This window comes from Euleptes europaea, chromosome 9, assembly GCF_029931775.1.
Source record: "Euleptes europaea isolate rEulEur1 chromosome 9, rEulEur1.hap1, whole genome shotgun sequence".
Classification (NCBI taxonomy): domain Eukaryota; kingdom Metazoa; phylum Chordata; class Lepidosauria; order Squamata; family Sphaerodactylidae; genus Euleptes; species Euleptes europaea.
Window position 1 is genome coordinate 78757646 of NC_079320.1, and position 117087 is coordinate 78874732.

The 117087-nt window shown below is 45.1% G+C and overlaps 3 protein-coding genes across 3 annotated transcripts; all 3 read right to left on the bottom strand.

Moving 5' to 3' along the window:
- Window positions 1-7977: 7977 nt before the first annotated feature.
- ANAPC4 (anaphase promoting complex subunit 4) lies at window positions 7978-44374 on the bottom strand. Its single transcript, XM_056855229.1, has 29 exons — window positions 44316-44374; window positions 42571-42696; window positions 41331-41436; window positions 39913-40045; window positions 38591-38665; window positions 38062-38088; window positions 37931-37975; window positions 35357-35441; window positions 34110-34220; window positions 33100-33183; window positions 32189-32275; window positions 30267-30331; window positions 30128-30170; window positions 29968-30044; window positions 28078-28178; window positions 27948-27999; window positions 25854-25909; window positions 24588-24634; window positions 24356-24412; window positions 23130-23186; window positions 22053-22146; window positions 18295-18392; window positions 16457-16518; window positions 16319-16357; window positions 16133-16234; window positions 14703-14780; window positions 13326-13496; window positions 11253-11376; window positions 7978-8193 (listed from the first exon to the last, which is right to left on the bottom strand). Exons 2-29 carry the CDS (start codon window positions 42676-42678, stop codon window positions 7978-7980), a joined length of 2400 nt encoding a protein of 799 aa, XP_056711207.1. The 5' UTR covers window positions 42679-42696; window positions 44316-44374.
- A 4503-nt stretch (window positions 44375-48877) lies between these two features.
- On the bottom strand, window positions 48878-75433 carry ZCCHC4 (zinc finger CCHC-type containing 4). Its single transcript, XM_056855105.1, has 13 exons — window positions 75353-75433; window positions 71332-71450; window positions 69729-69811; window positions 67249-67524; window positions 63696-63776; window positions 62192-62264; window positions 61690-61840; window positions 61067-61167; window positions 59911-60032; window positions 58176-58251; window positions 57462-57513; window positions 50468-50612; window positions 48878-48998 (listed from the first exon to the last, which is right to left on the bottom strand). Exons 1-13 carry the CDS (start codon window positions 75429-75431, stop codon window positions 48878-48880), a joined length of 1479 nt encoding a protein of 492 aa, XP_056711083.1. The 5' UTR covers window positions 75432-75433.
- Window positions 75434-79964: 4531 nt separating this feature from the next.
- PI4K2B (phosphatidylinositol 4-kinase type 2 beta) lies at window positions 79965-98774 on the bottom strand. Its single transcript, XM_056855408.1, has 9 exons — window positions 98628-98774; window positions 91771-91971; window positions 89525-89656; window positions 88428-88581; window positions 86677-86744; window positions 86165-86264; window positions 82394-82527; window positions 81246-81305; window positions 79965-80159 (listed from the first exon to the last, which is right to left on the bottom strand). The coding sequence occupies exons 1-9, from the start codon at window positions 98760-98762 to the stop codon at window positions 79986-79988; spliced, it is 1158 nt and encodes a 385-aa protein (XP_056711386.1). The 5' UTR covers window positions 98763-98774; the 3' UTR covers window positions 79965-79985.
- Between the last annotated feature and the right edge of the window lie 18313 nt (window positions 98775-117087).

Below are 117087 nucleotides of genomic sequence, written 5' to 3' on the forward strand. Positions count from 1 at the left end.
GTGGTGCCTAGGGAAGACAGGGACCTCAGTGGGGTACGATGCCATAGAGTCCACCCTCCGAAGCATCCATCTTCTCCAGGGGAACCGATCTCTGTAGTCTGGAGATACGGTGTAATTCTGGGTCCCACCTGGAGGATGGCATCCCTAGAAGAGGCATGAGAGATTCTGAGCTTCAGACAAGAAAGTTTTGTGAAAGAAAATCCACAAAATCCAGTTCTTAAACCGAGAGATCTTCATGAATGTCCTTGGGGCAGCTAATTTTCTGCTGTAAGACCACTAGCCTACATTTCCCAAGAGGCCCTCCTTCCTCAGCCTGGTCTGGAAAAGGAAGAGCACTTCCATCTGCTGCTAATTCAGACTGAAGCTGTTCTTACATTCCCCCCCCCCCACCTCCAGATTAGTGTAATGTTGGAAATTCCTGAATTGTAACAGTGTTTTTTTTTTATCTTAGTCACTTTTGAAGGAAGAACCTTACACCATCACCAAGGAAAGGACTGATGCCCGAACAAGCACAAGAGTGTGACTAACGTCCACCTCCGCCTCCCCCTTCTTCAACTCTGCTGGTTTTCCCCATAAGTGGCCAGTGTTCACTCAGGTTAAGTGGTCTACCAGCCAGTAGGTAGTAGATATTTGACCTTCAAGAACTTAAGGGGACCTAGAAATGATCCTATGCCTACTCAGCAACTGTGAATCAAGAATAGATAGTGGTGTAATTAAGTTCAATTTATTTTTTGTGCTCGGCTGCACAATGCTTAATCTAAGCTGTCTGCGAGGGGGGGCGGGGGGACCTAAACAGATTCAAAAATGCACTGCCCCTTGACTAAGCTACTGAAATTGATTGTAAAAGAAACGTTGTACAGTCTGAACGCAATACAGTAAGAGCACCCTTTAATTTATTAGATCAGTTAGTTCAGTACATCGCTGCTGTATTTCTGATGGACGCTCTCACATCAAAACTTCTTTTCATAATTAAAAACAGCATACGGAGTGTGTGGTTGCAAAGAGTTTCCCAAACAAGCATTTCCCAGTCCTAGTCCAAAATTAGTGAACTATATCACTGATTCTTGATGGATCACTGTCATGAGACATTACCTCACCTTCCACATTGAAGCAGTAGAAAACCAAGGTTCAGTTCTTTATTTCAAGCCCCTTTCCCAATCATGAGGTTCTTTGCAAATCAGCTAAGTCTTGCCAACTTAGTGGATGGTGGCAGCTACAGTGAGCAATGTAGGAATACAGATGCTTACTCACAAGCCATTTTGCTGCTGCCGCCGCCAAGCATTTTCATTTGCTGTGAGGAAACAGTCTTGGGTCTTTTATGCGTGGCTTGTTTAACTCGCTGTCACCCCTCCAACGACTTCGGGTCTTTGTCTGGATTATGTTTCCGAACATCAGAGATCGCCTCGCTCTTCCCCTGCATTTCCCCACATTTTGCGGGACCTGTTTTATCTCAAATTTGAAAACGCAGGCAAAACGCAGGGAAACATCGTCTGCTGTGCTGTATACACGGGAGCTCGGACGGCATCAGCACAGGTGCCCAAATATTATTCCAAGAAACCCTTCACACTATCCTTATCCAATTCGATCATCCTGTGGAAACAAATCATGACTTGCATGACTCCATAGACCCTGTGGGAGCCCCCCAAAATTTGCCCCTGCCTTTCACAGTGCTGCAGAAGGGATTGCTCCTGTAAGAACTGCCCTAGTATCAAATCAATACTTTGTCAGTTAATTTTGGTACACATAAACTGATAAACTGTTATGGATTATATGACCCACACATTATTGTGTTTCTCAATAGCTTCTCCGTGAGGGAGATCGTTGTGTTTCTCACTAAGGTGGTAAATCTGTGCCTGAGCTATACCACTTCAAACTGTGGGTTGGGGGCAGACCTGACTCCTTCATCTACAAACATTTCCTGCAGAAAACTAGGAAGAAGGGTGGTATAGAGCCTTGAAGGCGATTTCTTCCATGGGTTGGTTTTTTAAATTTTTATATATTTATTTTTGGTGCATGGAGAAGTAAATTTCATCATGTTATCTGCTGCTTGCAGCCTCAAGCGTTGCATGTCTGAGATGCTGATATTGTTTTTTAACTGTTTACTGAAAAGGTGGCATTTGTGATTCTGAGGCACTGGCTCATTAACTGCAACCTCTTTTGCTCCTGCTTGGTTATACAAAATGGTACGGTCCAAAGGTTGACTACCTCAACGAGAACGAGGCCTAAGACAACACAAAGAATTATTCTTGCCGTCCCACGATTCAGTTCCAGTGATATTTCCTGCAGCTCTCTCATGAGAATGGATGCTACTTCACAACAAACCCGTGTACAGGAGAACACCACTGCCCTTCGGTGGACAGATCTCGTAAGGCATGGCCAGATTCCTCCTTTGACAGCTTTCTAAAAGAGAGCGGGGTATTTTATTTAGACTGGTATCAGAGGGCATCTTACTCTGGGGACTATTTGGGGACTGCGGTTGGTCCAGGTCTGCTTAAGACACTGGATACGTTGCAAGAAAAACAATGTTCTCTTGTCTTATTGTTTGCTGGTTGGAATTTACAGTGAGATTTAAAACCAAACCAAATGATTGGCTGTTTTATAGAGCTCTCTCAGTGAGAAAGGCAGACGATCAATGAAAAGAATACTCATAAGGCTACTATAAAGTGATGCCACCTTCAGGAACCACTTGTTTTGGTTAGACTTCTCCTGTGCTACTGTAGCACCCCCTTCTGGCTGAGCAGAGCAGCACCTTCTACTGTGGGCTGTCCATTCAGCGTGCCAGGATGCAGGTGATTAACCCACAGGCCTCACTGGGATAAAACAGATTTCCTGTCGTTTTCTTTTTCGCCACCAAAACATGTTTCCTGTAGACCAGGGGTGGGGAACCTTTTTCCTGCCAAGGGCTATTTGCACATTTATAACATCATTCGGGGGCCATAACCAGGTGTAGATCTCCCGGCGGGGGGGGGAGGCTAGGGTTGCCAGGTCTCCAGCCACCACCTGGAGGTTGGCAACCCCAGGGGAGGCAACGCAGGGAAGGCCTGGAGGGCGCCCCCGCTCCCCCTGTCCTCCCCCCCTCCCAGGCGGGAGGGCAGCCAGCGGTGGGCCCGAGCAAACGAGGCTCCAGGGGGGCGCAGCCCACAGTTGATCCACAGGGAAGGAAGGAAAACAGAGAAAGGAAAAGGGAGGGAGGGAGGAAGAGAGAGAAAGGGAGAAAGAAATGGAGGGAGGGGGAGAAAGAAAGAAAAGTATGGGGGGAGACAGACAAAGAGACAGAAAAAGAGGGAGAGAGGGAGAGAAAGGAGAGTGACAGAAAAAGAGGAAGAAAAGCCTTCCCCTACACACACCTGCGCATGCCAGCCCCACGCGACCAGGCCCCAGCCTCCACGCCTCCCCCACACACACACATCCCTGGCCCCGGAGCTCCCAAGCGCCAAGGAAAATGTCCTTGGGGGCCGCATACCGCCCCCGGGCCTGAGGTTCCCCATCCCTGCTGTAGACCCATTTTCCAAGCATCCCTTCGTTTTCTCTCTGCACCCCATAGCTCTTTCTTCTCTTTCAGCACCGCTGCCGGTCTCTCTCCATCCTCCATCTCTGGGGTCCACCTCTTTTTTCATTTCACAAGTCTTTCTGCAGTACCCGCTACCCCCTTTTTCTTTATTCACATTTGTTGAATACCCCCCCACACACACACAGTGGGGAAACCAACTGCACCCCTTTTAGACAGAAAGATGTTGTCATGCCTATGCTTGAGTCTGTAATGCATTCTGAACGAACAGTGCAGCCCTAAGCAGAATTACACCCTTCTATGCCCATTGCAATCTCTATTTAGGATGGCACTGCAAATCTGTCACTCCCCTTCTTCCCCTCTACAGGTCTCTTTTTCCCCAATTGTTTCTTCCCTCTTGCTGTTTCTCCTCCTCACCTTTGCCTTCGTCTTCACTCCCTGAGGAACCCAATGGCAAAACTTTCCCATCTCTCAGCAATCCACACAGCTGCCATAGAACTGTTGGTGCCAACTGTTAGTGCCAACTCCACCATGCGCCTGTGAAATTAATGAGAACAACACAGGTGAGCCATTACAGGAATGCTGCCCCCACCCCCCGCAACAACCTCCTGATGCCCCAAACTGGGCCTGAGAAGATTCCATAAAGAAATATTTAAACAATGGGGGTGGGGATCGAACTGGGAGCCTGTGGACTCTATAGAGTACAACATCCCTAAAGAAGGGAGTGGTAGGATAAAACCACTTGGAGGTAATGCAGAGGCTCCACATTTATCTTCTCTGGCGGCCTCTCACCACAGATGTTTGAGAAGATTCCTTAGAACTATGGAACGACACCCACTTATCTGCATCCGTACACAACCAAACATTAAGCCTATGCCCAGGGTTGGGTGGGGTTCACTGGGAACAACTGGTTGCCTCCGCGGTGTCCATTTCGAGTTGCTTGCACCAACGCTAGTGTGCATGTGCAGAAACAAAAAATAAAATAAGGCAGGGGAGCTTCCACGACGTTTACATGACGCGGCTCCCCCGGGACTCCTCCCCTACACTTTTCGTTCTAAATCGGGAGATGTGAATGGAAAATGAGACATATTGGGATCTGCGAATAGAACAGTGAAAGTGGCAAGGTGTGATCACGAATTATGAACATGCATCCAAAACTCATGCACTGACCACGATGATAATATGCTACAAATTGTTGGTGCGGTAACAGCCTTAGTTGCCGAATGAATCTCAACAAAAGACTTGTACTGATTCCTGTGGGTTCCGCCCCCCTCCCAAAAACCCGCTTATACCTTCTTCCCTTTAAAGCAGGGGTGGGGAACCTCAGGCCCGGGGGCCGTATGCGGCCCCCGAGGACATTTTTTGTGGCCCTCGGGAGCTCCGGGGCCCTGCTGCAGAGGCAGGGCGCAGGGCGGCCCTCCCAGAGGGTGTTCCTGGCGCCACGGCTTACAGTGGTGCTGCAGCGCCCTTTGGACCTCCTCTCGCCGACTGTCGGCTGTTGAGCAGCGAGAGGGGGAAAGAGGCTGGCGGCTCCCGGCGGCAGAGCATGCATGCAGGAGCCAATTGGGCTTCAGGGGGGGCCTTTTGTGGACTCTGGGGAGGAAACGGCATGGAGACTGGGGCCCAGTCGCGCGGGACTCTGTCGCCGCCGTGTGTGTGTGTGGGCAGGGGAGGCTGGGGCCCGGTCGCGTGGGGCCAGCGGGGGTGTGTATGTGTGTGGGGGGGAGGCTTTTCTCTCTTCCTTTTTTTCGGTCACTCTTTCTCCTTTCTCTCCCTCTTTTTCTGTCTCTTTGTCTTCCTCCATCCTTTTCTTTGTCTCCCTTTGTCCTTTTCTTTCATTCTCCCTCTCTCTCCATTTCTTTCTCCCTTTCTCTCCCTTCCTCCCTTTTCCTCTTTCTTTGTTTTCCTTCCTCCCTTGCCGATCGACTGTGGTCTGTGCCCCCCTGGCACCTCGTTTGCTCAAGCGCACTGCTGGCTGCCCTTCCACCTGGGAGGGGGGAGTGGGGGCACCCTGCAGGCCTTCTCTGTGTGGCCTCCCCTGGGGTTGCAAACCTCCAGGTGGTGGCTGGAGACCTGGCAACCCTAGCCTCTTCCCCCCCCACCGGGAGATCTACACCTGGTATGGCCCCTGAATGATGTCATAAATGTGCAAATGGCCCTTGGCAGGAAAAAGGTTCCCCACCCCTGCTTTAAAGGGAAGTTCTATGAAGGAATCCAGATTATATCTATGCTGAAGCAATAAAGTTTATTCTTCTTCTTGTTAATAGAAACACTTTCGATTAGCTCAAGAAGCTGATTGTTGTTAAGGAAATTGTAAGCCGATCCATCATTTCAGTCTCAAACTAGCAAGACATTCTGTAATAAGTGCCCCAGGGCACCTTTGCCCTGGATGCTTATCTATAGTTATTCAGCAAGAGGGAGGAAAGGCCTGAGTTCATTTTAGGACACTTGCTTTGCTGACATAGAGCTACCGGAAAGGACAAGAGTTTACTTACTCGTATTAAGGACTAATTAAGGCAACAGTACGAATTACAGGGTCATCAACATACCTTCTGGTCTCAGTGACGTGCTCTGCTTGCTGCCTGGTGGTTCTTGTCCTCCGCTCTGCAGATCCACCTTTGTGAGTTCATAAGTGGTAGAAGTTCTGAGAAACCAATTCTGTAACTGAAGAATTTGGTGAATCTAGTGTAGTCTACATCAAGGATCCCCAACATGGTGCCCATGTTTGCCAAGGTGCCCACCGACACCTTTTCAGGTGCCCACCATTAGAAATTGGGTGAGGGCATATGGGGATTTTGTCCAGCAGTACTTCTGATTGGCGATTGGCGATTTGAAACAGAGAATGTGACTTTCCTAAAAGCTGCCCTGATTTTTAAGAAAATGTTGTTTTGGCAGCAGCTGCCACCACAGCACAAGGATCTTCACAGTGTGACTGAAGGTAAGCTGTGGCAGCCATTTTGTGGCAGCGCCCACTACCCTGTGTCAGAATTCCAAAGGTGCCCGCTGGCTCAAAAAGGTTGGGGACCCCATTCTACATTACTGGGGCCAATTTATGTAGCAGTTTTTGTGGGATTCCCAGAGGCATCTGGCTAGTTGCTACAGAAGACATGGAGTAAACTGCTGCAGCCATTTTGTGGCTGCGCCCACCACCCTAAGTTAGAATTTCAAAAGTGCCTACGGGCTCAAAAAGGTTGGGGAGCTCAGGAATAGGTGGTGAAGCTGTCCCTGGGGATTTAGAATGGCCAAGAATTTCATTAGCTTCTGTTTAGTACTTTTCCTAATATACCTTTCTTGCAGCCAAACCAGAAAAAATATTACAAGTTTCAAGTTATAAATGTTTATTGCTTAAATAGATAGAATTGTTGGTATCAAAGAAAGTAGTAGATATCCTGCTTGGTTTTTTTTACATTTTTGAGCAAGCTTTTCCGGTTAACTAGAAATGGATTTGTCTTAATCTCTCAATAAAGGGATAAAAAAAAAGAATGGCTTAAAATTAGTTCCCACCATTTTACAGGAAAACTTTTAAAAAACAACTACATTACAACACTTCAAAACCACCAGGTTCAACACTTCAAAACCACCAGGGTCATAAATTAGATAAAGCGACGGGAATGTGAAATTAGAAGCAAGTGATGCAGTCACAGTAGGAAAAAAATATCTCTCTTTAATTTATCATCCGATACAAAACACATTCACTGAAAACAAGAAGGTATCCCCTCTCGAGAGGCTTTTTTTAAGTTGCACGAGGCAACTACAAAGGTGAGCACGTAGCCATCCATGACCACCACACACAAGTGGCACCAGAAGGCAGGGAAATCTGAATGCAGCAGGGAAAACGGGGAATTGGGAGAAGGTGGAGGGGAGCCATGGCCTCAGCAGTTTAGAGCGAAATCCTAACCGAGGGGTTCCTTACCCCGGGGTTTGGAGATGGGGCAGCCACGCCACCTCCTGAGCGACTTGCTGCCAAGTGCAGCAAACCGTAGATGCCTTTTTCAGAAAAACTCCATGGAAAACCCCCACTGAGTTCCAAGTCATTTGTGCGCCTGCAAAAAGGGGCGTTCCCGGGCCAAAAGGGCTTTGGGAGCTGACTGATGTCAGCTGACTAATGTCAGCTTTGCCTCTGACGCCGGCGTGAGCCTCTGCGCCAGGAAAATGCTGCAAGTGCCCTAGCGGCGGCATTGGGGCCACTTCAGCTGGCGCAAGTGGCACTAACGCCAGGGTCACGCCAGCTCCAAATTCCTCCCCCCACCCCCCAGTTAGAATTGGGCTGCCCGACAATTTTGCAGGATTAAAGGAAGGGAAACGTTTTTGTCTCTTTCCCTGCATTTACCCAGGCAATACAGCTGTAAACACAACAAATATTTGGAAAACGCTTTTCAAAAAAGAAGAAACGCGCTGGGAAGTTGTCTGGTATACAAAAGCTAAGTTCTCCTCGCTGGGTTGCAAGATCTGGAAGGGAGAATTTGTTCTCAGGTATCCAGGCTCGATTCCCGTTCTTCCGTTTCGTCGGCTTGTTTTGCAGTGGTGACACAAACACTGTCGTCGGGGTTGTCTACAGACTGGTCGAGCTCCCCCTGCTCCACGCCTGCGTGCTGAGCCGTTTCATCCTCCTCTTCCTCTTCGGCTTCTCCATCGTCTTCCACATCCATTTCGAACACTCGTACGTGCCGGAGGTTTGCACTCAGCTAGGGAAGAAGAAGAGTTGGTTTTTATATGCCGACTTTCTCTACCGCTTAAACAAGAATCAAACTGCCTTTCAATCACCTTCCCTTCCCTACAACAGACGCCCTGTGAGGTAGGTGGGGATGAGAGAGCTGTGACTAGCCCAAGGTCACCCAGCTGGCTTTGTGTGTAGGAGTGCGGAAACAAATCCAGTTCACCAGATTATGTCTGCCACTCATGTGGAGGAGTGGGGAATGAAACTCGGTTCTCCAGATCAGAGTCCACCACTCCAAACCACCGCTCTTAACCACTACACCACGCTGGGAAAAGGTTAAAAGATGTGCTATTCGCTAACAACGTGTTTAAACGCAAATACAAATCTTGTCGAAAAGCACTTGAAGAATCCTGTGAATGATTTCCTCATCTTTAAAATGATTCCAGTATTCACATTGTTGTGGCATTCGAGAACAAAGCCATGCTACAAATGTTCCGTTTTTCAAATTTGCAGCGTCGTTATGAAAAGGCAAAGCAGTGGCATCATTCCCATTTTCTGAACAGGTTTCCAGTTTCACACTGACTCTGGAAGTTAATTCTTGCCTTGTGGCTGCCAGTTGGAAGCCACGGGAAATGCATCTTTGTGTCAGTGGGCTTCACATGGTGGCCCTAATGTGGAAGTGAAGGCGAGGAAGCCAATGGTGCAAAGGGAAATGATTCTCTAATAACTTTTATAACAACAACGTGTTTTGCGCACAGCTTCATCAGGGGAAATCTTTCAGATATTACTTAAACAATGTCCCCATGCATGCAATAAAGCAAAAGACTTCATTCCCCCTTACGGAGCTGTACGAAAAAACGTTGGTGTTATAAAACTTATTAAAGAATCATTTCCCTTCGAACCATTGGTTTCCTCGCCTTCATTTTGCCTTGCTGCGCCCCCCTTTTTCTTTCCTAATGTGGAAGCACCACAGCATGTGGGTCACCTCCCTCACGTAAAGTGTCTCTGTGCTATCATTTAACTCATCTTTAGTGACAGTCAGCCTTGGGATTGAAACACGGCTTTTGTGACAATTTTTTTTTCTTTTCGAATTTATAACCCGCCCTCATCCTCAGCGAACCAGGCTCAGGGTGGTTAACAATAATTAAAACATAAATACATCCAATATAGATCAAGTACATCCTTAAAACCATAATCATTAAAACCATTTAAAACCCTAAACAGATGGCCTTAACTATACTTAGGCGCCACAGCAATAAATGTCAGATCAGCCCCCTAGATTTCAAAGTGGGGGGCGGGATGGGGAGGCCAGTAAAGATAGATCTTGCGGCTGTCCTCAGTTATAGGCCTGGCAGAATAGCTCCATTTTACAGGCCCTGTGGAACTCCTTAAGGTCCCACAGGGCCCTGATGTTACCAGGAAGGCTATTCCACCAGGCCGGGGCCAGGGCCGAAAAAGCTCTGGACCTTGCCGAGGACAGCCGCACATTCTTCGGGCCAGGAACCACCAGTAAATTACTGTTCACAGATCTTAAAGCTCTCTGGGGGGCATACAAGGAGAGGCGGTCCCGCAGCTACGATGGTCCCAAACTGTATAAGGCTTTAAAGGTCAAAACCAGCACCTTGAACCTGAGCCGATACTCCAGCTGGAGCCAGTGCAGCTGTTTTAACACTGGTGTTATATGATCACGTGGTGAGGACCCCGCAAGGAGCCTTTATGCGGCGTTTTGCATCAACTGGAGCCTTTGAGTCAGTCTCAAGAGCAGCCCTACGTAGAGCTAGTTACAGTAATCCAGTCTAGAGGTGACCGTCGCATGGCTACCAAATGGAACCACTGCCACACACAGCAGAGTTTCCGGAGGCTTCCACATGCTGGATTTAATTTCACACTCCAGAATCACAAGTTAAATCCCTTCTGTCCTGCGTTGATCAGAAGCACTCCAAGTACTGATACAGTTATTCAAGCACGAATCCCCTGCACTGCAACTGCGATCAAGTCAATTGTTCATATTTTACTGAACAGTGAATTTTACAAGGATCTCAGAAATCACCTAATCTCACCACTGCTGTCCAGGTTCCCTGGATACACTAGCCACTCCAGGCATGATAGTGTTTTAATGATGAATTTTCTGCTTGGAGACAAGAATCCCACCACCTCACATACAGTGGCAAAGTTTTGCTATATTGCTACCCAAATATGGAAATTGTTGTTGCAATGTGAAGACAGCTGACTATACTATTGTACAATTGTGTACTATTGTGATTGCTTTCTTATTGTTATGCTGGTCAATGCCTGTATTTAATAACTCTTATCGAATAATTTATTTTATGCCCTTCAAAAAGCAAAAGCTTTTGAGTGGTGTGCGGGGGGAGACATCGTCAGAAAATCAATTACATCTACAGGATTTAAAATCAGGTAAAAAGGTGCAAGAATTATAAAACAGATCCTTTCCCTAGATTTAACAGCCATTGGCTATTAATCTACCAATTCACACTTAAAAAAAAGGGGGGGGAGATGAAAATTAATTTTTCCTTGACACTATGGGTAGAAAAGTTGTCACGTCTTTCATGCAATTTACTGATCTACTTGACAGCAGATAATGCAGTATCCGCTTCTCATAAAGTCTCATTTGCTGGTAAAACAGATCCAAGGACTCCATAAAGTTTCACTGACAGAGAAGTTTGATTTTATTCCTAACTACAGCCCATTATTATACTGTTAAATACTCTCCAGGATCAGAGGAGCATGCCTATTATATTAGGTGCTGTGGAACACAGGCAGGATAATGCTGCTGCAGTCGTCTTGTTTTTGGGCTTCCTAGAGGCACCTGGTTGGTCACTGTGTGAACACACTACTGGACTTGAAGGACCTTGGTCTGATCCAGCATGGCCTTTCTTATGTTCTTAAATAGGATCCCTGAATTACTGTATCTATTAAGTTCATTTATTTTGACAGCAGCAGAGTAATCACTTCATTCAAGGTAAGGCTGCTATTCTATGCACACTTCCTCGAGAGGAAAGCCCGCAACACTTCCTTGAGTTCGAGTGCCTCGGATCAGACAGCAAGATCTGTCAGCATGATGCTTACCACGCAGGAGACTTTCCGAATGCCGTTCACAGCCACATACTGGGCTTTCATGTTCTCCAGAACTCGCCACTGACTCTCTATGCTGATGGTACAAGTAGGAATGTCATCACCTTGCTCATCCAACCTAGTGGAGACCCAAGAATAAAATACAGGAAGTCAACAACCAATTCTTAATTCCAAATAAAATCTGAAACTTTACCCGCCACTTTCATATAATGCACAATTAAGGAAGTGCATTGTCTTTTGGCACACAACCAGAATCCCCCATTGTTCTTTCTCTTCCACTTCACTGTTTTGGGCAACATAAAATAAATACATGGACAAATACACTGACTTCAGTGTCAGCATTTGATGAATGTTTAAAGAATCAGTCCTTCTATTCAAACATATGCCATAATGCAATAATATTTAGCTTTTTTACTGTCAATTCAATTCAATTCCAATTTATTATGGTCATTGACAAGCAAAGCAAACATTCAAGAAATTAACATTGATTTAAAAAGTAAAATCTAGCAATATATCTGTTCATAAGATATTCAAAAGATTTGATTAAAACCATCAAGTCGCAGCTGCCTTATAGTGACTCCCTAGGATTTTCAGAGACCTTCAGAGATGGTTTGCCATTACCTGCCTCCATGTCATGCCCTCGGTATTCCTTGGAGGTCTCCCATCCAAATACTTGCCAGGGTCGAGGCTAAGAGTGTGCGACTGGCCCAAGGTCACCCAGCAGGTTTCCATGGCACAGTGGGGATTTGAACCTGGGTTTTCCAGATCATAGTCTGACACCTTAACCACTACACCACGCTGGCTCTCTTTAGCATTTTTACAGTGTGTGAAAGTATTCAAAACAGTCCAAAGAGAGTAATTATTGAGGAAAGGCCCTGTTATTGATCCTGTTTCCAGGCAGATACTTTTAAAAAACCCAGAAGCAGAGGATGAAGGTAGCTGATCTCCCCCACTATCTGCCCCTCCCCAGCAGCTGGCATTCAGAGGCTGTCTCCAACCGTGAAGGTTCCATTTAGTTATGGATGACAGCCATGAGTAGACCCAGCCTCTGCCTTTTGATGCTACCTAAGCCAGTGGCCATGACCATATCTTGTGGCAGACAATTCCTTATGTTAATTAAGTGTTGTTTGAAGAGGCCCTTTTACTGTTACCTCACTTCATTGGGTCCCTCCCCAATTTCTACTGTTGAGAGGGGGGGGGAGAAGAAGAGGAGTTGGTTTTTATACCCTGGTTTTCCTTACCTTTAAGGAGTCTCAAACCGGCTTACAATCACCTTCCTTTCCTCTCCCCACAACAGACACCCTGTGAGGTAGGTGGGGTGGAAAGAGTTCGGAGAACTTTGACTAGCCCAAGGTCACCCAGCTGGCTTCATGTGCAGGAGTGGGGAATCAAACCCGGTTCTCCAGATTAGCGTCCACAGCTCTTAACCAGTGTGCCACAGCTCTTAACCAGTGTGACAGTATGGTGGTTTGGAGCGGTGGACTCTGGAGAACCAGGTTTCATTCCCCACTCCTCCATATGAGCGGCGGAGACTAATCTGGTGAACTGGATTTGTTTCCCCACTCCTACACACGAAGCAAGCTGGGTGACCTTGGGCAAGTCACACTCTCAGCCCCACCTACCTCACAGGGTGTCTGTTGTGGGGAGGGGAAGGTGATTTTAAGCTGGTTTGAGTCTCCCTTAAGTGGTAGAGAAAGTCAGCATATTAAAACAACTCCTCTTCTACACCACGCTGGCTCTCAACTTTCCTTAGAAGAGCCCTGGAATGCAGAGCAATTCCTCCTTCCCAATTAGCTTCCCCTCCCTTGTGCATCCTTCACCTTCTCAGGTTTCACAACAGCACAGTTATAAAAGGGAGGTTGAGCCAAACTGCATGGGTGTCTCGTAATGTAATAATTGTTTCAATTCATGTGGCACACAATATATACTATTCTACACATACCACATGGCACAGAATGGCCATCTAGTCATTTTAGCCGACCAATTATGAATGGTTTGCTTTCCTCTTGCATCTAATTTGGATAATATAGCCCTAGACAGTTAATCAGATGAAACTCCAGTTAGCACCTTTGGCCAGAATTCCAGGTGAACTCTAATTCCTGGGTCTCTTTCGTATATACAGATGATAACGGCAGCTGGGCCAGAATTCTCTCCTTCCCTTCCTGCTTGGCACTCTCTGCAAGGATGACAGTGATGGTCTCGTCATCATAGAAGTGAGCATCAAGACAACTGTAGAAGCTGCAGCAAGACATAGAAAAAGGCATTTCGATGCCCATCCGTCTATTTCCACCATCAGGAAAACCACAACAGTCTCATTACTCTCCAGTCCTTAAGACTGTCATCAGGGTAGAATAAACAGAGAACTGGATACGCTAAAAAGTGGGGAAAAACTGACCTGGAGAAATGGGAAACCATCTACCTATGTGGTGGAAAGTGCCGCCAAGTCACCGTCGACTTATGATGATCCTGTAGGGTTTTCAAGGCAAGAGATGAACGGAAGTGCCATTGCCTGCCTCTGCATGGTGCCCCTGGTATTCCTTGGTGATCTGTCGTCCAAGCACTAACCAGGGCCCACCCTGCTTAGCTTCTGAGATCTAATGAGATCAGGCTAGCTTGGGCCATCCAGGTCAGGGCAACATTTACCTATACAATCTTTGCATTCCTCTACCACAGTGAGGTCAATTTTCCAGCAGTGTTCCGGTCCCTTCCTTGCCCTACTGGGCTTTCATGTTCTTTTTTTTTTTTTTTTGTAAAATGACACATAATACTCTGATGGTATTGGGGATCCCCAAGATGCACTGAATGAGAATCTGAAATAAGTGCATAGGGTGAAGGAGACAATAAAATTATATATTTTCCTTACACTTTCTCCAGGGTGTCTTTGCTGCTATTCTGTTCCAGTCCTCCTAAAGAGATGCTTTTAATGAAACATACAATTTTTCCATTGCAGTTGAAGTTATGTTCAGCGCAACCTTCAAGAAGGTTTTTTTTTAAGTTTCTGATTTCTGTTAGGGTCTATTTGAACCCCCACCACCACACACACACTGGGTTATAGGACCCCCTGTTTTGCCTGAGCAAGGGCTTAAAGCCAAGGATGAGTACTAAACAGGAAAAATATGGGCCTCATGGAATGCTTGTGAAAACGGAAGTCGCTGTGTTGGAAGCTTGTGGAAGCAGGTTATCTTAGGAAAGTCACATTCTCCATTTCATTTAGGCGCTAATATTCTGGTACTGAGAGCTACTGGATTATTTGATTCTGCAGTCTGCACAGAAATTAATATCGTTTGAAACTAATGTTTATAATAAGCACCCCCAACTCCCCAAAGTTATCCATCCAGACAATTTCTCATTCTTGTAAGAGTCAGGTAACACATTCTAATTTCACAAAGAACATTAGAGCTATCTCACCAGCTGGGACATTATTCAGTTTTGGAATGTACTCACCTGGCACCTGAGCTTTCATTCATGCTGTTGTTCAGGAAACTTCCAAAATCAATGGCGAGTAGTCCATTACTAGCAGACCTAAGTGGGAGGAAATCACCGTATCAACCAATTTCTAATATTCTACACAGATATTATAGTTTCAGGTGGGTAGCTGTGTTGATCTGTTGTAGCAGATCAAAATTCAAGTCCAGCAGCACCTTGCAAGCCAACAAAATTTCCAGGGCCTAAACTTTTGTGGGTCAAAGCTGAACTTTTCACTCACGAAAGAGTAGGCCTCTGTGTGAGTTGGAAAATGTTGTTGGCCTCTATGGTGCTGATAGACTCATATTTTGTTCTGATATTACAGGATTTATGAAGATGCACTGCAAACCATAGAAGAGTTCGCATAGCCTAGTTTCTTCTCCGCCTGCTAGTGGAGGGCCAGAAATTACAGGTCTTTTACGCATGGCTGTTTCACTCACCGTCACCCCTCCGAAGACTTCAGGTCTTTGTGTTGATAATGCGTGCCATTTCCGACAGTCAGAAGTCGCCTCGCTCTCCCCCTGCGTTTCCTCGCGTTTTGCCCGTGTTTTCAAATTTGAGATAAAATAGGTCACTGAAAACATGGGCAAAATGCAGGGAAACGCAGAGGGAGAGCGAGGGGAACTCTGACAGTAGGAAACGGCATGCATAATCAATATAAAGATCTGAAGTCATCGGAGGGGTGACCACAAGTGAAACAGCCATGCATAAAAGTCCATAGTTTTCAAGAGTGCCAGGTGACTCTTGTAGCTAAGTTTACTAATCTCTATCAACAGGGCCTGAAGACTTGCACTAGTATTATTTGCACAGTTCAGCTCCAAGGGAAAAAACCAGAGATGACAGCTGCAGACCCAGGCTTTATAACATGAGTTGCCGCTGAATTTCTACAAAGTATGTGGGGACTAATTGGTGATTTAAAGCAAAAAACTAAGTTGGAAGACCAGCACCGCAGAAACCATTTTTATTTTTTTCCCCTAGCTTGGTAACCACATTGAATAGGGGGATTTGTCCTGACTGGTGAATCCATGTAATGTTCTAACAAATAATCCTGCTCCCCCACCCAAGCTCTGGTCTTGATCCAAAACCAAGTCCTACACGGGTATCATTTCTATTTTTAAAACATTGGTAAGATTAAAACACAGATCTCTCAGTGTCTTGTCTACCCAAACACAATGCTTTCCCCCAATTAGAAATGAGAATGTTTATAAATCTTTAAGATTTTCAAGACATCACAGCAGATCAACCTATGGCTACAGGTGTTTGCATGCCAATCATATTTTTACCCTACTTAAAACGCTTTAATGGAATGGCCATCTAATGCTGTGCCACCTTGAAAGGTGGTTCTGTAGAATTACATCTAGATATTAAAAAACAAAACAAAACCAAGACACTATTTCATACTATTGTACCTTGAAATATCTGTATGCCTCCTCAATATATATATTTTAGAAATGGAGTTTTCCAACATTGTAAACAAAATGTAATGCAAATTGGATGTTTTATCATTCCACCTGCAATGACAAACATTCCAATTAGTTAAAAATTAGATACACAATAAACAGACTGCAACGACACACTCACACACACATACTTACAAAAAGGGCAACTTAAAGAGCTGAGGTGCTGAATCCTCACTGAAAGGGAAAAGAAAGAAATGAGAACCAAACTGCAGAGGTACTATGTGAATAAAAACAATTTATTCTTTATTATCAAAACAAAGCACCCAACTTTACCTTCTTGATGCTTTGTATAACGGCACGCAAACGGCCTGGTGTACAGATTTCCCAATCACATCCTAGAGAGTAAGGATCAAAAACATCCAAGTAATGGAAAGAATCTGTCACAGCAACGCAACCCAATGCACAGGCCAGGGATGTCAAACATAAGGCCAGCGGGCTGAATCCGGCCACTTGAGAACATTTATCCGGCCCGCGAGCCAGCTGAGGCAGGCACCCCTCTCAATGTGGGCTGGTGAGGCATGGCCCGGCCCGACCAAGTGACATTTATGTCCTATCTGGCCGTTGTAACAATTAAGTTTGACAACCCTGGCGTAGACAGTACTCCAATCACAGGGAGGATACAACTAAATGGGACCAGAGCATTAAAAAAATACACACACACACACACACATACTGTACAATTATTCTTTATTGCACAATTATTATTATTATTATGGCCTTTAAAATATACTAAAAGTTGCCCAGAAGGAAAGGCAGAGAAAGAAAGGGGTGTAAGGAAATTATTCTGAATGTAAAAAAACATAGAATCATAGAGTTGGAAAGGACCACCAGGGTCATCTAGTCCAACCCCCTGAACAATGCAGCAAATTCACAACTACCTCCCCCCATACCCTCCGTGTCTCACTGTGACGGATAAGGGGTTACTCTGCAGCAAGAGCTGACAGACCAAGAGTGGGCGGAGCCAGAGAGCTGACGCTCTGAGAGACAGAAAGCATTCGAAGCTTGGGACCCAGCCTGAGAGAAGGCTGTGATAGATTGGAAGTTTAGGAACCAGCCTGAGAGGAGGCTGTGAAAGGAGTCCTAAGATTGGAACCAGCCAGAGAAGGCTGTGATAGATTCTGAGCTTGGTAGCGAAACTGAGCAGAAGCCAGACTGTACTCTGCGAACCTGAGGGGTTCTGTTAAAGCCAAAGCTATTGACACACACACACAACCTGTGGTAGTGACAGGAGTGAGAATTGGGTTAGAGAGGGCCCATTCTCAGATCACAAAGGGGAATTAGTCTCTGAGGTAGAGCTATTCCAGTAGCAGGGAGGTGTGGAGGATTACAGCTACTGGGTGGGGTAGTCAGAGAGAGCTAGGCTGGGGACAGAGTGAGAGTCTGAAGCTTTATGGCAGTTTTGAAAGCTGAACGTCTGAATAATAGTTCTGTGAGGTAGAACTAAGCTTGAGAACTGAGAACTAAAAGTAACTTGAGTAAAGGGAACATCTAAGCTATATCTCTAAAGCAATCTTGCTTGTATCAATCTAACTCTGAGTTTTCCCTCCAAAATATTCTGCCTTTTCCTTGAAAACCTATTTCTGTGAGTTCTGTTAAATAAACTTCGCTCTTTTGTCTGTTTAAGTTGAAAAGCCTCTTGTCTCCTATTTCTCACTGAGGTAAATACGGGTGTGGGACTGGAGGAGGAGAAGGAAAATAATTCTCCTCACAAATATACTCAGGCCAATGCCTTTTCCCCTCAGCATATACGGCAGGGCTGAGTGAGTGGGATATTGAAGTGGTTGGAAGGGGGGTGCGTCATACTCTCCTACTCCATGCCCAGAAGATGGCAAAAAACCTTCCAGGATCCCTGGCCAAACTGGCCTGGAGGAAAATTGCTTCCTGACCCACTCTAAGGGAAGGGTTAAGATCTCCCTGACCTACCTGCCCTTCCTCTACTCCCTCCTTGCAGGCTTCGGTGGCCACTTTTCAGACAACATACACATTAGGGAAAGGTGACACACTACACTCTGTATAACTTCCCCCTAAGCTGAATGTCTTGCTCACAATGTCAAGGAAGCAGCTATAAACCTCCCACAAAAATCAAAACCCAACACAAAACAAACACTTACAGCTGGCTTTTGTAGACACTGGTCAATGATGCCCTCCATTCGCCGTTTTACAAAATGTAGTGACTTCTGAGGATAGTATGGAAACAATAAAGGGCTTTCTGTGGGGGAGAAAAGGAGTACTTAACTCAAAAAGTAATTAAGCTGTGGCACTCTCTGCCACAGGATGCAGCAAACCCTGCTAGTTTAGTTGGCTTTAAAGGGGGATTAAACAAAATCATAGGTGATAAGTGTGTCAGTGGACTATGAGCCATGATCAGCAAAAGTGAACCTCCAGTTTTAGAGGCAGTAACCCTCTTGAGATCAGTTCTGACAGGCAACAACCGAGGAAAGTTTTGGCCTCCACGTCCTGCTTGTAAGCCTTCCTGGCCTTCCACCATGTGAAACTGGATGATCTATTATATGGACCCCTTGGTCTAATCCTCCACAGGTGCTCTTATTTTCTATCAAAGATTCAACCCAGGTAGCATGCCTTCTAGGCCCTTCCGCATCTGAAATAACCCCATTTGAATGATTAATACATATAAACAGCTCTAAGTCAGACTGGGAAACGCAAACTTCCTGGTTAGCTGACTGTGGACCTTAAATATATGTATGAAGGTTTCCTAGAGGAAAAATCTTGTGTTTTAATTTAAATTGGAAAGCCACTTTCAGAGATCAAAGATGGCCATGCATGTACAGGTTGAGTATCCCTTATCCAGACTGCTTGGAACCAGAAGTGGTCCGTATTTCCGATCTTTCTGTATTTTGGAATTTTTGCATATACATAATGAGATATCTTGGGGATGGGACACAAGTCTAAACACAGAATTCATTGATGTTTTATATATACCTTATACACATAGCCTGAATGTAATTTTAAACAATATTTAAAATAATTTTGTGTACACTGAACCATCAATGGCGCTGCTGAGGTCCTGTAAGCAATGCCTTCATGCCAGCTCAAAAGGTCCGGTTTTCAGATCAGTCCAGATATCGGATGTCCGGATAAGGGATACTCAACCTGTATTGCATCTCTCTCTTTCACTGGGTCAGTTCAACACCCATGCAAAGAAGAAATAATATGCACCCAACAGGTGCTAAAGCTTTCTAGAAATTCTACCCCCGAAATTTCTTTGAAAATCTGCAGTTTAGAGCTACATCATTTGTGTGCTGTATGTGCGTGTGGGATCAGCAGAACTAAAATTTCGATCCAGCCTTAGACAATTTTTTTTTTTTTTTGGTGGGGCCAGGGAAGCAAGAATAAGTAAACAGCAGGATGGAGTAGTCAACCATATTGTCAACATCAAATTGTCCTTCAATTAAAAGAGTTGACTTTTCCCCTGAATCGGATGGAATAACCGGGACTTGTGGTTGCGATTCTGTAATTTATGCCACAGCAGCAAGGCAAAAAAAATGCAAAACTGTAAACTTCTATGTAAAAGAAATGGGATGTGAAGAAACTGCAAGACGTATGCAGCACATGTAATGAATGACCTCAGATGGGATAATTCTTCCCCCTGAATTAGGAACAACGGTATTTTCAAATTTCAGTTTCAGAATACTTATGACTTAAGCTAAGACTAGTAGAATGATTACTGTTTAACTATCATCATTATTATATCATATACTGCTTATAACTACTAATGATGTTTTAAGGTGAGTTGCTTATAATATTATTGTTTGTTATACTTTTATCTTGTCTTCTGATGTAATGGATGCAATTATAATTGCTGTCAAGTTATGGGTTTTTAATTTTTCTTTCCCTTTTATTCTTCTTTTATTGTTTTTATGTATCTACAAAAAAAAATTAAACCAAATTTTAATTCGCTCGCTAAGATATTTTATATTAGTGAAATACCCCTATGACTATTAATGGCTTTACTGTATATTTCTAAATACACTGTGGTTCCGAGTGCAAAATTAACCCACTTTATGGGTCAGATCCAGCAAGCTCAGTCCCCCCCACATTCCTCTCTTTCTTACAGCCCCTGTCCCCCATGGCTTTTGTTTATGCAAGTCCCATCACTCCAAGCAAAGCCTTTTTGGTGTTGAAAGGGGCGTGTCTGGGGCTGGCACAGCTCTCCCTACACTCACCCGCAGCTCTGGGGGCCAGCCAGGAGGCCACAGCAACATCAGGGCCGGAAGAGCTCCCCCCCGCACACCCACCGTTACTGCCGGGATCAGGCTGGGCAGTTGCAGCAACGTGGGCAGGCAGGAAAAACCCTCCCCACACCCAGACAGCTCAGCAGGACAGTGCTGGAGAGCCACAGTGGCAGCGAAGCATGGAAGCAGCCAGGGATGACAGGCAGGGTGAGCCCAGTCAGACTTGGGGGGGGGGGGTTAGCCAGGAAGAGGCCTTGCCAGGATATCTAGGGACAGCTGCCCAGGGTGACACAGCCATCACAAGCCAAAGGGGCTAGAGTGGGTCAGGAGCCACAGGATGGTGCCGAGTTATTTTCTGTTGCCCAAGAAGGTCGGACCAGAACCAACAGGTTGAAATTAAATCAAAAGAGTTTCCGTCTAGACATTAGGAAGAATCTTCTAACAGTTAGAGCGGTTCCTCAGTGGAACAGGCTTCCTCGGGAGGTGGTAAGCTCTCCTTCCCTGGAGGTTTTTAATGGAGGTTAGATGGCCATCTGTCAGCAATGCTGATTCTGTGACCTTAGGCAGATGATGAGAGGGAGGGCATCTTGGCCATCTTCTGGTCACTAGGTGTCGGGGGGGGGGGGTAGTTGTGAATTTCCTGCATTGTGCAGGGGGTTGGACTTGATGACCCTGGTGGTCCCTTCCAACTCTATGATTCTATGAGGGGCCTGGAGGCAAGCAAAGGCAGGGGATGGCGATTTCCTGGGAGCTGCACAGGCCAGCAGGAGGTTGTTTTGAAGCCTCAGGTCAGGCAGGGACAATTAGGGAGCACAGAGGGAGGCTCCGCCCCTATGTGGAGGCCTACAACTGAGGTCAGCCACGATATCATCGGTGCTGGCCTCCCGACCTTCACCCCCCATGCTACTTAATTAGGTTCACGACGTATGGGGGGACCGTCTGGTTGCAATTAGTTTTAGCGGCAGCCATCAGTTTGGTGCCATCTGTTGTATTAAATGATTACCTGTAATGTTTTAATGATGGGTTCAGTGTTTTAATGAATATTTATTGGGCCTGTTGGCTGGTTTTAAATGTTATCTGCCCTGAGCCTGGCTTTGGCCAGGGAGGGTAGGATAGAAATCGAAAATAATAAATAAATAAATTATATTGGCCGAGCCTGGGGTGGCCCCACCTCCAGGCGGGCCTTTATTAGGCACAACCCCAGGCCCGGGCCTGAGAGGACAGGCCCGGTCACGCCTAAGCGAACAGAGGGTCGACCAAGGGCTGGGGGGAGGGGGCTAAGGGCGCTGTCAACCCCCTCTTCCCCTCTTGATGAGATGCATGTGGGGAGAGCTAAAGAGAAGGCTGGGGGGGCGTGCCCACCCCCGACTCCGACCCTGCAGGGGGCAGTCTGACAGGGATGCTCCCCCACCTTCACTACTTAAAAGCCACTTGGAGCCAAGACTATCAATAAAAAACAGAATAAAAAGGAACCACAGAAATTACTGTCTGACCAATTACTTAGTTTAGATACCTCACTTCATAGACCCTTCCAAGCCTATATATACACACAATCAGGCAAACTCTTTTCCCCCCATACACGTAACCTGCCACACTTGTTTAACTCCCATAACCTAGATTTACTCTTTGAATCCCTAGCACCCGTGAATCACCCCTATCCCAAGAGGATAAAGTACCTTTCAGATGGCTGCCATTTTGAAGGAAGTTAAACCACTGGTTTCCTTCTGTGTTAGGTGGGGATACGAGATCATCATCTTCATCTTTCAAATACTAAAACGAGTTGAACAACCGATTTCTGAACAAGACCAAGATCGTGCAATCGACTCGGGAGAAAACACACCAGAAGTCTTTTGCTATCTTTCTCCCGTTTCATTTTGAAGACGATTACAGTGCAGCCCTACAAAGAGTTACTGCAGTCTGAGCCCATTGATTTCAATAAGCATAGACTGGAGGAGCCCTGCATAGGGGTCTAACAGCCACCGAAGACCCGGCCGGGCAGTGTTACCCCCCACAAAGTCATCTCTGGGAACTGTTTTATTATCCAGATACTCAATACGCCCCACTATCTGGGCAGAGTGAAACAGTTAATCAGAGAACCTTTGCCCGATGAAACCAGTGGCTGAAACTGTAGCTTGAGCATCTCATTATCAGAAGTTGTAAAAAGAGATTTTCCATCTCTTTCCTAAAGGCATCATCTGATACAGAGGACTACAGGGCCCATTTTAATTTGTATTCCCACACTGTTAATGTTGCCTTAAGAAAACCTGAAAGTATTCTTCTTTAGGACAACAGCATTAGTGTTATCAAGGACACCAAGAAAGTTACCAGTGGAATGCTATGGACACTTATCTGGGAATAAGGCCCACTGGCTACTGCGGGACGTACTTCTGATTAAACCTGCATAACACTGGACCGTTAGCGTACCTCAGCCATGTCCCTGTATCACTGCAGTCCTACAGTTTGGTGGAGGAACTAGATGTAGGGTAGCAGATACTGGTTGGAGAACCCAATACCATACAAAGTAGGGGGAAAAGGGGAGAGGACGACAGACTTTGTACAAGAGAAGCAGCTAGCAGAGAGTGGGCGATTAAAGCACACACAAGTTCATTTAATTGCCTTAATTTAATTCAAATGCAGAGGGGTGATCTTTCTGTTGCAACTGCGAGACAACGTCTATTACAGCAAAAGTCCCCCCAGTGACCCTTTCCTTAGCAATTCACATCCTCATCTCTATCAAGAGCCCCACAGGTTACCTGACCAACTCTTTCCACATTGAAGTATTTCCCTTTACGGTTGTAGAGTTCAGGGGCCTGAAAGCAAACACAGAACGCAGCATACAGTTATTGGCTTCGCAAGCGCAATGTCGGGAATTGCTCAGATCTATTTAAAACACAACTCTGTGGGCCCCACACTACATCTAGTTTACTGCACCTGTGTTGGTTCCAGATGGGGGGGGATGTCCATCTTTATTGCAGAGTGGATGGGAAAGGCTCAGAAGCAAGAGCGGAAACCTATTTCTGACCCCAAATCCCACCCACCCCCTTGCTGGCCCAGGGCAAACAGCCTCCAAATCCAATCAAACATCTAAAAACTGGTGGCTGAATCCAAAGCACTGCCGGCAGAGTGGAGCTGGGAGCACAGGACTTCCCAGACTCCCCCTTACTGCCACAGCCCTCTAAACTCCTCAAAAAAGAACAAGAGAAGAAGAGTTGGTTTTTTATATGCCGACTTTCTCTACCACTAAAGGGAGACTCAAACCGGCTTACAATCACCTTCCCTTCCCCTCCCCACAACAGACACCCTGTGAGGTAGGTGGGGCCGAGTTGTGAGAGAACTGTGACTAGCTCAAGGTTACCCAGCTGGCTTCATGTGTAGGAGTGGGGAAACCAACCCAGTTCACCAGATTAGTGTCCGCCGCTCATGTGGAGAAGCGGGGAACTGAACCCGGTTCTCCAGACCAGACTCCACCGCTCCAAACCACCGCTCTTAACCACTACACCACGCTGGCTCTCAAAGAAGAGTAGGTTTTTATAGCCCGCTTTTCTCTACCTTTTAAGGAGTCTCAAAGTGGCTTATAATCACCTTCCCTTCCCCTCACCAAAACAGACACCTTGTGAGGTAGGTGGGGCTGAAAGAGTTTGGAGAGAACTGTGACTAGCCTAAGGGCACCCAGCAGGCTTCGTGTGGAGGAGTGGGGAATCAAACCCGGTTCTCCAGATTGGAGTCCGCCGCTCTTAACCGCTACGCCACGCTGGCTCTCAAAGTTTCACTCGTGGGTTCAAAGGACCCTCAGGAACAGCAAGGAGGACGAAGCGGGGATCTGCAGTGAATGAGGGAACCAGCAAAAGTCAGTCTCCCCTCCTCCGACAGAAGTGCCGTTCCATGAGTGTTTCTGTCATTCCACTGGTGGAATCACAGAATTGGGGAATGCAATCCTGGATGTGTTTTTGGAGGAACACAGTGTGGTGAAGCCATTTACCTCATTGAAGTGCTCAGTAAGAAAATCAGCAACAAAAGTGATGTCTTTCTGAGTCATCTACGAGAAAGAATTTCGAATTTTGTAAAAAAACACATACAAAGTGCAATACACCTTAAAACTCCTTTTTAGGCAGCCCCCCCCCCCCGTCCCGGCAACTAATAAGTAAAAACCAAAAATTTCACCCTGGTTTTTTGAAAGCTATTTATTTTGACAAACGTGACAAGAAGGCTACCTTGTTCAGCTCTGGAGGGACATGCTCTTCCGACATTCTTAGCATAGCTGGAAAAGAAGGAATGACCACATTTTGAAGAGATTAATTCACATCCTCGCACCTCCGATGCAAAAGAGAAAAGCAGCAGTTACAAAGGAGGAAAGAAACCTGCCAAGGCTGAGGCTAGAGTAAGGATGTCAAAACCACAATCCACGTAATACCTTTACTGGCACCAGCACCAATAACACAAATGTGCGTATAAGCTTTCAAGTGAATTCTGGTTTGTTGCTGGATTTTGAATTTGGACAAACCTGGCTGCAAACAACTTTTGGCTAGAATAAAGGACTGAGGAAATAAAGTCTCAGAAGCTAGCCAATCGCCGCAATAGCTAATTTCTAGCTATTCTAGCTGTTCTCTGAGCCTTCACTGTCTCCATCTACACAGTTAGAATTAAATAGCATCTTTAATGGATGGGGATATTGCAGATGACCCTTGAACAGCACACTTTGCAAAGGATTCTCTACCTGACCAACTCAAGTTAAAACAATTTACAGAATGGATCACGCAGAAAACAAAAATTGGAATGAAACTGAAGGCAGCAGGACTTCTCCGCTCTGACTTTGGGCGCCAATCATAAAACCTGGAGCAGGAAGGAAACAATAGTAATCTAACACCTTTTTTAAGTAGGGCCCATGGAGCTATCACAATTAAATACTAGATTCCATGGATCCAGCGCACTAGTGCAGAGGTTCCCAAACTTTTTGAGTCACGGAGCACTTTTCAGGAGATAAATTCGTCACGGAGTACTAATTTTCACCTCGCACTATATACTAAACAGAACGACAGTAGTATTTTTCTTTCCAATCTTTACGGAGCACTAGGAGATATTTGTGGAGAACAAAGTGCTCCTTGGAGCATAGTTTGGGAACCCCTGCACTAGTGAATGCACTTTCCTCCGGTGGAAGGAACCTGCCCCCAGCCAGAGTGGCTCTTCTCCCCATGGAAAAGCCTCTTGTATCAGGAGAAGGTTCCTTCCACAGGAGGAAAGTTCCTCCTCTAATGTAAGGGATCTACAGGATCCAACCCAGCTTGTGCAAGCTCTCCATGTTGGTTTATGGTTACTCTTTGTTACCCCTGGGTTGCTCTGTGCTTTTAATGTCTCGATAAGCTTGTTTTGCTGGTTTGCATAAGCTGCCGTGAGCCAACTGCAGGCTGTGGGAAAAGGAGGATATACACACTTTGATAAATAATAAAACTAGCTGGTATAATTTCTTGTATTTTTCTTACCCACATACAGCCATCGGAAAAAAGCTTTGAAGTTTTTCATACTGCTGTCTATAACTCTGCAGAGAGAACACAGTGGCAGTTAAATGCATATTTCAAACATGACTCTGATAGCGATGAATGCCTTAAGCGGCATTTCTCAGGACCGCCTCCTGCATTACTGTTACCACAATAGGTTTAGAAAACAATTTTTGCTGTTGTTGTTTTGTTTGTTTCATGTTTTTGTGTGTTCCTGTGTTTGTGAACTGTGATTGTATTTATTTTTGTTAATAATTTTTTTTAAAAAAAGAATTAATTACGGAACTTTTAACACCCATCCTTCTTTGGAACAGGAATTACTCAAAACTAAGGAAATGGGACAGAAAGCTATTTTAGAAGAAGAACATATCAATTCCCGCATCACACAGATCTTAGCTAAGGTAAAATCTGCAGGAGATCATTCACAGTGGGAAACTTTGCTCGGCTGGTCCCCTACTGCCACAGGAGTTTTTAATGTAATGCTTCACCCCATTGTGGCAATACTAGTATTTAAAGGGGTCATATTGCTTGCCAAGTTTGTCATCTTGAAATATCTTCGGAAACAAGCTCTCAAACTATACGCCCTGGAAAAGAAGGAACACCTGACATCCCTTCACATCCCCCCCTCCCTCCAACACAAAAATGAAAAGCCTCAGTTACAAAGAAGGAAACATGAGAGTTTTTTCACAGACCGAATGTGTGTCTATTAAGTGCCATCAAGTCACTTCTGACCTTTGGCAACCCTATGAATTAAAGACCTCCATAACGTCCGGTCGTTAACAGCTACGCTCAGACCTTGCAAATTGAGGGGCGCGGCTTCCTTGACTGAGTCAATCTGTCTCATGTTGGGCCTTCCTCTTTTCCTGCTGCCTTCAAACTGACTGTAGGAGATGAGTTATAGGTGTATTTATACTTGCATTTCAAGAAAAAAGGTGTGTTAAAGAAGTTCCTAAATAGTCCGTGTCCACTTAATCTGAGACTGAGTCAGTTATAATTGTGGAACAACAGGAATAAAAAAACAAACAAAAAACAAATAAGAAATGGACTTGGTGGTTAAAATGGCCTGACCGGTCATGCTGAGCACAAGAATCAAGCTCCTCCACTACTCTGTGCAAACTGGCCACCAGGGAGCAAAACATGAGCCGCAACCAATCAGTCGCTGCTGAGGGGTCTGAGCCAAACAGCCCCTCCAGAAGCGGCTTGGCTCTTGCTGCAGCCTGACATGGGGTGGGGTGGGGGGCTCACCAGGAACTTTCCCAGTAAGTGAAATGGCACACCCTGTGTACCAGGGTTCCACAGGGCCAGCTCCACCTTTAAAGGGCTTTCAACCCACACTCCTGGTGCACATTGCAGTAATGTAAGGGCACAGGCACACTGTGCTGAAGTACAGATATTGCAGGCACATGGTCTGATGGGCACGAATAATCCCACATCATGTTCTGGAAAAAGATTCCCTTATTGTAATGCTTTGGACAGGGGCATCAAACATAAGGCGTGTTAGCCGGATCCGGCCCTTTGAGAGCTCTTATCCAGCCCGTGAGCCAGCCGAGGGAGGCAGCCCCCCCTCCACTCTCGATCTGAGCCAGAAAGTCATAGCCTGGCCCGACCAAGTGCCACTGATGTCATATCCGGCCCTCGTAACAGTTGAGTTTGACACCCCTGGCTTTGGAGATACAACACATTTAAACCACCCCTCAAAACCAGGAGCAGTATTACCCTACATATGGCAGGCGAAGAGCGAAGGCCGAGAAAACCGCGGCTTGCCCTAATGCCGCTTAGTGAGTCCGTGTCTGAGATTTAAAGGCCACGCTTTTAGCCACTAGGCCCCACCAGCTATCAGTAGGCACACCCTTCCCCAGGCAAGCTGTTTCGCAATGCAGAATTACGCCCTTCCACGGACTTAGAAGGGTATCATCTCCGCTTGGGATTGAACTGTAAAACATGAGAACTAGCAGCGGACAATAAGTCTAGACTGCAGGCCAAACCAGTACAATGCCAAGCTGTATTTTGGACAAATGCAGCAACGTAACAAGAGAAATGTGAATGCCTCTGCGCATAGCATTCTCGATTCATACATACTGAAGAAGCTCGTTTGCTTTCAGGATGAAGGAGCCCACGACGGTAATCGCTTCTGCAAAGAGAGTCAGCATTCATTTAAAGCCAGCTGAGTTTTTGAGCCATAATCTAGCCAGTCAGCCAGCAAGCGTACCTTCTATTCCCGTCACATCCAACCCAAGAGACTCATATTTTTGTTTCCACGACGCCATTCCTTTCAATTCACTCAAATGGTACAGCAAGGCCTCAGAGCCGCTATTAAAACAAGGCAGCAAAATTGTTTAATGGAGGATGCAGAGTTCTATTAGGAAAAAACTGAACATATTTTAAAGAACAAAGTGCAAAAGACTTAACATCAGTTGCACAGGACACCATGAAATCCACCCACACTCTTGCCCCAAAGAGGCCTGCCAAGCTAGCTTGGTTCTTATTTTAAGTGGGCCTTTTGAGGGCAGGAGGGAGAAAACGGTGAAGCCGGCGTAGTTAAGAGCAGCAGACTCTAATCTGGAGAACCGGGTTTGATTCTCCGCTTCTCCACATTAAGCCTGCTGGGTGACCTTGGGCTAGTCACTGTTCTCGCTGAACTCTCTCAGCTCCACCTACCTCACAAGGTGTCTGTTGTGGGGAAAGGAAGGCTAACAATTAAAAACATAGCATTAAGCACATATCATAAAAGCAAGAGTAAAATACATACCGTATATAAAAGCATGAAATCAACAATTAAAACAGAGGGCAGGAAGGAGAGGTCACTGAGGGAATGCCAGATTAAATTAAAAAGTCTTCACCAAGCGGCAGAGGATAGAGGGGGACAGATGAATATCCCTGAGGGGGAGTTCCACAGTTTTGTTGTTATGACTGAGAAGGCCCATATGGGAGTAGGTGCAAACGTGGTATAGTGGTTAAGAGCAGTGGACTCTATAATCTGGAGTACTGGCTTTAATTCCCCGCTCCTCCACATGAAGCCTGCTGGGTGACTTTAGGCCAGTCACAGTTCTCTCCAAACTCTCTCAGTCCCACCTACCTCACAAGGTGTCTGTTGTGGGGAGGGGAAGGCAATTGTAAGCCGCTTTGAGACTCCTTAAAGGCAGAGAAAGAGCAGGGTATAAAAACCAACTCTTCTTCTTTGTTGGGAACACCTTGCTCTGCTCTTGCTAATCTGCAGTTTATAAGTGGTTCCTTTTTATAATGTCTCGATTGATGCTTTACTACGTTGCTAGCTATCCTGAATGCTCCACGGTGCTACACTTAAAGGTAAAGGTAGTCCCTGTGCAAGCACCGGGTCATTACTGGCCCATGGGGTGACATCACATCCCAACATTTACTAGGCAGACTATATTTACAGGGTGGTTTGCCATTGCCTTCCCTAGTCATCTACACCTTACCCCCAGCAAGCTGGGTACTCATTTGACTGACCTCGGAAGGATGGAAGGCTGAGTCAACCTTGAGCCGGCTACCTGAAACCAACTTCTGTCGGGATCGAACCAGATCGTGAGCAGAGCTTTTGACTGCAGTACTACAGCTTAACACTCTGCACCACGGGGCTCTTGGTGCTACACTTGGTAGGTTATTTTTTAAAAAGAAAACATGAAACTTTTGTGTAACTAGTCAGTTATTCAATGACTGGGGCCAACCCAGGAGCTCCCTGGATAACCTGGGAAAGTGAACTATTTTTCCTCCTATGCAGCATGTAGGAAGATCGCTTGTTTCACATTTATAACCATAAATTAAAAATAAATGTTTGCTATTGTCTATCTTTTCTTACAGCTGAAACCCTATTTTTAAAATATTTTATATACCTCCCCTTTCTGCCCTGTTAGGGACCCAAAGTGGATTCCAACTTCATCCTCTCCTTCCCCTCCATTTTATCCTCAGAACAACCACCTTGTGAGGTAGGTTAGGCTGAGTGCGCTTTACTGGTCAAAGGTAACCCAGCAAACTTCCATGCTGGAGTTGGGATTCGAACCTGGATCTCCCAGATCCATACTCTTAACCACTCCCATCACGTGGGTTCATACCGCACCTGAACACACATTCCAGGATTTACCTCTGCAGATGACTAATGACGAGTTTCTGGATACTGGAATAGGAGGACTCCATGGACTGGCCAAGTTTTTTTAAGCCCTGTCAAAAGATAAATTCGTTCTTACTGCTGTAGATTAGAAGCGTACCAGAATAAAAATGTTCAAGAAAACAAGTTAGCATACTTTTACTGTTAGCTGGCTCATGAGAAGACCCTGAAGTTCAAGGCTGTGTGGAGAAAACAGAGTCAACACACGATTCTAGTTTTTCTGTCTGAAGGAAGCCTGAGCCCCGGCAAAAGAGAGGATCCTGTAGGACACTTACCTTGCCTTGCCCCACAACAATAGCTGCATGAATTCGTCTTGCACGGATGTAGTTGTGTTCTTTTCCTACAAATTGGAAATTGCTGGCATCAACACATTTTTTTTTTAAAAATGTAACCCCTCTTTCAGCTGAACTGCCCTTGAAAGTTGTCTCACAGCCTCAATCCTGTCGGATTCTGCTGATTAATTCCACTTGTGGGGAGAATTTTGCCCATTACCAATTATTTGGAGACGTGGCAGGAGGATTACGTTCATCATGCTGTAGCAGGAAGGCTGGTAGCCAAGAAGTGAGACTCCACGCGTGGAAGTCCTTCCTTCGGTGGAGATTTTTGGTGGACCCAAGCCACTGAGACCAACTAAGGCAATAAGCTAAAACTACACTGTAGGGCCAGTATAGCTAGAGTATCCCTTATCCGGACTGATTCAAAAATCAGACCCCTCGAGCCAGCATGCAGGCAGATCTGTGCTGCCTGCTTTCAATGTTTCCTCTCACCTAATAAAATAAAATAAAGTGTACACTGCATCGTAGGTGGAGCCCAAAAGCCCGCCATTGTTAGTTTCTTTGTTGTTGCTCTTCTTTAACAGCTGATACAGGTATTCTGGTAAGATAGTTATACCTTTGCTTTCTGATGGTTCAGTGTACACAAAATTATTTAAAAATATTGTTTAAAATTACATTCGGGCAATGGGTATAACGTATATATAAAACATAAATGAATTTGGGTCCCATCCCCAAGATATCTCATTATGTATGTGCAAAAATTCCAAAATATTCCAGTATACGGAAAGATCTGAAATACGGGCCACTTCTAGTCCCAAGCAGTCTGGATGAGGGATATTCAACCTGTATGAAAAATCAGACTAGTCCAGAAACAGTGGGCGGACGCTACGGTTTGACATCTAAAAAATAAAATACTTTGCCCAGAGGCATGCGGTAGTGTCCGAGGGCCTTTGACAATCTGCAGAGTTCTGGTCATTTAAGCGCGACGACACTTTGAAGCGTATCAGTGGGAAATGGCACAGAGAGGTCCTGATCCACCACGTGCTCTCCCCACTGGAGTAGCTCCCTGAGAAGCCATAGCTGCTTTCGCCTCCACTTTCTCCCTACATCACAAAATAAAGTGGACCTCCAAGTTCGCCTTATAAAGGATCAATGGTCCACCTGACACAACCTCAACTGGCAGAGGCTCTGCAAATCTCAGAGGTCTGTTTCAGACCTGCTACTTGAGATCTTTCAACTAGAAACACTAAAGCAGGGGTCCTCAACGTGGTGCCTATGGGTGCTATGGCACCCAAACACACTTTCTCTGGTACCCACCAAGTGTTTTTAAGAAATGGGTGGGGCCAGGCATGGCTTCTGCCCAGCAAGGCTTCTGATGGACTATTGGAGATGTGATTGGCTTTGCAGATTGTTTTAAATGTTGCTTTGGCAGCAACTGCCACCACAACACAAGGATCTACCACAAGGGTGTCAAACATAATGCCCGTGGGCTGGATCCCCTTAAGAGCTCTTATCCAGTCCGCGAGCCAGCCGAGGCAGCCACCCCCCTCCCCCCAGTCCCGATCTGCAGGCTCGCCAGCCACCTCCCCCAGTCTCAATCTGGGCTGGCGAGGCGTATCTGGCCCTCGTAACAATTGAGTTAGACATCCCTGATCTACAATGTTGCTTTGGCAGCAGCTGCCACCACAGCACAAGGAGCCCATTTGTTTTCTCTTCACTTCCTGTCCTTTCAGTCCTTTGGATGATCCTAAGGATAGCATATAGGTACATCAATGCACCATTACCCTCTTGGAAGCTGCAAGTGTAAAACGGCCCCTTCTACAGAGTGCCAGCAGCCCGATCCCATTCTTTTTTGCAGGAAAAAAAACACAGTGACTGTTAAAATAACGATTGCATGACTTGTCCAAGTTTTGCCCCCATACCTGTACAAATTTGGTCAGCCGTGAATCCATCTGCATGAGTATTTCTTCCCAGGCCTCACACATACACGTCAACGACAGCTTGATATACTACACAGAAAAGGATAGCAATTCATTCCTTATTGTCCACAGTAGGGGAAACACAGGCAATTTACAGAAATAATTCTGAAATTATGATTAAATTAAATTGGCCTTTTGATACGGGTTTTTTTGGCACCCCCTGTAAAACACACATGCACAAAACGTACAAGCAAAGCCATACAAATGCATTATAAATGTATTGAAGAGCAGCAAGATTGCCCTTAAAAAAACAACTATCAATTCCTCACTCTTAAAGTATGAATTATATTAACAATGAATTTAAAGTGACTTTAAAATTCCTTCTTAATGGGATTTACTTCCACTCAGGTATGCTTAGGACGGCACTAAAACAGTAATTGATTTTAGAATGCCAGTAGCTTTAAATACCGATATTGTGCTCTCAACAACTAACAGACTGGAAAAATATAATTTCTTCTGCTCTTAACCAGCGATAAGAGAATACCAGTGATTTACAGATTTATATCACTCTCTCTGTTTCTCACCAGCATAAATTCCCCTTTGCCTTCACTTTGTTGTGGGGTAAACAGTGGTGACTCTGTCTAGGGATTTCATGGGGACATGTAGTTGGATTAAGCAGATCTTTGGTGGCCCGTTAGGATTCGTCTTTTTGGACCAACCAGGATTCCTTATCAACAAGGCACGGCAAACCAGCTTCAAGCCTGGGTTATGAGGGGAACCCTGGCCTGCAGTGATTTTATGACAGAACATGGTTGCAGGTGGGAAGGGAAGGAAAATTTGTGGCACAGAGTGTGAAAAACCCACTCAGGAATGGAACATTTCATCAGCACCAGGAAGAAATGTCAAGACTGTACCTGCAGGAGAGTCGAAATGTGTGTGAATTTTCGAGCCATTCGAGTCACTTCAGGCAAATACGACGAGAGTAGACTGGTGTCAAACTGTAACAAAAAGCCAAACTTATGCATGACACAAGCATCATAAAGGAAGCAGATAACATGCATCTTGGAAACCTTCTTTCCTTCCAGGAAGGATTTCACTCATGTTTCAAGAAGCATGATCTCCTCAATTCTCTTTCAATCACATACCTTGAGGACATCTGATGAAAATTCATCCAGTAAGGCAGTACGATGAAGAGATTTTAAATCCGAGGCTTAGTTTTCCATCATTTAATTGTGCTCTTTAGCATGCATGAAGCTTTAAAATCTATTTGGTATACCACCAGCAAATTAAAGAATTCCCAATTTGCCAGCCAGTCTTTTAGAAGGGATGGATGACAGTTTGTAAGGATGGGTGTGAAAAAGGTTAGAGTTTCATCCTTGAGAAGAAAAGAGGTTGGAGTTTACATTTGGGGAAAAACCCAACTCTTCTTCTGTCGGACTAGGATCCTATTCTCTCCAGTATCCGAGGAGCATGCCTACTATATTAGGTGCTGTGGAACACAGGCAGGACAATGTTGCTGCAGTCATCTTGTTTGTGGGCTTCCTAGAGGCACCGGGTTGGCCACTGTATGAACAGACTGCTGGACTTGATGGGCCTTGGTCTGATCCAGCATGGCTTCTTACGTCCTTATGATCTGGGAAACCCACATTAGAATTCCATCTCTGCCATGGAAACTTGCTGGGTGAACTTGGGCCAGTCACACTCTCAACCTCACCTTCCTCACAGGGTTGTTGTGAGGATAAAACAGAGGAGAATGATGTAAGGCGCTCTGGATCCCCATTGGGGAAAAAGGCAGCATATAAATAAAATAAATAATCAAACTTGTCACTCCGAAAACACTCCAGCGCACCCACTGCAGGGGCTGAAACGACTACATAGGCTTCTAATAACCATCGCTTTGGGTTGTTCCACCAACTTTACTCACCTGGAAGTATGTTATTTCTGGCTCACTCTCTGGAGATATTTCTACTTTGGTAATAACGGACAATGATTTCAAGTCACTTGAGAGGCATAAGGCAAGACAAGAACCAGCCACCTGGAAGAGCCCAAGGCAAAAGTTTGAAAACAACAACAACAAAACCCCTCATTCCCCACCCCCCAATACTAATTACAAAGAGATAATTTTGCATTGTTAAAGGCTTTCACGGTCAGAGTTCATCGGTTCTTGTAGGTTATCTAGGCTGTGTGACCGTGGTCTTGGTATTTTCTTTCCTGACGTTTCACCAGCAGCTGTGGCAGGCATCTCCAGAGGAGTAACACTGTCCTTCAGTGTTACTGAAGAGACACTGTCCTTCAGTGTCAGTGAAGGAGAGACACTGTCCTTCAGTGTGACTCCTCTGAAGATGCCTGCCACAGCTGCCGCCGAAATGTCAGGAAAGGAAATACCAAGACCACGGTCACACAGCCCGGATAACCTACAAGAACAGATAATCTTGCCCTCATTTACTGTTATACTTCCTCACCCCGATTTCAGCAAGGAAGCTGTATTGTGGATGCATACTAACATGCGTTTAAAACAGTAAACTATACCTTACCAAGAGTAAACAAATAAGATTGTTTGAATACCGAAGCCCCTATTCCAGTGATGGCGAACCTTTTAGAGACCGAGTGCCCGAACTGCAACCCCAAACCCACTTATTTATTGCAAAGTGCCAACACGGCAATTTAACCTGAATACTGAGGTTTCAGTTTAGAAAAAACAACTTCCCCGGACTCCCAGCTGGACGACGGGGAGTGCAGGGAAGGGGGCAGGGGCTTTGAACTGCGCCGCTGCGGCGGGTCGCTTGGAACCCCGCCGGCCTTACTCCCGAGTAAACACGCAGATCATGCGGGGCGCGCAGGGGATCACGTTTAAATGGCACCCCTGCGCAGGTTTCCTCGGAAGATTTACTGCTCTGGTCCTCCTCCTGCCGTTCAGCGGCTTACCCCCGAGTAAGCATCCCCAGGCTGATGCCGGATGGACGGCCGATCTCCTATCGTAGTGAGCACCCCTAAGTTAAATCGGGTTTGCTCGCAAGTAAGCAGGCTTAGGAACGCCCGTTTAAAGACAGCGCAGTCCTTAAAAACAACCCCCTGAAGAAAACAACCCCCCCCCAAATTTAAAAAGAGTAAACCGAAAATCTCTTAAGGGAGGACATGGTAATGAAACATGGAAATGAAAGACAAACATACCCCAGTTACTGTTGCAATCTTGTACATGCCATAAGCATAAATCTCAATGAAGCCAGAGTTGCTCCCAAGAACCAGAGCATTCAACCTAAACAGAAAGAAAAGTGATCAGTGTGCTTACCTATGAAATAGGTGACATATTATACTAACGTATTTTTAATATCACTTTTTATAGATAGTCTAGAGCCTTTCATTGCAGAGATATGCCTTTCCCCTTATATCTCTGCAAGGAAAGGGGTTAGACACTTTTTTAAAACACATGAAAGCTGGGAATACAGAGAATCTGATACACTAATTATTATAATGACAATATTAGTTTTTTTAAAACCTGAAAAACCTACAATTGTGTGAAGAGACGAATGGCAGTTGCTGAGACACTGTAGCAGGGGAAATGCATGGAGCCCTGTTATGTGGAAGCCCTGTGCCATATCTGCAGAAGCAGCAGGGAAACCGAGCAAGCCCATCCTGTGTGAAAGGCACCACAAAAACGGGTACACTGAAGAGAAACAATGCAGCCGTCTGAACGAAGTTTATCTGCACTGCTTGAAATCTCTCCCTACGGGTGTCTGTTCTTCTTTACCAACCTCATATTGTCTCAGAAACCTTCTGAAATATTTTGAGGACATATTCCTGTCCTTTTTTAAAAAGTAGGTCTATTAGGCAAAAGGGCTTACATATTTCAAGAGCCCTTCAATGTAGGGCTGCCAGGTCCTGTCCCCCTGGCCACCAGTGGGGGATGGGGGATAGGGTTGTCACATCCAGGTTGGGAAACTCCTAGACATTGGGCAATGGAGCCCTGGGAGGACAGGGACCTCAATGGGGTACAATGCCATAGAATTCACCCTTCAAAGCATCCATTTTCTTCAGGGGAACTGAGTTCTGTAGTCTGGAGATGAGCAGTAATTCTGAGGGAACCCCAGGTTCTACCTGGAGGCTGGCATCCTTACCCTCAGATTCCTTTCACCCCTCTCAGTACTCAGTTGTGAAATGCCGAACAATTAGGGATGAGCACCTAATGTCAAAGGTACCTCAAGTGCCCAAATGTAGCACTTTAATTCTCCCTACAGGAGTGAATGCCAATTGATCAAGTATATTAAGAAAAAGCAAGGAGGAGATTGAGACTGGGAAGGACAGCCATGAAGGAGCTAGAAAAGATTTTTAAGGGTAAGGATGTGTCACTGGCAACCAAGGTCAAGTTAATTCATGCCATAGTATACCCTATTACTATGTATGCGTGTGAAAGCTGGACAGTGAAGAAAGCTGACAAGAAGAAAGTCGATTCCTTTGAAATGTGGTGTCAGGGGAGAGTTTTATGGATACCGTGGACCGCCAAAAAGACAAATCAGTGGGTTCTAGATCAAATCAAGCCTGAACTGTCCCTAGAAGTGAAAATGACTAAACTTAGACTATTGTGCTCAAATCACATTATGAGAAGACAAAAGTAACTGAGAAAGACAATAATGTTAAGAAAAGTTGAAGGCAGTAGGAAAAGAAGACCCAACATGAGATGGATTGACTATAAAGGAAGCCACAGTCCTCAGTTTGCAAGACCTGAGCAAGGCTGTTAATGATAGGATGTTCTGGAGGACACTGATTCAAACTGTCATCATGAGTCGGAAGCGACTTGAAGGCACTTAACACACGCACATAGTCAGTGGGCTGGATTAAACCACCTTTTCCACTCACATCTTACTCAGTTCCCCATTTCACATGGCTTTTGTCCATGCACATCCCAAGGTCCTCAGAATAATCTTTCCAGGTAGTCAAAGGAGATCCTTCCTCCCTTTTTCATCAGTGAAAAAGCTGTTTGGATCCAACCCAGTGACACCATTATGGTGGGACTTTGCCTATCCTATGGTTCTGGTGGGCCTAGCTTGACTCCAGAAAGCTAGGCCCACCAGAACCAAAGAGTAGGTTTAATTCTCACCCTAAAGGTGTCATGCAGTCCTAGCTGGCTGAACATAGCCCCTGTCCACATTCTGGTCAAGGCCAATCCCCCATTTACTCCAGGGAGAAGGCAGAGCCAGAATGAGGAAAACATGCTGCATTGTACCAGGATTGGGAAAACACAGTAGTTTTCAGGGGTACTGCTTTGGGAAGGATGTTACGCATCGCCACATAGCCTATTTAACCAACTCGGTACAACTGGAACAGCCTGCAATGAAGCATTAATGAGAAAAAGTTTCCCTAGCAGCAGCAAAGATAGCTACGGTAATCTTTTTAACTGCCTAACTAGGACTGTCAACAATCTCTCTCTCTCTCTTTGTATGTGTATATACAATTCATTTTTTTAAATACTGAAGGAAGCATAAAGTAACTTATATTTCAAGAGCTACCAGTCAAGGTTAGAAGGAAAGGCAATGGATTTTTCTCCCCATTGGCTATTACAGTAGCACAGAAAAACCTGGAAAAATGCTCCCCATAAGTTGCTACCTCACCTACGGAAATGATTCATGGATCTACCAAAGCTCACAGTAGTCCTTACATATTTCAGTTACTCTGAACTTCTTTCCTCACTTTTATTTTCTCAAGTTTAATTTTAAACAAATCTAATTTTACATTAAACAAGCTACCTACCTGACATCACCCATGAGTTTCATAATTTCATCTGATTTTTCTTCACTGAAAAAAAAATATTTAAAAAATAAACAGCAAGAATCGTGTTTGTTCTCAGAACATACATAAGATAAAAACAGAAAATGTGTTACCTGAAAATTTTTGCGGTGGTACTGAAGCTATGTTTTAAAAAAAGAAAAGAAGCAGATTCAATAACATTATGTAAAAATGAACTGTACACCCAAGAATTATTGAAAGGTAATTGATGTAAAAGAGTACAGAGAGTGTTAAAGGGCATAGGGATCAATTAACAAAAGCATTCCCCTAATGCAACAGCGCACAGGAAGTGGAGAAGACAGCCTAGAGGCTATCCAACTACAAGCAGTATGCTCAGTTTCTAGCCAGGAGAATGGCCAGAATATATTAATTTAAAAGAGATTCATTTCTTCCACTTCTACTGCTTGGGAGCTTACTAAAAATTCCTCTATTTTTAAAAAACAAACAAACAAACAATAAAACTATATCCTTAATCAGCATTGCACCCAGCAATATAACTTCCCAAGATCTACAGAAATAAATACGGTAGGTTTCCCTTCCTGTAACTGTTCTAGAGTCTCGGGGCCTCCACAGAGAAGGCCCTGCTGTGACCCAGCTAATAACATTAAGGATCTTAACACTCACTTCTTGGGTAGAGCAGGCAGTTTAGGAAGGAGAAGGTTGGATTCATCCTCAGCATGAAAAAATGAAGTGAGAACACTGAAATTAAAAACAAGAGTCACTGAGGTTTTGGCTTTGTTTCCTGCGAAAATAAATATACATTTTAACAGACTAACTCTATTTAGGAGCAAGCATGGTGTAGTGGTAAGGAGCAGCGGACTCTAATCTGGAGAACTGGGTTTGATTCCTCACTCCACACGACACCTGCTGGTTGACCTGGGGCCAGTCACAGTTCTCTCAGAACTCTCTCAGCCCAGGCGGATGCAGGCAATGGCAAGCCACCTCCCAACATCTCCTGCCTTGAAAACCCTACGGGGTCGCCATAAGTCAGTTGTGACTTGACGGCGCACACGCACAAAATTCTATTGAAAGCCAAAGCACCATTTATGTTCTGAAAAAAAACAAACATGGTTTTACTTCTTAAATAGCTATTATTTTACAGTTCCTTTGAAATATTGCCATCTTCTTGAAGATAATTTAGATAACGTAAATGAATTAAATATAAACCACAGCAAGGTTAAGTGACAACAGATAATTTCCACCATTGTTACTTAGAATGCACATGGCAGAGGTGACACAATTCAGTGTGGTTCAGTGGTTAGAGTGCCGCACAAGGCTCTAGGGGGCCCAGGCTGAAATCCCCACTCTTGCCATGGAAGCTGCCTGGGTGACCTTGGGCCAGTCACCTGCTTCACAGGGTTGTTTTGAGGCTAAAATGGAGGAGAAGAATATAAGCCACTTTGGGTCTCCACTGAGGAGAAAAGAAGGGTATAAATAAAGCAAATAAACAAAATTTCTTCCACACGTGGCTGGGTGGAGAGTCAGTGTGGTGAAGTGGTTAAGAACAGCGGACTCTAATCTGGAGAACCGGGTTTGATTCCTTGCTCCTCCACACGCAGCCTGCTGGGTGACCTTGGGCCAGTCACAGTTCTCTCAGAACTCTCTCAGCCCCACCTACCTCACAAGGTGTCTGTTGTGAGGGCGAAGGGAAGGTTATTGTAAGCTGCTTGGAAACTCCTTTAGGTAGAGAAAAGCGGGGTATAAAAACTAAATCTTCTTCTTCTCTAGTGTCTTTCAGAACTGGAGAGTAATGGAGAACTTTGGAAAGGCACAGATGGAAAAAGAAGGGCCAAGAGGCAGGCTTCCAACTTTCCAGAACTGCACTGGAAGCTTCAACATTTCAGTTTACAAGAGCTTTTCTGCATCACTGCCTGCGGACTATTTTTATCACAGATAACAAGGCAAGCAGTCGCCTGGAAGCTCGTTGGAGGGGGTCCCACGCTCACCTGCTTTCTTCTGTTACTTCCATCCAGTGCATGTAAGTGATCGGAGCATCCACGGAGAACGAGTGCAGGCTTTCTGGCTTCTCTACATCACACAGGATAACTCTCTTCGTATCAGCGAGTCCAAATGCCAGAACTAAAGACAGAACAGTGATCCACTGAACTATACAGCACACAAACCAAAGCATTTTCCTTCTATGCCAAGCAACAAAAAAGCTAAATAAGGGAATCATTACATTTTAGATTGAAATACAATCTTGGCCGCAAACTGAAACTATCACCCCACTGTTCCTAATGTGGCTGACTGAACTACATTTTCAAAGGTTTGAGCATTCTTGTGAAAGAGTTAGTGGGGTGTGGCAGTCAGAGCACTGGATTTCGGGGAGACCTGGGTTAACTGGTCTGGATGACTGTGGTTCAGCTACTCTATTAGCTTAACCTACTGCCCAAGATTGTTGTGAATATGAAAGAAGGCAACCGAGCCCCACTTGTACTCCTTAGAGGAAAAAATAAACTTAATTTATTGATGCAACATTTTATTATATGTGGTAGACATGTAAGAAAGCAAGAAAATACGAGATAGCAATACATGACAAAGTGCAAAAGATACTAAAACCTATGTTTGTGGTGGATCTGAAAAATATGTTATTAAACATCTTACCAAGTAAGATCCAAAAAATATATAGCAAATTATTTAAGTATATAGTGACGGCGGCAAGAGTAACATACGCAACAGAGAAACACCCAGATTTGAATGAGTGGATGGATAAGTTAACTGAATATGCGAATATGTCAAAATTAACATCCTTTATACATAATAGTCCAATTTCAGGAAAAATGGAATGTCTTTTTTAATTGGCTCTTGTAGGTTATCCGGGATGTGTAACCGTGGTCTTGGTATTTTCTTTCCTGACGTTTCGCCAGCACTGTGGAAGCATCTTCAGAGGAGTAACACTGAAGGACAGTGTCTAGACACTGTCCTTCAGTGTTACTCCTCTGAAGATGCCTGCCACAGCTGCTGGCGAAACGTCAGGAAAGAAAATACCAAGACCACGGTTACACAGCCTGGATAACCTACAAGAACCAATGAACTCTGACCATGAAAGCCTTCGACAAGATCTTTTTTAATTATGTAGTTGAAAAATAAGAATAAAATTAAGTTCAGATAGAAGAAGAAAGGTTTAGGCAATACATGTTTTACAATAAATATGTAATTAGATATGAAGATATATTGAGAATATAGAATAAAGTAATTCAAAAGAAGTGAACCACTAAAATGTTATTTTTAAAAAATCCATATAAATTGTAACAATATGATTATGTTTAAATGTTGATACGTTTCTTTGTGTATAGAAACAAAAGTTTTAAAAATGAAAAAAATGTCTGAAATGGTAACGAAAGCACCCGTCATTACATCTTACTTTTGCCATCCGGCCTCCATGCAAGGGCTGTCACTTCTTTCCCTGTGGTTTCACTTGGCGGCAAACTCCAGACCCGCTGAAAGTTGGCCAGTCGGTGAAGTAAAACCTAGAAAGACGTTGAGAAAGAGGTTTCCTTCAACTGAGAAAAACAGGCAGAAGAGCACAACAGAGGAAAAGGTGGTACAGGAACACCGTTGGAGTTAGGTTGCAATAGGTTATGTAGGGTGCCTGCTAAAAAACAGATCAAGTCTGTTGCTGGGTGCAAAAGATGGTGCTGTGCTAGTTTTATTGTGATTTTAAATCATATTCACTTGGGAGTTGTGACAGACAGGAGGCTGCCCAAAGGGAAAGTCAGCCACTCAGATGAGCCCGTAGGCATGCCGCTCCAGCATCCGATCGCCTTCGAGAAGGGGAGATGTTGGAAGGAACGCAGGAGAAGGGGAAGTTGAGTTCTGCCTCAGGGAGAGAGCAGTGACAGCTCAGGTCTGCCTCAGGAAAAAGAGCAGATAGGGTGAAGGGGAGCTCTGCCTGGCGGTGCGGCAGAGCTGTTTAGCTCTACCTCTGGGAGTGAAGAGAACGCTCTATCATTAGGCCTGTCTCTGGCGATGAGCGGACCTTGTACCATTTCGTCTGACTCTGGGGAAAGGGGCAGGCTGGTGTGGGTGGGATTCTGAGTGTGAGAGAGGATCCAACCCAGTGCTTGTGCCTGAAAGCATTGTAGAAAAGTCTAACTACTCTCTGAAGCCATCGTCAGTTTAAATTTTTGTGCCTCATCCAGGTTTCTACTTTAATTTTTTTAATTTTTTTTTATTAATTTCCAGGTATATACTTTGTCAGCTTGGAGACCCATGCTGCTGGTTTGTACCTTTAAAACCAACCTGTAAATAAATCATGATGGTAAATAACCTGTAAATAAATAACTCTTCTTAGTTGCTTATTTATTAATCCAGCCTCAGTGATCTCAATAATCTCCTTGTGCACCACAAAACTTACCTCACAGCAGTGAACCCAAAGCCTGCACACTCACTACCCGTAGAACACCTGGAAACTGAGGGGAAGGTTTATAGTTCAAAACAAACCTAGTTCCCCAAAATCTTAGGAGGCTGTGTGCATCCCCACAGTAGGGGGGAAAAGGCTTATAGCAGGAATATTCGCTGGAGAAAAGCAGGCTGAAAGTACTGTAAATAAATAATTCATCCACATAGTCGCAGCGACCCAGAGAGTCCCATGCCCTCCTTACCTCTCCAACTTTGTTTGCAAGGGCGATCAGATCCCTCTTAGGAGACCAGGCCATGAAAATTATTTCTTGAGGAAGCTGCTTCTCTCCAACCTGCCGGAAAGCAGGCATGGCTGCAGCACCAGCTCCCTAAAACCAAAAGAAAAAAAGGTGTGGTTTGTGCCCATTTCCGAGTTTTGCCAAACCACCAGTCATCCTGCGCCCCTTTCAATGTATTCCACGGCTCTTTGAACAATGTTTACCACCCCCCCCCCCAACAGCAGTACCATGGTATTTTTGTAAGAGAGTCAGACTAGGATCTGAGAGAACCAGGTATGAATCCCTACTCTGCCTCAGAAAGCTCACTGGGTAACCTTGTCCCATCTGACCCTAGCCTACATCAGAGGGTTGTTGTGAAGGAAATACAGAGGAGGGCAGAATGATATTGCAAACTGCTTTGTCTTCCTATGCAAAATGTCTGTGCGTGATGTACCATCAAGTTGCAACCGCCTTATGGCAGCTCAGTAGGGTTTTCAAGGCAAGAGACTAACAGAGGTGGTTTGCCATTGCCTTCCTCTGCGTAGCGACCCTGGTATTCCTTGGCAGTCTTCCATCCAAGTACTAGCCAGGGCCAACCCTGCTTAGCTTCTGAGGTCTGGTGAGATCCGGCTGGCCTGGGCCATCTAGGTCAGGGCCCTTGCAAAGAATAAACAGCTAAATAATAGCTTATGTAGCAGTAGAAAACAGCAAGAATCCAGTAGCACCTTAAAAACTAACCAAATCTGAAGGAGTGAGCTGTGACTCATGAAAGCTCACACCCTGCCAGAAATTGTGTTAGTATTTAAGGGGCTACTGGACTATGGCTCTTTTCTACTGCTACAGACATACTAACACGGTTATCCATTGTGATCGAATAGCTTGTGTGTGCGCCCAGAGGGTAGGTAAACCCACGCAAATTTGGAGGCACAACCTGGGGAGGGACCTTAGTGGAGTATAATGCCATAGAGTCCACCATCAAAAGCAGCCTCTTCCTCCAGGGGAATGGACTCCCCAAGAGGGATCTGATCGCCCTTGCAAACAAAGCGCTTAGGGCTGTTGGAAAGAAGGCGGTTAAAAGGAGACATGATAGCGGTCTATAAAATTATGCATGGTATGGAGAGAGTGGACAGAGAGAAGCCTTTCCCCCCTCTCTCATGAGACTAGAACAGGGGGTCATCTGCTGAAGCTGGAGGGTGAGAGATTAAAAACAGATAAAAGGAAGTATTTCTTCACACAACACATAGTTAAATTGTGGGACTCCCGGCCCCAGGATGTGGTGATGGGTGCCAATGTAGAAGGCTTTAAGAGGGGAGTGGACATGTTCATGGAGGAAAGGGCTATCCATGGCTACTAGTCAAAATGGCTACTAGTCATGATGCATCCCTGTTCTCTCCAGGATTATCTTAGGTGCTGTGGAGCACAGGCAGGGCAATGCTGCGGCAGCCGTCTTGTTTGTGGGCTTCCTGGAGGCCCCTGGTTGGCCACTGTGGGAACAGACTGCTGGACCTGATGGGCCTGGGTCTGCCGTCCTTGTGACCTCCGTACCGAGGTGCCTCCAGGAGGTCTGCACGGCCCAGCTGCAAGGAGCCACTCTACCTAGAAGGCATTTCCTGCAGGCTCTCTGCCCAGGCGGGCTCGCCAGTCCGGGCTTTGCGGCTCTTTCCAGGCGCCGCCGCCCCCCTCGCCCTCCCCCTCGGCCCCCATCTCGCGGTGCCCCTCCGGGCTCCTACCTGCGGCGCCTCTTTCCTCCCGCCCGGAATGGAGCAAAATCCAGCCCGCCTCCCGCGATGGCGCCGCTCCTCCTTCCGGAGGCAGGCCACGCCCCCGTGGGCGGGGCGTCACGTGGCGCGGATCTCCTGCCGCCCGTGCAACTTTCCTCCTTTTCCAGAGCATGGCTGGCTGGCTTTCCCTTCCCTTCCCTTCCCTTCCCTTCCCTCTTTCTTTCTTTCTTTCTTTCTTTCTTTCTTTCTTTCTTTCTTTCGCCTTCCTTTTTCTTCCTTCCTTCCCTTCCTTTTTCTTTCTTCCCTTTTCTTCCTCCCTTCCCTCTTTCTTTCTTTTTCTTTCTTCCCTTCCTTTTTCTTCCTTTCTTCCCTTCCTTTTTGTCTTTCCCTTCCCTTTTTCTGTCTTTCTTCCCTTTTCTTTCTCCCTTCCCTCTTTCTTTCTTTTTCTCTTTCCTTCCTTCCTTCCTTCCCTTCCTTTTTCTTCCATTCTTCCCTTCCTTTTTCTTTCTTCCCTTCCTTTTTCTCTTTCTTCCCTTCCTTTTTCTTCCTTCCTTCCCTTCCTTTTTCTGTCTTTCTTTCCCTTCCCTTTTTCTTTCTTCCCTTTTCTTCCTCCCTTCTTTTTCTTTCCTTCCTTCCCTTCCTTTTTCTTCCTTTCTTCCCTTCCTTTTTCTGTCTTTCTTTCCCTTCCCTCTTTCTTTCTTTTTCTCTTTCCTTCCTTCCTTCCTTCCCTTTTCTTCCATTCTTCCCTTCCTTTTTCTTTCTTCCCTTCCTTTTTCTTTCTTCCCTTCCTTTTTCTTCTTTCCTTCCCTTCCTTTTTCTGTCTTTCTTTCCCTTCCCTTTTTCTTTCTTCCCTTTTCTTCCTCCCTTCTTTTTCTTTCCTTCCTTCCCTTCCTTTTTCTTCCTTTGTTCCCTTCCTTTTTCTGTCTTTCTTTCCCTTCCCTTTTTCTTTCTTCCCTTTTCTTCCTCCCTTCCCTCTTTCTTTCTTTTTCTTTCTTCCCTTCCTTTTTCTTCCTTCCTCCCTTCCCTTTCTTTTCTTCCTTCCTTCTTTTTCTTTCTCTCTCTCTCTCCCCTTCCTTCCTTCCTTTCAGGGGAAGGCCCTATAAAAATGCGACCCTGCACTTGCATTTGGATCTGGCTGTCAGTCAACGCGGCTGGCGACTTGTTCTGTTGGTTAGCCTACTAAAGGCACGACTGGGTAGGCAGAAGTTCTCGAGAGCTGCCTTGGTTGCAAGACGACTTTCAAGATCTCCCCCCCCCCCCATCGATGTAATACCAGTTAAGACCAACAAAAATGGACAAGAACAGCATACAGGCTTTCTGCAGAACTCTTTATTAGGTTAGGTTTAAAAAAAAAATGGGGGGGGATGCATAAAGATATTTTGCCCCAAGATCATTGAAAGAAATGTATGTCCCCCCCGGTTTCTTCATCTCTTAAAAGAGATCTGGAGAACTCAATAGCTTGCACTTGCCATGACAGTTCTTGGTTTTATGCATGTTAAAAATGCATATGTGTGTGTAAAGTGCCCTCACATTACAGCTGACTTGTAGTGACTCCGTAGGGTTTTCAAGGCAAGAGATGTTCAGAGGTGGTTTGCCCTTGCCTGTCTCAGAGTGGACTGAGAGAGTTCAGAGATAACTGTGACTGGCCCAAGGTCACCCAACAGGCTTCACGTGGATGAGCAGGGAATCGAACCCGGTTCTGCACATTAAGGTCGCTGCTCTGAACTACTGCACCACACTGGCTTGACCATCAGCTAAATCAGGCACTTGAATTTCTGTTAAGCAAAGAGATGGTTAGAGTGGACATAGTTAAGGAAGGGTTATGCAGGTGGGGCAGCCTAGTCCTGTGTACGTTTATCCATTAGTAAATGGTGCTGGATTTAGAGCTGATAATTGCCAGACAATGAAAGTTCCCGAATCCAGCATCAAGGCTAATCACTAAAACCCATGAAGAAGAGTGCCTCTGCGCATATGTAGAATGTGTTTCCTTCCCATCTCAACTGACTGGATGAACGTGTGGGAAGGGGCCGGGAAAAACTTTTGACAACTTCTCACAGAAACAGGAAAAGACCAGCGTCGCACAAAACCTGAACTTCCACAACGCAGTTCAAAACTGCAATTGCCGTCTTTCTATGGCAACAGCCTTTGCATTGGAAAGTGGTGAAACGCAATTTGGTTTGACATTACAAGTAACTATGATGACTGTCTTTATACCTCAGCCAATAAGAGTTCCCAGGGCTGGCCTAACTGGATCCCAGCTGTCAATCAGCATGTTTCCTGTGGAGAACTGAGGTGATCCGGAAGCTGGGTGGTGCACACCTTACGAACACCCGCCCTTCAAACAAAAATAAAAAGAGGAAAGCTGATTCTGCCTTTATTGCCTGAGATGGAGAGTCCCTGTCCTCAATCCTCAAAAAAAAGTCCTTATAAAAGACTCCTGAGGGCCCCCCTCTCAGAGTACCCTAACGGACCTCAGTGGTTCCCAGACCCCCGTTTGAGAAATGCTGGTCTAGAAGGCATTAGTGGCTATGTAAACCAAATTAATACATCTTCAATACATATGTATCTTCTGATTGTACTGATTTACCTGTAGCTCGTACACAGTACTTATGTGCCTATAAACTGGGGATGGGGATACAAAAATTTAACCTTTTGTAAAGACAGGATTTCCAAACTACGTAGAAAATCATCACAGAGTGGTATATTCATGCGACTTGCAGTCTGCTCCGCTGAAATGAGCAAGAGTCCAGTAGCACCTTAAAGACTAACAAAATTTCTGGCAGGGTATGAGCTTTCGTGAGTCACAGCTCACTTCTTCAGATACAGCTAGAATGCGAACTCTACTTAAAGACAGATGGTCTCATATTCTAACTGTATCTGAAGAAGGGAGCTGTGACTCACGAAACCTCATACCCTATCAGAAATTTTGTTAGTCTTTAAGGTGCTACTGGACTCTTGCTCTTTTCTACCGCTTCAGACAGACTAACACGGCTACCCATCGTGATCTACCTCTGAAATGAGCTACTGTTCTTCAGATGCAGGAAAACAAATGCCCCTATTTCATCTCACATATCTGTATGGTTTGCTCATAGTTTAGGACAGTTTACTTGCCTGCAAAACTCATACATATTACTAAATGGAGAATCCCAGAGGGATGAACCATAAGCATTGTCAATAAGCAAGCAACCAGAAAGGTAAAGCAGAAGGTGCTCTTGGCTGTGAAATAAAGAAGACCTTGATACATTCCTCCTCCAGATTGATTGTTTCTAATCTGCAATGACTGCACCAGGTATTTTAAGAGAAACTTTTTTTAAAAAAATTTGGGCATATCCAACCTTGTACAATTGAGGAATAAATCATCTCAAACCTGGAGATCCCAACCTTGTTGATTTCATTCCGCCCTAGGCTGTTCAAGACTACACTTTGTAATGCAATCTGCATGGGTCTCCCATTCAAAGTCATCTTGAAAACACCAAGTGGTATGGAATGCTATTGTTTGATTACTTTCGGGAGCAGGACAGAGCACGCATATTACACCCATTCTGAAGTCACTCTGATGGCTACCCACCAGTTATTGGATTTGAGATATCTGTGAGTGCATCCAAAGACCATTACAGCCTTGGAACTTCATACATGCAGGACCACCTCTCCCACAATGCTCTGCAGCGACCACTTTCCTCATCTGAGCAAACCCTTTGGAAAGCACCACCCTACAAATGGGTAAGAACGGCAACTGCCTATACGCATGCATTCTCGGTTGTGGCCCTCATCTCGTGGAATGGCCTGTCCGAGATCATTTGGACTATTTTTCTGTCTGAATAGGAAGTCACAGCATGACTCCAGATGTGACTCCCACATGTAAATAATGGAAAACATGTAAATAATGGAAAACAAGCCATACAGCTTCCAGCTATATTAACAAAGGCAGAATCTGGACAGCTATCGCTTACAGGATTATCTACAAACCTGTGGAATGGATCACATCTGCACCGACTCAAATTTATAAGCAGGCAAACACAGGAAGCGTTTAATTCCAAAATGGATGAAAATAATTTAATTTGCACACAGATGGAAGGTATTCCTCTCTCTTAAGTGGTCTTCCCCACCCATTTCCTGCCTTCCTTTCCAGCCCTGCATTTGGTGGTACTTGTATAATTCATGCTATAAAACCAGAGTTAGGCTGGGATAGTACAGATTTACCATTCTTGCACTTCTTTACACCCAACCTTTTTCCTTTGCTAGCTGCTTTGCAATGCATTTCAGCATGCTCTGGGGACACCCTTTTTCAAAATCCCCCGAATATTATTCAATTAAATTGTTTTGCATTCTTGATAGCAAATCTGTCCTATGTTAAACAATGGACAGTATCCATCGATGCTTCACACGCATTCAGCCCGAGAGAAATCCGGCTGGTCTGATTTGCTGATCCTAAATCTGGTAGCATTTTCATTCAGTGCTGTACAATGCAGGCTCAGCTCAGCTGGATTTTGAATGTATACTCAAAGAATGTATATTCGAAGAAAACCGGAGGCCTCGGATAAATATGATGAAGAGTTTCCAGAAAAACAGTTTTAAGTGAGAAGCTTTTTTGATTTCTTCTTCTTTCTTTGTTTTGCAGTCTTCGCTTTCTTTCCCTTTCTCGTAACATTTGCTTTGACTTTGTTCTTCTTCTGATTCAGCTTCTGGCCATCTCTGCAAAACAAGACAAGCTACCTTAACTACTGCACGTACTAATATATAACCTTAAAAAATAGCAAACATATTCAGCAGGAAACGGCTCCAGCAGATGAGAACACTTCCCAGAAGCTCAAAAGGTGATCCATAATAGCACTTTCAAGGGTAGAATCACAGCACCCCCAATACCCGCTTGTGAGCAAAGAGGACCGTAAAAGGCTGGAGGATGGTCGTTTGCCCATGTCCTCACCTTTGTCCTTCACTGCAATAACGAGACAGAGGCCACTGGCTAACCATTAGGAAGAACTCCCTGACAGAGCGGTTCCTCAGTGGAACAGGCTTCCTCAGGAGGTGGTGGGCTCTCCTTTGGAGATTTTTAAGCAGAGGCTAGATGGCCATCTATCAGCAATGCTGATTCTGTGAACTTAGGCGGCTCATGAGAGGGAGGGCAGGAAGGGTTGTGTCCACGTTTGGCTCTCGTGGCCCTTTCTTGCATGCCCAGGGAAATGCAGATTGCCACTTTCCTCCAGGCCAGATTGTCCAGGGATCCTGGAGGGTTTTTGGGGGGCCATCTTCTGGTCATGGAGTAGGGGTCACCAGATCCTCCCAGAAGGCGGGGCTCCTCTTCCCACCTGAGGCTCCTCGCCAGCCTTGGTTAGGGGAGGGTCTGTGGCTCAGTGCTAGAGCATCTGCTTGGCATGCAGAAGGTCCCAGGTTCAATCCCCGGCATCTCCAGCTAAAGGGACTAGGCAGGTAGGCGATGTGAAAGACCTGCCTGAGACCCTGGAGAGTTGCTGCCAGTCTGAGTAGACAATACTGACTTTGATGGACCAGGGGTCTGATTCAGCCCCTTGAGAGCTCTTATCTGGCTTGCGAACCAGCCACCACTCCCCAGTCCCGATCTGGGCTGGCGAGCCCGCTGCAAACTCGCCAGCCGAGGCAGCCCCCCCCCCCCACTCTCGATCTGGGCTGATGAGGCATGGCCTGGCCCAACTAAGTCACATTAATGTCATATCTGGCCCTCAAAACAAATGAGTTCGACACCCCTGTGTTAGTCTTTAAGGTGCAGTAAGATGCCTTTTGATTTCTGCAGATAATTGCACATCAGGGTTCCTCACTCAAAAGCAGAAACGGCAGCGCTACAAGGCTTGAATCTTTGCTGGACACGTAACTGGCCACTTCTATGTTTTAATCTCTCAGTCATAAACTGCTGAGTTTTTTCTTTTTAGCTCCAATGAAAATGAAACACTCCTTGTCCAAGTCATTATATTCAAGGGATAATGTTAAGTTTTTACTTTAGGAGTGGGAAAACACCATGAGTACTGGGTGCCAAGTCCACTCCCAGTGTGGAAACCACATTAAGAACTCTATGGGATAATAAAATAGGATACAAACAGTGTAAAAGAAATACACAAAGTGACTCTGTTTTGCATAAGAAGCCTCCAATCTGCTTAAACGAACAAAGGCATCCATCATGACCAACCTACCGGCAAACTCTTGTAGCTGCTCGCAAATTAGGACAGGCGGTGCGCTTGTGGTCTGCCGCTCCACAAACGAAACATCCGGGATCAGCATTCTTACATGAGTGACTTGGAAGCGCACAGCGGTTACAACTGTGACAGTGAACCCAAGCTGCAAAATGAAAGACCAGCGGCCCGAAAAGGGCAATAAGGAAAACAAACACCTCAACAGAATTCCAAATGTGAAGGGGAGCTACTTAAAAAGGCCTTGTAAAGCTCTCTTTTGCTTGTTTCTGATATTAAACACATACGGCAGTGGAGCCAATCCTTCCAGTTTTTTGGACAATGTATTCGTTTCCTATCAAATCCATATTTAGTTAAAACATTTTTAAGCAGCTTTTCCACCCAATTTAGGGTCCCCAAGGCAGTGAACAATCAAAACATTAAGACAAGCTTAAAACACACATGCACACAAAATTAAACAAAACACATGAATGAGTAGGAAGAAGGCTCCGTAATAGTGAGAGAATGCTAAAAAGAGAAAAGTCTTCAAGGCAAGTGTCCAAGATAAGTGGATCACGTTGCTCTGAGTGTTCAAGCAGACTCGAGCATATCAAGATTCAAGAGACATTGGCAAAGTGTTATGCCACATTGAGAACCTCTGCCATGAATCATGGCCCACGATTGCTTAAGAAACGTAAGTACATAAGAAAGGCCATGCTGGATCAGACCAAGGTCCATCAAGTCTAGCAGTCTGTTCACACAGTGGCCAACCCTAGGAACCCCACAAACCAAACAACTGCAGCATCCTTCCTGTGTTACACAGCACCTAATAGAATAGGCATGCTCCTCTGATCCTGGAGAGAACAGAGCCTTGTTTACTTACGTGAGGGCTCCTTCTGTTCTGGGATCGAAGGCATCTTGTAGACTGTGGGTTTTACCATCACGTGCCCAGGGAGGCAGGACTAAAGCTTCACTTCCTGTCCTCCTGGGCGGGAAAACCTCCCAATACCAGTTTTCAGACTCGCCGAGCTAAAGGAGACAGGTAAGTGCAAGGAACAACAAACACTACAGCAAAATAAGTGATATGAATAAGAACAGGAATAGGAAGTGAAACAACCGTTTAAACGGTTAACAGTGATCTCCTTTGGACGCAAGATGGCGGCAAGGGAGAATGAATGTGCATAGCAGGAGTTCATGTCCTGAAAGGACCTAACTATCTAACAAACTCTGCAAACATCTGGAGGTTAGAAAGACTCTTGGGAGGGCAAGATGCCTTCGATCCCAGAACAGAAGGAGCCCTCACGTAAGTAAACAAGGCTCCGTTCTCATTCTGGGCTCTTCAGGCATCTTGTAGACTGTGGGATCTCCAAGAGCTGATTAGTCTGGGCGGGCTTAAGTCTCCTCCACGACGTGTTGCAAGACCCTTCTGCCGAAGGCTGCGTCAGCAGATGCCATGGAGTCGATTTTATAGTGCCTAACAAAGGTGGAGACAGAGGCCCAAGTGGCTGCCCGACAAATTTCCTCCACAGAGGCCTGTCTATCAAAGGCTGCTGAGGTGGCGGCACTGCTCACGGAGTGACCGGTGATACCGGCTGGAACCTGAAGTTTGCTGGCTTTGTAAGCTTCTGCAATGTACTGTCTGATGGCGTAACTAATGGCCGACCTAGACATCTTAGAATCACAGTTCGGGTTATTTATGGAAATGAATAGTGATTCTGAGCGCCTAAGGGATGAAGTACAGTTAATGTATACTTTGAGGGTTCTATGGAGATCCAGCTTGTGCCACTCCTTCTCTTTCAGGTTGCTAGGGTTGGGGCAAAAAGATGGAAGGTGAATCTCCTGTTTTCGGTGGAAGATGAAATTCACCTTGGGGATGAAACTGGGGTCAGGACGAAGTACGACTTTGTCCTTGTGAAAAACACAAAAACCTGATCTTATAGATAATGCACCCAGTTCAGACACTCTTCTGGCAGAAGTAACAGCTGTCAAGAAGATTGCCTTCATTCTCAGCATTTTTAGAGAGATCTCCTTAATGGGTTCAAATGGGGGACGTGTTAATGCTGCTAACACTACGTTAAGTCGCCATGTAGGGAAACGGTGTATGGGCGGTGGTCTGGTCTGGATTACTCCTTTTAAAAATGTCTGTATGTGAGGATGTCGAGAAGGAATTATGCCGTCAACTGTGGATATGGTAGCTACCTGCCTACGTAAGGTGGCCGCCCTAAGACCTTGTTCTGCGCCGTCGTGCAGGAACTCCAGGATTTTGGAAACGTCCGAAGTTAAGGGGTCGAAATTCTTATGTCTGCACCAGAGAACGAAGGTTTTCCACGAGAAGTTGTAGATTCTTCTAGTTGACGTTTTTCTGGACTCAGTCATGGTATTGACAATCCCGATGTTATAGCCTTGTCTTAGGAGATTGCTCCACTCAATTTCCATGCGGTCAAGTGAAGCCATTGTGGGTCTGGGTGGTGTAAGGGCCCTTGGATCAACAGGTCTGGCATCGGAGGGAGTTCCCATGGCTGTTGAACTGACATCTCCTTGAGGCTGGGAAACCATGGTCTCCTTGCCCAGCAGGTAGCTACTAGAATGACCGTAGCCCTCTCTTGTCTTATTTTCCTCATCACCTTCGGCAGGATGGGAAAAGGAGGGAAAGCAAAGAGAAGCCCCTTGGGCCATGGAGACCGCAGGGCATCCATCCCCTCGACTTTTGAGTGGTAGTACCTTGTGAAAAAGCGAGGGAGAAGATGGTTTTGATCGGATGCAAACAGGTCCACTGAAGGTTGGCCGAACCTCTCTGCTATCTGGCGAAAGATGTCTCTGTTGAGGGACCACTCCCCCTCGTCTACGGTCTGGCGACTCAACCAATCGGCTTGGAGATTGAGAACTCCCCTGATGTGTTCCGCCGAGATGGAAGCCACTCTTTTTTCGGCCCAGGACAATATCAGGGTTGCTTCCTGGTGAAGCTTCGATGATCTGGAAACCCCCCCCCCCGTTTGTTTAAATGTTCCTTGGCAGACACATTGTCCGTGCGCACAAGGACATGGAGGTGAATAAGTAAGTCCTGAAAATAACTCAAGGCCAGACGGATGGCTCTGAGCTCAAGGATGTTTATGTGTAGTTTCTTCTCTGACTTTGACCAGGTGCCTTGAGCTATGTGGGATTGGCATGTAGCTCCCCAACCTTCCAAGCTGGCATCCGTGAACAGCTGGATTCGTTCCTCTACTAGGAAGGATAGGCCCTTGCTGAGATTCTTGCGGTTGCACCACCAGGAGAGGCTGTTCCGGAAGTCTTGATTCCAGGTTATAGTTTTGTCCATCTTTCTGGTAATTAGGTGTTGATAGGGTTGTAGAAGATTCTGCAATGGACGGGAGTGAAACCTGGCCCAAGGAACACAACTTAGACAGGACACCATTAGACCCATGAGTTTGGCAAGGAACATAACTTTCCCCTTGTTGACCCTGATCAAGGACTGTGCTATGGATTTGATTTTGGAAATCCTGTCCGGAGGTAGGCATACCAGATTCTGTTTGGTGTCTAGAATGACTCCTAGATGTTGAAATCTTTGGGTCGGATTTAGATGACTCTTTTCCGAATTTACTTAGAAGCCATGCTCTGTTAGAGTTTGGACCACCTTGTGTGTGTGGGCTAGCGACTCCTTTTTGGATCTGGAACAGATTAAAATGTCATCCAGATAGGGAAAAACTCTGATCCCTTCCTGTCTGAGACTGGCCACCAGTGTTACAAGAACCTTTGTAAAGATCCGAGGAGCTGACCCCAGGCCGAAGGGCAGGGCCCTGAACTGATAATGTTTCCCAGCATAACAAAACCTGAGAAACCTCCTGTGGTGTATTAGGATATGAAGGTATGCGTCTTTTAAATCTAGAGAGGTCATGAAATCCCCCGGGAGTAGGGTTTCTATGATGGATTTCAGGGTTTCCATCCTGAATTTCCTGTATTTCACTGACCTGTTCAGTTGTTTTAGGTCCAAAATAGCCCTCCAGTCCCCATTTCTTTTGGGGACTGTAAAGAATATTGAATAGGTCCCTTTTCCCTCCTCTGGGGGTGGAACTGGTTCTATGGCCTGAATGGAAGCCAGGTGATTTATGGCTGCCAAGGTTCTCAAGTGCTTTTCTGGTTTCAGCGCTCTCGGGGATGATAGAAAACTGTCCTTTGGAGTGTTTACAAACTCTATTAGGTAACTTGAGGATACCACTTGGGCTACCCAAGCGTCGGTGTGGGGTGAGGTCCACTTGTGGCTGAAGTTTAAGACCCTTCCCCCCACCGCTGATGTGTTGGCGTCATTGTTTTTTGCTCTTGGAGAACTTGTCTCCCTTGGCACTGTACTGGTGCTGTTGTCCCTGTTGGGGACGAAAAAATCTGCCCCCCCCCCTACGAAAGGAGCCTCTATTATTGTTCCAGCTACTTCTGCATTGTTCAGGCTTAAAACGGTTAAGTGTGTGAAAGGACCTAAAGCTGGGGTATGAGGAAGAGTTCCTCCCATCCTTTCTGTAGGATTTAGGTAGGACTTTCTTTCTGTCCTTGTCTTCGACAAGGATCTTCTCCAGCCTTTCCCCAAATAACTTTCCCCCCTGAAATGGATAAGACAGAGTGAGGGATTTGGTCTTGAACTCATTTTGCCATGGTCTTAACCATAGGGCCGTTCACACTGCTATGTTGGAGGATAGGCCTCGAGCTGCGAATGTCATTGAGTCAAGGGATGCATCAGTCATAAAGGCTACCGCCTTTAATAGTCTGTTCAGCCCATCAGTGATCCTGCGATTGTCGCCAGAATATAGCTGGGCTATTTTCTGATCCACACTATGGAGGCTTTAGCCATAATAGATGTGGCTGCTGAGGCTTGAATGGCCAATGCTGAGGAGTCATGAACCTTTTTTGGTTAAAATCTCAGCCTTCCTGTCCATGGGATCTTTTATATTCCCCAGCCCATCCTCTGCCAGGAGGTCCAGGGAGTGAACCGCCGCGACTGGGGCATCAATTATAGGGTTCTTAAGGAGCTCCGTGGCCTGAGGAACCATGGCATACATTCTTTTGATATTAGCCGGGAATTGTCTGTTGGCCAATGGTTTATCTAGTTCGGCTCTGAGCTGATTTTCAAAAAACTCTGGAAAGGGAATGGTATGGATTTGAGAGGAAGATCTAGGGAAGAATTCTTTTGCTTCCTTCTTCCTGGATTTTTTAGCCTCTGTAGCAGGTTCAGGATCTTCATCTAAGTCTAGGGCAACCAGGGCCTTGCTTAGGAGGTTCTGGAATTCCTCAGCCCCAAAGAGGCGAGACTGTTGCTCTTCTAATATGACTGGGGTGTCGTCTTCCGATTCATACTCCCCATCCTCTCTATTTTCCCCTTCAGAGTCAGCTATATTGGAGGAATCATCTTCTACGGCAAGTCTGGGCTGACTCTGTAAAATGGCCTTTCTGGCTGCTTTAGTTGGCCATAAACCTCTAAATGGTTCCACATTGCTTTTAACCTGTGGATCAGTCTGACCCTGGAGGTTGCACAGGGGATTAATTCCTATGGTCTTAAGGAGAGGCGAAATGGAGTTACTAAAGGCCTGAAGCATTTGCGATTGCCTATCCAAAACCCCATTAAACATATCAAAGGCTTCCCTGCGCGTTAAAGGGGACTCAGGATCAATTAAGCTTACATTGCTGCCGGACTCCGATGCAGGGCTCTGTGCCCGGGATCTGTCCGCTCCACATCCAGGTTCGCCCGCCTCGTTGCGGCGCGTGGCCCTTTTGGCGCCATTTCCAGGCGGGCCGGAGGCGGGCGTCTTTTCAGGAGCGCTGGGGCCTTCCGCGCCGAGTTCCGCGGGACCGCAAGGGTGGCCGTTGGAACCTTCTTTACGACTCTGCCCTGTCGAGGCGACGAGGGCTCGGTCGTTATCTCCCTCGGAGAGGAGCTCCTCCTCCGATTCACCTCGTTCACCCGCCATCTTGCTCTCCAAAGCGAAGGGGGGGGGGGAAGCACGGGAGAGAGATTTTTTTTTTTTTAAGGATTGGAGCGAGTTAGGGAAGAGAAAGAATAAAGAAGACAAAAGGGACAGTAAAGTCAAGGGAAAATCCTTTGAAGAAGCCTTCCTCTAACGGAGCCGATTGGCGAAGCTGCCTCCCTTTACAAAGGCAGGACGGAAACTGGGATTGGGAGGTTTTCCCGCCCAGGAGGACAGGAAGTGAAGCTTTAGTCCTGCCTTCCTGGGCACGTGATGGTAAAACCCACAGTCTACAAGATGCCTGAAGAGCCCGGAACGAGAATAGGTATGCATCATGACTAGTATTAATTTTGACTAGAAGCTATGGATAGCCCTCTCTTCCATGAACATGTCCACTCCCCTCTTAAAGCCCTCCAAGTTGGCAGCGATCACCACATCCTGGGGCAGGGAGTTCCATAATTTAACTATGCATTGTGTGAAGAAATACTTCCTTTTCTCTGTTTTGAATCTCTCACCCTCCAGCTTCTGCAGATGACCCACATTCTAGTATTATGTGAGAAGGAGAAAAGCATCTCCATACCATGCACAATTTTAGACCTCTATCATGTCTTCCCTTAACTGCCTTATTTCTAAGCTGTACAGCCCTAATTGGAGAGAAGGGGGGGGGAAAGACCACCTCCTCCTGCTATCTGGCAAACTCACAGTATCCTGTTCTCTGGTTGGACCCCCGGTGTCCCTGAGGCTTGCCAGGATTTCACTGTCTATACTGGCGCAGGGGAAGACCCTGCCAGCTCAGGGGGAAAACTTCATGGACTTTTCCATGACTGCTTGTTATTTTTAAGTGTTAAAAAACAACAACCAAAACAATCAAATTAGCCGCATTCTTTCACAATGTGGAAGAACTGCCTTGGCTATTCAATCCAGGGCTGTCATTTGCAAAGGTTGTTTTGAGGGCAGCTCTTAAGTGGGCTGGTTTCTCTCTGTACTGGAGCAGGGAAGTTCAGTTGGAATGGCAGTTTGAGCTTGAGTTATTTTTGCTGAATAACAATGTGATTAAAAAAAATACTTACAAGGTTTCACACACGTTTTGCAAAGAAAACAGTGTCTCCATCGTCTCCCATCCTATTCAAAAGAAGAAATCGGGCACAGATTTTAAAAAAACAGGATTAACTGAAGTGTCACTGGAGATCTAGTTTTCACTATATTTACCCGCAGATGGTCCCTGAGAGAACAGCCTCAGACCAGATTAAGGGAGCCAGTGTGGGGTAGTGGTTAAGAACGGTGGTTTGGAGCAGTGGACTCTGATCTGGAGAACCAGGTTTGTTTCCACACTCCTCCACATGAGCAGCGGAGGCTAATCTGGTGAACCGGGTTGGTTTCCTCACTCCTCCACACGAAGCCAGGTGGGTGACCTTGGGCTAGTCACAGTTCTCTCTGAACTCTCTCAGCCCCACCTACCTCACAGGGTGTCTTTTGTGGGGAGGGGAAGGGAAGGTGATTGTAAGCCACTTTGAGTCTCCTTAAAAGTAGAGAAAGTCGGCATATAAAAACCAACTCTTCTTCTTTATAGGTTACCACCAGACCTCTGCTCTGGGCCCAGAAACAATGGAAAGTTTACCACCCAATCCTGTCCATATTTACTCAGAAACAAGTTCCAGGACATGCACAGGATTTCAGCTTACACTTCTTATCAGGGAGCTTCCTCCCCCGCACCCCCAATCCTGACAGCCACTCACACACACTAGACAATATTTGTGTTTAGCCTCTTTCCAAGATATACTCACTTTGGATGTGCATGAATTGCATACTTCACAGTGTTGGTTCTCTGAACTCACATATCGCTGACAAATGCAGCAAAACCTGGCAGAGAGGGAGAAAGCAGTTGAGATCATCGGTTTCACCCAAGAGATGTTTCACTAGACACTGTTAAAATTGAGTTAACCCCCATATCAGTACTCCCCCCCCCTTTTGCCATCAACTCACAGCCAACGTACGGCAACCCAGTAGGGGTTTCAAGGCAAGAGACTAACAGAGGTGGATTGCCATTGCCTGCTTCTGCATAGCAACCCTGGAATTCCTTGGTGGTCTCCTATCCAAGTACTAACCAGGGCTTCCGAGATCTGATGAGATCAGGCTAACGAGAGCCAGCATGGTAGAGTGGTTAAGAGCGGTGGTTTGGAGTGGTTTGATTCTCCACTCCTCCACAAGAGCGACGGACACTAATCTGGTGAACCAGGTTGGTTTCCCCACTCCTCTACATGAAGCCAGCTGGGTGACCTTGGGCTAGTCACAGCTCTCTTAAAGCTCTCTCAGCCCCACATACCTCACATGGTGTCTGTTGTGGGGAGGGGAAGGGAAGGTGATTGTAAGCCAGTTTGATTCTTCCTTAAGTGGTAGAGAAAGTCGGCATATAAAAACCAACTCTTCTTCTTCTTCTAACCTGGGCTATCCAGGTCAGGGTATCAGTACTTTATAAATTAATTAGCATTGACCCTGGGAGTTTGATGGATTTAGGGCTGAACAGAGCAAAAGCCACGGTCCATCAACGCTTGCATGATATGGAGCTCCAGTTGGAGATTGCACAACTTTCTGGGGTACATACGAATTTATTATCTGGTGGTGGCAAAGTCACAGCTCCATATCTTTCTAATATTACTTTACCCCAACTGAGATGGGCATTCTTGAGAGCACGTTTTGATGCCCTCCCTTCGGCTGTTCTTCTGGGTAGATTTCTAAATCAACCCAGAGAGATGAGAAAATGTGTGTGTACAGAAAGAGCAGAGGAGTCCTTGTCACATATTCTATTATACTGTGAATTCTATGAGGAATTTAGAAGATCTATAATCGATCCCTGGTTACAACGATATGGTTATTTGCATCAATCTATAATGGAAGAAAGATTAATTATCCAATTTCTGCTTGAAGATAAAAATCCTGCGATTTCTTATGATGTAGTTAAATTTTGCTGGAAGGCCATTATTAAAAGGAATGATCAAAACAAAAAGGGTTATATTATTAGTGACATATCAGATGATGAGTGAAGGGTGAAGCAATGCACAATATATAATGTACAATGTTTATCTGGTGCTCTATTATGTTGATAATGTATTTAATCAGTTTATGTTTGGTTATTTTACTGTATTTTTATTTTCCCTTTTTATTGTTATTTTTACTAATGTTATATAGGTACTTGCACTGCTCCGTTATTTTATGCTGGCCAATGGCCGTAACAATAAATGGAAATTACCATTAAAATACCTTTAGCTATAGACAGATGAAGTAGCCTGAATAGCCCTGACTAGTCTGTCAGAACTTGGAAGCTAAGCAGGGTTTTCCATGATTAGTACTTTGATGGGGGACCACTAAGGAAGACTGGGGTTGCTATGCAGAGGCAGGCAATGGCAAACCACCTCTGAACTTCTCTTGACTTGAAAACCCCATGAGCTTGGGGTTGCTATGAGTCGGTGGCAACTTGATGGCACGCAATTATGATTATAGACAGATGAACAAAACCTTTACCTATACCCTTCTTCCACAGGAAGCACTATCAAATGAGGTGAAAGATTAGTAAAAATACGAACAGGGGACTGCTTTCGGCCTGTCTTCCCATGCTTGTAGAGGGCATGGTTATCATAGTCCACCTAGAAAATGCAAGCAAAGGACAGGGGTGAAAACATTATTATTAATTATTAGTATTATTATAATTTCTTAATGTATCGTCCGCCTTTCAACTGGGACTCAAGGCAGATTACAAGCACAATGAAAACTATTCAGTCAGTCAGCAAGTGGATTACACAATACAACATTTGACTCTTAACAGCAAAGATTCCTAGTAAAATACGATAATGCAGTGGGGCTTAGACTGAAGAACTAGGAAAAATGCCAGCAAAAATATCTGTTTAACTGGCAACACAACAAGCAGTGTAGGACAGAAGTCATTTCCTAAGCTGATCCATCACATCTCAGATCTGTTCTACCACAAGACTAATAAAATAATTCTGTTTTGCACATTTTACTGGAAGATCACATACATTTACCATTTATATGCACTATTTTTAGACATTCCTACTTTCCTTACACTGGTCTCTATCTCTAAGGTCTACAGCAATGTTGTGGTGCGCATTGGTCTGCTTTTACACAGGGTAAGAGGCCCAAATTCCATATCTAAATCAATGGATTGGAGTCATACAGCTTCCTGCTGTGAAGATCCCTGGATATCCCAAACTGCTGCTCCAGAAAGTCTATACATGCGTTTGGAGAGAAGAGACTCTCTCACAGCAATCGTCCTTTGCAGCATGAGAAACGGCTGCTAGGAAACCCAGAGAAGTCAGGGGCACAAGACTGTTTGGACTAACTGGATGATATCAAAAAGAACAAAGAACTAGCACCCATCATCCCCACAGAAACAAAATGAATGCCCACCGCTATCCCCTTTCCTCATCCCCCCTTTTTCTTTTTTCTTCCTTTCCTCCTTTTCGCTTCCTCCGTTTGTTTTTCCCATTAGTGATATTAGTCTTGTGGGGGGCACTGTCTTTACATTGTTAAGATTTTAAATGTTATTTTATATTATATAAAGTATTCATGTTGACTGTATATTTTAACTGTTGTCAGCTGCTCTGAGCCGGACTTCGGTCAGAAAAGGGCGGGGTAAAAACAAACAAACCAGTGCTTTTACCTGATAATCCAGCATCCTGAAACTTGGGAAAAATTCAACAATGCGGGATTCAAAAAAGTACGGAAATATCCAAAATATGGGTAACTCTTTGCTGGAAGCATCTAGTAAACAAAAGACATGGGGTGGGAGGAGAGAGGGAGAGAGATTTGCTTTTAAAAAATCTTCAGGATAGCTGGATAATAAAGGTCTGCAAACAGCCTAATAGCATAGCAACTCACAAGCAATTTACAATGGATCCTGGCCCCAGTCCTCCTGGGTCTAATTATAGCTTTAGATGATTAATCTATGGAATTAAAGCTTGCAGAACTGGTAACAGTCTATTTGAAGACAGATCACGATGGGTAGCCATGTTAGTCCAGTAGCACTTTAAAGACGAACGAAATTTCTGGCAGGGTATTAGCTTTTGTGAGTCACAGCTGAAGAGTCACAGTATCTGAAGAAGTGAGCAGTGACTCGTGAAAGCTCATATTCTGCCAGAAATTTTGTTCCTCTTTAAGGTGCTACTGGACTCTTGGCTCAAGTCTATTTGAAATATCTTGAAGTATCTGGAGCTCCAATCATTGCTTCAAAGCAACTAATACTCTGAAAAACTTGCTTTTGCTAATTGCTGCACCAATAATTACCTGCACGATCTGTTGGCTTCCACATGGCAATCAGCTGTTTGAAAGTAAAAGCCAGTGCTTCAACCAAGCCCCCAAATGGAGGATCGGCCACCATGATGACCCCTTTTCCTTCGTCTTGCTGCAAGAATTTCTGGCATATATCGTGGGCAGCCTGCAAAAGACCAAGGGTCCCTTTCAAACACAGGCAGCATTCAGGTGTCAGGCTTAACCAAGGCTCAATAAAAACGTGCCTGACCCCGGCTGGTTGCTGGGCTTACACACACACCTCCCTCCCTTCCTCCTCCTTGTATAGAGAATTGGGGTTAAAAATCTAATCCCAGTTTCCCAGGATGCACAAAGGGAGATTAGCAGATTTGCAGAATGATTTTCATGTGGTAAAAGGGGAAGGGAAATCATAAGAGGCTGTGTGGGTCAACGCCAAACAAAACAAAACGATCAAAGCGCCATCACTCCACAAGATGGAACACAGGCAACCATGTCCTAGAACTTGGCTGTCCCTTACCTCTCCACCAAAGAAATAATGGTTAAACATATTGTAGTGGCAGAACTCCTCCTCTGTATAAAATTGAGAGTACCTGTAAAGAAATTACTTCCATTACTAGAAAGCCTACAGGCCAAAAAACTGGTTGATCAGCTTAAGGCAATACTGCTTATGGATTCAAGTCAAGAAATTGCTTCCGTTTGCTGTGTTCTTGTCCTTTTAAAGGTAAAGGCAGTCCCCTGTGTAAGCACTGGGTCATTACTGATCCATGGGGTGACGTCACATCCCGACATTTACTAGGCAGACTATGTTTATGAGGTGGTTTGCCACTGCCTTCCCCAGTCTTGTCTTTTATGCAACACTTTATTCTCTGCTTCCCTCTGGTTCCTGTTGCATAGTCTACTGCCTACTGTTCTTCCTTCAGCAACCTTGTTGTCCCTGACCGCCCTTCTCTTGAGTTACCTTACCATCTGGGATCTCTCCCAACTCTCAACTTGCACCTGGCTCTGGCTGGGAAAGGGCAGGGTATAAATCTAATAAAATAACCTGCCCCACCAGGATAATGCTTTTCCCTGGACCCGTGAGGGGTTTTCTTCCTAGAAAAACATTCCCTTCTCTCACACACATTTCAAAAACAGTGTTTACTCAACTGATGGAACGTTCAAGGATATCTGGGGCCGAGCTGGGGCTTAACTGCCAGATGAGTAATATACATTATTTAAAAACTTGACTGGCTACAAAACAAATTAGGGTGTCACCCCCCCCCCCAATACCCACAAGTTTCTTCTGAAAAATCCCCCCAGTTTAAAAACCATTTGGCACAAAGACTGGTTTTTGGAGGGGAATATTTGGCCTCCCCTGTTTACAAAGGAATCAATTCCTCATCTACCCAACATAGAGAAGTCTCACAGATATTGGTCATACAATGAGGAAGCTTCAAAACAAAGTGGATTCTGACAAGAGAAGAAAACTCTAATTCAATTATTTATAATGGAGGGCCTATACATGCCCCCACCCCCATGACAATTTCTATATCTTGGAGACATTCAGAATTTTGGAAGACAAATTGGAACCATCAGAAATTTTAGGCAACCCCATCTTCCCGCTTCCAATGGCTTCTGACAGCTGGTGGTGAGCTGATTCAAACTGCTCACCATTCATGAAGCGTCAAATCCCAAAATTTTCCATAAGACATTCAAAGCCATTCTTTGTAGGAGGATTTTTTGCAGTCTATTTCATTAGAAGGATATTATTTTGAGAGAAAATTATATAGTTGTATTATAGCTGTGTCTTGTCTGTTTCCTGATTTTGATTGCCTATTACCTGCAGATCAGACTTTCTGTAAGGCACCTTGAGCTGCCGTGGTTGGTGGAGAAGGCAGCGTATAAATAAATTTGGGGCATTTAATGATAATGTGGGTACTTGGGGTGGACACTAGTGGATTAATGGTAAGGAAGTGCTGCTCTGAAATGAAGAGAGCATCAAATGCTTCAAAGAGAGCATCAAATGCTTAGAAATGTCCTACCTGAAATCAATATCTAATAAAAGGCTCCTAATGGGGTTTTTCTGTTCCTGCGATGATTGTAATTTGATCAGTTCATGAAGCCTGAAAAAAAATTGACATAAACCCATTTCAATTTACAACACAAAAGCCTAAATAATAACAATGAATATACTAAATGTTCTTTGTAAGGAGGAAAAAAGGGGAAGGTTTCCTGCTCAGTGTCATATCCTGGAGACAGGATATGCACAAGCTACTGAAATAACACCCAGGAAATCCCTTCCATCAGTTGGAAATCCTCCATGGGATACAACCCAACAACCCTTGTTGTTGGGTTGTATCCCATGAAGAATTTCTAACTGATGGAAGGGATTTCCTCCCATAGGAAGTATCCTGCTTGCCTCTTCCCTCTTGTAGAAACCCCAAATGCACTCTGAAATGCTGCTCCAGTGGGACAGGCACTACCCCCAGGAACAACAACGAGAAGAAGATGGGAGGTCTGCAACGGAGCTGGGGAACTGGCAAAAATCCCCTTGCAAGCAAAAATCCTCCAAGGGATCCAAGCCATTATGAATGGAGAAGTCAAAAATAAAAGCACAGAGGGTCCTCAAAATTTCAAGCTTTGTGCATATCCGCTATCATAAATCAATGGAATAATAATCCTATCTGTATTGCTCTCTAATTCTAGATGTTAACAATGAGGATCTAGTGGTGTTTTTTTGCTTTACAAAAGGCCTGCTAGACAATTTTAGAGGAATAACCCCTATCTAGAAACTGTCTCATCAGCAATTTAGCTAGTTTAACAAAATCTGTGTATTGACTGCAGTTTCTTCTTATTCTGAGCATTTGTGAATATGGTAGATTTTTTTTCAGATGGTATGAGTGGAAGCTATCGCCTGTGAGAAAAGAATTTGTATCAGTGGGTTTCCTATATGAGAGCCAGCATGGTGTAGTGGTTAAGAGCGGTGGTTCGGAGCGGTGGAATCTGATCTGGAGAACCAGGTTTGATTCCCCACTCCTCTACATGAGCGGCGGAGGCTAATCTGGTGAACCGGGTTGGTTTCGCCACTCCTACACATGAAGCCAGCTGGGTGACCTTGTGCTAGTCACAGCTCTCTTAGCCCCACCTACCTCATAGGGTGTCTGTTGTGGGGAGGGGAAGGTGATTGTAAGCCTGTTTGATTCTCCCTTAAGTGGTAGAGAAAGTCGGCATAAAAAACCAACTCTTCTTCTTCTATATGTATCTGTCTGGATAGTATTAGCCACTTTCCTAAACTCCACATCCAAAAAGTTAATTTTTTGCCTTATCAAATGTCATTTCAAATTTGATGGCATCATGAACAGTGCTGAAGATCCAAGCCTCCAGCTTACAACTTCTTCAGCATCTGAACGCCAGGAAAATGTGTTGGATTTTTATTTTAAATAGTCTCTGGCCCAAGGCCTTATATTCTGAAGTGGATTGGTTATGTGTCTGATATAATGTTGTCCTTTTATTTACAAAGATCAGTTTTGTGGAAATTTCTGTATTTTCTACATGTCTGAATGTTTTTCCCCTCCCACCTCCCCTTTGTAATTTATGCTTTGTCACATGCTTAAGCAGTATCTTTGTAGAAGAAGTTGCTTTTCTCTACCTTTAAGGAGTCTCAAAGTGGCTTACAATTGCCTTCCCTCCCCACCACCCCACAACAGGCACCTTGTGAGGTAGGTAGGGCAGAGAGAGTTCGGAGAGAATTGTGACTAGCCCAAGATCACCCAGCAGGCGTCATATGGAAGAGCGGGGAATCGAACCTGGTTCTCCAGATCAGAGTCTGCTGCTCTTAACTACTACACCACACTATATTCTGATTGCATCATCCCTTTGCCTGACATATAAGAAGCATGATACTCTGCACTACGCACTTATACATGAGTACTGGCTCCAGACAGCACTTCACCTTTTGACCAGACAATAAAGGTAACTTGTATTGCCAAGCAATATTATTTGGCTCCAACTTTTTTTGTATTCAAATGTTTTTATACCAAATGATTCCCCCCTTAGGTACACAATTGAATTACCATCAACGATACATGTACCTAACCATGGCAGTAAGATACTAAGTAAGAGGTCTTGGATTGATATCTCTGCCTTTGATCACAGAGAATTAGTAGTAGTAAGGTAAGGTAAAGGTCCCCTGTGCAAGCACCGGGTCATTCCTGACCCATGCGGTGACATCACATCCCGACGATTCCAAGGGAGACTTTGTTTGCGGGGTGGTTTGCCAGTGCCTTCCCCAGTCATCTTCCCTTTACCCCCAGCAAGCTGGGTACTCATTTCACCGACCTAGGAAGGATGGAAGGCTGAGTCAACCTTGAGCCAGCTACCTGAAACCGACTTCCGTCGGGATCAAACTCAGGTCATGAGCAGAGCTTTTGACTGCAGTACTGGAGCTTAACACTGCGCCACGGGGCTCCTATTAGTAGTAGTATCATATCATTAATTCTATTTGGCCTATTGTTCAAAAATACATCAATTTTAATGATCAATAATTGTTCTGCTTTTTCCTTTTCTCTCCATAGCATTTCATCTTGATCTAGTTTTGAGATTATGAATGTATTAATGTAATGTCTGGTATGATTAATATTATTTGACCACTGAGGAAGGCCATTTGGCCAAAGCGCGTCTGGTCAGGGTCAATAAGGGTGCTTTGTATTTATGTACATTTGTGAGGCTATTATTTGGTCCAAGACATGCTTTTTAAAAAGGAATATTGTAATAAATATATACATATGTATTCTTATATATTTTTACATTGATGCTTTTAACTTCTAGATATTGAGCCAATACGTTCATATTGTCTTAACCTTTTTGGTTCTTAATTCAATTTATTTCGGGTTAAGTTATTTCCCTTTCTTTTTCCTGTTGCTATTTATTTACTTCACATGTCATCCACCTTTCTTGTTGAGACCCAGGGCAGGTTAGTTATAAAAGACAATGCAATAAGCCAGGGGTCTCCAACATGATGCCCATGGGAGCCATGGTGCCCACCGACACCTTTTCTGGTGCCCATCAAGTGTTTCTAGGAAGCGGGAGGGGCCAGGTAGGGCTTTTGCCCAGCAAGACTTCTGATTGGCTACTGGTGATTTCATAGGCTGTGCAGATGTTTTCAAATGTTGCTTTGGCAGCAGCTGCCACCACATCATAAGGATGTGCACTGTGTGTTACTGAAGTTAAGCTGTGGCAATCATCTTGTGGCAGGCTCCGCCTCCTGCAGCAGCCATTTTGTGGCAGCCATTTTGTTGTTGCCCCTACCATGCCATATCAGAATTCCAAATGTGCCTGCTGGCTCAAAAGGGTTGGGGACCGCTGCAATAAACACAGCATAGTGCACACCATGAACAATGCAATAAAACTGGCTTACACACATTAAAGAACAATTAATTAGAAACAGACTAAGGTTGCCCCTTATTTTTAATTTTAAAAAATAAGGTACTCCTTTCACTGCATAAGCACCAGCTACGGCCTCAAGCTGACAGAAAAACCAACCATTTCCCCCCCCCCCCAAAAAAAAATTGGGAGTGAAAGTACTCCATGACAGACCTTGGTGTGCCGACACAAAGCACCCTCTTGAAGCTGTGTGCGACAATGAGGTCCAGCAGGAACTGGCAACTCCGGTCGGCAAACAGATACTGCGCGTTGGTCTTCTTGTTCTCTAGAGGTCTGAGGAGCTGGCTGGGTCTCCTCAACTGGGCAACAGAGACATCACTAAGCACCCCATGGCCAGAATGTCTGCTCCACTCAGCTGGCAAGAGAAGCTGTTGGCATTCTTGACAGAACTTCCTTTCCGATAATGGCAAAACGACAAACTCCTTGTACCTTATGTTATAAAGCAAAGTAGGCCACTGTCTTAGAATACAAGACTCACTGGAAAAGACAATCATGCTAGGAAAAGCTGAAGGCAGCAGGAAGGCTGCAATCCAGAGGGGGGGCAAATCTCTGTAGGAGCCAGCATGACCCCACGCCGGCGTAGGTGACACTTTATCATGGTGGCACCTATACTGGTGCGGGGGCAAACACGCTGGTGTCCAGGAGCCATGGAGCTCCGCCGGCCCCCACTGCCAGCACAGCCACTCCAGGAACTAAATCCTGGAAGAGGATGATGGTGTGCAGGAGGCGTTCCCAGGGCCGGAGCTGCCTTTGTTAAGCTTCCTAACCCTGTTCGCCCCGGGAACGCCCCCTTGAGCTGTGGAGTACCCAGCAAGCTGGGTACTCATTTCACCGACCTCGGAAGGATGGAAGGCTGAGTCAACCTTGAGCCGGCTACCTGAAACCGACTTCCATCGGGATCGAACTCAGGCCGTGAGCAGAGCTTTTGACTGCAGTACTGCAGCTTAACACTCTACGCCACGGGGCTCCTCTTGGGTTGGGAGAGCAGGCTAAAAATGCAATGAAATAAAATAAACTTAATAACCCTTGAAAGCAAATTTTCTTTCCTTTGGAGGTGAAACTGTGGGGAAACTTTCTACCTCATCTTCATCAAAATTTGATGAGGGCCACCAGGGGCAGGATGACATACTGTGTGGGCAGGATCCCACACCCTCTTCTCGGCTACCGTTCACCTCAGATGGCATTTGTTTTTAAATTAATGTAAGCCATTTTGAGTTGTTCAGGAGAAGAGTGGGATCAAAATATTTTAAATATATTCAATAAATAAAATAGGGCATTAAAACTTAAGTCCACAACAAAGCAACTCTATGCAGAATTACTCCATTCGAAGCCGCCTCGGGCCAAGAGGAAAGGGAAGATAGATATTGTCCCGAGACGGGTCCCGGCCCGTCTGGGACTGAAAGGCCCCACTGCCACCAGGGGAGTACAGGGGAAGGGGAAGACTCGGGGGGAGGCCAGGGACGCCCAGGGATCCAACCCCTTACCTGTCCGTTTTTTCTCCCCTACAGACGCCGCGGCAGGAGCCGGAGCGGCCCGCGAGGAAGACCGGGCCAGGGGGTCGAGCCGGGAGGGGGAAGTCGGCCGGCACCTCAAAGAGAGGGGGTGGGGCTGGCAGAAGGGAGACGGTGCCCGAGCTCCGGCCGGCAGCGGGAGCCTCGGTAGTCTCGCTGTCCCCGCAGGCCTCCGAGTAGACCTCCCCGCGGCCCAGCTGACTGACGGGCGGGCGCGCCCCGGGCGAGGACGCGGCGGTCCCGCAGGGCCCAGCGAAGGAGGACAGCCCCCGGCCCTCCCAAGGGGTGGGGGAGGGGAGGCGCGGACTGGGCGGCCAGACCATAACATGGAAGCAGGGCCCAAGGAAGAACGGCCTGTTTCCGGAGGGGGGGGGGAAAGAGGGCTCGTCAGCTCTCATAAGGTCTCGGGGGGCGGGGCCTGGGGGTGAGAGGAGAAGAGCCAGGCCTTTATAAAGGCCACGGGAGCAGAGGCCAGGGAGGAGAGAGAGGTCAGAAGTCTCCTGGCTGTTAGCTGACAGTGGCGAGATTCTGGCTTCGTCGGAGGGAGAAGGTGACTTGGATTCTCCCTCCGAATGGTCTGAGGCCGAGGAGGCTCCGTTGGCTTGACCTGTGCAGACGGCAGAGGAGCGGTGGGCACGAACTCCAGAGCCAACAGCCCCTACAGATATATTTTAATAAATAAATAAAGTTAATTGGTGGTGGTGGAAAGTACCATCAAGTCACAGCCGACTTATGATGACCCTGTATGGTTGTCAAGGCAAGAGACCTTTAGAGGTGGTTTGCCATTGCCTGCCTCTGCGTTGCAACCCTGGACTTCCTTGGTGGTCTCCCATCCAAGCACTAGCCAGAACCGACCCTGCTTAGCTTCTGAGATCTGATGAGATGAGGCTAGCCTGGACCATCCAGGTCAGGGCAAAATTAATTACCCCATTGAAATTAGACTGGAGTAACTCTGCATAGGATTGCACTGTAAATCAGTTAGTCTATAAAGGTGCCATGGGTTTATTTGTTCCTTCTGAGATGACAAGATACCCTTGAGGATGTTTAAGATCCACAGGGTTACTAGCAAACTGTCCACAGGCCTGCACAAAACAGCAATTCATTATAGGGGCTCAACCATACCTTTCCTTATTTTGCGTGTGAGAGAAGGAGGGCTGCCGACTTTGGTTGTACTGTTCCTGAGCTAAACGCCTAGCTTCAGACACCTGAAAAGACATACGCAAAAGAAACATCTAAATCAAAAGTGAAATTTTTTCCATCCATAGAGTTTCAACTGCATAGTCAAGTGGTCAAGTGCAGTTTCAAAGTTTCCTTCCAGAATTAACATCCCAGCCAAAAAGAAATAAATCCCAAGTAAACATATAATAATTCCAAAATTTGCTCGTTAGAAGTTCTTATACACAAGACTAACAGGACTAAGCAGGTCTACTCAAAATCTTAGTCATTTAATGTGGCTTACTTCTAGGAAACAGCTAGTCACCCTTGCTTCTACCTCTCTCAGCTAACCTGGCCTCCTCTTTCTTTCTCTCCACTGAAATGTGCATTATAAACGTCCTAAAGTACAGATCTGTCTGTTTTGCTTGTCTTACATTTTATAGTCTCATGAGGATTAATGGCATTATAAAATTAATAAATATCACCTTCCTGGCTCTCTCTTTTCTTTTAACCAGTATTCCCCCTCCCTGCTTTCCTTTCTTTCTTTCTTTCTTTCTTTCTTTCTTTCTTTCTTTCTTTCTTTCTTTCTTTCGTTCGTTCTTCTCCCACTCTATAATATCTTTTTCTGCAAGGACTTCACAAATATTTTTTTTTTTAATATAGCGCAATGCTTGGACTGTCAGACTAGTATCTGGGAGACCTGGGTTTGAACTCCCACCCTGCCACAGAAGCTTGATGGGTGATCTTGGGCTAGTCACTTACCCTCAGGCTAACCTACCTCATAGGGTTGTTATGACACTAAAACAGAGGAGAGGAGAACGATGTAAACAATTTTGTGTCTCTGTTTGAGGAGGATGGCAGGATATAAATAAAGAAATAAATAAAAGAATCTCAGTGCCCAGTAAGGTTGCAAGGACCCCCCTGGCCACTGGCGGGGGATAGAGGGGTGGGGTTGCCAGATCCAGGTTGGGAAACTCCTGAAGATTTGGGGATGGAACCTAAGAAGGACAGGGACCTCAGTGGATGATAATGCCATAGAGTCCACCCCGCAAAGCATCCATTTTCTCCAGGGGAATGAATTGCTGTAGACTGGAGACTAACTGTAATTCCAGGGGATTCCCAGGTCCTTCCTGGAAGCTGGCATCCGAGGACGAGGAGAAGAAGAGTTGTTTTCTATATGGCGACTTTCTCTACCACTTAAGGAAGAATCAAACAGGCTTACAGTCACCTTTCCCTCCCCACAACAGATACCCTGTGAGGTAGGTGAGGTTGAGAGCTGTGACTAGCCCAGGGTCACCCAGCTGGCTTCGTGCGCAGGAGTGGGGAAACAAATCCATTTCACCAGATTAACCTCCGCCGCTCATGTGGAGGAGTGAGGAATTGAACCTGGTTCTCCAGATCAGAGCTCACCCCTCCAAGAGCACCACCCAGTCTGTGTTGATTTTAGTGGGGGAAATTTAAGCATCATTTTTGTACAGCAGTCAACCAGAGGTAAGCATGCTACCTGGGATTAAACAGATCAGGATTTATCATTAACTGGACATACAAATACTGCCCCCTTTCTGCTTACCTTTTCATCTTCCCACTGAAAAAAACTACAATCTTTTCTTTCTCTACAAGCGGAACAAGCATAAAATCTTCTCCCCTCGTCCTTTCCTTGGTGAATCTTTGTAAACAAAAGAGCAGGCCCTGAAAGAGAGTGTTATTTGGAAGCTTTTCGAGAGAAGGGTGCGCACATCCTAACTATATATAGTCAAGGGTGCTTGAGATTCACATAAAAATACTCCTGCCTTTCAAAAGAGCAATACAGATAATGGAAAGGTAGAGGTACAATCCCACTGAAGCATTTCTGTACAACAGTTGTGAAATATTGAGAAGACCAGGAAATCCCATTTGATCTGTTTACAACCTTTGCATTGATCTGATAGGGAAACAACTTTTAGAGCAAAATTCTAGAAAAATAAGGACAGCATAACCCAATACCTCTATGAGATACAACCCACAATCACAACATAGCCTGCTCTGTGATATTTGCTTGGTCCTATCATTGAATGTTTTTTCCCTACTGGACCTATGTGGCCATTTGTCTTAGGATATGGGTAGAGGGGAAGACCCAACATGAGATGGATTGACTCTATAAAGGAAGCCACAGCCCTCAATTTGCAAGATCTGAGCAAGGCTGTAAAAGACAGGACATTTTGGAGGTCATTGATTCATAGGGTTGCCATGAGTCGGAAGCGACTTGACGGCACTTAACTCACACACATGGTTGGAGGCTAAGCGGCATATCAACTTCGTTGAAACTAAGCACACCAGAATCTGGTCAATGCCTGGACAGGAAGTAAGGCTTCCAACTTCCAGGTGGTTGCTGGAAATATCCCAGTATTACAGCAGATCTCCAGGAGACAGAGAGCCCTGATGGAAGGTGGACTCTATGGCATTATACCCCAATAGAATTCCCTCCCCTCCTCAAACCCCACTCTCCTCAATCTCTACCCCCCCCCCCCAAATCTCCAGGTATTTTCTAACCCAAAGCTGGCAACTCTACCATTAGGGTTGCCAACCTCCAGGTGGTGGCTGGAGATCTCTGGCTATTACAACTGATCTCCAGCCAATAGAGATCAGTTCTCCTGGAGAAAATGGCCACTTTGGCAATTCGACTCTATGGTATTGAAGTCCCTCCCCTCCCCAAACCCCACCCTCCTCATGCCCCACCCCAAAAATCTCCAGGTATTTCCCAACCTAGAGCTGGCAACCATAACTATCATAGAAAATCTGTATGGATACCACCTTGAATGCTCATAAATTACAGTTAATGCACGTACAATCTGAGTACAGCATACACTTGATTTCCTTTTATACATGTTGAGTAGTTCTCACGTTACATTCAGCGTGCATATAGGTGAACATTTGATTTAAACTTCACATTTATCCAGGTACCTGTCCCCGATTCAGTTGTAAAGTGATGCACTTTGGCTCTTTCTTACAAATAGGTATACGTGCCTACACACAGGAAGTACATGTGTTCACTGTAACACGTGAACAGGGCTTGGATATAAAGGGAATAGGTTCAATTAACAAACAAGCGGCTCAATAGGGACACTTCTATGGGATTTCCCGAACATGCCTTGAAATTAACAACCCCCAAAAAGGAAAAGGGGGAGAGAAGCAAAGGAACTGGGCATAATTCAGCTAAAACATTTTAGCATACATGTCCCCCACCAAAGGCTGCTAAGCAAACTTCATAGTCATGGGATAAGAGGACAAGTCCTCTTATGGATTGAGAGCTGGCTGAAAAATAGGAAGCAGAGAGTAGGAATCAATGGTCAGTTCTCACAATGGCGGGATGTAAGCAGTGGGGTGCCTCAGGGATCTGTGTTGGGACCAGTGCTTTTCAACCTGTTCATCAATGACCTGGAGTTGGGGTTAAACAGTGAAGTAGCCAAGTTTGCAGATGACACCAAATTATTTAGGGTGGTTAAAACAAAATCGGACTGTGAAGAGCTCCAGAAGGATCTCTACATACTGGAAGAATGGGCATTAAAATGGCAAATGAGATTCAATGTAAGTGTAAAGTGATGCATATTGGGACAAAAAATCCCAACTTCACATATACACTGATGGGATCTGTGCTGGCAGCGACAGACCAAGAAAGGGATCTTGGGCTAGTAGTGGATAGCTCAATGAAGATGTCAACCCAGTGTGCGGCTGCTGTAGAAAAGGCAAATTCCATGCTGGCCATAATTAGACGAGGAATAGAGAATAAAACTGCTGATATCATACTGCCCTTGTACAAATCTATGGTGAGACCACACTTGGAATACTGTGTACAGTTCTGGTCACCACACCTAAAAAAGGATATTACAGAAGGTGCAGAAAAGAGCAACCAAAATGATTACGGGACTAGAGCAACTGTCCTATGGGGAGCGGTTAGGACGGTTAGGGCTGTTTAGCTTGGAAAGAAGGCGGCTGAGGGGAGACATGATAGAGGTCTATAAAATTATGCATGGTTTGGAGAGAGTGGGCAGGGAGAGGTTTTTCTCCCTCTCCCATAATACTAGAACATGGGGTCATCTGCTAAAGCTGGAGAGCGAGAGATTCAAAACAGATAAAAGGAAGTATTTTTTCACACAACACATAGTTAAATTGTGGAACTCCCTGCCCCAGGATGTGGTGATTGCTGCCAGTTTGGAGGGCTTTAAGAGGGGAGTGGACATATTCATGGAGGAGAGGGGTATTCATGGCTATTAGTTAGAATGGATACTAGTCATGCTGCATACCTATTCTCTCTAGTATATTATTTTGGGTGCGGTGGAACACAGGCAGGATGGTGCTGCTGCAGTTTTCTTGTTTGTGGCTTCCTAGAGGCACCTGGTTGGCCACTGTGTGAACAGACTGCTGGACTTTATGGGCCTTGGTCTGATCCAGCAGGGCCTTTCTTACGTTCTTATGTCCCTTAAGTTGCTTTAATACTAAAACTGTTGTCAATAACAACGGGGCTTGGGAGCCTGTTAGGGTTGCCAGGTCCCTCTTCTCAACCGGCGGGAGATTTTTGGGGCGGAGCCTGAAGAGGGCGGGGTTTGGGGAGGGACTTCAATGCCATAGAGTTCAATTGCCAGAGCAGCCATTTTTCCTCCAGGTGATCTGATCTCCATCAGCTGGAGATCAGTTGAACTAGCAGGACATCTCCTGCTACTACCTGGCAGTTGAGGAGAAAATACGACACCTCTGCACAACTATCTGGAGGATGAGGAAATCAGCACAGGAGCGAAAATAAGTGAAAAATAGCAAGTATGTTAAAGCTAAACACAATAATTTACAATGATGGTCTCATGGACCTCCAATATCTAAAATGCAATAAGTGTCCGATGTAAAATCTTATGTAAGGTAAGTATACTTCAATTATCAGTCTCTCTTGTTTCACAGAAGCAGGTGTACATGGACGAGAGGATGTCAGCAGACGAGAGTGCATCTGGAGGATACGATCGTTCTGATGTCAACAAGTTCAAATCTTCATCAGTCCTTCCTACACATTACAATAAATATATACAAAATTGCCATTTCCTGCTACATAACATGTTAAAAATCAATAAATGTACAATATTAATCTTATACTTACATCTTAACGTCTCGTTATTTCACATATCATCATCCATATCACAAAGTCCCCTCAGGGTAAATGTTCAATTATTGCAATATCCAATTTGTCCAGAGAAGGGTAAGCTCCAGAGTTCCTTCCACAAAGGGTGAGGTCTGAAATGTGGCATTATTCCCCTTGCAACATACATTATCCTCCAGATGCACTCTCGCCTGCTGACATCCTCTCGTCCACGTACACCTGCTTTTGTGAAACAAGAGAGACTGATAATTGAAGTATACTTACCTTACATAAGATTTTACATCGGACACTTATTGCACTGTAGATATTGGAGGTCCATGAGACCATCATTGTAAATTGTTGTGTTTAGCTTTAATATACTTGCTATTTTTTCACTTATTTTCGCTCCTGTACTGACTACCTGGCAGTTGGCAACCCTAGCGCCTGTGCCTAAACCCCCCACCCCACCCACCCCCGGTGTCAGCGGTCTCACCATGCGGGCAGCGAGGGGCTGGAGCAGCGGGGTCCCGATCCAGCAGGAGCGCCACCCCCAAGCGGGGACCCCCTTCCATCGCACTTCTGGTCCCCGAGCGACGCGGGCCAGAGAGGCGAGGCCAAAGGACGCGGGGGTAGGGTGGGGCGGGGGGCGGCTAGGCCTTCCGCTGCGCACGCGGCGGCCGCCCCAGCCCAAACCGGAAGTGTGGGTTGCGGCTCTTGGCGCTCTGCTTTTCCATCTCTATGCTCTCGGGGCCGGGGTGAACCCTACCGCGCCGCCACTTTCCCAACCCTGCGCCTACAGCGCCACCTGCCGTCCCCGCCAGACAAGGACGGGGGACCGAGCAAGGGGGAGGCTCTGAGCCTGCATCTTGGAGCATCTTCTTGTTCACTGTTATTATTAACAACTGCAGTTTATTATTACCATACAGAGAAAAATGCAACCCGTAATTTTGTTTTAGAAGGGGGGAAACGACATTTCTCATTTCTGTTGCTGTTATCTCCACCTCTTCTAAAGCAGTAGAAAAGGGCAAGAGTCCAGGAGCACCTTAAAGACGAACAAGAATATTTTCTGGTAGGGTAGGAGCTTTCGTGAGCCACAGCTCACAAAAGCTCATACCCTACCAGAAAATATTTTAGTCTTTAAGGTGCTCCTGGACTCTTGCCCTTTTCTACTACTGCAGACAGACTAACACGGCTACCCACTGTGAATTATCTTCTAAAGCATTTATTAAAGCTGGTGTGTGGTGTTGTGGTTAAGAGTATCTGGGCAACCCAGGTTCAGATCCCAACTTGTGCCATGGAAGCTCACTGGCTGACCTTGCTGCAGCCTAACCTACCTCACAGGGTTGTTGTGAGGATAAAATGGAGGAGAGGAGAATGAGGTGAGCTACTTTGGGTCCCCATTAGGGTTACCAATAGGGAGGTCAGGTAAACATGTCTACAGGATCGCCCTGACCTAGATTCCCATCGTTCAAATTATTCTAAAAAGGCTGGTGGTGAGATGGGAGTTGGATCTGGCCACCTTTTCTGTTAATGAAAAAGGACTTTTTTCCATTACTGTTTCATACCCCCCCCCCGAAGAAGGCAATTCTGGTGATTATGGGATCTGCATGGAAAAAAGCCTTGTGGGGCCAGGGTCGCAGTAAGGAATTGGGCAAGATTGCATGAAAAAGATGGCAAGATTCAACACAATATTTCCCTTTGCAAGAAGCCATGCTAATACTGCCTCAGGAGAGTTGGCTCTTTCTGTATGCCTAATAAACTCATGTGGAATAGTGGTTAAGGTATAAGATTAGGATCTGACAGACTTGGTTCCAATTTCCTCTCTGCCGTGAGGCGCCCTAGGTGACCTTGGGTGCTTCCTTTCAGCCAAACAGACCTGCTAGGATAAAATGAGGAAGAACCAGATATGCCGCTGTGATAAAGGAATGCAGTACACATTTATTAACACATAAGCACTAGTCCCAGATAGGTCACCCTCTTTCCTGGAAATGAAGCAATAAACTTCTCAGATTTTAGGCTGAGAGAGGAGATGGGTTCTCTTTATGGGGACAAATGAGCAGGATGGAGAAATTGAATAGTCTTCCTAAACCAGCCTGTTCAAAGCTCCAGTATGACTTCTGCCCATTCCTCAGAAGGGAATGTCAAGGGACACCTTAGTGACTTGGACAACTTAGTTAGCCCTTGGTTTTGTTTCTTTTTACTTACCATCTACAATGTTCCTGCTAAGTTTGAGACTATTTTTATATGTGCTCTTAGTAATTAGGAATGTTTATTAGTGAATAAAGGTATATGTTTTTCTGCTTTAAAAGATCTCACTCAGATTGACCAAAGAGTCTTACTCAAAGACCCTGGCTATTTAACCACACATAGACCAAAACTCCTGGCCAAGCTAGAGTTAGGTAAGTGGGCAAAGGGAAAAGAGGGTGTTTATGACACACACACCCACAGCCACCTACATCAGTGCCTCAAACTGCTAATAGTGACAGGCGGGCAGAGCCTGAGTGGTCGCAATAGGAGGGAAGGGGACACAGTGGCAAGCCCCCAAATTTCCCTCTTGGGCAAGGGGAGGGGCTGTGGCTCAGTGGTAGAGCATCGGCTTGGCATGCAGAAGGTCCCAGGTTCAATCCCCGGCATCTCTAGTTAAAGGGACTAGGCAAGTAGGTGATGTCGAACACCTCTGCCTGAGACCCTGGAGAGATGCTGCCGGTCAGAGTAGACAATACTGACTTTGGTGGACCAAGGGTCTGACTCGGTAAAAGGCAGCTTCATGTGTTCATGTGAGAGTGTGGAGAGGGGTGGAGGATCCTCACATCCACCACTCTGAGCTCCTTTGAAGGAAGACAGGATAAAATGTACTAGCTAAGAATTCTTACCAGTCTTTCATAATGATTTCTATCGATTTACTCAGAATGTGCATTCCGAGAGAGGGGCACCTTCTATAAAAAGTGCAGGAAATTATCTAACGTCTGTGCAAATAGTGGCCAGCACTGTCTTGATGCAGCGTACTAATGGGCAGAGTATTGAACCAGAGACACCCAGACTCAAATCCCCGTTTATCAAATTGTCTGGGCATGTTTGGGCCAGTCATCTCTCCACCCAACCTATCTCACAAGGCTGCTGGGAGGATAAAATGGGGGGAAACCTTAGAGGAAAGATTAGAAATGTAAATAAGACACTTGGAACAACACGCATGTACATTACAGACCATGATGTTTATTGTCTTGTGTGAGCAAAGTCTGAGAATACCTTTTCCAAAAAATTTAAGAGTGCTGATAAAAACTGAAAGCACAGTAAATTCATAAAGCTGACAAACTGTTTTCTCAAGCCACAGTACAGTAAATGTTTATATTTTAAGGCTTAGACATTTTAGTATATCAAGTGTATCATCCTGACATACTACATTAATTGGTTTACCGACTCCCAAATCGTATGAAACCAAAAAGTGACCACTTTGAGTAGAACAGGAGTATTGCTCGGCAGCCTAAGATACGCAATCCCAGAAATACTTAATAAAGAACTTTCATTAAAAAAAAAAATCAATCTTTGCTACAGGCTTTACTTGAGGTCCTTACATTCAAGTATAACACTGAATTTAAAAAAACAAACAAACAAACGAAGGTGTCTAAAATGATTAGCTCTGCAACTAACATTTCAGAATAAAGTTATATTTAGCAACATAGTCCCCAAACAGCTGAGGACCTTTGTGATGAAAAATAGATGAGAACCCACAAAATGAACCAATCTGTACAACTTTCTGATTCTGATAAGGTTGGGCGGCTAGGAGACTGGGATCTAACAATTCAGGGCAAGGATTCTAGCATACCAGTAATGGACACGATTCAACTTTGGTGTTAAGCTGAAGAATTGGCATTGACGACAATTAAAAAAGGAAAGAAAAAAAAGCTATAAAACATTGTGATGAAACATAGCAGAAATATTGTCCGAAAGAAAACAGATTTTTTTTTCAATACGTCAGTCATAAAAACGACTCACAAAATCTCAAGACCAAAAAGTATGGTAACACAGATGCATACAACTCTTAACTGGAGACAAGCTATACGTGCATTCTTTGAGCATGAACAAACTAATCCTGAATAACTTGTTCTGCAGAAAGAAAAACAAAACCTTGGGACTATTTAAAAACTCAGTAAAGAACCACGGGGGCATTTTAATGTGTTTTTATCTTCTCTTCCCCTAGCGGTACCTTTAAACATTAAGAAAATGGTCCAAGGTTGGCTAAATTGGGAGGAAAATACCTGGAACTGAGGTTATATCGGGTACTTACACACCCTTCCACGTTCTATCTATAGTCCGCAGGATGCAGGAAGATACCCACAGGTCCCACTAATAATCCATCCCTCCTTGAGGAGGGAGTCAAGCCTAGGCACATATCAGAACACATGGCCTCCAATAACACATGTGCCAAGTTTTGTGGGGCATGACATATGATTAAAGGCTCGCTTCCATCTCTCATCAGAAGCAGGATGATGATGTAGGGACCACCCGGGAACTAAACTGCAGAGGTCTGTGAATTCAATAAAAACAGTTCTGGAGGTCTATCAAATATCTTCCCCTCCTGTATTTCTGTGGAATTAATTTAATTATCTTTGTGCCCTTTGTTTCCAAATGTACAAGGAACTATCCTGGTCCCACTGAGAGACGACTATGCGATGTCTGACTACATAAAGCTCCAACAACCCATGCAGACATTCGATATCGATAAGAAAGAATGTTGGGCAGGAATCTTGCAGAGGAGGAACAGAAAGGCTCTGCTCCATTTTTAACCAAGCTAATTAGACTGTGATTTCTGACATTTCTATCCAACGTACCGGTTTTTCCATTGTAGTCAAAGGTAGTCTTTGGCATGGTAAACTTCTCCCCATTTTAATATTAAGTACAGAAAACAACAACTCTGTCTACAAAAATATAGTATAGGACAAGTTCCTCATTTCCCTGATGCAGAATTTCACAATTTTAAACAAACTGTAAACTTATTACATTCAAAATACAAATCTTAAAGGTTCTGAGGTTTTGGCAGTCCAGCACTCTGTGTCCAGCAGAATTCCATTACTGTGAAACCCTCACACAACAGATTCTTGCTAAAATGAAGCCATTTCTCCAGCTCCCTACCAGGAAGAAAAAAATGGTTTCCGGCTATGAAACGTCTGAGTGAATGCATTGCTCAGATGAACAATCCGCCCTTGCGTCCCCCCATGGCTTCTCTCCACAACCACACGAGGCATCTGTACAAGCTGCAGAGGACTTTTCCCATCCTTTAGTGCCTGAGTAAGATTAAGGATCTGTAAAGGGGAGACAAGAGTCACTGGAAAAGACAACCATGCTAGGAAAAGTTGAAGGCAGCAGGAAAAGAGGGAGACCCAACAAGAGATGGATTGACTCTATAAAGGAAGCCGCAGCCCTCAGTTTGCAAGACCTGAGCAAGGCTGTGTTGGAGGACATTGATTAATAGTCTCGCCATGAGTTGGAAGTGACTTGACGGCACTTAACACACACAAACAAGGAGGGGGATGTATAGTAGTCAGAAGCTTGCTCTTTCAGAAATGGCTCAGAGGAACATGCCTATTATATTAGGGGCCATGGAACACAGGCAGGACAATGCTGCTGCAGTTGTCTTGTTTGTGGGCTTCCTAGAGGCACCTGGTTGGCCACTGTGTGAACAGACTGCTGGACTTGATGGGCCTTGGTCTGATCCAGCAGGGCTTTTCTTATATTCTTAACAAGTTGGCTCCACTTCCCAGCTTAACTCATCCATTGGAGCCAGCGTGGTGTAGTGGTTAAGAGCGGTGGACTCTGATCTGGAGAACCAGGTTTGATTCCCCACTCCTCCACATGAGCAGCGGAAGCTAATCTGGTGAATTGGATTTGTTTCCCCACCCCTACAAACAAAGACAGCTGGGTGGCCTTGGGCAAGTTGCAGCTCTGTTAGAGATCTCTCAGCCCCACCTACCTCACAGGGTGTCCATTGCGGGGAGGGGAAGGGAAGGTGATTGTAAACCGGTTTGAGTCTCTCTCAAGTGGCAGAGAAAGTCGGCACATTAAAACCAACACTTCATCATCCTGCACCCTTTTGGGCACTGGGGCCAAGTGTGACCTGACCCTTAATAGACCACAAACAGACTGCTAGCCTGAACCCTGTTTATCAGCACGTCCCGTCCCCCCCATACACACACACCACTTTGTTGCTTTGGGTGTGGAAGTTACAGGACATTGTGTAGGAATATTAAGTCAGTGGTGATATGGCTCCTCAATGCCATTAACATGGGCCCAAGGCTAACCTAAGACTGACTGCTGAATATCGGCAAACTCAACAACTGTGTCAAGTAGAAACCTATCTAAAAAGCTTGTGATGTGATAGGAGTTCTTACCTGCCCCCTCATGACAGACATTTGATTTTCAAAGGTAGCCTTGTCGAAGCCTTTGTCAGTCTACATTCAAAAAGACAAAGTATTCTCAGAAAATTTCACAAATCAGACCAACATATGCATAGACTTCTGGTGGTGCCTGGCCCTGGGGGAGTTCATTTAACTTTGACCAGAAAAAGGACTTTTTCAATTTTGGCCTCCACCTGGTGGAATGCTTGGCCTGAAGAGACTTGATCCCTGCAGGACCTATCTAGATTCCACAGGGCCTGTCAGATGGAATTATTCCTCTAGGCACTCTTATTGGGCCTCCTATCAACTTTGCTGATTGTCAAACGGGACCTAAAACAGTTCTACAGGGCCTGTAAGACTGAGCTGTTCTACCAGGCATATGGCTGAGGGCAGGGATGGTTTCCATCTTGCTGGCCTCCCATCCCTTTCCCTTTCTGCATTCTGATCAGGGGTTGCTTTGTTTGGTTAAGATCTCTCTAAACAGCTGCCCAACACTGTTTTTACTACTTAGAGTCCAACAGCCCCTGTTTTTATTGATGTGAATTAGTTTTAGTGTTGTATTATATATATGCCATTTTTATTGCTTCATAATTCTGCTATAAGCCACTCAGAGCCTGACCTAGTCAGGAATGGGCAGCATATAAATCAAATAAAATGCTGGAGTCCCAGGATGTTAAACTTTATAGAATATTTTTATTTTTATTTATGCTTTGCATTTGTTGTTAACCGCCCCAATTACTGAGGAAGGGGAGGGGTAAAAATTGAAACAAACAAATAAATAAATAAATGGAACCACAGACTTTAAGAGAGCATTTAAAAACAGTGCATAATTCACCCTTATTCTTGTATTCTGGAAAGGGATCCAACCATGCAAGTTTCTCAGCCAAAGCAAACAATTTGTAATGCTTCGTAGGGTGTGAAGGGTATGAAGTTTTCAAGGAGATACTTTGCACCACTGTTGTGGGTACATTTATTTCCTCCCAAAGGATAATGCAGCAAGATATATGTGCAGCAAGAAGATCCTAGACAAATTTACAGTAAGACTTAAAACTTATCCTGTGTCTCAAATTATTTGGTTTTCCACACAGCCAACTGAGAAAGGAAAAGAAGCCCTCTCCACCTAGTAGTCCTGCAAAGGTTACCTTGAATAGTTCATAAAGATCTTCACAAAGATCCTGTACGAAGTTCATGTCAGAGATACGAGGAAGAATCAAATCTATCGTCTCTTGAGAAAAAGGGACCTTTGCTTGTGGCAGCCAAGCCCAGTGGAATGGATCTAATGGGAGAAGGGCAGGAGGGAGGAAGACAGGAGATGAAAAGCAACACATTTCCTAGTTAACATCCCGAACATTGCTCTGTGTGTGGACTTCAGGAAACATGACTTCAAATTATGTACTTTTGCTTATAGTCCTTGACTAAAAATTAAACTTTGCAACTGTTACTTTTCAGCAGGTTAAGTAAAGGGTCCGAAGATAGTGTCGTTTGTAATAAGAATAAGCCGTGCTAGTCAAACAGCATTATCTTATTACAATGCCTGAAAAATCTGTCCGTTGTAAAATCAAGACTTAGAGCACAGTATGCAACTACACCCAAGAGGGCCTCGCTGTGAGAAACCCAACAGGATTGTGAGCATAGCAGCTGTGAGCACGACCAGCCAGGCACAGAATCAACTCTGGGACCTGAGACAAGGAAGAGGGGTTTGTAGGGGGTGCGGAGGGAGGGGGAAGAGATCACACTTAATCTGTGTTGCAAGGATTATATATCACCCAGTTCCAAAGAATTGCTGCAGAGGGACTAAATTACAGGGATCTGTAAAGACAGAAAGGTTAAGTGTGAGTGCAGCCACACCATTTCCAAATAACGTGTGATGATACCCTATCCAAGGAGTCAGCAGCGGACTTCCTCAGGCTGTCTGGGAAGTGCTGGTAAATTATTCTCTTTCTTTAATTCAGGCTGCAGCAGAGAATGGAGGGAAGCAGGAATGGACTTCTAGAGCAGAAGGGCTGTGAGCGTTGGCAAATTCCCGAGCTGAACTACCCTGTTCCTTTATTCTAACAATATGAAGCACAAGGGGTGCATGTGTGTTGGGGGGTGGGTTAAAATAATGTAGCTTTGCTAAAAATCTTCTGTAATGCAGAGGGGACAAATGAGACATGTAACGTAATTTCTTACTGTTGGTTGAGTGCAGAAGACAGGTTTGCCCTCATTCTATTTCACATCCTTAAAAAAAATCCAAATCCTGATTATTCTCAACAAAATAAAATTGTGGTGTGTTACTAGTAGTAGTTTATCCTCTTTGAAAGTAAGCCTCACAGTAACTGTGCTGGTTTCGTTTTTGATTGCAACCTCTGCAGAATTACATGGCCACAAGTCCTACAAACGTTAGTCAGACTAACAGATGAGGCCCTGAGCCTTTCCTTTGGGACTTCAGATGGTCCACAGCATACTCCCTTGCCTGATCCAAGGCTGACGTTTATGAGCCTCAGTGTTTCCGAGCTATAAAATGGGATTTTAAAAAGACTGACATATGTTGCTGTACTTTTAAAACTGCCAATTAAAAACACAAGCACACACCCCTGTGCCATAAATTGATGGGCAAGCCTTCGACTTATCACCCAATCCAATGGGTAGCTCATGGAGTGCTGCTGTGTGATGATGTGATAGCAGAGTTCACCCTGCATTCAGGAAGAAGAAGAAGAGCTGGTTTTTATACCCCGATTTTCTCTACCTTTTTAAGGAGACTCAAACTGGCTGACCATCTCCTTCCCTTCCTGTCCCCACAACAGACACTTTGTGGGGTAGGTGGGGCTGAGAGAGTTCAGAGAGAACTGTGACTAGCTCAAGGTCACCCAGCAGGCTTCATGTGTAGGTGTGGGGAAACCAACCCAGTTCACCAAATTAGAGTCCACCGTTCATGTGGAGGAGGAATCAAACCCAGCTCTCCAGATTAGAGCCCACTGTTCTTAACCACTACACCACTGCCAACTGGTGCCACTTTGGGCTGTCAGCACACCTGAATTCTTGGCTTCCATTTTTTAAAAAGTTGCCCTTGTCACTGTTGAGGTATAATGGAAGATGTGCAGACCGGGATCTACCTATCACTTAATATGTTGCAAGCTTCTATCATGTTCCAATCTTCCGGCCCATGGGCAGATACCCTTGCAATGTAGGGCAAGCTCTGGTGTCAGGTTTCACACTTCCCTCACCTGCGCGTATCTATAAGCATGGCTTTTTTAAAAAAACAAAGCTTCGCTTCCCCACTTTTTTTTTAATTCTAAAAAGTTTTAGCTGGTTCTGCCTCGAGCAGAATGCAGTGCGACCTACTTTTCTCTAGACAGACGTTTCTAAAGGCAAGCCTTCAGAAGTTTTAATATATTTCATTTCAAAAACACACAATGCACTGTTTATGTACATGGTGGCAGCAGCAGGAACAGAATTAAAACAGAATAAGAAAGATCTAGGTTATATATGTGTAATAAACAAGTAATAAATATATCATCAGATATGGAAGAATATGTTGAGAACGAAGAGTATTGTAATTCAAAGTAGATAATTGAGTTGATAGTTGTAATTTTGAATGGCAAGCTCCACATATAGTGTTATATTATGTTTATATTTTAATGCCTGTACATTTGTTTGTTTGTGTGTGAAGAATAAAACTTTAGAACTTCAAAAAAGGTTTTAATATATTGGTGATAAAGAAGAATTAGTTTTTATATGCTGACTTTCTCTACCACTTAAGGAAGAATCAAAGTGGCTACAATCACCTTCCCTTCCTCTCCCCACAACAGACACCCTGTGAGGTAGGTGGGGCTGAAAGAGTGTGACTAGCCCAAGGTCACCCAGCTGGCTTCATGTGTAGGAGTGGGGAAACCAACCCAGTTCACCAGATTAGCATCTGCTGCTCATGTGGAGGAGTTGGGAATCAAACCCAGTTCTCCAGAATAGAGTCCACTGCTCACGCTGGCTCTCAGCGTGATGTAATGCAATCTGCATATGCCTCAAAGGCATGAGTGCTTCTAGTTTTTCCAGCTTTAACTTTACTGCAGCTTGTTGTTTCTGTACACATATCAGACCAAACACCATGTCTGGATATACTGGCTAACTGTATTCTTTCCTTTGGATGATATCTGAATGAGATTCACAAATCAGGTCTACACACTTCTAGTGTGTGCTATGGTATGTTGTTCAAACTGCATTCTTTAGGATTTCCCCAGGCATTTCATTAGGCTTCACGATCTTTGATTCTTTGCGCTCATCATCCTTGTTTGATAGTGACTATTGTTTGCATTTTATAGGCATGCGGCCAAGGCTGAGACCTCTGCGCTAGGCTTTGATGCGTCTCCTTTATGCAGTCTCCACTTAGGAATCTTTTACACCTTCATTAAGCTTAACACAGCCGCTAATTTCCCCCTTTGGCTCTTGGTCGTTAACACCACTGACAACAGCCAACACACATTCTAACATAAAACAAAACATATGGAATAAGAAATAAAGAGAGCAAGAGGGCAAGAGAGAACGAGAACAAGAGAGAGAACGAGAGAGCATCTAGGATTTCTTATGAAACCAGAAAACAATCCAAGAATGCTTTAAGTGTCAGTGTTAAAAAAAAGTCTCCTTTTGAACAAACGTTGGGTCTCAATTAGCAAATGAAAATCCCATTTCTATTTTTTAACAGATTAGGCTTGTGCTCTGTCCATCACAGTAACTCTGTAAGGAGTCCATCCCTCATGTATTGACTTATCAGTATGTGAAATAAATAGCATTAAATCTTTAATATGCTACAGCTAAACAAAGGATGACAGATCTAAAGCCCCTACAAAGGGGATCTCCCAAACAAGTCATTGCTATCTCATATCTATTCCAGCTCTCAGTTAACAACATCAGAGATTAGCATTAATCAAAAAACTCACATGCTCTCCACTCATCAGGGTGTTTGAAGGGAAAAGCTAAACCATTGTCGATGGCTGCAATTTTAATAACGGGTTCCTTTTCATTCATCCACTGGATGTCCTGGGGGGGGGGGGAGGACACAATTTAGACATCAAGTTTTGAATTTAGGAGCGTAAGGCTCATGTTGACTATTCTACCTGGTGCAGCGTGGATGAACGCATTTGATACATTGCAGCAGTACAGCAACAAGGAAGCCATAAAAATATTAAGGCCAAGTGGCACAGAGCAATTGTGGGAGTATGTGTTAGAACACATGGCTGTAAGACAGGAACATCATTTATCCTTATTTTTAGTCAAATATTTAACTTATCCACTTAATTGTGACCCAGCTGATGACTAAATTTAATCAGAAACATGCAGGATTCTTCATTACTATCGCAATCTCTGATTCCTAGAGTAAACGCTATACTTACTTACGGGGGGGGGGGGGGAGAAATTACACTAAGTAAATTCAAGCTACTCTTTACCTTACCTTCTCTGAACAGTCAGAGCCATCACTCTGCTTTTCGTATCGGACCAGCCAATTGTCATTGCCTCTGTCTTCAAAGAAATGAGGGGGAGGAGGAAGCAGAATCAGAATAAGCACATCTCATAAAAGCGACAGCTTCAAGGTCTCCTTATTAAAGGAGAATAAAACAAGTTCTAGAAGTCGAAGTTGTATCAGAACTAGAATAAACTATGCCTGTCCCAGATTCAAAACTCTGCTCTGCCATGGAAGCTCACTGGGTGACTTTGAGCTAGTCATAGCCTTTCAGCCTAATGTACCTCACAGGGTTGTTACGAAGCTAAAATGGAGGCAAGGAGAACAATGTATGTTGAATGGGTCCCCCATTCAGGAGACAGGTGGGGTATAAATAACATAGAATAAAATAATGTATCAGTAGCAGCACTCACATTCTGATCAACACCTCACATTAATTTTAATCTTTTGAACTGCACTGCTGTTTTCTTCGGCCAGTTCTCATTCCCCCCACCCCCAACTAGCTGGTCTTCTCTGTACTGAACAGATGTCTGGAACAAGAACTGCCTTTTTTAGCTGAGTAAACCCATTGCTTGTTTCACATGTTGACCTTATGATGAAGGACTATGGGGATCAATGTCCTCCTCTGCTCACTAAGGATCTGTGGAAAAGGCAAGTGCTTGCTTCAAGCAACAGTCAGGACAGACAGAGACCAGCTTACCACTACTTTGCACTGAACTTACAGAAAGCTCTTTCAGGCAGGCACTGAAGCTCTTGCCAAACCACCAGTCCACAGCAGCCGCACTTTAAGACAAGGCAAAGGTAGCTGCCACCAAGGCACGACAGAAACTTTTGCCTTAAACTGATACAGTGGCCTGCGGACAAAGACACCTGAACCAAGAGCTCAGGTCCAGGTTCTCTGCAAATATCCAGTGGCACAGAGAATTCCAGCTGTGCCAATGTATGTCATTTGAATGGAACCACACATAAATCACCAAGCACTCTGAGACAGGAGATCAAAAAGAAGAAGAAAAGGAATTGGTTTTTATACCACACTTTTTTCAACCTTTATCGAGTCTCAAAGTGGGTAACAATCGCCTCGCCTTCCCCTCCCCAAAACAGACACCTTGTGAGGTAGGTGGGGCTGAGAGAGTTCAGAGAGAGCTGTGACTAGCCCAAGGCCACCCAGCAGGCTTCATGTGGATGAGTGGGGAAACGAACCCAGTTCACCAGATTAGAATCCGCTGCTCATGTGGAGGAGTGGAGAATCGAACCCGGCTCTCCAGATTAGAGTCTACCGCTCCTAACCACTACACCTCGCTGGCTCTAAATCAGCTGCTGTGTTTTGTGGGCCTGCTCCAACTTTTTATGAAGGATCACTAGCTGATGGGCCCCTACTCAGGAACCACTTCAGCACATGCACGTGGGAAGTCCCTCTCAAGAGTCATGCAGCACACTTTCATTTTGTGGATAAGCATTTGAAACACCTCATTTCCCATGAGTAAGGGCTTCTAACTCAAAGGAGCCACCCAGCAGCCTCAGGAACCAAGACCGACGCCAGCATGAACAAACCCTGTCTTGCAGCCGTTCCTAAGAGTACAGCTATGACAGGCTGCAGCTCCTCAAAGCGGCACTGCTCAACCAAAGCTGCCTCATTACTCTCATCAGTAAACTATCAAATTTCTCAAGCCCATATAATTTTTTCATCTCCATTTAATTTTACTGTCCCTTTCCTAGCACAAGTGGTAGGAACGGTTAAATACCAGTGTTTCTGATGACATAATCAAGCACAACCAGCCTCTCAAACTGCGACTGAAACTGTTTCCTGGTGTTTTCAGGCAGAGGTTCAGTTTCAAATTTCCTGAGCCAGAAGTCGGCCTCTTTGTAGCCTTCCACAAACAACTGAAAAGAGCCAACCTGCAATTTAAAATAAACTCTGCATTTAGAAAAAAAGGACAAAATTGAGTTTTGGTGTACCTAATACACATCTAGTATTCTGAACTTAAAAAAAATTCACAGCACACACACCGCAAAATATTTAATAAAATGCAGGGTGGAAACAGATTCAGTCTCACAAAATGGGGGAAAATTGAAACAGCCTTACATAAGGCAGAGCAAAGGATACTGGAGCTTTTCACGGCTAGCAAAGCCTTTCTGGACAGACTGAAGTTCACTTTTTTTTTTACTGTTTCAGTTAGGGAAGGTAAATTCAGAACCAGCACATAATTTGTCACAACCTTTTTGTCAAATGAGTCCTTCCTTAATAGACAAAGAAACATGAAACTTTAGTCCGTCACCAGAGAAAGGCAGGTTAAAAGTGTCTTAAATAAAATAAGAGCAAGAGCAACAAGAAATTAAAGAAGGGAGGGAGACAAAGCAGGTGAGGCAGACACACAAAATATGAGAAGATAACATACAAGACATTGTGTTTACTGAACAAAAACTTACAATGTCTGAGTTCCAAAAAGTTGGTTTAGGTGCACCAATGAGCTTGAACAAGCCAGTGTGAATCCTGACTTTTCCTGAAGCACAAGCCTCCGTTCATATCACAGTTTGCTTTTCAAAGTTAGTTTCAAAAGTGATTTGTCATACAGCATGAGGGACTGCTGTTCAAAAAACTTAAGCCCAATGTTACCTTGGGTACGTGGAGCTAATTTTCTGGTTATTTTTATCCCGGTAAAAAGGTATTTTAAAAATGGCCGCTGTTCTATCTACTGAGGGGAGGAAGAGAAACGCTAATGATCAAAACTTTTCTAGCTTCAGGACTTAACAGAATTCCTGTATTTTATACTTGAAAAAAAGTGATCCTGCTAGATACGATATTTTAACATTCTGAGGTCTTTTGGAAGGGCTTACTTACCTTTGGAGGTAGTCCTATTCGATGAAATTTTTTCCCAACTTTTGGCACTTTTTCTAAAGCGTACTTCTTGCCTCTGGATTTTGCACGATCTATTGCACTATAGTTAAAGGTCTCGCTGACAATCCAGACAACCTTAAATACACAAGGCAAAACAAGATCCAGAGTTACGGTATGCTTACTATAGCTACTGTACATCTTCATAAGGAGGTTATAGGTACGCTTCCATAGTTACAGAACATGAACATTGCTAAGTAGATCCATCATCCACTGTGGCAAATAGAAATGGCAACAACCTAATCTGTTTAGGCTATTCCTTAAATTCTTTAAAACAGCTTTAAAAAAAATTCACCTGAGATTCCCACTCATGCACTGAACGTTGTGGAGAATTTTAACAGATATTGATATTTCAATCTATTACCTAGTTTGATTCCCTCGCAACCAGCAGTTTGCTTCATTAAAAATATTGATAGCATCATCCTTTTAAAATGTGCTTTGGTAGGAGCTGCAACTTCGCACTTTCTTTTGAAACAGTTCGTTTAAAGCTGCACAGTCCAAGATTTGCATGCCAATGTTGAACACTATGAAATCCAAGTGTAAGATAAGATGGCAACACATATGATGGGTGAGGGATGCTGACTGATTAGAAGTTAGTGGTGTGGGTTGAACTTTTTTTTTAAGTTTTAAGGGGAGGGGCAGTGTCTCAGCGGCAGAGCCTCTACTTGGCATTCAGAAGGTTCCAGGTTCAAGCCCCGGCATCTCCAGTTGAAGAATCTGGCGGTAGGTGATGTGAAAGACCTCTACCTGACATTCAAGAGAGCTGCTACCGGTCTGAGTAGACAATACTGACTGATGTACCAGTGGTCTGAGTCAGTATAAGGCAACTTTGTGTGTTCATGTGTATGTGTTTCCCTGAACTCGGTGGGAACATCTTCCCTTTGAACGATCACATGTAGCTCGGAGGTACTGCTTGATACAACCGTACTCCTGAAGTTGGTGTCTGCAGCCAAAAGTGCCTTTCATAAGCTTAAGCAGGTAGACCAGCTATGGACACTACTAGAAAAAATTACTGAGCCACCATGGTATGTTCCTTGGTCATCTCCCGACTGAACTACTGTAACATGTCTGCATGAGACTGCCTGTGCAGATTGCCCAGAAATTTCAATTACAGGTTGAGTATCCCTTATCTGGAATGTTTCGGACCAGAAGTGTCATGTATTTCAGATCTTTCTGTATTTTGGAATAGTTGCATATACATAATGAGATATCTTGGGGATGGGACCCAAGTCTAAACACAAAATTCATTTATGTTTTATATGTTTTTTATATACACTTTATAAACATAACAGGAATGTAATTTTAAACAATTTTTTTTTATAATTTTGTGTACATTAAACCATTAGAAAGCAGTCTGGCACACTGCTGAGGGCCTGTGAGTAATGCCTGCATGTCGGCTCAAAATGTCCGTATTTTGAATCTTTCCGTATTTTGGGTGTCTGGATAAGGGATACTCCTCAACCTGTAGTTCAAAAAACCAGGCCAGCTATTTAACTACTGGATTGAGCCAAAGACAGCATTCTACACCAGTGCTGGAAGCCACAAATACAACTAAAGCCCTAGCTTTGACGTAGACCATTTACTTAAGGGGACTTCTCCATCTCCAGCTTCCCTGTGCACCGAAATGTACTTCAAACCCCCTTTGTCAAATGAGAGGCTGGCAGGCACATTGAAGGGCTCTCTACGCAATTGTGCCCCACCATGGGAATTCTCTCCCCAGGAAAGCCCACCAGGCCTGCTCTGTCCTCCCCTTTCAAAAGATAATCAACGTTTTTATTTCACTTGGAGAGAAAGGCTCCTATTCTGTGGTTTGATTTGGTGGTTATTTTTCATCTGCGGCTATGTCTGTAGCTTCAAACGAGCTGCGATAACCAATTAGGCAGCTCTTGCATTGTTCATGATCTTTTCACACTTTGTAAGTCACTCTGTGGGCAGGAAAACAACATGTCTGAATACCTGGGATTGAAAAGTTTGTCCCACCCAATCTGTCAAAAGGAACAAGTTGCTTGTGGGACACTGACAGATAAAGGAACTTCAGAGGAAAATTCTCAAAGCACAAGAAACCCAATATGCTGGAACCAGGAAGCACATCTCTTAGGGATTGTGCCTCATTTTAGTGAGAAGACACAACTAAACTTTCATGCAAATGTCTGATTTCTGCTAGGCCAACTGCTGTTGCGAAGCACACTTACCTTTGTTTTAGGGACCACTCCTAATCCCAGCTTGCTGTCCACCAGATAGGCACCAGCTTCAGAGAGGTATCCCTGATTAGGAACAAGGCAGCCTCTGCCAAAACAGCAAGGGCAACAAATCTTGTGGAAGTATTTGGTCCATTTTGGATTTAGGTGACCATAAGGCTCTTCCGATTTTGGTTTGAACACTCCAATTGTTTTCTAAAAGGCAAAAAGGGAAAAAAGAGTTACCAAGTTGCTCGTATTTCTTAGTTTTCATTCTTTAAGCAGTCAGAAAAGACTATGTGTATCTGGCGTTGAGTAATTTAGGGATGACTTTTCTACTGAGCATTTCATTCTTCTGTTCCACCCCATGACACACACTGGATATTGACAAGAGCATCTGCCATAATGCACAGGAAGCAGGGGTAGGCCTGTTAGAATCTCACTATCACTGTGTAATGCAAATAACTTCCACAAAACTTAGAGAGAGTGTAACCAGGCATTAGGCAACTAGTATTTTCCCCAAAAGCCACCTCACAACCAACTCCCTTTTTCTTCTTGCTGATTTACAAAGTATAGCAGAGGAGAAAAATACACTTTATAGACAGACTGCAAAGTACAATGTTTAGAAATGTCAGAGCTAAATAAAAAATTTATGACAAACTGAACACTAACCAGTCTACAAATTTGCAAATCATCATCTGAAAACTCTCTCTCAAAAGCAGTTAGCACAGAATAAATGCATTTAGTTGCACAAAGTCAAGCTGGTTCCCATTATTTCTGGAAATACTGCAATTTACTGACTTCATTAATAACCCATCTTTCTCCCCAACGGGGACCCAAAGCAGTTTATGTCAGTCTCCTCTCCTTTTATCCTCATAGCAACCCTGCGGGGTAGATAGATTGAGCATGTATGATGGGCCCAAAGTTACCCAGCAAGCTTCCATGGCAGAGCAGGGATTCAAACCTGGGTTGCCCAGATCCTAGCCCAACACTCCTACCACACATTTTTTAAAAACACAGATTAAAGGATATGGCACAAAGAATCTGCCCAAAGCAGCAATTGAATTCACTGAATGGCTTTCTGTGTTGACTGGGATCTCATTTAACTGAACACTGGCTTTGTCTGAGGACCGGGAATAACTGAATTATTCCAATGTGGAGCATTTTTTGCCAGTGATCTAACTGTACTGTGTTTCCAACATGAACATGGAAATGCTTGAAACACTTTCGAAATCTAGACACTTGGTGAAACCAGTTCTTCCTCTAAAATATCTGCAGAATTACTAGTTCTACTGTCTACACTGAAGGCATGAATATCCTCCGTAATACTGTCGTGGAAACTAGTATTGGTGACACTGATTTTCTCCAATAGAGAGCATTTCTGGACTCAAAGAAAAAACACCAGCCTTTTCCCAGCCTTTTGTGAACTGGGTCAGTAATGTGCTACACATCACTCAAGAGTTCAACTTAGAAGCATTGTAACTAACTACTCTCTTTTCAACTAGGGGCAATTCTCTCCCAAGAGGCCTCTATTTTTTTTCATACTCTAGACCCAATTATGGATTTCACCATAGTGTTGTAGCTGTAGGAATGGATACTGAATTAAGTACTAATGACTATGCCTTTTGCAGAAACGCTATGGCCTGTGCATGCTTGCCAAGTTTAAGTGATGAAAGACCAAATTAGAATAGCGAAATACGCATCAGCAAGAAAACGTTTCACAAGCAGTACAACAACAAATTGCACAAATGCTATTCTTGGGTTAAAACTTTTCCACATAAACATTCTTTGACAAGAAGCATGCTGCTGAAATACAAAATGCATGCTCTGGTGTAAACTAGCTGGTGCTGTGTGGCTACTTCTAACTGGCCCAACCACTGACAACAGAGAGGCAGATGATGGGACCAAAACTTGCACCAGTTCCTAATGGCCTGGCAAAGACCTAGATCCAGCATCATCTGCTTTATTATCAAAAGCTTGGTGACCTGCAGCACATCCACCAATGTCATCTCTTGAATGTGGTGACCTCTGTCAGTTGACATGGCCGACAGGACAGCCCCTTGTGATAGCATCAAAAATCTGAGTGGTTGGAAATTTAACATTTAAGAATAGGACTGTAACAGGAGGGACATCTCAGTTCTTTTGATTAGCAACTCTCAATCAGAGACAGTGAGGCCAAGGGCAACTGGAGGAAGAACCTGCACAAATCTGAACTCAATCTAATTGTACTTTTCCAGAATCTGAAGGAGACTGCACACGGTTCCCCAATCATCTCTAACCCACTGAGCAATCCTGAAGGCGGGGGCAGAGCTTCTCAGGAGCCAGCGTGACCCCTATGCTGGCATAAGTGTCAATTGCACCATCCAAAGTGGCACGGACACTGGCACAAGGGCACTTACACCGGTGTAGGCAAGACTTGGGCATTGGCACTGCCTTGCCAGAAGCGTTTTTCCGGTGTAAATGCTTGTGCATTTGTCCAGGGGGGTGTTCCCAGGGGTGGCCTAAGCCCTATCGGCCTGGGAACACCTCTTTTTTCAGGTGTGGACTTACACCTACAAAACCCCTGGTGTTGCCCTGCGAAACTCTAGCCTAAGATTCTTGGAGGAAGGGGCCCTCTAATTAGGGATACATGACAGTGCTGTTGTTTCTTCCAAATTTTCATACATGGCCAAGACGGCCATTTGATCCCTGTACTTTCTCTGGTAAATGTCTAATTTTCATTTTTTTCTTATACACCATCTATGCACAAATGACAGAAATAAAAAACACAAATAAATGATAATGGCAGCATCTATGCTGTACTTGGATAATAAGGATGGGGAAAGAACCACTGCATTTTTATCCACCGTATGGTGAAACCATAAAAGAAACATGAATTTCCAAAACAAAAAAAAGTTGGATAACATCCTCAGTTGTAACATCCCCACTGCACAGGGAACTCTACATCACTTCTACAATGGTGCAACAGTGCTCCTGTTACATCTGCTGCACACAGACAGGGAAATATGAGGATTGCTGACTTCATACACAACTAGGACAAGACAAAAGCAGATTCTAAAACGAACCAGCCAGTCCCAAAGGTGCCATACGCCTTTCTGCCTCCTTGCTTCTACAGAGCATTATGTGTCTCTGAGGAGTTCAGAATCCATTAGCCTCTACAGAGAATGTTCGCATCACTTGCGTAGGTTTGCTTATGAGCAAGAAACATTAACCACATAAAACAAATTTAAAGGGGTAAGAAATGCTGAATCAGTACTTGGGCATTCTCTTTTGTACACAGATGACACTACGCTCCAAGGAACAAACAGCAATATATCTTGTGGCTTCCAGCTAGACTCCCCCCTACCATTGCTGGTGTGTTTAGGAACAGCTGGGAAAGAAAGCTCATTGCAGACATTATCTTTAGGCATTACATGAGTAAAACAAAGCCTTAAGACAACCAAAGGATTTCTTATTTGCCTAAACCACAAGGAGCAAGGTTTCAGAACTGGTTTGAAATGGTATGCTGCATTGCAAAACACTGAATATTGAAATTCTCCAAGCCCAAACGCAAGAACATGAAAGGACCATGATGTATGCTAAAGGACTACAATTCACAATCCTTCATTATCACCTCAAAAATATTTTCGGGGGGGGGGGGGAATGTTGAACCTTATTTTACTTTTGGACTACTCCAGGTTTCTCAAGGACACTTAGGATGATGCCACGTGGGACCAGACCTTCCTGAAGCCCAGTTAAAAGCAGCCTTGTTCTCCTTGTCCACTGAACAATTCATTTTACCAAACACAATAATTTGTAATCAGTGGTTCTTCATACGGCCACTTGAACAGTACTGCATAACATCTTTAGAACTTTTTTCACCCACAAGAAAAGCTTTGCAAAAAGCCATCAACAATTGTCTTCACAAACCTATTTCCATCTACAGGTAGAACTCAACTACTGTATAGGTCTATCAACACATAAGAAAAATATGTCCTTCTAGGTTTAAAGTATTATTACCATCTAAACCTGAAGATTCAGATCTTCTCCAAAGAAGCCTTACCAAATCAAGAAATGAACGTTTCATTCCATTGCTTTCATGAGTAATTTTGATTAAGCAATTAAGAATTTGATGGAGCTTTCTGATGTTACCACCAGATTAACAAAGAAAGGATACTTCACAGCTGGCCCATAGCCTTCTGACCGCTATTTATACCAAGTGGGAGGTACATAGCCAACTATTTTATGTGATTCACTGAGAACTGTGCAGAGAGTCAACCCAGCAGTAGGTGTCTACAGCATTTTCCAGAAGCATCAACAAATTAGGGGTTGGATCTAGTGGTTTGTCAGCAGAAGGTGCTGGTGGTCCCAGACCACCCCTGCATGCCACCCGGTAGCCATTTCTGACTCTGGCAAAGTTGATTCCTGGGATTGTGGAACCTACCTTGAGTAACAGCCATGAGGGTTAGTGGGCTTCAGTGAAGGGACAAAATTGCCTTTCCTGCCTCTTTGATTAGCAGAGCTCCACTGACAGGAGCAATTTTACCCCCTTTCTCCTCCTCCCTACAGCCCACCAACTCTTATGGTGATGACTCCCATGTGGGTCTCATGCCCAGGAATCAGCTCTGCTGGGGTCACGAATGGCTGCTGGAGATGGAAATGGAAAACCTGGAAGATCTAGGAGCCTTGCTCAAGTAGACCTCCGGACCAACCAAATACCTGAATTTGGGGAGAAAGATGCTCTTCTCCATTCAAGCTCCCTGAGTCACTATTCACACAATTCCCATAAAACAATTTCCCACACTATATGCATCCAATTGAAGGAGCTCTGACACACACAAAAGCTTATGCCAGAATAAACTTGGTTAGCCTTGAAGGTGTCACTTAGTTTCTGTTACACTCAGCCTTGTGCAACTATACGCTAGAGTTGTACAGCTTTAGGATAATTTTTTAAAGCTTCTAAATTAATCTACACCATATTAAAGATAAAGGCATAATGCATCCCCCTTGATTAACTTCCTGCCATTTATCTCTCTTTTGTAATTTAATAGAGCACAATGGGTAGTCGTGATAGTCTGTTTGTAGTAGTAGTAAAGAGCAAGAGTCCAGTAGCACCTTAAAGACTAACAAAATTTCTGGCAGGGTATGAGCTTTCGTGAGCCACAGTTCACTTCTTCAGACTGTAATTTAATAATTATGCTTACTATTATCAGAAGAGCATTTCCATTATGACTTCCTGATTCCTTCAAGTTAGTTCAAAGGGCGACTCCCAAAACTTTAACAGCATTAATCAGTGCATCTTATTGGAAAGGAGATCATTACACCAACAGACTCTTCAGTGTGGCATTCCTTTTGAAACACCCACTGAACTTGAAATTTAAGACTGGCAGTTGCCTCCTCAGCAGTTACACCCTTCTAAAACCAGTGAAGTCAACAGGCTTAGAAGGGGGCAACTTCACTTAGGATTGAACTGGACGCTAATCCATACACAGACCTGCAATCTTAACACCCAGTGCATAAGACATGTGTTGCCAATGTGGGGACAGAGCGATGCGCAGCTGCATTGGTGGTGTCTTATGCAAGGAAACTGAGGCACGTAGCTATGCTCAGCAACTCCTTTTAATTGCTTACTATACGTGGCATTTTAGGTGTGTAAGTCTATCCAAGTCTATAGTGATGTAGCTATTGCCACAGTAGGTAATATGCCAGCCCTCTCCAAGTGGGCTCCTTACCTACCAACTCTGTGCCCCAGCTCTCGCACCTTGAAGCTGAACAGACTTGACTCTATGCCACACCTATTTTGTCACTTGTTGATGTTACAACACATTCAGAAACATAAAATATTTTGCACCAGATAGGTGTGTGAGCAAATTGCCATGCTGAAAGTGCATTTCCGGATGTGTTTATAATAATCATGTTTTGTATAATCTGACCACTGAGGAAGGCCCAAGAGGCCGAAACACATATGTTCTATTGGTCATTTATATTTTGTATATCATCAATGGTGTTGATTATTTTTGTAACAGTTTATACTGGTGGTTTTATATGTAGCCTGTATTCCAGGCCCGGTGTTTTAATCCATTTTATTGTGTACACCAAATAAATATATTACTTTATAAGAATTTTTAGTTTCCAGCTCAACCCTTAGGTTCCCTGTGAAGTTGATGCAACATTTCTGAATTTGCCAGGATCATACACCTTCTCATGCCAGCTAAAAGTATGTGTTTGTAAGGACACTGGGTGTTAAGATCAGGTTATTACCGTATGCTGCTGCAATGTATCAGCCAGTTAAACTAGAATCCCTGGATTTAACCTGCTTTAATCTCACTTAAATCCTGAGATTTGCAGCTGTTATCTAGCATTTGAACACACACAGCAGCTTGTGATATCCTTTCAAATATGTCCTTAACACGCAGAACACAAAACAATTTAATGTAACAGAAGGCCAATGTCAAGCAGTTTAATTAATGAAAGGTTACCTGCATCGGAATCAGTTCAGAACAAACTGTACAACATACGGATTTGTTACACAATATATTACAAGGTCAACTGAAAAGGCAAGATGCCTAATCACATTTTTCAAGTGTTTGAAAGTAAATAAACACAAGATTTATTGCAAATTCAACATGAAGCAACTAACCTACATTGTACTGTGTAAACAAAAATGGATACTTGAGTTTTCCCTCTATTCTGATCACACAGATCAGTGCTCACATCTGCAAACCCTGTTATGATTGTTATGGAAAAATAAATTGAGGTTTTTAATACGAATTATCTTTTCAGAAACTATAGCATGAAACTGACAGAACAAGCTTAGTACTTGTCCAAGGCAAGGCTGTTCCGTTATTTTTACATAATCAAGTATACGAATATGCAGGCAATGAAGTACAAACCCTCTTTGCATCTTTAACAAAGTAGCTTCCACTTGAACCCTGGGAGATTCTGTCTGGAAAGACTCCACATTCTATGGCTTGTTCAGCTCGCTGCACAATTTCAGCAAATTCAATATCATCCAAAAATAAATTCATTTCTGCGGTACTTCCAACATTTCCTGCATGTAATAAAATAAGACACTTTCAATTAAGGTTGTCAATTGATTGAAAAATTATTTAAATTAAAATTTAATTGAAGAAGAGGAGTTGGTTTTTATATCCTGAGTTTCTCTGCCTTTAAGCAGTCTCAAACTGGCTTACAATTGCCTTCCCTTCCTCTCCCCACAACAGACACCTTGTGAGGTAGGTGGGGCTGAGAGTTCGGAGAACTATGTCTAGCCCAAGGTCACCCAGCTGGCTTCATGTGGAGGAGTGGGGATACCAACCCAGTTCACCAGATTAGAGTCCGCCGCTCTTAATCACTACACCATGCTGGCTGTTAGTCTTTAAGGTGATCGGTCAATTAAGCGGCACATGGCTAATCAACTAAATATTCTTCGAACTGCCCAAAGTTCCATATAGGAAACTTTTTGAGATACTGAAGGAAATATGAGTTAATTTACAATTCAATAAAGAAAAGCTGCTGGAAAGAAAAACCATCCATAATACTTTCTTGTTCTCTATTGCAGTAACATAGCATGACCAATATGATCTGAAATAGTGTGCACTTCATTTGCAGCCAAACTTTAAATGCTTCCTTTAAAACTAGTAAACAAAAAATTGAAAACTGAAAAAATTGTTTAAAATTTAGCTTAGTGTCTACCTTTAACTGGATTGTGCCCCAAATGTATATATACAGTTAGGCAAAAGCATCCACTTACGGTACATACTCTCTTGAGGATCTACCCGTTTCAGTTATATGCAGATCCACAAAGTTTTATACTTTTGACCAGCATTGTTTTGTTTTGGCTTGCTTTGTGGGAAAACAGAAACCTGAAACTATTCTGGAGTAAGGGCTGGAACACTAATTTGGTAATTATAAAAATAAGTTAGGTGTCTCTATCAGTAATAGTCACTAGCTTTTGTAGCTTTATATAAGATTAGAAATTATCCTCATGGAGGACAGATCTGTTAACTGCTATTAACAAGGATAACTAAATGAAACCTCTCTGATTACTAGGTACTGAGAATAAGCCACAAAGAATGGCTGTTGCCTTCCTGCTGTGCTTGTGAGCACCCACCGGTATCTGGCTGGACATTGTTGCAAAGAGGATGTTGGACTGGATGAACCTTTGGTTTAACTGGGAAGGCAATCTTATGTAGAATGCTGCTTAAATGTGAACCAAGACGCTCTTGATTCACTTATCACCTCTGCAACAGGCAGCCATAGGAAAGCTTCTCTTCCCTCAGCCTCAATACTCACTTCCCCTTCATAATATGGTGGCAACAACGTTTACCTATCTTACAGAGTTGTTAGAATTACTATGGCTTCAGAAAGAATAACACAGTAGAATGGACAAGACCATTTCAGTATTTATGTGGAAGACAGCACTGCTCCCCCAGATTTTAAAAAATCTCATATACGTACAAAAAACACCCTTGTAAATTTAGGTATCTCCTGAGCTAGATGTGTAGTTGTCAGGAGTTTCAACATGCAGAAGCATTCAAGAAATTAAAGAACTCTTGTTCTGGGAAGAAGGGGAAGGTACTACAGCATACACAGAATCCAAGCAAGCACCATTCCAAACCCACCAACGGATTCAGATGTAGTCCTGGTGAGCTTGGAATGATAGTTGCTTAGCCTTAGACTATGCACATGTTCTAGAAAGAGAAGTTCCTGGCTCCTTCCCACTTGGTTCCTCAGCCACTTTCTCCTAGTCATAGGAGCTAAAAGAAAGACCACCAAAGCAGTTCATGTTTCATACTAGAAAGGGGAGAAATGAGACAAAATTAAGAACCAGGTGGTCAAAATGCAGTTTACAGACCTAATAAATTTCAAAATGTCATTCCTCCAAATGCCCTCCAAAACATTCCTTGTCCATGTTACTATGTCATGATGCCACAACTTCACTGTGTTGCACATACAGAACCAGGCCTAAGATGGTGCGAATGAAGCATTTGAAGTGCTTAGAAATACTGTATAAATGCTAAACAAGGTGATGAGATAAAATGGGCTACCAATCCATGTATGAGGCCTTTGGAAGGTGTGTCAGTGTGATGAATATTAAGGTGGCTGAAAAGGGGACTTTTTTGCTGTCATGTCACAGCTGACTTATGGCAACCCATAAGGCAAGAGAGTAACAGAGGTGGTTTGCCATTGCCTGCCTCTGCAATCACACCCTTGGTATTCCTTGGAGGTCTCCTATCCAAGTACTAGCCAGGGCCAACCTTGCTTAAATTCTGAGATCTGACGAGATCAGGCTAGCATGGGGCTATCCAGGTCAGGGCAAAGCAGAGTTACAGCACTGTAAACTCACTGACGTCAATGGACTTAGAAGGGTATCACTCTGTTTAGAATAGCTGTAATTTTCCTGCAGAAAATGTTCCATTTCTAAACATTGTTTCAGAAATTTAATAACAATGAAGGCTATTGTTAATACAATGCTAGACAAGCTTGGCAGTTTCAAAGTTGCAATTAATGTTTATCAGGTGATTATCCCTAGGAATTGTGTAAGCAAGTACATGTATACTATTTGGTTGTTGTTTTGTTTTTGTTGTTTTGGTTGCTGTCAAGTCACAACAGACTTGTGACCCCTGGTGAGCTTTGAAGGAAAGAGATGTTTGGAGGCAGTTTGCCATTGCCTTTCTTCATGTCACACTCCTGGTATTCTTTGGAGGTTCCCCATCCAAATACTTGCCAGGGTCGACCCTGCTTAACTTGAGACCGGGCTACCCTGGGGCTATCCAGGTGAGGGCAAGGGGGGATTACAGAGGCAACAGGGCAAGGTGGAGGAGTCCTGAGGTGAGAGACTAGTCTGTACTATATCAGACTGCAAGAAGGTAGTGGTGCATGTATTGAATAATACACACATAGTAAATAGAAAAGTAATGCATCAGAGAGAAGAGGCCCAGCCTGGCTGCACCATCAGAACATAATCTGGGAGAGCTGGACACTAATCCCTACGCTACCATGAAGCCTGCTGGGTGACAGCTCTCTCAGTCAGCCTCCCCACCTCCTCACAAGTTTATTTGAAGGATGAAAATGAGGAAGATAACTTTATGCTCTCACGTTTCCCCCTTCCTCCAAAGAGCTCAAGGTGAGGTACATCATTCTCTCCTCCTCCATATTATCCTCACCAACACCCCCATGAGGTAGGGAAGTCTGAGAGTGACTGGTCCAAGATCATCCAGTGGGCTTCCTGTCAGTGGGAGAGTCTGGATACAAACCCAGGTCTTCCAGATTTATAGTCTGACACTCCAACAAAGTCTTTCCTCAGTGATAGTCTTTTCTCAGTGATACTTTACCAGCATGATGTAGTGGTTAAGAGCGGTGGTTTGGAGAGGTGGACTCTGATCTGGAGAACCAGGTTTGATTCCCCACTCCTCCACATGAAGGCAGTTTGGTGACCTTGGGCTAGTAACAGCTCTTCGAGCTCTCTCAGCCCCACCTACCTCACAGGGTGTCTGTTGTGGGGAGGGGGAGGGAAGGTGATCGTAAGCCGGTTTGAGTCTTCCTTAAGTGGTAGAGAAAGTCGGCATATAAAAACCAACTCTTCTTCTTCTTCCTATTTCTATTTTTAAGCATTCATGATGTTTAAACACCTACAGCTACCTACCTGTAGCAAGAGGTGATACGGTCCAGCCTCTCACTGCAGGACTCCACCACCTAGTCCTGCTCCATTTGTAATCTCCTCTGTGTGGGACACAGAATGCAGCTTGGAGACTTGAACTCAGACCCCAGCCCTACCACCACACTGTTGTGGCTCTCACTGGTGCACCAGTTCCTTGCTCTACATGACGGTCAGAATGGCAGACCAAGATCTGGGAGATCCAGGTGCAAATCCGTGGAAGCTCACTGGGCAACCCGGGGTCAAGTTGCTTACCACTGTGTCAGCCCGAAAGTAAAAGCCAAAAGCACCATTCAAGTCAGAGATTTATTATGGCCAATGCAATAACACATAATATCAAGGGAGCTTTCAAGTTTCCCAGAACTCTTCATCAGACCACTTACAAAAAAAGAAAAAAAGATTGAAAGCGGGTCGTGGCTCTAAGAAGCTCTCCCCATGCCAGCATACTGTGGATTTGATAACAAGCAATTCAGAATTGGGTTTTAGGATGCCGCAGGCCAGGGGGCCAGCCACATACTCTCTCTCTCTCCCAGGCTAACTTACCTCACAGGATTGTCGCTGCAATGATCAAATGGAGCTGGGCTAAGGTCGCTGTAAGCCACTCTGGGTCCCCATTAGGGAGAAAAGCAGGAGTATAAGTCCCCTCATCATGCATTTATAGGGTTGCCAACCTCCAGGTACTAGCTGGAGATCTCCTGCTATTACAACTGATTTCCATCCGAAAGAGACCAGTTCTCCTGGAGAAAATGGCTACTATGGCCATTGGACTCTATGGCATTGAAGTCCCTCCCCTCCCTAAACCCTGCCCTCTTCAGGCTCCACCCCAAAAACCTCCCACCAGTGGCAAAGAGGGACCTGGCAGCCCTATGCATTTATGCCACCTATACCCCACCTGTAGGGTTGCCAGGTCCCTCTTCATCACTGGCAGGAGGTTTTTGGGGCAGAGCCTGAGGAGGGTGGGGTCTGAGGAGGGACTTCAACGCCATAGAGTCCAATGGCCAAAGCGGCCCTTTTCTCCAGGTGAAATGATCTCTATCCCTTGGAGATCAGTCGCAATAGCAGATCGTCCGCTGTGACGATCTGCTATTGGTTGGCAACCCTACCCAACTGTCACCCCAATGGGGACCCACCCCCGCCTCCTCCATTTTATCCTCACAACAACAGCCCTAGAAAAGGGCAAGAGTCCAGGAGCGCCTTAAAGACTAACAAGAATATTTGCTGGCAGGAGATGAGCTTTCGTGAGCCACAGCTCAGCTGTGGCTCACGAAAGCTCATCCCCTACCAGAAAATATTCTTGTTAGTAAAATATTGTCGAAGGCTTTCACGGTCAGAGTTCATTGGTTCTTGTAGGTTATCCGGGCTGTGTAACCGTGGTCTTGGTATTTTCTTTCCTGACGTTTCGCCAGCAGCTGTGGCAGGCATCTTCCGAGGAGTAACACTGAAGGACACTTGACACTGAGAGACACTGTCCTTCAGTGTTGCTCCTCTGAAGATGCCTGCCACAGCTGCTGGCGAAACGTCAGGAAAGAAAATTCCAAGACCACGGTCACACAGCCCGGATAACCTACAAGAACCAATTCTTGTGAGTCTTCAATATTTTTGTTCGTCCTCGAAGTGAGCTGCGGCTCACGAAAGCTCACCCCCTGCCAGAAAATATTCTCGTCAGTCTTTAAGGCGCTCCTGGACTCTTGCCCTTTTCTACTACTGCAGACAGACAGACCAACACGGCGACCCACTGCGAGTGAACAACAGCCCTGTGAGGGAGGCTGCGCGGAGAGCGCGCCTCCGGGGGCAGAGCAGGGATTCGAACCCGGGGCTCCCTGCCGCTCGGGCAGGGGAGCCTCAGAAGACACGACCCTGCCCTCAACAGCCTATTGGACCGCTTCTTGCGTCCCCGTCCCCGCCCCCCCCTCCAGGGGCCCCGGCGCGCGGCTGCTGCCCTCCTCCGCGCGGAGGCAGCGCACTGGGGGGGGGAGGGGGGAGGGGCGGCGGCCCTGTCACCTGCGGCGCGCCGCCTCCCCCGCTTCCTGCGGCTCCGTCCGGGGGGCGCCGCATCGCCGAGCAACGGCTCCTCTTCCTCGTCGCCGCCGTCGTCGTCGTCCGAGCCGGGCGCGACGCCGTCGAGGCGGACCCTGACGGCGCCTCCCGGTGTCGCCTTGGCGCAGACGGGCGGCGGGGGCGGCTCGGCGTCCAGCACCAGCAGCTCCTCGTCGGGCTCCTCCTCAGGGCCGGAGTCCGCCATGGAGGGAGCCGCGACGCCCCGACCGCCGCCCGCTGAGGCGCCCAGCTGCGCACGGCGCATGCGCGCCGCTGAGGCGTCCGGCCGGGAAGGGGAGCGCCGCTTCCCCCCGCCTTAAAGGGCCAGATACGCTGATGACGCTGCGTTATGGGCAGGAAATAGGGAAGATCTGAAACGGCTACTGCTGAAAGTTAAAAGAGAAAGTGCCAAAGCAGGACTACAGCTGAACATCAAGAAAATAAGAGTAATGACTTACAGCAAAGCTTTTGACTGTGTGGATCATGAAAAGCTATGGCTGGTTTTAAAAGAAATGTGCCACTACATCTGATCATTTTAATGCGCAACCTGTACTCTGGACAAGAGGCCACAGTTAGAACAGAATATGGAGAAACGGAATGGTTTCCAATTGGCAAAGGTGTCAGACAAGGATGTATTTTATCTCCCTATCTCTTCAATCTATATGCAGAACATATAATTAGGAAAGCTGGATTAGATTTAGATGAAGGTGGAGTGAAAATTGGAGGGAGGAACATTAATAATTTGAGATATGCTGATGACACTACATTATTGGCAGAAAATAGTGAAGATTTGAAACAACTATTGCTGAAAGTTAAAAGAGAAAGTGCCAAAGCAGGACTACAGCCGAACATCAAGAAAACAAGAGTAATGACTACGGGAGAATTACACAACTTTGAGGTTGACAAGGAGGAAATTGAAATTGTTGAAGACTTTCTATTCCTTGGCTCCACCATCAACCAAAAGGGAGACTGCAGCCAAGAAATCAGAAGGAGATTGAGACTGGGAAGGGCAGCCATGAAGGAGCTGGAATTTTTTTTGAAGTGTTAGGATATGTCCCTGGCCACCAAGACTAGATTAATTCATGCCATCGTAGTCCCTATTACTATGTATGGGTGTGAAAGCTGGACAGTGAAGAAAGGAAGAGTACTTTTCTTCATCAACCACTTCACCCTTTAAAAAGGGGAGATGAAATTTAATTTTTCCTTGACGCTGTAAAAAGTTGCCACGTCTCTCATGCAATTGACTGATCTGTTTGACAGCAGATAACACAGTATCTGCTTCTCAGAAAGCGTCTTTAGCTGTTTTATCCAGGGAATGATATATTTATTTAGTGCAGTATTAATTTGTAGACAGGCTAAAACAATGTGGGCTAGGGAGTCTATAAAAGTACCTCTACCTGAGACCCTGAAGAGCTGCTGCCAGTCTGAGTAGGCAATACTGAACTTAATGGACCCAAGGTTCTGTTCAGTATAAGGCAGCTTCAGGCGAGAGATGGGGGCTTCGTGGTAGAGGATCTGCTTACAATGCAAAAGATCCCAGGTTCAATCCCCGGCATCTCAAGACAAATAGACCAGGCAGCTGGTCATGAAAATGACCTCTACCTGAGACCTTGCCAGTCTGAGCAGTGTCTCAGAGTCCCGTTCGCTACTGGAAACTCAAATTTAATCATGGCAGACCACAAAACCAACAATATTTGTTTACAAATATTTAATTTCAATTAATATATATGACATGCAGAATCCCAGGAAGGATTGGAATAAGGAAGTAGATCGCCCTATTTTGTCAAAGCAATGTGACAGAGCCAGTGTGGTGTAGTGGTGGACTCTAATCTGGTGAACCAGGTTGGTTTCCCCACTCCTCCACATGAAGCCTGCTGGGTGACCTTGGGCTACTCACAATTTTCTCTGAACTCTCTCAGCCCCACCGACCTCACTAGGTGTCTGTTGTGAGGAGACGAAGAAAAGGTGATTTTAAGCCGATTTGAGTCTCCTTAAAATGGTAGAAAAAGTTGGGGTATAAAAACCAACTCTTAAAGTGTATATGTGTTATCTCTATGTATCTTAAGTTGAGGCTTATTCAGCAAAAAATTATGTTCAAGGTATACTGGACACCACAGCGACTCTTTAGCAAAGGATTGTGTAAAGTGTCTAATTGCTGGCATTGGAACTTACCTGACGCGTCCCTTAAACATATGCTTTGGGTGTGTGCAGTCATACAGTGTTTCTGGGAAGAAGTTATTACTTGCATCAATTTTGTATTAGAATGTTCACTGATTTTTGAAGATGTCAATGTACTTTTAAACTATTTGTGTGACTCTTGGAGGCTAACCAATGGTCAACGAAAATGGACCCTCCTTGCCCTTACTACACCTAAAAATTACGACATTGGTTACGACAATCATATTACAACATTGAAAAGATAAAAGCCCTTAGAACTCTATCAATATTTGAACACATGGGATGTTTATGGCAATTGCGTATGGATTTATTTTTAGAAATTTGGAAACCATTTATAGACATGTATGTGTAGATCTGCTACCACTGTTATATTTTTGGCTTTTCTTTATGTACCTTTTTAAAGTTTTTGTTTTCTTTCTTTTCTCTCTCAATTTGTGTGTGGAAAAAAATAAAAAAAGGGGGGGAGATCTGGGAACTAAGCAGGGTTAGTATTTGGATGGGAGACCTCCAAGGAATACCAGAGTTATGACACAGAGGCAGGCAATGGCAAACCACCTCTGAACATATCTTGCCTTGAAAACCCTACGGGGTCGACATACGTCAGCTGCAACTTGATGGCAAGAATAGGGGGACCAAACCAAGAACCATGAATACTAATACATGCCTACAGTTTATAATTGACTGCCATTCACTGCCTTGAGGACTAGTTCTTTTCTTTTTTAATTTTAAATGATCATCTGGAAGCTTTGAATTTAACAAATTTAACATTCTCCATTGAGAAAATGGATTTTAAAATAAGAATAATGTGGTGTCCCAAGAGTTTCTCATAAATAATCATAGCAATCCTTATGAAAATCCAGTCAGGTTAATTTTTCATGCATTAGAGAGGCTGAAAGGAGGAAGGGCTTGCTGGATGCTACCTAGTGAGTACCTGGTACAGGTGAGACCAACTGGAGACTCTTTACCATGATCCTCCAACTGCATTCTGTTCACATGCTCAATAATCCATATTAGGATGAGATTTTTGCGCCCTCATGCTTAGTAGATGTATTTATCTCAAATGATAAAGCCCAAATAAAGGCATGGATTCTACGATGATGTAAGACTAATTGTCGACTCCTATGTAGTAGGTCTATTCAGAATCCTACTGAGGTCTATTAAATGGGGCTTACTCCCGTGAAAGCAGTTTTAAGATTGCACTGTAAATCCCTTTTCAGAAGAAAATCTATCAGGAAGATTATTTCACAATGCCTGGCTTGGTTATTGTTAGTAAGGCTTCAGTGCTTGTTAGAGCACTGGGTCAAAAAGAGTCAAAAATCCTCTCTGCCATGAAGCTTGCAAGATGACCTTGGGCCTAATTACTCTCACTAGCCTACCTCACAGGCCTGTGGCGAGGATTAAATAGGTGGAAAGAGGAATGTGTGCTGTCCTGAGATCCTTGGAAGAAGGGCCTGATAAAATACTTAATGGCCTTACTTTAAAGGGGGGAATATGGTCATGTTACTTTAAAGGGGGGGGGGGCTATTGTCATCTATAATCAGTGCCTTTTTTGTGGTGGTATTCACTGCTACTGAGGACTGACACCTTTTCTGGGGGCTCCCCCAAGTGCTGAGGGGGAAATTGGTGGAGCAGTGCAACCTTACCTATAGTACAAGCACTGTTTCACACATACAAAAAAGCACTGTCTATAACCAAACAAAACAACAACGATGAGTAGAAAAATGCTAGAATATCATAAAAATTAGAACCATTTGGACTTCTTGCATCTCAGAACTGTAGATTTCCACGTGTTTACTGAAAAGCATTTCCCCTAATGGATAAATATGCTTGAGATTGCAACCATGCAGCCTATTTCTGTATATGTCTCCTTGGAAGTAATCCCCACTGTATTCAATGATGCTTACAGTGCAATCCTAGACAGAATCATGCTTTTCCAAGTCCACTGATATCAAGGCTAGGCTGACAGCAAGTGACTTACCCCTCCATAGCTGAGTGGGTGTGAGAGATCCCCTCTCTCTGAGTTTACTTCTCCAAATCAAATGTTCAGACGTTGATAAAGAAACAAAGGATTTATTGAAGACATCAGGAGATGAGACAGGCACAGGTAGAAAGTTGCAAGTGAGGGGCTATTCGGGTTTACAGAATATATTGACTCCAGGGCGCTGGGGCACTGGGGTTCACACTTATTGTTATGGGAAGTTACAAGCTTGGCATAATACAAAACATCAGACGAGTCCCAGGAAGTCTGGTGAAGCTATCACACTTCCAAGGCCGCATCGGCCTGAGGGAGTACTGACAGGAAGAACAGCGGGGGGGAAGATACTAGGGGCAATCAGGCCTGGCGCCTGAGACCAGAAGGTGTGAACTGCTTTTACGAGTTCACTGATAACAAAGCAGGTGATGGGAAGCAGAGACACATAGACAGAGACCCTCACATTCTGCCCCCCTTAAGGCCCCCCTCCAGGGTCCTCGAGAGGGCGAGGCTTATCGGGATAAGCGAGGTGGAATTCTCGGATCAAGCGAGGGGCCGCCATGTGGGGTGCGGCCACCCACTCGTCGTGAGCGGACCCAAGGTTTTTCCAACGAACAAAGTAAAACAGTTTCCCTTTCTTCCATTTGGAATCTAAAACCTTGGATATTTCCAAATGGGTATCTCCCCCTACCACGGTAGGAATCTCGTGTGCGGGAGGGGGGTGGAACTGGGGAGCTGGCACATAAGGTTTGAGGAGGCTTATATGAAAGACTGGATGGACCCCCTTGAGGGTCTTTGGGAGTTCCAGTTCCACGGTAACCTCGTTGATTACTCTGGTAATGGGGAAAGGTCCCACATAACGGTCGCTCAATTTTTTGCAGGGACGCAGAGAGCGGAGGTTTTTAGTGGACAGATAGACTTGCTCTCCCACCTTAAGTTCCCATCCCGGAGACCGGTGTTTGTCTGCCTGTTCCTTGTACTTGCTTTTTGCCTTCTCAAGATTCCTGAGCAGCCATGGCCAGGTAGATTTGACTACCTGAATCCACTCCTGAAGATCAGGGGTGGACTGGAGCTCTGGCGTGACGGGAGCGGAACCGAAAGGACCGAATTCCGTCCCGTATATTACTTGGAAGGGACTAAAGCCGGTAGAGGAATGAGGCGCATTGTTGTACGCATATTCGGCAAATGGCAGCAGGTCGACCCAGTCGTCCTGGTGGAAATTTACATAGCAACGCAAATAACATTCTACCACCGCGTTTATTCGTTCAGTTTGACCATCCGTCTGGGGGTGATAGGCGGAAGAAAGGCCCTGTTCCTCCACCCCCATTAGCTTTAGGAAGGCTCGCCAAAATTTGGCAACAAACTGGACCCCCCGGTCGGAGAGGACCTTCCTCGGGATCGAGTGTAGCCTGAGGACGTGTGTGACGAACAGTTTAGCCAAGCCCTGGGCTGAAGGAAGACCTGCACATGGAACGAAATGGACCTGTTTGGAAAAGAGGTCCGTGATTACCCAGAGAACCGTCTTTCCCCGACTTGGAGGTAGGTCGGTGATAAAATCCATGGCGATGACTTCCCAGGGACGGGAGGGGTTCTCAAGCGGTTTGAGAAGCCCTGGGGGTTTTCCCATCCGTCTTTTAGCTGTGGCGCAAGTGGGGCAGCTGCGCACGTACAGCTCTACATCGGATCTCATACCGGGCCACCAAAACTGCCTCCGTACCAGGTGAAGGGTTTTTATGAAACCAAAATGACCCGCCAACCTGGCACCATGTACAAGTCCCAACACCTCTTTACGAAGGGAGGATGGGACATATAGTTTTCCCCCTTGCACCCACCAGGTGTTGGTTCGTTCCAAGCCAGTGGGGAGGAGATGGTGCTCCTCCTCCTGTAAGGAGGCGTCCCGGAGCCGCTGTTGGAAGGCTTCCGGGATACCTTTGAGCGTAGGGGGGGTGTCTGGTTGTTGGGCTTGGGACCGGGTAGTGACGGCTAAGCTAGGAACCTCCCCTCGCTGCTCGGGAGTGAACAGGGAGTCGACTGGGCGATCGAAATCGTTGCGATACTGGGGAAGTCGTGACAAAGCGTCGGCTAGGGCGTTCTCTTTGCCAGGGACATGCTTGAGGGTGAACCGGAATTTTGCGAAGAATTGGGCCCACCGAATTTGTTTGGCGTTGAGCTTTCTAGCTCCCTTGAGAGCCTCGAGATTCTTGTGATCGGTACACACTTCAAACGGCAGCTCGGCACCTTCTAAAAAGTGCCTCCATATGGTGAGGGCATGTTTGACCGCCGCCGCCTCCTTCTCCCAAATAGCCCAGTTGATTTCGGACTGGGAAAACTTCTTGGAGAAGTAGGCGCATGGTCTCAACCGCCCCCCTTCATCCCTCTGCAATAGGGCCCCGCCCATGGCCACATCCGAGGCATCCACTTGCACCACAAAAGGCTTGGTGCAATCCGGGTGAGCCAAAATGGGTTCGGATGAAAAAAGCAGCTTTAAACGTTCAAAAGCTTGCTGGCACTGGGGGGACCATTGCAAACGGGCTGAGGGAAGCGCGGCGCTAGCCCCCTTGTCCTTGGTACGCAACAGGGCAGTGAGGGGAAGCGCAACTTGGGCAAAGTTGGGAATGAAGTTGCGGTAAAAGTTAGCGAATCCCAAAAACTGCTGAAGCTGGCGGCGGGTAGTGGGGGGTTCCCAATCCCGCACCGCCTGGACCTTAGCGGGGTCCATTTCTAACCCTTGGTGGGAAATCACGTACCCAAGAAATGTAATGGAAGGTTGGTGGAACTCACATTTGGACACCTTAGCATATAGTTTGTGCTCCCGCAGCCGCTGGAGCACTTCTCGCACTAGGCGCACATGTTCTTCCATGGTTTCAGAGTAAATAAGGATGTCATCGAGAAATACCACCACCCCCCGAAACAGCAAATCATGTAAAACCTCATTAATTAATTGCATAAACACACTGGGAGCCCCCGAAAGTCCGAAAGGCATGACTAGGTATTCAAACATTCCAAAACAGCTGGAAAAGGCTGTTTTGGGTTTGTCTCCTTCTTTAATGCGAATGCGGTGGTATGCTTCCACTAAGTCCAGTTTGGTGAAGATTCGGCCCTCCTTTAATTGTGCTAGAAGGTCGGGAATAAGAGGGAGAGGGTAAGCGTTAGACTGGGTGACGGCGTTTAGCCTACGAAAGTCAATGCACAGTCTTAAATCTCCCGTCTTTTTCTTCACAAAGAAGGCTGGGGCCGAATAAGGAGCCTTGGAAGGGCGTATGAAACCCCTCGCCAAGTTGGCATCCAGATAGTCCCGTAACACCGCCTTTTCACTAGGGCTCATGGGGTAGACCTTCCCTTTAGACAGTTTGCCTTCCCCCACAATTTCGATGGCGCAGTCCGTCTCTCTGTGGGGGGGTAGTTCGTCACATTCCCTAACATCAAAGACGTCCGCAAACTGCGAGTATTCAGTGGGCAGTTGAGGAGGAACGGTGGCTGGGGGGGGGGACCCTACCACAGCGGCGGCCGGAGACCGGACAACCCGTTCCTTGTCATGTAATCTACAGGGGTTTTCGGGAAACGAGAGCACCCGTTCAACCCAGTCGATGGACGGGTTGTGTCCCCGTAGCCAGTTCATCCCTAACACCACAGGGGTTACTATAGGGGCGATGGTAAAATACAAGCGTTCCCAATGTTCCCCCACGGACATAATCACGGCTGCAGTTCTGTGGGTCACCGGGCCCCGTTTAAAATCACTCCCGTCCATTTGGGAAAAGCGGAGGGGTCCCGGAAGCCGCTTGCGCCGGACTCCCAGTTTCTTGGCAGTGTCCTCACTAATCATGGTGCGGGCACACCCCGAGTCAACCAAAGCGGGGAATTCTAAACTGAGACCCCCTTTTGGTAGGGAAAGGTGAACACGCACATATACATTGTCCTCTTGGGCGCTTACCATCGGTGGAGCTCCTTGCACAACAACAGGGGCGGTCTGCTGCGGAGCCCCCTCTACAGCAGACCGACGGCGTTTTTTGCCGGCTGTTCCCACTCCTCCTCCTCGCTGGAAGAGGGGGAAGGAGTGGTGGCGGTCGGGGACCCGTCCGAATCAAAAGTAGTACTTGTAATCCGGGACCCCGTTGGGCCAGTAGAAGTGGAGACCCCGTCCTGGGGGCGCGCATGGAGAGCGGAGGGTGCGCCGGAACGTCGGCCCGGTGGTCCGCTCCTGCGGCGGGGCTGGTCCTCGGCAGCCGCCTTCTGTGGTTCAGTCGGGGCTTGGCGTGGGGGGTTGGGACGGCCCGAACGAGAAGGGCATTGCGACGCAAAGTGTCCCTTACCTCCGCAGGTCAGGCAGACACCGGTCTCAAAACGCTTGCGGCGTTCAGCGGCCGAGGGACCCCCGCTGCCCCCCAGTCGGAAGTCTCGGCCCCGGTCGCTCCGGGGTCTCGGGTCTCGTCCAATGCGTTGTTTGGACAAGGTCAAAAGTTGTTTGCGATTCTCGATGTCGGCAGCGTGGCGAACCCAACCTTCCACATCCGGGGGGTTCCCTTGCATAAAGGCCCAATGTTGGAGGTCCGGGTTGAGGCCCTCCCTGAAACACTGTACCAAAGTGGCCTCACTCCAGTCCAGGATACGGCTGGCCAGTGACTGGAACTCACTTGCATACTGCGCCACCGACTTGGTCCCTTGGCGCAGTTGCATCAGGGAGGCTTTAGCCCGCTCTCCCAGAGTCGGGTCCTCAAAGCGGTTTCGGAGTGCTACCATAAACTCGTCCAGGGTTCGCAGCACCGGCGAGCGGAGTTCATACTGCAACACCATCCAGGCGGCCGCCTCCCCTTGCAGTAAGGAAGCCACGTACTGCACCCGGGACTCCTCGGAAGTGAAGGTTCGGCCTTGTTCTCGCATAAAAATGTCCACTTGGACCATGAAAAAGGTCAACTGGTCCCCTGAACCGTCATACGTGACTTTCAGGTCCCGACGGGACGGGAGGCTAGGAGGCGCGGGAGGGGCTGCCGGTGCTCCGTCCGGGAGATTGCCGGCGGGCGGTTGCACTTTCAGCGCGTCCAGGGCCGCTGCCATCTCACCCATCACACGCTGCATGGTCTCCATCTGCTCCTGCATAGCTTGGCGATCCTCCTGCCACTGCTTGCGTTCTTCCTCCATCAGGGCCTCCTTGCGTGCCGGGTCCCCTTCGAGTCCCGTGCTGGGGAAGGCCAAGCGGCGATCCTTCGCCGCGGTTCGGGAGAGAGACCAACCCTTGGGGGAGTCCAGCCAGTTGTTAAAAAGTCCTCGGGGACGTCCGTCCCGGCCTTGGTCGGGGATGGGATCCCTAGGCTTCTTTGGCTTGGCACCCTCCTCCTTGGGGTCCGGTTTCTCCGGCACCACCGGTTCATTCGGTGCGTCAGGGGTAGTAGGGGTGTTTTCCTCGTCGCCTTGCATTCTGTCCCAAAAGGTACAGCAGCAGTCCGAGAGGCAAGGACTTGCAACTTAATGTGAGAGATCCCCTCTCTCTGAGTTTACTTCTCCAAATCAAATGTTCAGACGTTGATAAAGAAACAAAGGATTTATTGAAGACATCAGGAGATGAGACAGGCACAGGTAGAAAGTTGCAAGTGAGGGGCTATTCGGGTTTACAGAATATATTGACTCCAGGGCGCTGGGGCACTGGGGTTCACACTTATTGTTATGGGAAGTTACAAGCTTGGCATAATACAAAACATCAGACGAGTCCCAGGAAGTCTGGTGAAGCTATCACACTTCCAAGGCCGCATCGGCCTGAGGGAGTACTGACAGGAAGAACAGCGGGGGGGAAGATACTAGGGGCAATCAGGCCTGGCGCCTGAGACCAGAAGGTGTGAACTGCTTTTACGAGTTCACTGATAACAAAGCAGGTGATGGGAAGCAGAGACACATAGACAGAGACCCTCACAGTGGGGATTTGAATCCGGGCCTTTCAAGCCCTAGGCCTCTAACCACTACACAACACTGGCTCTTTTCTGATGTGAAAATGAACAAGCCAGAAGGGTTAATAATTATGATAAAACTAACTTGGTGGTTATTAGTATGGGACATGCCTGTTATTGATTCTACTCTAATCAATTTCAAGACGTTTATGGACCTAACAGTGCAGTGCTAAGCAGGGTCACACCCTTCTAAGTCCCTTGAAGTGAATGGGCTGAGAAAGGTCTAACTTTGCTTAGGACTGCATTGTAGATGTTCCATGTTGCTTATATTTTCTGCTCAGGAGCCAAGACGAAGGGAAGTAAATTCTTGTGCTTTTGGGTTGTTCTTTGGCGCCCTCTTGTGACATTTTAAGTCCAAAACACATCTCTTTTAAGTAGCATCATAACAGTTTCACGAAACAAAAGTATTTTTCATTTCTATAGAGAAACCAGGTTGTAAAATATAGCCCAAAAAAGAAGGGGTTGCATCAGTCTAGAATCAAGATAAAATAACAGAAACCCCACAGAGAGTGCTGGTGTATTTTTCCATTCAGCCAATATATCCCTGGAACGACAATTGCACTCTACCTTCTGATTTTACTGTTGGGACTCGACTGATTGATCACATTAATGCCTTGAAAACACGACACCCTCTGCCAAAGGGAAGTCCTACTGCTGCGTTAGATACACTTACAGTCACTCACCTTCTGTCTAATACCTGCTTCATGATGAACTCCACACTAATTTTCTGCATCCTGTCATTTTCAGAGTGTTATCAGCCTGAGGTGCAATTTTTTAAAATTGCCAAGTTATAAGTGAACTAGCTAAAAATCAAAGACTTAGGACTTAATCAACCAGATTAAAGAAAATCACACTGTAGGATATAATTGATCACACAAAAGCCAATAGCTAATATTGGGTCTATCAAGGCAATGCCATCTTGCTTGTTCCACAGCCCATAAATGCCTGGCAGGGTAACAAATGACCCTTAACATTTGATTGTCAATTGTATTTATTTGCCGTATTAAGGAAACCTTTAAACATCAAGAGTTGCTTAAACAGCCCATTTTTTTCACACGTATAAAGACTTTGGTTATCTCAGAGGAAATGTGTGCATGATAATAGCTCTGGAATATCTGAGGGAAGGCTTAATTCATCATATTTTATCTCATTCTTCCTCCAAGAAATTCAGGGCGGCCTAACACGTTCTCCCTGCTTGATTTTCACAACAACCCTGTGAGGTATGTTAGGCCGAGAACAATTAGCCCAGTGATCAGCCAGTGAGCTTTGCAGTTTGAATAAGGATTTGAACGTCTGTCTTAGTCTGACAAACAGTGCCATCCTAAATCAAGTTACACCCTTGCAAGTCCATGGGCTTGCAAGGGTGTAACTCAGTTTAGGATGTCACTTGTCACTACATCACCCTGACATTTACGTTCGTTCTCTTTGCATGTTTATTCGGAGGAAGCAAATTCCACCATGTTCAGTGGGGCTTGCTCTTATGCAAGTGTGCACTGGGTTAGTCCTAATCTCACGTTACCCTTACTGTTTTAATTCAGTTTGCTCCTTAGTTGATAGAAAACTGACACATAGTGCAATCTTATGCAGAGTTACTCCAGTCTAAGCCCATTGAAATTATGGGCTTGGACTGGTGCAATTCTCCTTAGTATTGCACTGGGAATCATATATTGTTGTCCGAACATCTCTGCAACCACGAGCTAAAACACTTATAGTCTTCCTTTCTCACTTGGACACAAGGCTGATTACACAGAATGAGTTAATACAATTGACAGGATGGGACAAGCAATAAAGAATACAATAGGATTAGCGTTGTAGAACTGACCAGAAGTCTAAAAACAGAACTGCAGCAAAGAATAAAGACACATTCAATTATACAAAATCCCATAGCAGGATCCTAGTTTTAATAAGCTGTACACAGTAGTATAAACCACAGTCCCTAATAATTTATCCTAAGTAACTTTGTGAATCATTTAGTACAGTGCGCTCTGAGCCCGGCTTGCTGGAAATTAGGGCAGGCTATAAATATGAGGAATAAATAAATGCTCTTCTTGAATAGTATAATAAAAATAATATAACATAACAATCCCATAGAGGTATATAAACTTATAATGCATGGGAAAAAACTAGCATTTATGCACCTCATGATTTTTTTTAAGGTTTTATGCCAAATAAAGGTGTGATTTGATATTTAAGGCTTTCCTTGTGTGTGTGTTAAGTGCCGTCAAGTCGCTTCCGACTCATGGCGACCCTATGAATGAAAGTCCTCCAAAATGTCCTATCTTTGACAGCCTTGCTCAGATCTTGCAAATTGAAGGCTGTGGCTTCCTTTATTGAGTCCGTCCATCTCTTGTTGGGTCTTCCTCTTTTCCTGCTGCCCTCTACTTTTCCTAACATGACGGTCTTTTCCAGTGACTCTTGTCGTCTCATGACGTGACCAAAATACGTCAGCCTCAGTTTAGTCATTTTAGCTTCTAGGGTCAGTTCAGGCTTGATTTGATCTATAACCCACTGATTTGTTTTTTTGGCAGTCCACGGAATCCGTAACACTCTCCTCCAACACCACATTTCAA

Excerpts from the sequence above, each read along its gene's own strand:
- ANAPC4 (XM_056855229.1), bottom strand. The coding sequence starts at position 42,678 with ATGCCTGCTTTCCGGCAGGTTGGAGAGAAGCAGCTTCCTCAAGAAATA. Across the intron at positions 23,187-24,355 it reads TTACTGAGCACTTCAATGAG|GCCCCTGAACTCTACAACCG; the intron begins GTAAATGGCTTC and ends GTTTGCTTTCAG. Across the intron at positions 8,194-11,252 it reads TTCGGAAAGTCTCCTGCGTG|CTGAGTGCAAACCTCCGGCA; the intron begins GTAAGCATCATG and ends CTTCTTCCCTAG.
- PI4K2B (XM_056855408.1), bottom strand. The coding sequence starts at position 98,762 with ATGAATTTATTTTTGGATGATATTGAATTTGCTGAAATTGTGCAGCGA. Across the intron at positions 86,745-88,427 it reads TTATGTCATCAGAAACACTG|ACAGAGGCAATGACAATTGG; the intron begins GTATTTAACCGT and ends ATTTCTTTGAAG. Across the intron at positions 86,265-86,676 it reads GCTCTGACTGTTCAGAGAAG|GACATCCAGTGGATGAATGA; the intron begins GTAAGGTAAAGA and ends CCCCCCCCCCAG.
- ZCCHC4 (XM_056855105.1), bottom strand. The coding sequence starts at position 75,431 with ATGGAAGGGGGTCCCCGCTTGGGGGTGGCGCTCCTGCTGGATCGGGAC. Across the intron at positions 71,451-75,352 it reads AGCCCCTCGCTGCCCGCATG|GGCCTGCTCTTTTGTTTACA; the intron begins GTGAGACCGCTG and ends ACTCTCTTTCAG. Across the intron at positions 61,168-61,689 it reads GAAGCCAACAGATCGTGCAG|ATGCTTCCAGCAAAGAGTTA; the intron begins GTAATTATTGGT and ends TTTGTTTACTAG.